The 141,906-nt window shown below is 37.0% G+C and overlaps 13 protein-coding genes and 4 long non-coding RNA genes across 22 annotated transcripts in view; 8 read left to right on the top strand and 9 right to left on the bottom strand.

Moving 5' to 3' along the window:
- The window catches only part of LOC116200752 (protein decapping 5), a 4,015-nt gene extending 3,297 nt beyond the window's left edge, over positions 1-718 (bottom strand). The window contains exons 1-2 of the mRNA XM_031531637.1: positions 505-718; positions 241-341 (exon numbers count right to left, since the gene is read on the bottom strand). Of these exons, the coding sequence (XP_031387497.1) occupies positions 241-341; positions 505-664 (261 nt within the window). The 5' untranslated portion in view covers positions 665-718. The remainder of the gene's footprint in view (positions 1-240; positions 342-504) is intronic.
- A 5,039-nt stretch (positions 719-5,757) lies between these two features.
- On the bottom strand, positions 5,758-8,830 carry LOC116200139 (S-adenosylmethionine decarboxylase proenzyme-like). 2 transcript variants are annotated; one of them, XM_031530859.1, is made up of 5 exons: positions 8,667-8,830; positions 8,497-8,580; positions 7,642-7,793; positions 6,302-7,547; positions 5,758-6,101 (listed from the first exon to the last, which is right to left on the bottom strand). In XM_031530859.1, exons 4-5 carry the CDS (start codon positions 7,363-7,365, stop codon positions 5,972-5,974), a joined length of 1,194 nt encoding a protein of 397 aa, XP_031386719.1. In that variant the 5' UTR covers positions 7,366-7,547; positions 7,642-7,793; positions 8,497-8,580; positions 8,667-8,830; the 3' UTR covers positions 5,758-5,971. The 2 variants fall into 2 exon arrangements, with proteins under 2 accessions (XP_031386719.1, XP_031386718.1); XM_031530858.1 differs by having other exon boundaries at positions 8,501-8,580.
- Positions 8,831-14,865: 6,035 nt separating this feature from the next.
- Positions 14,866-19,956, bottom strand: LOC116200133 (protein decapping 5-like). Its single transcript, XM_031530849.1, has 8 exons — positions 19,609-19,956; positions 18,650-18,750; positions 18,201-18,275; positions 17,024-18,127; positions 16,317-16,379; positions 16,003-16,203; positions 15,491-15,601; positions 14,866-15,399 (listed from the first exon to the last, which is right to left on the bottom strand). Exons 1-8 carry the CDS (start codon positions 19,757-19,759, stop codon positions 15,241-15,243), a joined length of 1,965 nt encoding a protein of 654 aa, XP_031386709.1. The 5' UTR covers positions 19,760-19,956; the 3' UTR covers positions 14,866-15,240.
- A 3,849-nt stretch (positions 19,957-23,805) lies between these two features.
- LOC116201451 lies at positions 23,806-24,618 on the bottom strand. Its single transcript, XR_004155877.1, has 2 exons — positions 24,281-24,618; positions 23,806-24,191 (listed from the first exon to the last, which is right to left on the bottom strand). It is a non-coding gene; the product is annotated as an uncharacterized LOC116201451 (long non-coding RNA).
- Positions 24,619-26,516: 1,898 nt separating this feature from the next.
- On the top strand, positions 26,517-27,515 carry LOC116201326 (olee1-like protein). The gene is made up of 2 exons (XM_031532527.1): positions 26,517-26,743; positions 26,930-27,515. Exons 1-2 carry the CDS (start codon positions 26,578-26,580, stop codon positions 27,271-27,273), a joined length of 510 nt encoding a protein of 169 aa, XP_031388387.1. The 5' UTR covers positions 26,517-26,577; the 3' UTR covers positions 27,274-27,515.
- A 197-nt stretch (positions 27,516-27,712) lies between these two features.
- On the bottom strand, positions 27,713-31,331 carry LOC116199002. Of its 2 annotated transcripts, none has more exons than XR_004155454.1 (3): positions 28,535-31,331; positions 28,314-28,409; positions 27,713-28,241 (listed from the first exon to the last, which is right to left on the bottom strand). It is a non-coding gene; the product is annotated as an uncharacterized LOC116199002 (long non-coding RNA). The 2 variants fall into 2 exon arrangements; XR_004155453.1 differs by having other exon boundaries at positions 27,713-28,204.
- Positions 31,332-43,587: 12,256 nt separating this feature from the next.
- On the top strand, positions 43,588-45,347 carry LOC116198545 (nudix hydrolase 1). The gene is made up of 2 exons (XM_031528714.1): positions 43,588-43,798; positions 44,752-45,347. Exons 1-2 carry the CDS (start codon positions 43,657-43,659, stop codon positions 45,054-45,056), a joined length of 447 nt encoding a protein of 148 aa, XP_031384574.1. The 5' UTR covers positions 43,588-43,656; the 3' UTR covers positions 45,057-45,347.
- Positions 45,348-48,144: 2,797 nt separating this feature from the next.
- On the top strand, positions 48,145-49,428 carry LOC116198718 (protein MIZU-KUSSEI 1). Its single transcript, XM_031528941.1, has one exon. It carries the CDS (start codon positions 48,458-48,460, stop codon positions 49,277-49,279), a length of 822 nt encoding a protein of 273 aa, XP_031384801.1. The 5' UTR covers positions 48,145-48,457; the 3' UTR covers positions 49,280-49,428.
- A 488-nt stretch (positions 49,429-49,916) lies between these two features.
- LOC116198717 (protein AGENET DOMAIN (AGD)-CONTAINING P1-like) lies at positions 49,917-52,300 on the bottom strand. 2 transcript variants are annotated; one of them, XM_031528939.1, is made up of 3 exons: positions 52,039-52,300; positions 51,163-51,747; positions 49,917-50,541 (listed from the first exon to the last, which is right to left on the bottom strand). In XM_031528939.1, exons 2-3 carry the CDS (start codon positions 51,628-51,630, stop codon positions 50,065-50,067), a joined length of 945 nt encoding a protein of 314 aa, XP_031384799.1. In that variant the 5' UTR covers positions 51,631-51,747; positions 52,039-52,300; the 3' UTR covers positions 49,917-50,064. The 2 variants fall into 2 exon arrangements, with proteins under 2 accessions (XP_031384799.1, XP_031384800.1); XM_031528940.1 differs by having other exon boundaries at positions 52,097-52,300.
- Positions 52,301-53,954: 1,654 nt separating this feature from the next.
- Positions 53,955-56,566, bottom strand: LOC116198456 (proteasome subunit beta type-4-like). Its single transcript, XM_031528603.1, has 6 exons — positions 56,378-56,566; positions 56,128-56,204; positions 55,227-55,356; positions 54,924-55,083; positions 54,417-54,602; positions 53,955-54,322 (listed from the first exon to the last, which is right to left on the bottom strand). The coding sequence occupies exons 1-6, from the start codon at positions 56,437-56,439 to the stop codon at positions 54,209-54,211; spliced, it is 729 nt and encodes a 242-aa protein (XP_031384463.1). The 5' UTR covers positions 56,440-56,566; the 3' UTR covers positions 53,955-54,208.
- An 18,319-nt stretch (positions 56,567-74,885) lies between these two features.
- LOC116200004 (phosphoenolpyruvate carboxylase 4) lies at positions 74,886-83,096 on the top strand. 2 transcript variants are annotated; one of them, XM_031530645.1, is made up of 21 exons: positions 74,886-75,030; positions 75,112-75,353; positions 75,740-75,903; positions 76,337-76,451; positions 76,706-76,783; positions 76,888-76,956; positions 77,090-77,168; positions 77,263-77,339; positions 77,431-77,526; positions 77,789-77,930; positions 78,119-78,250; positions 78,478-78,551; positions 78,901-79,170; positions 79,494-79,619; positions 80,001-80,102; positions 80,195-80,341; positions 80,706-80,804; positions 80,924-81,012; positions 81,324-81,450; positions 81,541-81,747; positions 81,892-83,096. In XM_031530645.1, the coding sequence occupies exons 2-21, from the start codon at positions 75,198-75,200 to the stop codon at positions 82,714-82,716; spliced, it is 3,174 nt and encodes a 1,057-aa protein (XP_031386505.1). In that variant the 5' UTR covers positions 74,886-75,030; positions 75,112-75,197; the 3' UTR covers positions 82,717-83,096. The 2 variants fall into 2 exon arrangements, with proteins under 2 accessions (XP_031386505.1, XP_031386504.1); XM_031530644.1 differs by having other exon boundaries at positions 74,980-75,353.
- A 776-nt stretch (positions 83,097-83,872) lies between these two features.
- LOC116201208 lies at positions 83,873-88,636 on the top strand. The gene is made up of 3 exons (XR_004155839.1): positions 83,873-84,315; positions 84,979-87,379; positions 87,838-88,636. It is a non-coding gene; the product is annotated as an uncharacterized LOC116201208 (long non-coding RNA).
- Positions 86,419-87,838, bottom strand: LOC116201209. The gene is made up of 2 exons (XR_004155840.1): positions 87,681-87,838; positions 86,419-86,794 (listed from the first exon to the last, which is right to left on the bottom strand). It is a non-coding gene; the product is annotated as an uncharacterized LOC116201209 (long non-coding RNA).
- A 6,703-nt stretch (positions 88,637-95,339) lies between the features above and the next one.
- Positions 95,340-99,196, bottom strand: LOC116201617 (probable isoprenylcysteine alpha-carbonyl methylesterase ICMEL1). Of its 2 annotated transcripts, none has more exons than XM_031532897.1 (11): positions 98,518-99,196; positions 97,821-97,897; positions 97,672-97,741; positions 97,484-97,564; positions 97,296-97,370; positions 96,793-96,894; positions 96,542-96,682; positions 96,270-96,335; positions 96,026-96,169; positions 95,805-95,895; positions 95,340-95,712 (listed from the first exon to the last, which is right to left on the bottom strand). In XM_031532897.1, exons 1-11 carry the CDS (start codon positions 98,904-98,906, stop codon positions 95,551-95,553), a joined length of 1,398 nt encoding a protein of 465 aa, XP_031388757.1. In that variant the 5' UTR covers positions 98,907-99,196; the 3' UTR covers positions 95,340-95,550. The 2 variants fall into 2 exon arrangements, with proteins under 2 accessions (XP_031388757.1, XP_031388758.1); XM_031532898.1 differs by lacking the exon at positions 98,518-99,196 and adding an exon at positions 98,279-98,303 and having other exon boundaries at positions 97,821-97,892.
- A 739-nt stretch (positions 99,197-99,935) lies between these two features.
- LOC116200948 (TATA box-binding protein-associated factor RNA polymerase I subunit B) lies at positions 99,936-103,446 on the top strand. Its single transcript, XM_031531961.1, has 4 exons — positions 99,936-100,703; positions 101,191-101,916; positions 102,033-102,166; positions 102,258-103,446. The coding sequence occupies exons 1-4, from the start codon at positions 100,073-100,075 to the stop codon at positions 102,843-102,845; spliced, it is 2,079 nt and encodes a 692-aa protein (XP_031387821.1). The 5' UTR covers positions 99,936-100,072; the 3' UTR covers positions 102,846-103,446.
- A 4,616-nt stretch (positions 103,447-108,062) lies between these two features.
- Positions 108,063-110,892, top strand: LOC116201757 (protein DMR6-LIKE OXYGENASE 1-like). Its single transcript, XM_031533152.1, has 4 exons — positions 108,063-108,347; positions 108,462-108,699; positions 108,950-109,278; positions 110,577-110,892. The coding sequence occupies exons 1-4, from the start codon at positions 108,096-108,098 to the stop codon at positions 110,808-110,810; spliced, it is 1,053 nt and encodes a 350-aa protein (XP_031389012.1). The 5' UTR covers positions 108,063-108,095; the 3' UTR covers positions 110,811-110,892.
- A 10,590-nt stretch (positions 110,893-121,482) lies between these two features.
- Positions 121,483-126,495, top strand: LOC116198649 (phosphate transporter PHO1 homolog 1-like). The gene is made up of 14 exons (XM_031528847.1): positions 121,483-121,972; positions 122,067-122,373; positions 122,689-123,100; positions 123,285-123,333; positions 123,456-123,527; positions 123,800-123,929; positions 124,234-124,357; positions 124,491-124,740; positions 124,861-124,965; positions 125,078-125,122; positions 125,238-125,390; positions 125,521-125,799; positions 125,891-126,027; positions 126,181-126,495. The coding sequence occupies exons 1-14, from the start codon at positions 121,748-121,750 to the stop codon at positions 126,269-126,271; spliced, it is 2,379 nt and encodes a 792-aa protein (XP_031384707.1). The 5' UTR covers positions 121,483-121,747; the 3' UTR covers positions 126,272-126,495.
- The last annotated feature ends 15,411 nt before the right edge of the window (positions 126,496-141,906 follow it).

The raw sequence follows: 141,906 nt of genomic DNA, 5'->3' as shown, positions 1-141,906 counted from the left end.
ACCTTTTAATACCGAATGACTAAAAACCAGAGTACAGAATATCGTGAAATCCAAAGCCTGAACGACTTATGGAAAATCAGCTTAACAGGAAAATAGTGCCATTTAAACTAGGACGCAGTTGAATCAGTAGGAGCTGGACTTGATTCCGAGCATTGCTCGAAATCCTATTGAGTGCAATCTACGTAGTAAGTAAAATCAAGACATACGGACTCCTACGATGCCGATGGCGACATGACATACCTTGATGTCACTTCCACGGAACAATATGTAATCATAGACTTTGTCACTGGGAGGGATCTGCGGGCCATCTTTCTTCCTTCCTTCTGTTCCGAAAGATCTCACTGAGACATGAAAATACAGAAGAAAAATCAGATTTTTGAAAGGAGCAGCCAAACCAGCCACCGCCTGTTCATTCAATCCAACTGGTCTCTGCCCTACCCTCCCAATTTCATATACTAAATTGTTGAAAGCAGCAATCGAGGACTCGATCGAGGAGGCTTTTACCGTTTTGGAGACCAATACTGGACTCTTGGGTGTTGATGTTGTAGAGGACGCCCTCGTATCTGATCTCGCTCTTGGAGGTCAAGCTGATCAAGCTCCCTATGTATGAATCCGCGGCCGAACTACTACTCGATCTAGCAGAGGAACTCTCTGCTGCTGCCATTGTTGGGAAGAAGGCTGAGCTCACAGACAGGGTCAAGCGCTTGATTGACAACGCCACACGTTTGGCTTTCTCAGTACAGCCACCGTTGTGTCTGTCTGAGGAGTAAGGACCAATCCTTAAAGAAAAAGTGCAGCAACGGCAGACCAAGCTTCGACATGTTTTGGCAATGGGTAGAAAACAGGCGAATTGAATATACTAAGTCACAAGTAAATTTTTCTAGGGCCAAATTATTTGCGTTTAAAATGAATTGCTTTTCTTTTTTGGTAGATAAAAAAAAATTATTTGCTTCTTACGTAATTTACTTATTTGAGCTATATAAACAGATTATGCATGTATTATTGGTGCTTTTAAAAATATTAATTTAATTTTTGAAACTTTATAGAATTTATTCAATTTAAAAAATATATAAATTAGAGTTGGAAAAAAAAAAGCAGAACTAGTAAAGAGAGAAAGAGGCAATTTTTGAAGTGGGAGGAGTGGGATTTTTATTTTTGAGGTTTCAATAATTTCTTAAAAAGAGGAGATACAACTAAAATATAATAGATATACAGATAATAATTTACGTATTTAAAAATTTGCATTTAGATATAACTAGCGTAATAAAAAAAATACATATTTCTGAATTTTACGCGTACATATGACTAGCATAATAAATCATACGGTTATTCAATGTACTGGGTCCATGAGTCTTCATTGTAACCGAAAAAAAAATCACACGGTAATTAATATTAGGACATGAAAATAAAATCAGTAGCTCAACATATGCCTTTTTGAGTACATCACATGCTAAGAGAGTAGCCACATAAAAATCCTCTGAGCCTTTTGTCCGGAACCCATCCATCACCCCACTCTGCAACTATGAATCAGGATCCACCACTTACCATCGATGACCTAATAACACAAGCATCAAGCCTCTCCCACGACCCCCCAACCCGAAGTGTAATCCTGACCCATCCCATTGCACTGCTCGGGGGTAGTTCGTAATTACTGAGGGGGTCGAAGACCAAGAAGTGAGTTATTTATCAACCAAGCATTCTTCTTCTAAAATTTTTTTAAAAAAAAAATATCACAATTGAAAAGAAGGGGAAATAGTAGAAAATTATACAAAACTAAAATTTAAGGATTAGGACTCATTATATCTCTTTTATAAGACGCTATGCCGCCACTCGAGCTCGAACTGAAATGCTCTAGCACTGCTTCCTAAGAGCAATGTGTCTACCGATTTCACCATAGCGGGTTAGGGTATAAACTTTTCTTTACTTCTTTCTCTTTAGTAAAGAAATTGAATAGATATCTTCATTGTTTTATTCATTATTCTTTTTATCTATTGATCTCTCCAAGCATGCCCTCTATGGCAAGGTTGTCGCGGACATCGACCTTCGGGAAAAGCCCATGAAGATCGACTCCATGAGATCGACTCCAGCACCAACTTCTACCCCTTCAAATTCCCCTCCGAAGCAAAAAAGCGGCAAATCATATTCCAAGGCCCGTGGTCCGTTCTGGGCTATCACGTCATCTTCAAGCCTACAGCATTCCCCAAAGAATTCATTGGCAACTAACTTTTTTGCACCTATGTATCATAACGTTCACTTATTTTTCTATTTTTATTCCAACGTCAATTTTTTTCTAAGGCAGCCTAACATTTATGGTTTGGTTTCAGCACCTGCCCAAACCTCGCCTCCTTCCCCGACCCCATCTCTGTAGGCTCCTTTGTAACTCTCCCGCAGTAGCCCCGTCATTCCCAGAAGCGCAGGGAGGATCCGACCGAATCAAGTTTTCCCCCGTCCTTATGCTTTATGAATCATGGTAAGAATAAAAGAAGAAATTAAGTTATAGAATGAATTTAGAAATGGAGAAAGAAATATGGAAGATCTTATGATGGTTTGCAACTTGAGTTCTATTTCTCCACCTTAATATTCTAGAAGAAATCTCATATATTTATACCTTTATAGTGTTTGTTTTTCTTGTATTTGCATATGAGATATTGCATGGAAAAATGCCAAATATGCTCAAATAAGGGAATATCTCAGAGAGTAGTTTGAATTAAGTCGGAGATTCGCGAATCTCGTCTTTAAGCTGAAGTTTGTCGAGGTATTTCTCTTTCTCTCCGAACTCTTCTCTTACATTATGTTTCCCATTTGTGTCAAGTAAAAGGAGTGGAATGTTTTCCATTAGCTTACTTTCTTGTTATCCTCTTGCAGCACAACATTCGGTTTCTTCAGGAAATCCTACAGAATCGGAAGTCAGGCTTCCTTGAATGGCTTATCATCATATTGATTGACACGGAAATTCTCATCTCGGTCGACGGTATCTTCACGCAATCTGCTCGATTGATGCTATTTTCCCAAAAAATAATGCAATATGCTCGATTGCTTGATGAACCTTTCCGGGATCTCCCGCTTCATTCACCTCTTGGCCATTAACTTCATCAACTTCATCCACCGATGAAACTTCATCAGCTTCCTCATCTCTTGCAACTTCAACAGTTTCGGAATCTCTTGAATAACAGCTCTTGAATATGCTCGTTATGCAGTAATTCATCCCAGTAGTGATAACCCATACGTTAGTAAACCGCATCACGAGCAACAATCATACTATTTAATTGTAGTAACTACACATTCGAAATCTCCTGTGTGATTGAAAGAAGTCTTCAATTTGATTTTGCAAATTTTCCAAACTCACAACCCTCCTCGAGAAATTCCATCCACACTAACTTTATTTGCAACCATATGACGACTTGATAATCACGCTTTTTGTATCTTTTCAATCTTTTATTTCTTTTTTAAAGTAGTATTCTCTCGTCCAGGACAACCTCATCTCAAAAGAAATTCTCAGCTAATTCATCTCCCCTCCCGAAGATCGTCTCACTAATAGAAAGAACCCTAATTACCCCAATGTAGTTTGTGACATATTTTAAATTTCAACACATTTTGTCAATTTTATAGTAAGTTAGTCGTGCAGTTCATGCGTTGTATGGGTTAGAACATGACCCTTTTTTTTTTGTTTTGTCAATTTCATATACTTTATGTGTGTTTTAAACTAATCGTATTTTACGATCTGCAAAAATATAATATATGAGATTATACGAGTTAATTGTGTTTCATCCATAAATAAATAAAAACTATATTAAGATTGCCTTAAAAAAGAAAGAAACAACTCCTCCTACATGTCAATGCAAGCTAAGGGGACATAATAAGCACATAGAAAGCCATATATATGCAAAGTTACATTTTAATCCTATTTATTAATTGGGATACAACTTTATATAATATATAGATGCTCTTAAAGAATTAGGTAACATGATCCCATTTATTGCTAATGGAGATTGTCATCAACAGAAACAACAACAAATACTTACCTCTCAACCCATCAATTTCATTAGGAAATTTTCTAGAAAATTGTTAGTTTTCCAACATCAAAATGTACGAGAAAATATGTAATAAGCAGATCTCAATTCAGCTTTTAATAGAAGAGGATTCCTTAGTTCCTTTGAAATGCATACGACATAGCATCTCCCCTGAACTGTATCCTGATACATCACAGAAGACGAACATTATTGCGAGTGCCCAAGATAACCACTTTACTTAAAATGTTTCGAGGAGAACAGGAATATAATTGAGATCGGCTTAGCATACTCAATTACCAGAGAGTTGGTGTTTGAAAGGCCTTTCTTTCCCCCCCACTAGAAGTTAGGAATATCTCATTCCGTTAAGGCTCATAATCTCTGAGATAATTTCGAATTTCCGATGGCCGAAAGAACCATACAACCTTCAACAGTTTCTCGCGATCGGTCGTGTCAATAATCTTCACGATTTTACCTATACAGGTTTCAGGTTCTCCAGCTTGATAAAAGATTACACAACTTCTATATGTAACTATCTTTATTTGCACCTACCTGATTCACAATTTTTGTATCTTTTATTTCTTTTATTCATACGGCAGGTGCCCAAGAGGTGAAAAATTCTCTTTTCACTTTCATCTAGTCAAAAGCATTATTGTCCAGTGTTCAGCAGTTGCTAATAATAGTATAATGACAGTTCCTCAGGGAACGGAATTACACTCTCGTCGAGACAAAACTGTTTGAAAAATAATGCAATATGCTCAATTGCTTGATGAAACTTTTAGGAATCTCCAGCTTCAAACACCTCTTGGCCATTAACTTCATCAATTTCGTCCTTTGATGAAACTTCATCAACTTCGTCATCTCTTGCAAGTTCAACAACTTCCTAATCTCTTATAACTTCAACAACTCCATCACTTGGTAGGAAGAATGGTCGCCAACAAATTGCAATAATGATTCATTACAAAATACATAGCTTAGTCATAGAATATATTAGAGAAAATATTCTCCTTAATCATTACTGTAATGGTACTGGTCATAGAATTTCTTGCGCGTTTCAACAACTTCCTAATAACGTGTTCCTTGGACATAAAATTCTCATTAATCTTATAATACATAGAATATATACAAGCAATCTGTGTATGTTAGAGAAAAAAAAAATCCCTAGAATTAAAGAGCTATTTTAAAAAGGGAGACTACTATCCATAAACACGCAACAAGTGAAGTATGATTTAACATTGATCATCACCGTCTATTTATCACTCTATTTATAGAAAAAGAATTAATCAATGTGATATTAATTGTGAATTTTCCAAACTTACGACGTTCCCCAAATAATTCATTCGCAACTAACTTTATTTGCACCTATATGACGATTTGAAATTCACATTTTTTGTATTTTTATATTTTATATTTCTTTTCTAAAGTGGTCGGTGATCAAGAGGGGAAAATTTCCCTGTTCACTTTTATCTATCAAAAGCATTACAGTGTCAGCAGTTGCTAATGATACTGTAATGAAACGTATGGGAAAATAACATCATATATCATAACCTTTAAATATTTTTTTAGTTTTATTCCGGTATAATGTTTTGTCTTTCTTATATTTGCAGATCAGATATTGCATGGAAAAACGCCAAATATGCTCAAATATGGGAATATCCCAAAGACAAGTTTAAATTAACTCAGAGATTCGCCGGTCTCAACTTTAAGCTGAAGTTTGTCGAGGAAAGGATATATAAATCACGCAATCACATGCACACATTGTCAATTTATTTTCATGCATCAACCGATTTATTAGAAGTCCGAGACAAAACCAACAGTTTTCTCGGGTACATTCACAAATCATATCATAGCACTAATGGATATAATAGAAGTTCGAGATAGAATTCATCAGTTATTCTAATGACGCTAACACCCACGCCACGACACTGTAGCAGATGAAGCACATCCTCACAGTCAATATACTGCTAAAGATTGCTCCACAGCTGATAGGGGCTTTTCCCCCCCTGCCTTAACTTATTCGCCAACATTGAAGGTATGACGATGTCCCTCGGCTTTAGCTTAGACGCCAACATTCGAGACATGTCATACCGATGCCTAAATCATCAAAGCAAATGTCTTACATATACTGACAGCAAAATAAGGTTCTCATAACAAGAAATTCAGAAGCAATGACGAATAACCAGAGACAGAGACGCATAATCCGAGAAATAGGAAACTGACTCAGTCTGGACGACGGTTGAGCAGATTTATTATATTGAAAACAGACAGTAATATAGAGAGAACATCAGACGTACTCCTCTTCCTCCATGTAGAAGCTTTTCAGAACCGACACAGCAGGCCCCACCGACGGAGTCATCACAAAACTCTGATAGACGACGGACCCACCAGCACCGAGCTCTTCAAGGCTCCTCTCTCCACAACGGTATCCCTTCACATTCAGCATGAAGCTCTGCTCGATTGACGTAATAGCTGCATCAGAGTGCACAGAAACAGAGAACTCCTTCGGCTTGAAGCAAGCCAGCACCCTTTCAATCAACTGGTTCAGGCCGAGACCTCTTAGATTGTAGCCCACAGCTTCAAAGCTCGCATAACTGAAACCATCTTCTGGTGTAACATGTATGGTGGATATTGCAGGACCTTCGATGGCATTCATGGAATACCCACAGGGCTCAAAGTCAAAGTCACATATGTCAGATTTCGGGAGAATCTTTCTTATACCGGAGTCAACCGTCATAGCAGCGGCTGATCCCGAGTTGTCCTTGAAGAAGATAGAAGCTGACTTCTTATCCAAACCAGTCATGCACATCTCCATAGTATAAACAGGGCTAGCAGAGTTCTCAACCTCAGCAGAAGCAGAATAGACATGCCATTTCTTCGTATTGTCAGATGCACCCATCACATAAGCCTTGCTTCCTGAGCCGAGCTTCCCAAAATAGCTCTCGAGGACTGCTACTTCCTCACTGAACTTACGATGAGGAAAAGGCTGTGCTTCAGGAAAGATGAAACTCCCGCGGGTGTAACACACAGATTTCACAGTGAGAGACAGGGCACGAGCAAGATTGAGGATTGGGGGGATTGAAAGCAGCAGCTTAGTGGTCCCACAAGTTTTTATGATAATCTTGTAAGGGTAGACAAATAGGCTGGACTCTGAAAGGACATAGGAATCGACATGGTCGTTTGAGAGTGAAGACACGATAGTGCACTCGGCAGGGGTAAGAATCTCATCCAGCTGGGCCCTGGAGAGCGATCGGAGCCCCTTCCCTTCGGGATCAACAAAGATTCCCAGCTCAAAGAACGAAATCTCTAGCCTCTTTTCATAACCTTCGAAGCCGATCGGAGAAACTCCCATCATGGTCATGTTTACTAACAGCAGCAGTCACGATTGCACCAAGATAGCGGTTGCGGAGAGAGTGGAGAGAGGAGCAAGAAAGATGTTCTCTGGAAATAAAAAGAAAAACTACTATTGCGAAAACGGAAATAGGACCACTTCAAGTGGTCGAGACACCAACTCGGAAAATATCAGGATGGCTTGCGCACGCACTGCAAAAGAAATAAAGACTGAGTTTCAATGCAAATTCACAACACAAATTTACTGCATCAAGATCTTCAAATTTTAAAGGAAGTTGGAACTTACGTTGGAGTAAGCAGCAGATCTGAACTTCTTGATTCCACCGTTAGGGCGCAAGTCCTCAATGCTGTAACCGAGGGGAGCTTCGTAGAATAAAGATTTACTACTACTGCTACTCTTCTTCCCACCTTTGGACTCCATTAGATCATCCGCCTTATCTGATGAAAAACAATGCAGCGGATCGACTTGTTAGAGACAGCATATTTAGTACAGTCAATCAGGACTAAAAGCAATATTGGCAGAAGGGAAAGTACAAATCATCTTTTTTAAGGTGTACATCTAATACGCTCATATTGATTTTCACACATTTTCACACGGCACAGCAAGATACATCAGAATAAAAACAAACAACTGCACGTAGGAAAAGTAAAACATCACGAAACCCCTAGAGGGAGAGGTTGTAAGGATAAATCTCTACTTGTCCGGTGAAATTCAACGTTCAATCCAATCATTTATCGTTCAGAGCTCATAAAGGCATACAAGAAAATCTAGCATACCTGTCAATTACAACGGAAAATTAAAAACAGACAGACCTCCCTACACCTCTCTCTCTCTCTCTCTTACATCCACACAAACATTAGACCGGATTGCATATAAAATCCTTATTCGTATCAGCCGGATCATATATGCTAATCCAAATAATCATTTCAATCCAATTATCAATGAGATCCAACCATTCAAACGCCAGCAAGAGAACACAATCAATTATCATCATTCAACGTGAAACAACAGACACAGCAACAATCAAGTCGGAATGCAAACAAAGGATAAATGATCTAAACAACATCTTATCAGGCAACGATAGAGACACGCCATCAAATACAAGAAACGAAATAGCAAGGCAAGGAGAGGCCTCCGTACTCACAGATAAAAGATCTGAAACTGATTCAACCAAATAGAATTGCGATCAACACGCCTTCTTTGAGGTTCGCCGCGAAATCAATTCTGGAAACATGAGAAGCTATTGTGAGGGATCCCGTCCATGCGAAACCATGGCAAACCAAACATCAAGATATGGAAAAGAATCTCACGGATAAGGTTATCAGATGGAGCGGCGGAGCTGGAAACCCTAGCGACTCGTGGCGATGGAGAAGACGATGATGATGCAGAGAACGAGAGAGAGAGAGAGAGAGCGAAGGAAGGGTGCACTTTATATATGCGTTTGATTTATTGATGATTGAATTCCTGATTGAGAACACTGTTAAGATTGCGGGTGGGCCGGCTTAAATTGGTGGCTGGGCGGGGCTCGTGAGCACCCGAAATTACCCTGGTGCCCTTCCTGATTTGTGGGCCTCCCCTTCATCTCCCGTCGCTATCCGGACTTCCATTCTCGTCTGAGATCCCCCCAAAAATTGCAATTGGGTCCCCAGGCCGACCAAGACAATATATGCGAACGTCCATGTAGGTCCCATTTGTTTTTGGAAAAGTATTTTATAAAAAAGTGATTTTTTCATTTTACCATCAACGATTAATTGCATATGTTCTTTTAAATAAAATCTCGAATTCAAGTATGGATAAAGAAAATTTTTGATGGAAAAATATTATTTATTAATGGTTCAATCAGACTCGAATTAGGTTAGCATGATCCATTAAGTTTTATGACATCAAGAGATTCTAAGTTCAATATTCGTTATGAGACGACTCGTACCCTTTATTAGTTATTAGGATTCCATATCATCGCATTAAGCCCGTTGGCCTCCTTTATAATCGAAAAATAAGAATTTTTTTTTAAATTTATAAACTAATGTAAAAGTGAGGAAAACAAATTCATGTAAAAACTTTCGAAATTTACTTTCCTTACTACACCAATTCTATCGCTTTCTTATCTTTGCCCACTCGAACATCTCTCATGGAGATAATTTTCTTGATATCCTCTCGTACATGGGGAAACAAACATTTTTTGTTGAGAATATTTTTCAAGTAAATAATTTCCCTTGAAAATTATTTACGTGAATTAGACAGAGTCTTAGTAATTAATTATATCATTAAATCCATAATATCAAATCATAATGGAAAAAGAAGGTTGAATTTTTATTGATTATTATGTATACTATTAAATAGTAAATCTTTCAAGTTTTGGAAAGTAATTTTAATTACTGTAATCGTACAGAATGTGCTGCACTTTCTAATTACTAATCTTTAATCTTTAATAATACTAAAATTGTTGTTTATGGGTTTATTGAAGGAGAAAGTGACACATGTCCCTTCTTTCCTTTTCTTCATTTCTACCCTTTCCTTTCCATTTTTTCAATATTTTTCTCTAAACTTTGATGATTTTTTTTATTTCATCCCTTCTTTTGATTTCTTCTCATATCTGTCACAATAATTTCAAACTTAACATATCATATCATATCATATCTTACCTTTATTAATATATAAAATTTATTATTAAAACTTATTATCTTTAAATTAACTCAAAATAATCATATCCCCAAGATAATCTCAAAGTTAAAATATCATATTATGTCTTGTCTTATTAAAATGTAAAATTAACTAACACAAGTCACATTGCAAAATCAATTAGAATATCTTTTTAAATATTTTTCTATAAACTTTAATTGTTTTCGTTTTTATCATTATCACTTCTTTTGATTTCTTCTCATATTCTCCAATATAATTTCAAAATTAATATATCTTTTATTATCTCATTAATATATAAGATTGCCTGAAGCAAGTTATATCCTGCAAAAGTGAATTAGACAGTAACACTATAGGGGTCCTACCCGTGGGGAACCAAAAAAGTTATTTTCTAACATTTTTAATTTTTATTTAATTGAATTATATGAACTTTTTTCGTTGTGCATTGCTTGATATTTCGAAAACCTATCAAGTTCGATGAATCTAGGTTCGAGTAAGGTTTGCACATTAAGAGATCAAGCCATAGCACAAGACTCGCACCTGGATCTTACTTAACAGGAACAAATGTTGAATCGCCTAATACCAACCAATGTTGGTAAAAAGTCTACTTCAATATATCACCAATTTAATAAACCTCTTTTTATTTGTGATGTTGTAAATGTCCTTATTTTTTCACGTAAGGTTACGACAGCTTATTGACTGAGGGTAATTCTCGCTTGGATATTGATTTAGTTGTGACAATATTAAAAGTCAATTTAAGATTACATATATGTTGGAGGAATATTGCTTTTACGAAGTATGAAATTAATTAGTACTTTTTTTGTGCACTTGAATCATTTATTATCAATAGAAAGTTCATAAGTAATTTTTTCATTAACTCAGTTATACTCTATATTGATTGTTACCCAAACTATTATGATTAATCAAAAATTAAAGAATTTTTTTAACCCGTGGCATCCCCTAGTGTTGTGCCCCATTATATAAACAAGGTTTGCTGAGCACGAGTTCACTATACATTGCCAATTTAAAAAACATCTTTCTTACGGATGTAGAAGTAACAATTAGAATGATTACGTAAATTTCTCACCAAAAAAAAAAAAGAAGATAAATAGGAGATGGGCAACTCTATGTAGAATTAGTCGAAGCAGACTTGGAACAACATAAATCCCATACATGCATTGCAAAGTCCGTCTAATTTATATCCAAGATAGACAGATACGAAATCAAATTTCGGTTAAACCAAACATCCACCATCTCGACATTATATTGGCTTTGCATATATGTTACGTACATGCATGTATATAAGTAAATTGATCATACAATAATAATGATAGTGAGACTTGACCTGAGAGATTAGAGAATCATTGCATGACTCAAAGGGGTCATTTCATTATTTATTTTCTATAAAGAATATTCATGAATCTAATTATAACGGATTTAGGAACGGAAAATAAATAAAACACGGAAGATCTCACCATAAAAAATTTGAATGAGGAATCTCTTAATTTAAAAATGAAAATCGTGTGGCGCTACATTATACCCTATCTTCTACGTTTCAGATGAGGAAGACATAATTGAAGCAAGAGAAGTACATGTTCATGTACCGACATAAATCGTTTGGTAGGTCCAGTCTGATAGGTATCCATATGTCTGGTTCTTTCAGCATGTGGCAGCCTCGTCATCCCCAAATCATTGGCCACAAAATAAGCCTTTTTTGACTGACTAAATGGCTAACTTTTCTGCATCTTTGCACTAAAGAAATAGATAATTAGATGAGTGACAGAGCTGCTAAAAGAGACAAACCCTTCATGATCACTTCATTATGTATATTGTTACCTCAATTATTGACCTTTTTAAAGTTAAAATCATAAAAATTTAAATTTTAACTTTAATTCAATCCACTACATAACAAAAATATATATTTTTCAAGTAAAAAATTTTAACTTTAACTTTAACTCAACACACTACACAACATTTGTCATTTTCCACGATCAAAATCAAAGTTACTTTAACTCTGAAACCAAACACATTGTTAATATCTCAGGCCTTAACCGACCATTTTCATATTTAAATTTAAAATCCATAAAAATGGACAATAGAATACTATTGAGATGAAAAAGTAAAATGTGCATAATTTTTATGCTGCGTTTGGTTTCAAAATAAGATTTTAAAATTAAATTTTGATTTTGAAAAAGAGTTGTATAAATGGGGTTCACCATTTAACTTTGTATGAGTTATTTTCTTTTGTTGTGGAAAAAGTGATAAAAATGGAGCCTACTATTTAACTTTGTACGAGTTATTTTGTTTTGTTGTTGGTAAAATTAGGTTAAAGTTGTGATTTTAAAATCACATTTGCAAACTAAATCATGTGTTAATATTTTAACTATTAGACTATTAATTAGATTATTGCGAACCATCTTTCAGTTTATAACTTTTAGTAAAAAAAAAAAATGTTTCATATGAAGGCACTGTACATTCTATTGAGTCACTTTGTATTGAGTCACTTTGTACGTCCTCCCATACATTTGGTCCGTGATATATATATATATATATATATATATATATATTATATTATTCGATCTTCACGTGTTAAATCTAGCTTAACACGCAAAGATAGAAACTTATGCACAGTAATATATGATTATTTCGCACCAACACGGTGGTCTAGTGATTAAGTATCAAGCGCTCCACTTGAACATCACAAATTCGAACCTCACTGAGAACGTAAAGCTTGTCATTATGTGGGTGTATTATGAGATGACGGTGGCCTACCCATAATGCTTGATCCAATGGATCTTGGACTTAATTCACTAGTGTGTTGGTGGGGTTACGGTGACCAAGTTAGGCTAAAGTCTCAGTGAGCTATGGCGAAAGGAACATTCCGTGGTGGTTAGGTTCCCTTAGTTGAGACAGCAGCACCGAGCTAATAATCCGACCTAACATATTTTATTCAGCGAAAAAAAATGATGATTATTTTGGTAGTTATAGTCAAATGGAGAATTGGGTTAGTTGGAGGACGATTTTTGGACCTACGGGGTCTCAAAAATCTCGCTCCGTTTGGTTTCACAATTAAAATCACAAAAATTTTAATTTTAACTTTAACTCAACACACTACACAACAAAAATATACATTTCCTAAGTAAAAAATTTTAACTTTAACTTTAACTCAACATACTACGTAATCATTTTTCTTTTTTCACAATCAAAATCAAAGTTACTTTAACTCTGAAATCAAACGAACCAATAATGTCCAGATTTATTTATAGACTCAATTTGCGGATTTTGGATGACAAGGAAGATTCGGATGATGGATGGGCTCGTCAGAGGCCCATGTTATCCTAACAATTAACAAGTACGCGACCCAGATTTGGTCCTTGCCGTCCTCTCATCCTCTCTCTTCCACCTCCACTTACACCTCCTCAACCACCCCCCCACAAATATATAATTGAAGAAATCAATGGTATTATATTAAGCCATCATCATTACTATTTATTATTATTATTATTTAGAGTAAAGTTAATTGTCTACAATTAATAATAATAAATAAATGCATCTAATAAATGAAATTAATTAATTAAATAAAAAGCGAGACTATATGGAGATAATTTTTTTCTATATTTTCAATGTAATTGATAATTTTAATTAAATCAAAGTAATTTAATATCATATATATATATATATGTTTTTTGGCCAAATTCTACACGATACATTTACTCTATGTAATGTCACACGAGGTTATATATTCAAAACTGTTAAGGGGTAAGACTATCATAGCGTGGACTTTTCTACCATTCAAAAACTCGAACTTGATAAATCGTTTAAGGGAAACAAGTACCGAATCGCTTCAATCAACCCACAATTATCCCATTGGCCTTACAACCCCCTATCTTGAAATAACTTTTTTATGTGCGTATTGAGTTATGGATGATTCATTTTGCTACTTCATGCATTATGAACTTGATTTACTTTACTACTTCTCTCAATTATGAACTTTCTAGGCAAATGAAGGTTAAATTTGGCATTAGCTTGCTATTGGTTTTTTGTTGTTTGGATGCATATTTTGTGACTTTTTCAGTAAATAAATGAGTCTAGATATAATCTAATACAAATTGCTCATAATGTATTGAGAGTAGGGTATGACCCAAGAGACAGTCAACCCAACCCAAAAAACCGAATTTTATGGTTTAATTCTATTTTAAAAATTATGATTTGCATATGAATACGATTTTTAATTTTCAAAAACCAAAATTATGGCTTGATTACGATTTAAGCAAAAAGCCGCACCACACTGAAACCAGGGGTGGCAATTTTCAGCCTGACCCGGGCCCTGCACGATAAGACCGTGCTTGGGCCGAGTCTTATCGGGCCGTTGCAGGCTCGGCACAAAAAAGAGCCGGGCTACATGCATCTGCCGTAGCTCCTGCCGTACCAGCTCTGCTGTCTGCTCCTTATCTCCCGGCTTCAGCTGCAGAGCCGCTTCACCCAGCCCCCACTCCCGCTATCCTCTGGCTCTGCTCATCCTAACTGCTCAGGTGATTTTTGGATTTGGAATGGACTTGAAGATTGTTGGTATATGTAATTTTGTGAAACTTGAAAGGGAGATACCGATCTGCTGTTATTTGGAGTTTTGATAATAAAAGGAAGACTTCTTTTTTTTTTTTTTTTGATGCGTTCAGCGTTCAGGTGATAAGCTAATCGTGCCGTGCCAGGCTGCCCAATAATATTAATGTGCCGGGCCAGCCCAGTAAAGTTTTCATGCTAGGCCGACCCAGCCCGTTAAGGCTGGCCAGGCACGATTTGCCACACCCCGAAGTCTGATCGAACTCGCATCAACCGAGCATCCCTAAGTCTGATCAAACTCGCATCAGATCATACAAGAAAAGTGGAGATTGCAGTAGAGATCAACAGCATTGTACAGCATTGTAAATCCAACATTATTAATTCGACAGAAAAGAAATCTAAAGGCTCCTCCATGACCAGAATTGTATCTTCCCCTTGCTGATTGTACAGAACACTACCAATACCGATACATAAACAAGCAGCACCTCTTATGTAGACAAACACAGGCCCTATCAATGGAAAAATCCTAATCATGGGAGAAAACCAATCTAAAAAACTAAGTTTTTCTTGGTAGTTAATTGACCCAAAGGCTATAAGTTTATTCTCCTAGTAAGCCAGTAAGCAAGCCCATGAAACAGTAAACACGACAAGCATTTACCCTACAGCTGTGTTTGAGATTGAAAGTCTCTATGGGGCACGGCTGTAAACACCCCTACCCCGGCCCCTCCCAGCATAATAGTTATTGCGATACCCTCTTCCTCCGTAATATCCGCCACGGGACCAGCCGCCACGACCAGGCCCACGGCCACCTCGGCCCCCCCGATGCCTTGGAAAATCACCAAACGTCTGCAGGGCAATTGAAGGAAGTAGACACTGTGAACTACAGAAAGTGCTCACCATAGCCGGTGCGAAAACAGAGAGGAAAAGGCAAAGTCACCTCGGTGTCTATCTTCAGTTGCTCAGAGAATCTAGTCCTCCCATTGCGGGAATTGTGATCAAGTGCGTCGCAGGAGAGCGAGTCAAAGAAATCATCCTTGTTGTAAACAGGCTGTTGATGACAAAGCATAATTGAGACCAATTTGACATGAACTTGTCAAATCAATGAACAACAAAACCTTTTCCAGAGATGAAAACTTCTAAAAGATAATTTAGCAATGACCATTATCTTACAAGTTGATTATATATTTCAATTTCGAGAAGCAGAAACTCGCAAATAAAGCTTACAAGTTGTCCTAATATATCATGAAGACTCTCTTTCTTTTAGATTCATATTAGTCTAAGACCCAAACAGATAGCAAAAGTACTTTTATTCATTATTCAGGTTGGTAAATACTGTATTCTTTCTGCCATAAAAGTATAAAACCCAAGAAGCACTTCACCGTTTTCTTCCAGGAGTTTTAGGATCCATTTACAGAGCCAAGGGAATGTTATACGATGTATGATTCTTACCTTGGCTGCATTCTTTGATACTTCACCATCGTCTTCATCGCCGTAGTCATCCTCATCACTGGCAATTGCATCTCCATCTTTATCCTTTGAATGAACCTTGGTACTCTTACCAAGATTTCCCCAAACTTCATCCTTGTTGAATTTCTCATTCATTGCAATAAAATCAAAATCCTCGGTAAATCTTGTCACTGAACGGGAACCCTGCTCATTTCACATTTAATAAACATGTCAAGCCAACTGACCAAATTATTATGACATCAGTCATGTAAAATTACTACCCAGAATCCTAAAGAAATCAAGTAATAAAACATTACCCCAGTTCCCCTTCCTCCATAGTTTCTGTATCCATGACGATTATAGTATGGAGCACCATTTGGCTGGCAAGAAAGGGGGGACAAACAAGTAAGATGTTTGTCCATATATGTAATGTACAACTATTATAAGAGAGGAAACGTGTTAAATGAATCGATTGAAGTAGCTAATATAGAAACATCAATTCCGCACTTAGCATCTCCACCTAGAGACCATGGATTCTACAAGTGAACCCATAATACATTAAATTGATAGATGAACTCCATTGGACTAACCATGCCTATGCACATAAAGCCACCTGTGCAGAGGCTCAAAAGTTAGACCCCTCTGCAATATCTCAATCAGGATTCATCACCATTCTCTTATGGACATACGTATTGTTCCATCCTTTTCAAGTGCCAAATTTACCAAAACCTGCATAGTTTGAATACAAGCGCCAAACCTAACAAATAATTGAATTGACATGAATCTCTGGGGCTTATCCTTGTAGAAATACCTATACAGTCAAAATTTGAACAAGGTAGAATATTTATCGAAAACCATGATACCAGACCCAAAATTTTTGCTTCAATGGAGTTAATTATCCCAGTTATAGGCTCCCGACATATGCAGAGAAAGATTCAGTGAAAAAGGAAAAGGCAGAAAAAAGAAGAAGAAGAGAGCAGCTGCATTAAGTCGTGCAAATACAGCTATATATATTAAATATCACCTTGTAACCAGTCCTTGCAGGAGGCGGTAATGGCAATATGGGTGGCTGAGCTTCCCTTGCAAGCGGTGCCGGAGATTTTGGTGATGATGATACTTGAACCACCTCGACATCTTTGTGATCAGTTTGTGAAGGCTGAGATACGAGAATGCTGGAAGGCTGACATGCGGGAATGCTAGAAGGCTGACATACGGGAATGCTGGGAGGCTGACATACGGGAATGCTGGGAGGCTGACATACGGGAATGATGGGAGGCTGACATACGGGAATGCTGGAAGGCTGACATACGGGAATGCTGGGAGGCTGACATACAGGAACGCCAGAACCCCCAGACTGCAAAAGCTGGCCTGGCGTTATCAGTGGAAGCACTGGAGTTGGCACCACTTCCTGTTTCTGAACAGAATCAGATGGCCCCGCAAGAGAGGAGATAGCCTGCATTGCACTTTGATATGGCAAGGCTGAACCACCCAATGCACCAGGCTTAGCAGATATTAATGGTATTGGGGTAGTATTTGCTGGAGAAATTGTTGTTGGAGGAGTCAAAGGTGGCAAGCTGGAACTTAAAGTGGCCGCAGGAAGGGCAGATATAGGAGCCTTGTTAGGCAAAGAAGCAGATAATGTTTCAGAACCTAAAGGAGCCAAGGGCCCAGACGGTGAAGCCAATGATGTCAAGGAAGTAGAGCTCATGCTGACTGAGCCACTACTAGCTGGGACCGAAGGAGCTGATGCCTCGGGCATGTTTAATGGCCCAGTCAATAAATTGACATTAAAGTTAGGATAATGCATCGGCTGCTGCATTGAAGGAGGCATAGACAACCCAGGTGGGGTTCGAAGCAAAGACTGCTGGTGCACATGAGGTAGCCCATTTGGAGGTCCATAATATCCTTGCCAGTACATTGGCATTGGAAGCCCTGTAGGGTTTGAACCAGGTGGAGGAGGTGAAGTTCCCCAAGGCACAGTTCCTCCAGGTTGATATAAAGGAAGGCCACCTTGGAAATTTGAACTGGGAAGACCCATCTGTGGAGCATGGGAGCCAATATCGGTCACAGGACTGTTATTAGAAGAAAGCAGGCTCGTAGATGCCGAAGCTGGGCGAGGGTAGTGAGACTGCATAACAGAGTCAAAACAATTGTGAGTTTCAAGTGAATCTGACTCGGACAATGCGAAAAGGTGTATCCACCTGTATTATAGCCGGATCATTGTTTATTGGTGCTGCGGTCTGAGCAGGTGGTGGAGAAGATTTAACCTGCAAATCCTGCAAAGGCAAACCAAGAAGACTTTCATGCTCAGTATATATAAAACAATAAAGAAAGAATAACTTCAATATAGTGAGACACATCTAAATCAACCTCACTAAGTTCCTCCCAATTCTAGATGCTGCTGATGATTTAAATATCATCAAAAAGATATTATCAAAAAAAAATCCAAAATTACGGTAGTATTCCAAGGGAAAAAAGAAATTTAATATTTATATCTAAGAACTAGCCACTTAAAGAAAATGTGTCCACACATATATATATACACGAAAACACACACATACTATTGTGAATAAAAACTATGGGCTTCGTAACCTTCAACTGAATCCTGACACAGTGAATATACATTGAAGTTCATCTGAGTGGACCATACCTTGATGTCACTCCCCCGGAACAGAATATACTCATAGACTTTGTCACTTGGAAGGACTTGTGGACCATCTTTTTTCCGCCCTTCTGTTCCAAAGGATCTCACTGAAACAATAAGTGTTTACATTAGGAGTGACAAATTTTTCCACAACGAAATAAACAAACATTTGGTAGTTTGCAACAGCAGCCAATCATTCTAAAATCCTAGGAGGATTTGATCAGAAACAAAATAGGCAAATAAAGCAAAGCCATCCATCATTCTGAAAAGCTTGTTTTATGCATGTGCTTATTGTAAGGTGATACTGTATACTTGGAGACTGATCCATTCTGCCTTGGAGCTACCTCAAATTTAAATTGTTTTAATTTATTGGTCTAGCCTAACAATTGAACAATCTCATAACAATATCAGCAAGGAAATCAGAAAGTATCATTGGATAAATGTAGCCTTGGCCATGTTTCCCTGAGAAGTGACACAATCAGGTGCACCCCTTTTGCCTTTTAAGGTTTAAGCATCTCACGGTGCGTCTGCTATCCAAATCCCATATGGTATAAGAACAATTAGCACCCGGACGAATAGGGGAAAAAAATTCATAGGACAAAGAAGGTGAACAACAAAAAGGATGGACTAGAACTTCAGAATCAATATGAGAACCCGATGATTTCACTGGAAAGATCTGATTTTGTATCACATAATCAGTAAGGAAGACGCAAAATGCTAGTAAATTTGCCCCAGTATACAAGACAAGGAGCGAGGCAGGCAGGCAAGCAAGCAAGCAGTAGCAAGCTAGTTAACCCCAACAGATAAGCACCAATCACAGAAAATTGAAAACCCCAGAAATCAAAGCTGCAGATAAACCATGACGTCGGACAATACGATGACGAACAAAACAGAAGCGAGACCGAACATGGAGAGCAGACTGGCTAACAGGAGCAACTCAATTGCGGGGGAAAAGGAAAAGGTACCATTTCTGAGACCAATACTGGACTCCTCGGTGTTGATATTGTAGAGAATCCCCTCGTATCTGATCTCGCTCTTCGAGGTCAAGCTAATCAAGCTCCCGATGTACGAATCCGCCGTGGAGCTCGATTTCGAAGAAGAACCTTCGGCCGCCATGTCCGAGTGTGTCAGCTCCCCCTCGATTCAATCATAAACAAGTGGGGAACGAGACGAAGAGCTAGAGAGAGAAAGCCAAAGCGAACTGCACAGATAGAGAGAGAGAGCGATAGGTTTTCGGCAGATGGAGGATTTTCTCTGTGAGAGAGGAGACGAGGGAGAGGGGAGGAGAGCAATTTTGTACGGACCCTGAAACGGAAGCGAAATGAAGGCTGAAGGGAAATATTTTGACATTTAGTACTCTTACTTTTGGTTTCTTTTCATTTGTACCCCTTGAAGGTTACCGGGCTTGTATTTCTAAGGCCGGAGCGGATCTCATGTGGGCTGGGCCCTTTTCTTTGATGTTCTTTTTCCTCATTTGTCTCAAAGTGGAAACGAACCAATCTCAAAAGCCTTTTATGCATGTATCATTCATGGAGTGGAGACTCTTGATCACAAGCTCAACAATTAGATTATGGAAATTCAACCGATGCAAGAAACTTCATGGATCTCGATCCGGAACTCGACCTCCCCCAACGTTCGTTAGCATGTTGTCTATTTCTCGGATCATATGGTTATCTGCTTGTATCGTATTTCATAGTTACAGAGGCCTAGGGTGTCACCGATTTTGGTGAAAAAAAATCTATGATATATGATTGATAAATGGTATTTTATCTCAAATCAGATCTTATACATTGCAAGGGGTGATTTCTGTAGCAAGCCCCTCTCAGCCAAGCCATAAGAGCATTTAAGTACTCCTGTAAAACAATTCAATTCTAACTATGACTAGTCGAGGTTGGGACAGAGTTTTCACTATCATTCCTTGCCGAGGCACTAGTGGAACCAGTGGCCAAGTTTCCATAAGATCATCGGAACGGTCATTGCCTAACCTTCGACCATGGATGGATGCCTTGATTCATTCAGGAGCGAGGTGAAAGGTCGAATTAGTGCTTTTTGTACTATCTCTAAAGTAGAAATAGTGTTTGATAAAATATTTTTAAATCCGGCATATAAGGGTGGCGTTAGGTAATGGAGTGAAATTTAACTCCATTCCAATCTAAATATTTATATATATAATTTAAGTGACAAAACTTCTGTCAATGTTCTCTTGCCTTATGAGCTCCGTGTGACGAATAAAATGACACAGTGAGGTTGCGTTTGGTTTCATAGTAGGATTTTAAAATCAGATTTTGATTTTGATTTTGAGTGGAAAAAATGGGGCCCACCTTTTGACTTTGTATGAATTATGTTGTTTTGTTGTGAAAAAAAGTGGTATAAATGGGGTTCACACTTTGATTTTGTATGAGTTATTTTGTTTTGTAGTGGATAGAGTTAAGTTAGAATTGTGATTTTAAAATAAAATCTCGAAACCAAACAGGCCCTCATCATGAATGATGATGATGTAGTCTATTACATCTCCTCCATAATACACCAATAAGGAAATAAACGATAATTGGAGTAGACCACACTGGTCCGGAATCTTTTTCTGGGCTACTTCAACATAAAACAATGCAATATATATGTGATTTAACAAGACCGCATGAACATATAGGCGACAAATCTGATGATTCCCCTTAGTAAATCTTGGTTACAATCAATGATCTACTACACAAATAAAGAAGAAAAGAGGAAACGGAGTTTGTCAGAACGAGCCAAAAGGTCTTATATGCTTTGAGCGTAAACTGCCGAATCTGGCATTTTTCGGCAGGACCGATTATAGCCATTGGTTGATCAAGAGGTCGCCCTTTCAGTGTTATGTACGTAAGCAGCTGTAGAATCACGGCCTTGGCGGAGGGGACCTCAGAGTTATCGAGGAAGTTTGGCCTGGTAGAACCCATGAACCTGCCGCCGACCAACGACTTCTACCAGCCCCACCTCTTCTTTGTTTTCTGACCTGACCTGCTGTAACCAGACCAGATTCATGGATAATCTTATCTTTTAACTGACGGAGGAGTTGGTATTGGTCATAGAAGGAACTGATCATTACATACCGGATGCTCCTAGACAATGGAAAATGAGTAGGCAGTTCACCATCAAGAGAAAACAAATCACAAGAAAGCGAACCTCGGCCATTTCTTTCCTCTATGCGTTCCTTGTTTTCGGGGTTTAGAGAGGGGAGCTTTGGGTATTTATAGTACGGAACATGGGGGAAAAAACGAAGAAGCGAAAATAGAGGAAAGATGGGGAAAATGAAATCATGAAGACGAAGTTTTAATAATACCTCCATTTTTTCAAGGAGGAACTTCTGGTGATTTTAACTTCAATATGTTTCCTTGTGATCCAAGTTTTGGTAGATTTCCTGTTCCTCAGTGAATACCTATCCATCCAGGATGGAAATCACTATATAATCCGTTTTCTAAAGCCATGTAATTCATCAGAAAAAATAAACTCTTTGTAATGCCATGAACCGTTTTATGCCGAAGAGTACTCGTGGAAGTTGCTTGTGGGAGATGGGACTGGGGGGTGCTGCTTAGTATCAAAACAAAATCCAGTCCATACCATCAGGATTGCTGTTGGAGTTTGGATGAACCGCAAGCTTTTATTCTTCTTTTCCTTTGCTCGACTACTTTCTGCAGCAAGAATTTTCACAAGAAACAATTGTGTGTCGATGCTTTCTCGCAGATAATTAATTTCAGCAATTCCCCTGGATGGTGTCGCTGTTTCTGATTGTATACTAATTCTCTCCGTTCTTGCTGTACTCGGCTTCAATCTCCGGAGGCGGTGGGAGAGCAAGAACCTTAAAAGGAGGCTGCTTCCCAACATCCCAAGCCCTGGCAGGACGTGGCGCTACCATAAAGATGACCTCTTGCATGTTGATATTCTGCACTTCAACAAAGTAACATGCTCCCAACATAGCAGCTACTTTGTGAGAAGTGCCATATTATCGTCGATGTTCTGGCTATAGAAACATCATGTTTTTCAGTAATCCGGAATGCACATTAGTTCTTGTATAGACATGAACTAGGAAATGCATAAATGGACGACAGGATCGATGCACTAAAATGTCCGACATAGTGCGAGTGACATTAATAGTCTTCTCCCCGAGTTTCCCTCAGAAACTGTTCTGCTGTTGTTCTTGCCCTCAATACAGAGCAATAGTTTGTCTTGAGCAAAAAGCATGCCCTGTGCTGTTCTCAATACGGACGTCTCCATCAACGCCTCAGATGTACTTCGACAAGTCTTGTCCAGATCCAACCCCTATGCTATCCAGCACTTATGGTAAAGGCTCTTAGCAACCATCAGTCGATGGCTAAATCAGGGGAGATAGATGACCCTGTTATATCTGGACCTCATTTATCCTCATGATAATGAATTTTGAATATTTTCTTGACTATTGAAGCTGATGCAGGACATGTGCAGTCTGTCATATGTATTATTCGAGGGAAATGTAGCAGACAGAAACTTACCAATAATGATTTATGCGTAACTTCATTGTACTGCATATCGAATCAATTGTAGCATAGTTGAAAGACCAGGGCGGCTAAAATAATTGCAGTATTACGAGTAATTTATGGATTAACCAAAAAGATTTCACTTCTTAACCTTGAGAACAAGAAACCCTGGCCAACTATATGAAGCTCACAACTTTTCATCTCACATAAGAAGGAAAATATATGTTCTTAACCCGTGAAAAGGAAGGGATCAGAAGATACCTGAAATGGTACAAGTACTCAAGTAGTATTAACCTTCCCTATAAACCCATAAAAACTTTTATCTGTGAAAGACTCCAAGAAATAGAGATGAACGTGGGACAAGTGCGACATATATTCCACATAGGACATTCCCTGGCCATGAAGCTCTACGGATTGTGTTCTACTACTCTATGTTTTATATGTGTTGTTGCGTGTCTCTTTTGATTACGAATTTGTCAGTCATGTTTTCTCTTTGCCAGCTTCATGTGATAGATAAGATTACATATATAGTGGATCATGAATGGAGATGCGATTGCAAAGACTCACTAGAGAAAGTAAAAAGAGAAGAATAAGAAGATAACGGCAGTTGGTGTAGACAGAATCCCTGCCATTGGATGGAGGGATTTGTGATTTGGAGGAAATTTGTTCGGAATCTTATAGCGCAACACAATGCAGAATTTATTTATGATTTAACATGACCAGTCGAATCTATACGTAGGCAAAAAATCTGATGAATTTCCCTTTGGAAATCATGGCTAACATCAATGACCATACACGAATAAAGAGGTACAGGAGGCATGAAATTCATCAGAACTAGCCAAAGGCCATCTATTTGAGTGCAAATTGCAAAATCGGCATCTTTAGGCAGGACCAGCTATAGCTATTGGATACGTAAGCCACTCTTGCATCACAAAGTAGGTGTACGTAGAATCACCGCCTTGGTGGAGGGGGCCTCAGAGTCATCGACGGAGTCTGGCCCGGGAGAGCCCAGGACTGTGCCGGCGACAAAGGACTTCCACCAACCCAAGATCTTGGCTGACCTGCAATTCAAACCAGATGCATGATAATCTTTTAAACACTGACTATATATAGAGAAAGACTTGGACACATAAGGGATTGGTTCACATACCAGAAGCTACTCGGCAATGGAAACCGAGTAGGCAGTTTACAATCAAGAGAAAGCAAACCACTGGAGGGTGAAACTCAGCCATTTCTCACCTCTATGTGCTTTCTTCTTCATGGGGTTCAGAGGGAGGACAGCTTTCAGTATTTAAAGTACAAAGTCATCTTGTGCCTAGGGCCAATCCGATAGTCGGAACAAGGATTAGTCTCAGATAATAGGCCGAATACATCTTGTCATCTCATCAGAAAAAAAAGGGTATGGAAAGTTGCAGACGGAAGAAATAAAGGAGGAAGAAATAGAAAGGGAAAATGGCGAAAAGCCATGAAAACGCATGTACTAGGTTCCAGGTATGACGGCTATGAATGTATGAACCTAATACTCTTCAAGGTCAAATTGATTATTAATGTTGTAAAGATACTTCCAGGATTCAAAGGGGAAACCTTTAATGAATTCCCGTCTAACGTGTTTCTCATTGTTTCCTCTTTTTATTTCTTCCTTTGGAGGGATTTGCCATGTTTCTCATTTTTTCCTCTGTTTATTTCTTCCTTCGCAGGGATTTGTCGTTTGGAACTAGAATCTGTGGAGATTCAATCCAAATAGAGGGTATGTACGTATTGATATATAACTAGGTAGCGAATAACGTATGAAACAACATTATAGGTTGGATATTGACGAGATTTATTTGGATGGAAATCTTCCGTAGGTTATTCCTTTGCTGCATAATAATTTGCTGTCAAAATTGCTGCCTTGGTGGAGGGCTCCTCAGACTCCTCACCGCAGTTCGATTGGAGAGAGCCCATGAATGTGCCAGGGACCAGTGAATTTCTCCAACTCCTAACGAATTGGGTTCTGCTGTAAGCATCCACGGGAGCGTAAATAAATGAATCAATTTCTTTACATTCGAGAGAAAAGACGGAGATAAATGTTCAATCATCATAGGAACAAACCAATTCTCCATACGTTCTGAGGTCCAAAAGTCATTAAAAGTATTTCTATTTCAATGTACTAAGTTCACGAGTCTCTCTTGTAATCGAAAAACAAAAGTCATTGAAAGTGTCTCATAATTAGGAATAAGTGATGTTGAAATGGAAATTAATTTTAATTTATAAGTTGAACACACCTCATGATTTAAAAAAGAAAAATAAATACGAGAGATGAAAAGACAAGATGAGATACCTGTTACCACTAAAGGGAGAATATGGAAAATGAAAATCATGTGTGTATATGCGAAAGACTGCCCCGGCTACAATTAATTTCCAATGTGACCGCTATATAAGTCTTAACAAGAAAAAGTTCTTTCGCCAAATTATTTTGCATTTGTTGGAATGTTAACTACCCCAAGAGGGAAAAGAAACAAAATTTTTACGATAAATTCTCTTAAAACAAGATGTGGTGCACTTGATAATATACTGTATGCACTCATTAGCAGTAAATGAATCTGAAATTTCCTGCGAATATTTTGTGATCAGGACAAGTCGATAATTGAATGAATATCCAATAGACTAGAAACATCTAGGAATGTCTTCTCTCTCTGGAGAGAACAAATTTTAGTGCATATCCTCAGCCATATCCTGAAATATTCATGTTCCGGGCTGGCCTCAGATGGATTAGACCGATTAGAACGAGCTTATCGGGCTAACATTTCTTTGGACATTGTTTAATTCTCGCTGTGGCCTGTTCCTTCTTGTGTCCAATAGGCCAGGGTGGGGCTTTACTCTGCAGGTTGAACTGGTGAACCGATGGATCGGTAATTTTTGGTACATTGAACACTCCAGTCCGGAGGACACACAATATTGCCGTGTATCGAGAAGAAAGACACTAGGGAAAGCTAATGAAGCTAATTAGCCTTTTCATTGACTCACTACAAGTCGGTCTAGACTAGAAATGTCGAGCTAGACGGACCATTAATTAAAGGATAAAACTCTTGCATTCGTGATTTTCTCCATTAATGTGGGATGAACTTGAGACTTTATTTAAGGAAATTAGCGTCAAACTTCCGGAACAAACACAAGATGGTAACTAAACAACATACCAATTTCAGAAATGGATTAAATGTTTTGCCATTTTGAGAAAAAATAGCGATGCTCACGAACATACTTGCTAGAAATAAAAGAGTAAATAAAGAAATGGTCAAACTAATGCTTCCCCACCACCCAATAAACGACAGCCTCAGAGATTTTTACTATTAACCTAAAAATAAACTCGGTCCTGCCTTACAAGAGCAATGTAATAAAGCTCCTCTTCTCCTATCAGTTTATGCTTAAGAATTTCGATAACAAGTAAAGAAAAACAAAGTTTCATCAATGGCAAATTCGTTGAAGGCAATCGTCCTCCTGGCCTCGTCTGTCTGCTTCTTGTCCCTCCTCGTCGGGACCACTCTCGCCGATTCCCGCTTCTTCGTGGAGGGCAAGGTCTACTGCGACACCTGCCGCACGCAGTTCGAAACCAGAGTCAGCGAGTATATGGAAGGTATGAGCAGGAGACGCAACAAAAGCAAGAACGTATTGATTTCGATGTACCATTCGTGAAATTATGGCTTCGGTAATGTAGGATTAGTAAAACTTTCATTCTCAGAATCGTCGACACAATATATCTTAATTTAGGAAGTTATCGCAAAGCAATCTAATGTAGCAACTACACTGATATATTTTTCAGGGGCTAAGGTGCGCCTTGAGTGCAGAGATCGTGAAGGCGGAAGCCTGACATACAGTGTCGACGGCACCACTAGTGCAAACGGAACATACCACCTCCCTGTGGACGGAGAGCACGAGGAGGAGATATGTGAGATCGTACTCGTGAAGAGCAGCATGGAAGGGTGCGATGAGGTCAGCCAGGACACATACTTGAGGAAGAGCGCCAAGATCAATCTCACATCCAACAACGGCATCTCCTCTCCCGTTCGAATAGCAAATCCCCTCGGTTTCATGAAGAAGGACCCCCTCTCGGAGTGCGCTGAGGTACTTAGGGAACTCGGCATGACTGCTGACGGTGTCGCATAAACAAGGGCACATAGACATCATCGATGCCTATATTTTTGTACCTAAATAAATTAGAATGTTGCATGTTAAGAGTTACGACAAGGGGTTTTTGAACCCAAATAACCAAGCATTTTGGCCAAGCTTGGATTTGTAGGGCGGGCAAAAGTCCTTTTACTCTTTACTTCATGGTAGTCGATATGCTAATGTACTGCCAGCATTTTGGCCATAGTTCCTCGTACGTACAAGAGTTAAAATTTTTCACTTGTGTATGTCATTTTTCGAAATCCCCTATATTACTCTTGGGTATTCTATGGTAAGAGTGAATAATTTCCTTTGGTTTCAAACGAAAACGAAGACAGGGTCGTGATAGACTGATCGGAAGTCATAAAAAAGATAACAACTCAGAAAGCTTCTTCCTCACATGAATGCTTAATCTGATGGCTAGTCAGCGTTATCCATCAAAATGGATCACAGTACAAAATATTGTAATCTAATTCATGCATGCTAGTTATAGCATGTAACCTCAGTATATTGTAATAGATTGAAAATCATGAACTCTAATTTATAAGTAAAATTTTAAAATAAAATTAACTCCTGTTCTAATACTAACCCAATCATATTTACAAATTACCGACCATTACTATATCTCAAGTCTTCTCCATTTACAAATTCATGGAAAAGGATCAAATTTTTTCTCAAAAAAAGAAAAAACTGTGAGCAAATTTTCAAATAATCCAAAAGAACCACAATATTTAAAACTATACGGGCACATCCTGAACATCAAGCTGCATCGTAACCGTGCAAATGTGCAATCGTATCAACAGATGAAAATCACGGGCCGCAAAAGGTAGCAACACCGACGATGAAATCAATCCCTTCCCTCCAAAGATAGCATCGGTCTCTTTGAACTCATCCCGATGAAACAAGTCATCCACGATAGCGCATCCAATGTCTTCAAAGAACCACAAAGTAGAGACGGGTAATTGAGACTGCAATTGAAGTTAATATTATAAAATGAAAATAATTTTCAAGTTCTCGTAAACCTAGGTAAACAATCTTACCGAGTAATGGTAAAAGCGTGCCGCATTCTATAGAAGAGCACCTGGATAAGCTCAGGCTGGTATGGAGGCTGGAGAGTAGAGTATATCTTCCAGCAACTGTGCAAATGGACGAGCACAGATGCTAGAGTGTCATCCCTCCAGGAGTAAACAAAGATTACATATATTTTATATGATATTAGGGTTAGTAAAAGAAATAATCTCAGAGAAAAAAATCGTCATACCCTGTAAATATCTCAAATCTCTTCGAGCACAACTCCAAGAAGCATCTCGTGAATAGAGTGTTATCCCCCAAGTAGAAGGGACAAGCCGTCCCGAGCTCCAAGAGGAGCAGTATCTGTGCGCGGTCCGGTTGCAGTAAAGGGAGCGGCCGAGTAAATACAACATGCGGGAAAGAGTAGCTCCGATAATTAAGTCATATCTAATACATAACTAGTAAGAAGAGCGCGCAGGGTGCTGCGAGACTGGAATTATTTTACCAATAATTCCGAGAAAGTTTCATTTAGAAATTGAGCATTTTGAGGCTATCTATCGGTCTCGCCTCATACTTTACTTTCATATAGATAAAGATACAAATATAGACAATCTTTTACAAGTCTTGGCTTTTCCGTACAACTATTTTAATTAGTTTTCTTTTCTTTAGTAATTTTTTGCTGAGAAGCAATCGATGAATGGTCAATGGACCAAATTAAATATGCATGCACGCCTTGAATGAGGGCGTTAAGAATGGGAAAGGAAAGGAGTTTGGGTTTGCTGCTAAAGTCATTCTTGAAAATAATAATACATATCGATAGGCAAATGTCAACATATCAATGCATGAATCGTGTCTATAGATAATGTGATATGCTAAATGGTTTTGAGTTTTGTGATGTATAAAATGCGTCAGGTGTACGTACATAGGGGCAGTGGAGACCAACCTTTGTTACCTCTAGTGTGTACCATGCTCCGCAAATAATGGAAGTCAAGATAATGGAAAAAACGAATAATAAATCCTCGGAAAATTGAAGGAAAAGAAATAAGGAGAAGGGCAAAATGGTTATACGGGGTGGACATAAAGGTCAATCGTAGGAATTCATGCTCAGTTAAATCCACAGATAACATGTCTACCTAAGAAATCAAAGAGCCGAGTCAAACACATGTATAATATCGAAAGACTAAATGAAAGTCCATCAAAGTTTTCCAGGAGCAGGTGAAGATAATTACTTTTGGTATCGGGCCGGCATCCATATTGTATGCATAGAGATAAATTCGACAGAACCAATTAATCATTTAGAACACGAAGTTGTTCGAAGATCTGATTTCCCTGAATCTCATAAATCGAAACACGCACAGTTGCGTAGTACCTACTATTGTTAAAAGAGCCACTGACGAACCACTTGAGCTTCCATGAATCCTGTCAATCAGAGAATACTCGTTCTGCTTTCATCTATCCTCATGGTTTGAAGCAGAGAAATTTGTTGATCAGGTCAGGTCATCGACCAGGATTTCAAGGAAAGGTACTGCTCTATCCTCCATGGATCCTGTCCCAATGGAGAAAATAATTGGGAAAAAAAGAGAGAGAGAGAGATCGACCCAAAAATTTGAGAAATTTTATATGGTTCAGTCCCGGAACTATCAAACTCCATCGACAGGCCGTTGGATTAGAGAAAAATGAACTCTCACCAAGCATCGGGTCCTATCCGATGGTTGTCAATAGGTCTTGATGGTTCTGTGACGGAACCATAGAATAATCCGAAAAGTCTTCATCTGACCAATGGTTTGTTCTCTCTCGTATGTGGACTAGTTGGCCTTATTCCCAATTGCCATTGGAGGCTTCTCCTCAACTACTTCCCCTCTAAAAGGCATTAGTTATAGAAGATACGGCCTTTTCTGCGACTTTTTTGGAGAGAAAAGGCACATGCTGATTGAATATTGAAGCCTTTTCTCACTTTGACGCCAATCTCAGATGCAAAAAAAGGGAGCCGGAGGCATAAACTTATCCCGTCCCCCTTTTACTAAACCCTAGGCCTTCCTTATAACCAAACAATGCAGAGATCGAGAGAGAGTGAAAGAGAGAGGCAACTCAGTATTATCTATGTATCATCAAATGAAAACTTCTGATTTATATATACATAAGAATCGGTTCCAGGGTGATGACAAACCTGGTCATCATCATCATCGTATGATGTCTGGCCTTTCTAATGAGAATCTATATACCTAACCTTATGCCCTCTTGATGTAATGAAGTTTCGGTATATTCTTTGAACAAACAAATCTTCCTTTCTATACAGTATATCGAATCATAAATCCTAAAGCTATCCCAAAAAAAAAAAAGGATAAAGAAAAAACAAAAGATCATCAGCCCCGTCCCTAGCACATTATAAACTGTTCTTGGAAGGGGATTAAGAACCTGATCCCAAAACTCGCTGTAATTGTGTATTTCATACTTCCATCAAGCTACCTATATAGCAAAAAGGTTATAATTAAGACCATCAGACCTTAATTAGCATGTCGATATTCTCTTCCGATATCGATCGTCAGTTCTTGGGTGTGGAGCTCACGATCGCGTTGTGCCTCTTGGATGGGCCTGAGGGGGGCACCTGCGTTCCTTTCGGGAGGAAGTTGAACATCCGACCTTGGTACCGGAAACCCATCTGGTGAATGTGGCGGTGAAGCTGGACATGCCCGTAATTGTCAGGAACTCGGTCTGTTGCCATTTTTCGGCTTGAGTATGCTGCGGCGCTTGGACCCGGGAATAGAATCAAAATCACCAGAAGACTGCATGCGAGGATCTTCCACAGCCCATGCCTGGACTTCGAAGAAGAAGAAGAGCAAACCATTGATATCGATCTGACAATGTGGAGGGGGTTTCGGATTGGTTAATGAGAGAGTTTGATTTTGAAAAGTGCAAAGATTTATATATATATATGAGCCTTTGTCGTGAGAAATGTGGGCATGGATTGCCATGTAGAGGGGAGGAAAGAGGGGAGGGAAGGGAAGGGAAGGGGGAGAGAGAGAAGAGTGAGGTACACGCTAAATGTGAAGGTCCATGGGAAGCTTTATTGAATGTCACCTACGGAAATAAGAATATTAATATTAATTAGGTTAATGACCCAGTTTCGATTTATGAATTCTTTGCTTGGTTCCCAACTACTAATTCTTTACTTCATTCATATTATAACCAAGATACACATTATCTGTTGCCGGAGCATGTGCCGTCAGAAAATCTTATAAATTCTAATAACAACATTTTGATCGTTAGATACGAACAGTTTATTGATGATGACGATGTGCCAAGAATTTGTATGTACGTCTATCAAATTCCTGGCACCGGCAAGGAATATATCGTAACGGAAGGATGTCAATGAGAGATTAGCAAACCCATATCCATTACGAATTTCCCGTGCTACTGGCTTTAACTGAAGTACAATATGTTCGATATGACTAGTCATATCAGTTACCGTCAGAAACTCTACTAAACGCCCCAAGACTTTTGTATCATATTGCGCATGCCCGGGATTATAGTAGGGAATATATCAATTACATCAATAAAATGAAGCATTTGCTGCGTCTTACTTGGCAAGTACCTTTTTACTCATTGGTTATCGTAACCAAAACATAGTACCAATGTGAGTTGGTTCAAGCGATTTGATACTTATTTTACTTAAATAAGGTCTCGGATTTGATCCTTATGAATACAAAAAATCTACATTTGGAGAGTTTTACCTCTAGTGGACCGGCCCAGCTCTTCCGAATTAGTCCGGACTCAATTGACTTGTGGATATTATGGTTCACACCAAAAAATACGGTACTTTTTTTTTTCTTTTGGGTGAACCAAAATACAATACCTTCCGTATAAGTACTGTTGTTGTCAGGTCGATAATTGTTTAGTCTTTAGTTTGTTGATCGTCAAGTCTTATGAGAATTTGTAACATAGATATGCTTGAGATTCTGGCGAGGAATATATCGATAGATTAATAAATTAATATTCGTTACAAATTTGTTGTGTTGCCAGCTTTACTAGGCTTATCTCTTAACTCATTCATTTTCGTAACCAGAAATGAAATACAATACTTTCATATAATAACTTTATATCAGTCCGGTTACTGTTAGAGAATATGTGAATTCTAAGCTTTCTATCGCAGTTTATTGATTACAACCTAGTTAGAAATTTTATAACGTGTAATGCATGCTCGGGATTTTAATAGAGAATATCATAAAGATGACAGCAATGGAATTTTAATATTGAAAATCTCTGCCTAGAATTTGGTTGGTTAGGAGAGTGCAAGGAATTGAAAAGTTGTATAGTCAAGTCGTATAATTTGACTGCGACTGTCGATCCCTTGGGAAGTGCCACCACTTCATCAATTTTGTATTTATGGCTTTTGTGGCCCGTCAAACAAAATTGGTAAAGAAATTGATATACCTTTTTAATTCAGTGAGAATATAAATATTAAATTCAGTGAAATTTGACTTGAATTACATTTTCGCTTTTGAGGTTGGATTTTTCTTGCGAAATAAATTGAAAGTGATTATTTTCTGTAAATTGACTTAGTAAAGCAGGAATTAACTTGATAAATAAAGAAAGATGAGCAGAGATTAACTACTCAAATAATAAGCCCGACGATTTATATATAACTTTTTCTTTTGCACAATTTGTGAAAAATCCTTTTTAAGTTCTCTAGAAAATTATAATTGAAATTGACCCTTTACTTTAACGGAAGGCTAAGAGTTATCTCCGCTTGATAAAAGATGAGAACGGGGGAAAACCTTTTCCAAAAATGGCCGAAAAGAGTCTTAAAAAAAGAACGACATTACCGTCAGAGGATAAGCTATCAAACACCTTTTCAATTTTAATCACAAAGATTGTTAATAAGAAATTGGAAAATAGCCAATAATTGAGTATAGACGTACGTGTGTTTCTCATTGCTCAACATTTTCCTAGGCCGTTCCGTTTCCTTTCTTTTCGACATGTCCTTATCCCTTGTCTTAGTTTGCATCTATGACGTTCACCGTTTTGTTCGATAAGGATTGCTCGCACTAGCGGAAGCCAAATTTCAATTCAATTTAACCATTATACCTTACTCATTTACGACTCACCTTTGATTTTTTACTCCAAAACATGTATCAAATGGGCCCCAACATATACTTTCATGTAAAAAATATATACTAGACCATCTCACAAATTAAAAAAAAAAAGTAGATGATTTTTATATAGGAATACATAGTACACGAAAAATATGAGAATATGAAATGGTGGTTACCGTTGATAGGAGAAATTTTTATGCATTAAAGAAAAACTTAATTCTTTTGAACCAATAATTGACTGTACATGTCATCTATTTGTATATGTACTTGCAGAGCCGAATTGGAAAAGGTGGCACATATAATTAAGCAAGTGGAAATTTATATCTTAGTTGATTTGTTTATAATTTCTTAAAATGAGAAGCAAAAGAATATATACATAGGCATAGATACATACACACATGCGATATGTATATCATAAAATCAAATGAAGGAGAGAGGATCTTTTGCGTGCGAAGCTCCCATAACAAATCAAAGCTTGAGTTGGATACCCCTCATATAAATTCCACCTGACGTTGATAGACATCTGGATCTAGTCATATTTATTATTTACAGAAATCCCATTTTAATCAGTCATACTAGATTAATTAGATTAAGATTAACTATTTAATAATTTCCGTTTAACCGACGACGAAATCAACCAAGCCATGGACGGCATTAATTAGTCCGTGAATACAAAATTTGACCCGAAACACTGATATAATATCATGTTCGTGATTATTAAAAAGAAAAACATTAACATGTTGCTAAGAAAAGTTTACGAGGGTCTACATCGAGCCATTGAAGAATGAGACCTATCAGTTACGTGTGGAACACAATGGGGGCCAAAATATGTATATTCTTTCCCTCCAAGGTCAATGCATGTGCTGGATCTGCGCCGTCCATCTATGAGAAAATAAAATTGTTAATTAATTAATTAGGCAGGAAAATAATTAATAAATATGGAAAGGGGATGAATTAATGATCGGAGGAGGGAGACAGACATTCATTGGATGGATCGATCGGGGCAGCAGGTGGACGCAAGAGCAGGAGGAAACCTGGACATCATGGAAAGGGTTGTTGGGTCGCATTGAAACGAGTCTTCTCATATGTTGGTGAAGTAATTAACGTGATGACAATACACACAAACCCTAAAGTTATATATGGAAAAGTGATCAATTATGATGCGAAATGTTATCAACTTCTCCTTGCTGAGGATCGCGTCATTAGAAGAAAATCGTGCTTACACCAAGCGTGTCCTTGATACTACCATAGAAGCAATGTAGATTTGGACCGAGGGAGGCAAACCCTTAATTGAGGGGACATAACCATAATACTTTCCAATTAGAAAGCGAATATAAGAAATTTTATCAAAATCAAACCATAATATCCAAATAACTTATAACGTCAAAGGTATACAGGAGGCAGCAGCCCCCGTCCTCGGCCATCCTTGCGCAGAAGTAACTTTATCTGTCATAGAAGTTATTGGGAATTATAATCCCAAATAGAAAAAATGAAAAAATAACCATAAGTTTATATGAAACTTAGGTACCAATACTTATCAATTTGAGCTTTTGAATGAATATGGATCAGGTCCGTATAAGCTCAATGAAAATTTAGTAGAAGTAATTTGATACAAATCATCTATGCCGACTTTCGGTAGACTAGAAGTCATAACAAGAAATTTCGCCATCTCCACTACCTGAATTAATGGAACAACTGACCAACTGGATTTCAAGCAATGTTCAAATCTCACGTGCTATTGAGAGGGAGAGAGGCCGTGACTTGATTAAATTAAATTTCTCTTTCAAGGGCGCCTGACTTGTCCATTTGGGGGATGATTTCTTGTTGGTGATGGACTTTGGGTACGTTCTCCATAAAGACTTATATTATAGTCCAATTATGGGAGGCTTGCACCACCTACTCATTTGGAATATCTCAAAGCTTCTATTTTCAAAGTTTTAGACAATTATAATAACACAATTATATCTGCATATAACATAAGGAAACTAATGTTTGTCCGATATAATACTGCGTGTCGATTTTGATACGATTCCACCTACTGTTTTTCCCTATCCCTCACATTTCATGGACGACTCAATTGTTGTAAAAACTGAACTAATAACAGGGCGCCTGAGATAGGTTCATAAGGAGGAACGAGGCAACATGTAGAAGTGCAAAGCTGCAAGGTTTTGCTCGTTTCGTGGTTAATGTAGGTGGCAAAGAATGATTATGATGTCCCCCCGTAAAAATAGCCTCCTCTTGGGCTTAATTAATTGCTCGGCTCCTATAGATATATGTACAAATTTGGCATGAGGTGCCATTTCTTGAATGTTTTATTATCTAATCAGCCTTCCTTTTAGGCTTCTATGCACATCAACAGGTCAGTATCTTTCGTCGCCAACTCCTAAATCGGCATATTATTACAATGACGGCAAAGGCTTGTCTTCATCGAGAGAATTTTCCCTAATTTGAATATCCAATTTATGAGAGGTCAACAAAATCGAGTTCCTTTTCCTTTATTTATTTACTTTTTCTTTTTTGCTTTTTTGCTTTTTTGCTTTCAGGGGGAACCAATGAGTCGATTGGTATGGATATCGTTTTCGTCAACTAAGTACACAACTTAAATTATTCCATCCATCATCTCCTTCACATTTGATCATATCGGAATATCCGACTTAATTTGCCATGTCAACCTGCGCTGGATCCTATCGGGTTAGGAAGGTTGAGATCACCGATTCCCTGAGAATAGTGGACATGTTATGTTCATCTTCAATGAGATTAGTCTAATTTTATTAGATATTTGATTAATGATGGAAAAAAAAAAGTATAAACATGGATATCGAAGCAAGATTGAATTTTTAAGAATAAGCTGACCAAGTTACTATATAAAATTATTTCAGGAAAGAAAAATATTATTCTACACAAGTATCCATATCTATATTTATATCTATATTATAATATAAAGCGGAGTTATGGTGGGTTCCATTCAGAGACGGAATTACTAAAGCTCCAGAGGTAGCAATTGACCCCCGACTTTTCCAATTTCAAATGATTTCATATATAAATTTGTAAAAATTTTAACTTTTAACCCCACAAGAATCCAATGGCCCCCCTTCCCCCAAAATATTTTATTATTTGACTTTTGCCCCAAAATTTTCTTATAAATCCTATTAATATTTTAAAACTTTTAACTTGTCCCCTAAACATTATTTTTGGCTCCACCCCTAATCTGACCGGATGGTCTCAGAACGCCCGAATTGCCGAATGAAATTTTCTCGGATTTTTTAGTTTTTAAATTTTTATATAAATTTTTAATAAAAATGATTTGGTTTAAATAATTTTGTAAAGATATATAGTATGATAAATTTTGATTTTTTAAATCCTAACTGTCACAAATTATAGTATATTAAATCAATTTTTTGTATTTGTTATATATCTTTTTATCCACCATATATCTGCTGTTTGTAGTTGAAAAGATTTTATTGATTGTTGAACTAATATACTCGATCTTTTTGGTATTTTTAAAGATTATATGTATATATATATATACGTGCTACAATTGGGATGCAAAAAGGACTCCGTGACCTTTAAATATCTTTTGACCTATCTACCTATTAAATATCTACATTTACAGTTGGTACCAGGAGTACGAGGTGCTTACACAATGTACAATTGGTAGAGATCATTGTCAAGTTTACGCAATTAACTCCTCTGAAAAAGGCGAAAAGGTATTATTAAATCATTCATGCTATTTGATGGTCTATTTTGTAGTTTATTCATATGTTTAGTGGAACTATAATCGATCGTTTACCATATCCAGTCTATTCAAGTTTCACATTTTTTTTTCCACCATAGGTATAGGTACTGAAGAAAATACAACTTCAAAAATACATATGTCATATGTGAAAGTCAGTTCTTCAATTTTTTGCTATGTTTTTTTCTTCTAAAACATCTATTATTACATGTAAAACTAAATTCTTTTTCTCTCTCTCTTTAATTGTTCTTAATTTTTCTCCGGGTAGCCACGGTCTACCAACAAAACGAGAAGCCTCAATAACAAATCGTTTAGACAACAACTAAGCAAAACAAATCACGGTAACGACATAGACTCCCTAATCCATTATCAGCATTTACTTCTTTGATTTATGTATAGTTTTTTTTTTTTCAGACTGATGTATTAATTTTTCTCCATTATTTTTAAACATGTCTTACAATTTATTGATCAGTGAGCTATCACCTGTAAAAAATTCGTGGAAGATAAAAGTTAGAATGATTAAATTATATGACGCAATGATCACAAAGGACAATGAATTAATCATCATGGATATTGTTCTTCTTGATGAAGTGGTACAAAATATTTTAATATATATTGCAATATCTATAATGATTAGGATAAATAAACTAATATTCGCAAATTTTGGTTTTCATAGAATAACTCAATTCATTCAACTGTATATAAAAATTGAGTAGGATTTTATCGATAAAATTGCATTAAATTTGTGTTTCCAAAGACTTATAATCATATATTTTGTAGATATGATTTATCATTGTATATATAAAAATAGAAAATATTCTTTATCATCTTACGCATATATATCTAATATATAAAATTAATGATGATAAATTGCCATTTACAATTTTTTGAAAACACACATATAATATATAATAAAATTGAAAAAGGCGTAAAAATTAAACACGTATGATCATGTGCAATGCACAGGCTCCACGATTAGTATATTAGTAAAAGAGGAGAAAAAAATCAAGGAATTTGAGAAAAATATTCAACATTAATTAGAAAATAAGCGTCCTCTTTTATAATAAGAATAAAGTTAGCAATACAAAAAATTAAATAAATTAAAATAAAAAGGAATTAGAAGAAATCAAAGAAATGATTTTCTAAGTCTCGATTTTGTTTTCCCTTTCTTGAAGGAGGTTCCATTTCAAAAATGTCATTCCGCTTGAGCCGTTTTGTGAATAGATTTTATATGAAGTTAAATTGTTAAATGATAACTGATAAATTAATACCATTTTGGAAACGTTAGAGGTCAAAGTTATCAAACTTAGGCATCAAAAACCAGATTGATATCGAACGGAATTGTTGACGGCTTAAGTGTTTCTACTATGATCAATGATAAATTCCCCCGAGTTGCATCCTCCGACTCTCTCAGAATGGCACTAATTTAATTGTCGTAAAATCGTGGGCATTTATCCCACGTAAAGGAGTTAGATGATGCCGACTGGAAAAAGCCTTTCTGTTTTACTATTATAGATGCGATCTTGGAATTTTTCAGTGAACTTCTTTTTTTTTTTTTCAGTTACAAGATAGGTTCGTGCGTTTAATACAATGAATATAAATTTTAATAACTAATAAAAAAACATGAATAATCCCATGACGAGTATGGAACCTACAACATCTTGGTTGACAGACGATGATTTATGCTGCTACGCTACACCGTCTTTAATTCCCGAGAAATTTTAGCTTGTGAAAAAGCTGGAGGGGGTGAAAGTCATGTTAACATCTTTGAAGTTCAGTTGGGCCATGTTCAAGCTCCTTTTGAAAACGGAAAAGTTAAGAAGAAATAAGAAAATAGCCCAAAGTAGCTCGTGGCCCAGCCTCTTTAACTTTGTCCAACTCTTCCTGCATCTTGATCCTCTTGCTGTGCTGTGACTAGTCCTGCCTCGTACTTCCATAATGCCGGATTTGCCGTCATGTAAAAGTTTGAATTCCTCGGATACATCCTGAATAGAATTGTATGGTCACAACAATGCCGGATTTTCCGTATGTTATCAGGGTCACCCCGCGTGGTCCATAGGGTTTGCTGGCGAACCATTTAATTAAGCGGCTCCCCGCAACACCAAGAGGCCAAAATCTCAAGCCTCACACTCTTGATAGGTCTCAATTTCTTGACCTCATTACAATGTTTTGGACTTATTTCCCCACAAGATATAACTAAAGATACACATAAGCTCTACAAAATGTTTTTGTATAAAATCCAAAACTCTTGTTAGTAAGTGTTTTGTACCTTGACCGTGACTGAAAATTCAGTCACAGAACCCAAGCATTGTCCACACACATATATATATATATATATATAAAATAAAGAATCCATCTAATCTTAAAATAAATAAGAAAAATGGTTAAAACTATCCTGCTAATCTTTCTATACTACCGATAAATATATATATCTATATCCACATTCAGCCACACTATATGCTAAAAGAAAGTTCTAAGAAGCTCTGTTAGCCATATCATCTATGACTATGAGAACATAACAAATGTTACGTGGTGGGGAGAGAATTCTCAATAGTTTATTTTTAATTTTAATAAATTTTCTTAATAAAAAGTACAAACTAAGTATGAATTCTAATGTGGAGGAAAATTTTTGGTCACTCTTACACCCAACAATTTTAAAATGAATATGAAAAGATTCCAATAAGTATTCCTCTAATCTTTCTAAGTTACCAATAAATTTATAGTCTTTCTTTTTACCTCTTAGCACCAACACAGACCCATAAAATTTCTTGCCTACTTCGTTTCATTTTCATCATATATTATTTTTTGTTTTCTTGTTCTTTCTTGAGTTATAAGCTTTGAAGGAAGAAAGGTATTTTCTATCTATATTTAGAATATCTATTTATACATTATAAGATACTAAAATAACTATATTATGAATAGTGTCAATCAAAGAAGTGACTATAGAGGAGATATATTTATAAGAAAATGAAATTAATATATTATATATAATGCAATTTATCGCAAATGAACATTCTTAATTTTCATATAATATAATCATTTCAATAAAGTTATAAGCTCTAATGTTATACTTGCATTAGTAAATCGCAATAAGTAATATATGGACCGACATTATAATGACGTTGTTATTTTATCGTAATATATGATTGGCTGAAATAATACACATACTTTTTGAATAAATAGTATGCCATATATAGAGTAAAATTTTGAGTTGAAATTCACAAAAAAAAAAAGAGAGCCTGGAAAAGATAGTAACGATCCACAACGAAGCGCGGGTTTATCAATAGTATATTGTCAATTTGGCATACCCTTTCGGCCTTACTTGGGTGATGGTCCCATTCATCCAAATAATGTTTCCGACAATGTTGCAAACCGCATGGGCAGCCACCTCAGTCCATAGCTCGATCTTCAGGTGACGTGAAAATAAAAATCAAAGAAAAAAATCTAAAATTTCACAAATTTTCCATTTACATCTAGGTAAAACATGTTAAATATTTCACAAGAGCTCCCAACATGTTAAATATTTTCCGTTTAATACCCCTCTGCAGTATCCCAATCAGGTTCAGTATCCCAATAACTTCTCGTGTATTGTTCCATCCTTTTCTCAGAGAATGTCGAATTTACCAACAACTGCATACTTTGAATGCACGCACCAAACCTAACAAATAACGGAATTGACAGAAATCTCGGGAGCTTATCCTTGTACAAATACCAATACAATCAAAATTTGAAAAAGGTCGAATATTCCACCTTTAGAAACCAAGATACCAGAGCCAAATTTTGCTTTAGTGAAACTAATTATCTCAATTATAGGCTCCCAACATATGCAGAGAAAGACTCAATGAAAAAGGGCAAAAAAAAAAAAAGGGCAGCTAGATTAACTCACGTAAAAACGTATATATATATATATATATTAAATATGTGTGGCTGAGCTTCCCTTGCAATTGGTCAGGGGCGGCCTATCTAGTAGGCCGGTGAGGCCTTCGCCTTAGGCCTCCAAAAATGATAGGCCCCATGTGAATAGGCCCATTATTTGATATTATATTGATTTTATTATTATAAATTAAAGCCTCTAATAACTTATTTAACATTTATATCTCCTTTCTTATCTTCATCAATTAGTGCACAATTACCTTACTATCTTCCCACAATTCCTATATTTATGTCCATCAAACCATATAATGCCAAGTGTCATTCATAGATTGGTTAGCATATGAATGGTCAAATTGCCTTTATCCTACATGACATGATGTATTTCGTCTTAACTTTTAATATTATATATGGATGTACATATATGTATGTATGTGTATATATTTATGTGTGATGGAGAGTTATTCCTTTAATTAGTTTCTGTCGTTTCAACTTTTACTAGCAATATGATAGCGTAGCATTATCCCATATGATATATTTTTATTCGTGGTGACTCGGTCAGTCACGCAACTAAACACTTACTCTTTCCTACAGGGCACTTTCATATGCTTTGCTTCGGCTTTATAATTGTATATAGATTTATTAATATCACGAATGGTAATCTTCGTTGATTGGCCAAAAAGAATGTCAATCAGCAATTTATTAGCCTGTCTTCCTAATAGTATTTCTTCAATTAAGATATATTATTCAATTAATCGACCGAGATTACCAACAACCATTTTTTTTAAGTTATAAAATCCAGCATTATCATTTTATTTTCTTTACTCTCATTTCTGGATTGTTAACAGAAACCGATAAAGAAGAAGTTGTTAGACTTTGTATTCGAAAGAAAGACGCAACAACGATACAATTTCGAAACAATCTCTTTATCAAACAAGTGAATCATGAACTTCCACACCTATATTTTATTGTCATGGCCTTTTATTATCTCCATTTGTATTAACATTCAAACTGTACCTAGTAATGAAAGGCCTCATTATACGATATTGCCTTATGCCCTAATTTCTCTTGGGCTGCCCCTGCAACTGGTGCTAAAGATTTTGGCGATGATGATACTCGAACAACCTCCACATCTTTCTGATCAGTTCGTGGAGGCTGAGATACAGGAATGTTGGAAGGCTGAGAAAGAGGAATGCCGGAAGGCTGAGCTACAGGAATGCTGGAAGGCGATGATATGCGGGTGCGGGAGAGAGGAGATGAGGAAGAGAGAGGAGGAGAGCAATTTTGTACGGACCCTGAAACCGAAAGGAAGTCAAAGCTGAAGGGATGTATTTTCACATTTTAGTACTCATACTTTTGGTTTCTTTTCTTTTGTACCCCTTAGGCCTGAAGGGAAAAAAAATATTCCCCGAAGATAGCAAAAATCTCGCCATCACCGGGCTTGTAGTTCTAAGGCCGGTTTGGATATCATGTGGGCTGGGCCCTTTCCTTTGTTGTTCTTCCTCATTGTCCCAAAGTGTGATCGAACCTCTCTCAAAAGCCTTTTGCGCATGCGTGTATCATGGAGACTCTTTAGTTTTGAATTAGTTCCTTTTTTACCATTTTTTAAGTAAATGTAGTGTTTCGAAAAATATTTTAAAATCCACCATATGAGAAATGCTTATGTTTATTGTCTATTTCCCTTAATATTTTTAATTTTAGTAATTTTAAATTATTATTTCTCAAATATTTTAATTTATTTTAAAATTAACACTTATTTTTTAGTAATTATATGTATATATATATATATATATATTCCCGTTTACAAAGAAAGTCATGCCATGTGTTTAATACAATAAAATAAAATTAATAATAACTAATAAAAGGTCGCGGAGTATAATGATAGAACTCCCTCCAAACCAAGCCTAAACCTAAGCATGGTTTTCCTTGTGGCGGGAACATTATTGAAGCAGCCATGTCTTTGGCGGGTACTGTACATTACTGTACTGTAGGGGTGTAAGTAAAAGTCCGGAAAACCGAAAAACTTGAACATAGCCGGACCTAAATACCCATACCCGAAAAACCAAATACATCTTATTGGCTTTTTATGGCTGGAAAAAACCTACCCGAAAAAACATATGTATTTGTTATATTCCTTTTTTGGTAAAAAAAGTTATAACATATACTATATAGTTAGGAAAAAGATGAAAACAATAACGGACCGTTTGGATTCAGAGTTAAAGTTACTTTGATTTTGATTTTGATTTTGATTGTGGAAAATGACAAATAAGATGTAGTTATAAATTTGACTTGAGAAACGTGTGTTTTTGTTATGTAGTGTGTTGAGTTAAAGTTAAAGTTAAAGTTAAAATCAAATTCTTTGAAAACAAACAGGGCCAATAAGTACTCTCTTTGTTTTTTTCGGTCCCTGAAAAACCACCCAAAAAAATCAAAGTTAATGGGCGATCGATTTTTTATATAATCAAATGGACTTCGGATGATTTTTTCTCTAAAAAAACTGATCCGAACTAAATGGCGACCCAAAAATTTTAGGAAATCCCACCCATTCCCACTGTTTACACCCCTACTGTACTGTACTGTACTGTACTGACTATTGGTCAAAAGGTCAAAGAGTCCAAATGAATAAAGACCCGAAATAGGGCCGCCGCCCGCAGCAGAGCCAGAGTGGGCAAGGAGATGGAGATCGGATCAACGCCGGTGCCCCGAGTTGCAGTGGTAGTCTTCCTGCTGAAGGGAAAGACTGTGCTCCTCGGCCGCCGTCGCTCCGCCCGCGCCTGCCACGCCACCTTTGCTCTCCCCGGCGGCCACCTCGAGTTTGGTCTCTCTCTCTCTCTCTCTACATTAATATTTTTTTTTTGTTTTTCCATATTGCTAATCGATCCTGCGGAGATGTTCGTCACGAAGAAATTTGCTACTTGGGATTGGGAAAACATTTTCTCTTTAATTTTCAAAAGGAAGACAGGGAAAAAAGAGAGAGAGAGAGAGTTTTGGTCAAAGAAAAAGAGGAACACTAGGACTGTCTTCTTCTGTAGTTCATGGTTTTCATTCTATGTAAGTTTTAAGCATCACAGTTGATCGAATTTGTTCCAAGCCTGAGTCGGTTTCGCGATACGTCCCTGAAGTAACATTTACCTTGTTCTTCGTAGATTTACGTTAAATACTTCACAATTCGGTTCTTGTCAAGCAATTCCTTTTCTTCTGATATATCCATTTTCTCGTGCTGAATCTGTATGAGTTAGCAACCAACTGCTCCTCCGGAGCTGTGCCCGTGATACGGATTCGTAGTTCTGTCCTGCATATCAGTATCATCATCATTCCAAGTTCGATTACCGTTACCAAAGTTTCTTGCAATCTGCAGAAAATGATGCGATAGTGCCTTATTTTCCTCCGGCTTTGTCAATTTCATCATTTCTCTAATTAAATGATGAAATTTGTCATTGTTTTTTGGATGGGAAAAAGGAAAAACAGATTAAGAAAACATTCCACAAGGCACAATACAATTGCCCCGACTTTTGAGTTTCAGCCCATGGAAATGCCTACCGTTCGCACCCACCGTGCATTCATGCTTTACTCTTAACGTGTCTACGAATGCATACTGCTCGGGTCTAATCAGCTTAACATTCCAGAAAAGCTGGTTTAGTTCTGGGGAAAGTTTTCCCCAATACCGCCTCTGTGATCATCTTGGTGCTGGTGAATGTTACCTTACCTTATAAACTTAGTGAACAACTGTGTCTGATCGTATCTACACGGTTTCTTTCTTGCCGGTCCCAGGGGAGAGCTTTGAGGAGTGTGCTGTGAGGGAAGTGAAGGAGGAGACCGGGCTGGAGATTGACGGAACGGAGTTCCTCACAGTCACGAACAATGTCTTCGCACAGGAGCCCAGTCCCTCCCACTATGTCACCATCTTCATGCGGGCAGTGTTAGCTGATGATGGAGAACACGTGCCTCAGAATCTAGAGCCCGACAAGTGCTTCGGTTGGGACTGGTACGACTGGGACAATCTCCCGAGCCCTCTATTCTGGCCACTCGAGAAGATGGTGCTCTCTGGGTTCAATCCCTTCCCTTCACAGAGATGATAGAAGAACTGCAGAGACAGTTTACTCTAGGCATGCTTTAGTCCGAGCGGGGCTACCATTTTTCTGTGTTGATCGTGTTATCTTCGCATTTACGTTATATCGGCTTTGTGTTTGAGCGTATTTGATCGTGCCAGACACTGTTGTAAGGGCTAGTTAGTCTCAATCACGAAGACGTACGGACTTGTGTAATGATCAAGAAACCCCTTCTGCTTGACGTCGATTTGCGGGGGACTGCTGATCTTTGAACCTAATTAAATGGTTTAGACCTCAACCACCGTATGTTTGCTTGCATCTCAAGTCTTATAAACTCCGAGACATATGTACTAATTTATTCAACCGATTCGATCGTACTTCTTATTGCTTATTGCATCACATATGCATATGATGCAATATGCCAAATTCGGAAGTCATTGACTGAAAGTCAAACCCGAACTGAGAATTGATCCAACGGGAGGGAAGTTGTTGGGTTATGGATCATTGTTAGTTGATCCGTGACTTTGTGCTTAGGTCCCTCATGAACTCAGAAGGCCTCACCTGCTTCTTTAGTTTTATTTGTTCATTACCAGATCAGATCATATACCTCTGTGCATGGTATAATAATTCCTCGGGTTGGTATACATAAATTTAGATTCTTATTTAATTAAAAAAATGTTTAGATTAAATCTATACGATATGACTCGTGTTGGTTCGCCTTGGACTTGCGATATATTTATATAGTCATAACCTAACTAAACAAGGCGGACTATCCTACTGTGTAGTCGTATGACCGATGATTTTTAAGGATAGGAGACTTTCATTTACAAGGGAAGAATTATTCTTCTCAATAAGCTACTTACTTTTATGGTATATAAAGTCATTTTTTCCACCATATACTTTCTCGTTTTCTTTCTTAAAAATAAAAGCAATTCAGTTTCCCATCATATTCGACCAGTACTGGGCCAAACGAGACGCTTGGTAGACATTTCCAAAATATCCGGTAACATTACTCACCGAAAAAAAGTTCGATAATGTCAAGTGAGCTACCTCCACAGGAAGAAGGTCGAATTACGATCCATCTCTACCTTGTGTTTCTAAAATAGTCGCTATTGAGTTACCTTCTCCATAGCTATGCCACACTGTAAACTCTGCGATCTACGAGTAAGTTAGTATATGCTTAGGTTGCAAATAACTAGGGCCATCCCGAATAACCCACAATTCAACGATGAGGCTGTTAGTATGATGCCTAAATACTCATTTTCTAGTCCTTTTTTAAGTTATCGGGAGCTATAAATTGAAAGCAAAATCAACTTCACCCTATCCACAACTAACCAGTCAGTAAACTTCAACGTTCTTTTTTCTTTTTTTGTAACTAATAATCTAGGATTTTGTTGGACACAACAAACTAATTCTCATCCGAAAGATATTAGCTCATCTACATTCACTGGATCTTCATTTTGTGTTTAATCGTTTTCATTGCATTTCGAACAGAGTGTTGCCAACTTTCTGTAGCCTCCTCAATATATATTTATATATATACATGTATATTTTTTTGGGATTGTAATCTTGGTACTGCGTGGATGTAAGCAAATATGGAGCTGGAACCAAGCATTCAAGAAAGGACAAAGAAAGGGGCATTGGATTGAACAGGAGAAACAGGAAAGTGGGGCCTAAAGTCTTCACCTAGGGCTAGGGATCTACACTATGCCAATATCTTTCAACTTAGGAAGCATGCCTATTTTTGTGTCCGAAGGCAATAATGGAAGCTAACCCATGAAATGAAATTATATAATGTGAATTCTGATTATGCAACGTCAGATTAACTTTTTATGATGTAAATCTCGTTAATAAATTGATTCGATGGCTCACGAGAACAGATCCTTTAAGGAGACCGACAACAGCTCTAGGACATCGAAAAAAGGGGTGGCTAAGCATGAAGATGGAGGGGCTCATGAGGAATGTGAGACCTACTAATTAATGGCTTTGGTCGGGGAAGGTCAGAGGGGGGGAGCATGAAAGGACTCGACCCCTTACCCCTAGCTCTGTACATTGTACTGTCATTGAAGTCGCCGGCCTTTACCTGCCCCGCCAGCCAGCCACGCCTTTTATCTCATTGTCTTGTCCCAACGCGAAACTTCAATCCATCCTATGGAATGGAATGGGATGGATTCACCTTATGCTGAGGTTGTATTTACGTAAAGAAAAAATTCGTTTCCGCAATATCTATAAGAAGTTATCGTTTCACGAGTTATGCCATTGTAGTGCGATTTCCGCACGGTATTGATTTTATCGATCAATACTGATTCAGAGTTTATTTTAGCTTATATGAGCTGCCCTGATTATATTATAGTAGGCTACGAATAAATTATTGGGGCTAATCAAACATATATCCGTGAACAATTTACATCCATTCTGGTGAATGTTTCCAAAGTTTCAGTACACTCCCGAAAGCAATCCCTCGACCTAATCTTTGAAACTTGACTATATATCCACTAAAGGGGTCCTAGCTTAGACCACATAGAGAAATAAATAGCACAACATACGTACACACTTGGAAACACTTCAGAAAAGCGACCGATTCTCGACTCGTAGGCAATCTTATAACTCCGACACATGTTCACTGCTATATATATTATCGCATGATGCATGCATGGCCTCAATTTAGAAGAATTCGACTAGATTTGCATCAGTACCGGGTCACGATGATTGATGGGCATGGTCTACTTAAAGCTTGAGTGTGAAAATATATACATTTCGTCCAATATAACAACATAAGAGATGCAATAAGAAGTAATAGAATCTAAATGAAGAACGATCACCGATTTTAGAGAGAACATACGATAATATTCGAGATGATAATACCTGCATGTAAGTGATACAGTCGATTCTCCGGTAATATTATTCTTAGATGAATTCAGTAAACTAACCCGATTCGTAAAAAGAAAAAGGCAGAAAAAAAAAAAAAGGTAAAAAATTTCTCCCAAGTACTGTCATGAATTATTATTCTTGCTCCCCCGTTTTCGGCTTACCGCCGCCCGCACAATCCTCATTAACTACAACCAACCAGACACTGTCTCCTCTGTCTCCCGACTCTGTCTACTCACTCCGCCATCTATCTATCTATCTATCTATCTATCCCCTGTCCTCTACTCTGTTCTGCTCGATCAATCTCCCTTCTCTCTCATCCCAAATTTCCATGGGTTCTTGTCTCTCTCCTGTCTCCCCCTACCACCATTTCTCCAGTTAGGTGGGACTGCTCATCTCCCCTATTTTGTCCCTTTTCTCTCTCTTCTCTGCTCCCCATTTGTTTTTCTTATATAAAAACCTCACATTCACATTCTCCATTGACAAAGAAGCAGAGCATCTGAGGAGCACCAAGAACAGAGCAACTGAAGAAGCTTCTTCTCTTTTCTTTTTCTTATGAGATGAAGACCATCCTCGCAAAATCCCCTCATGACTCCTCCTTCTCTTTCTCCCGGCGGTTCAACTGGCGGAAGAAGGCGATCGAAGACGAAGACGACGACAACGACGAAGAAGAGATCCTCCAGTCCATCCAGAAGGAACGAGCCAACGAGCTCGACGTCCCCACAATGCCCGACCTCGCTTTCCCGTCCCGCAAGAAGAAGAAGAAGCCGCTGCCCCAGCTTGCGGTGTCCAAGCTCCGGTCCGCCCTGACGTCCCTTGGCAGGGGCGGCGGTGCCCACCTCCTCGCCGGACAGGCCAGAAGGGTGGTGTTGGGGACCCTTTTCGGCTATAGACGGGGCCACGTCCATTTCGCTGTCCAGTCCGACCCGAGGGCGGGGCCTGAGTTCCTCATCCAGCTGGCCGCCCCGACGAGCGTGTTGGTCCGGGAGATGGCGTCGGGCCTGGTGAGGATCGCCCTTGAGTGCGACAAGAAAGCGTCCAAGAAGGCGGCCGGGAAGCTCCTTGAGGAGCCCGTGTGGAGGGCGTACTGCAACGGGCGTAAGTGCGGGTACGGGCTGAGGCGGGAGTGTGGACCCGAGGAGGCCCGCGTCCTTCGGGCACTCGAGCCTGTCTCGATGGGCGCTGGGGTCCTTCCTGGGAACAGCGAAGGACTGGGAGGAGGAGAGGAGATCGAGGGGGATGTGCCGGGCCAAGGCGAGCTCATGTACATGAGGGCCCGGTTTGAGCGGGTTATTGGGTCGAAAGACTCGGAAGCCTTCTACATGATGAACCCGGATCGGAGCGGCGGACCCGAACTTAGCTTTTATTTGCTAAGGGTTTAGCATATTTAAGTGTTAAATTATTGATCTAATCGTAAGCTCCCTTTTTTTGTTGGCCATTTAGTGTTAGATAGTGAGATTTAAATTTTTCATAGTATGGTCTGGCGTTGTATAAAGAAATGCCGATTTATAATATGCGTTTTCTTTTACTACGAGTCTTGAAGTTGGAGATTTTTTGTATCGTTTTATTTTGTTTCTCTTTTTTTCTTATCACTTATTAGTTCCGGGATCTTAAAAGTGTTTCAAGATTTTCTAGCTTTTCATGAAAATGTATAGTTTTTCCAAGTAATTACATAATCCTATAAAATATCAGTTAGCAAAATGAAAGTGCAAAAGGAACTTATAATTTATTAATAATTAAACGATAAACGAAATATATTAGATTTTTTTCCTGGTTGAAAAGATAAATTAGAAGTTATATATGTATTCAAGAAGTGGGTACAGCTGCTTATGCAACCAAAACTCTTCGGGATCCCTAAACTAATATAGAAACAATTCATTGGTTTCAAAAGATTCTGGCCTCGTGTATATTATGTTTTTAATAACATATAGTCTCATACTTCCAACAGATTAGGTTTAACTGTGAATCCAATTCTTTACTATCTCGAAATTCCAACGCGACTCTTGCAAAAATAGACGGAAACGCTTAATTTATGCACTGATCCCGAATTCACAAGGTATCCTCCGAGCACCGTACCTAGTCAAGAATGTGAAGCGGGTCGAGTAGCTCCAAAGAGGTTAGAACGATTCAGAGTACAGAGATCGAACTTGGGTAACTTCAAGGTTGATCAGATCGTCCTATGGATATTCCTACTTCGCTTTACCCATTTCCCATCGACCCAGTCCTGGTGCGGCCTCATTTCAAGGTAGTGGAAATCCATCTCCTCATCCGTCCCGTGGAAGTAAACTCGATACCTCGACTCGTCGAGGACCTTGACAACTCTACCCTCCCACCAGCCATCATTGTAAAAACAATCAACTCTGCTATTCCTATTATAAGCATCTGTAACCAAGGTTTCCATAGGATGAGGCCTTAGGTGAATGGCATCAACCTCTTCCCTCAGATACTTCTCACCGTCATCTGCTCGTAAGCTCAGGTATTCTATGAGGAACTTGTCCTTCCGTCGCTTTTCGATGATAGTTGCTCCATACCAAGCACCTTCGAACCCCTCCTCATCGCTGCTAACCTCGACTAGATTCCCTTTCCCAAAAAACTCGTGTAGTGCCCTCTTTCTCGGTTTCTGTCTGGCTCTCGCTGGCAACTCCTGCACAATATTTCATTTTAGAAGAAGCTTGGCATTAAGAATGAAGATTGCACGCTCTTAAAATAGAGTCGAAGCATGGAAATAAGTACAGTAAATCAGAGTTTTTGCCGGGAGAACATTACGCAAAGCTATGGGAACTAATGAGGACTAGAGAGTTCAAAACAGGGAACGCATTCCGACCAATCGATTGCATCGACATCATACACAGATCGGTTAAGTAGAGTAGACTGTGTATTAGGAACAAAGATTGCATCGACATCTAACTTTTGCTGGCAACTCCTGCACACATTTCATTTTAGAAGAAGCTTGGCATTAGGAACAAAGATTGCTCGCTCTTAAAATAGAGTCGAAGCACGGGACTAAGTACAAAAACAAATTGTTTTCCGGAAGAACATCATAACGCAAAGCTATTGGAACTCACAAGGGCTAAAACAGGGAGCGCATTCCGACCAATCAATTGCATTGACATCATACACAGATCGATTCAACGACTTACATAACAGAAAAGTGCATAATAAGTGATTCAAGGAAACTAATCAAAGAAGAGACTAGAATCTCATCCCGGTTTAGAAAAACGAACTGCAAAATGCCGATCATCATAATAGAAAACCAATTACATACCTCAACATCATCATCATCATCGGCTTCTTCTTTGATTTCATCCTCGTAGGGGGGACACCAGGCTCCTCTTATCCATTCCCGATGAACCCGAAGCTCAGAGGCTCTAAACTGATAACTCTGCTTCATGCTCTTCAGATGAACTAAATAACATGACTTGTCCAGACATTTAGCCACAACCCCCTCTCGCCAGCCTCCATGGAAGAATGCATCCACAGAATCATTACACTTAAACCCGAGCTTGTCTTCCAATGGCGGCCGTGGCCTCAAGAGACCAACTCTCACGTCCTCACTGAAGGGCCGAGTAGTCCCCTCCTCCTCGTTGGTAATCGTATCATATTCGACCAAGAATTTATTGGAATCATCAAAGGACGGCGCTACCACTTTCCCGGGGAAGTAGACTCCGCGTTGGCAGGGATTGATGCTGGCAATCTCCACATCCACTCCCTCTCGGAACCATTGGTATGCCATCCTTTTCTTGCTTTCAATATGCTATGGTCCAGAAACCCCTCTAATACTGCAAACACTTTAGTACGCAAAAGTTCGGAAACACGCCATCGTTGGCTTTATTTATTTCAACGTAGATACCTGTAATAAAAGAATATCAATCAGATTAGAGCAGCCATTACAGAGAAACAAAAGGGATGATTTCCGTACATTCTAGTATCGAAAAAGAAAAAAAAATCACGAGTCCAATCTGATTGCCCGGGAGCTCCAAGTTCTTAGGGCAGTCACCGGCGCTTCAGGTTAGGGAAGAGCAGTGCATCAAGGAGAAAATTGCCCGAAGAGCAATGCATCAAGAAGAAACAATGAACAAGAACAGATAGCATGATCTGTTAGGGAAACAGAACTACAGCAGGCAACAGCGGCGAACCAAACCTCTCACTATATGATGCAAGAGATACGCGAGTGAAAAATATCCGATGTATTTCGTCACCTCTTCCAATTGCTTTCGAGCAATGGCATGGCGGTTGCAGGGTCGGGAGAAGTCGCCCTCCACAAGATCAGATATCACCGTGATTGAGAAGTGGCGAAGAAGCCGAATCGGGCTAGGCTTTTTACCAGAGCTGCCGATCAACGACCAAAAGCTGTTTCAGCCGAGAGAAACTGACACTGTGAAAACTAAACCGAAGAACGCTTCAATCGCCTCGCGTCTCCTTCGGCGGTAGTTTTTATACCTTACTGAAATTATTTCAGTTTATCACTGTCACCCCTAAACTCTCAAAATAAAGAATTTGACTCCTCAACTTCTATATTTAATTGTTCACCCCTGAACTATTAAAAACTAATCGTGGGTCTTCTTGTTGAACCGATGTAATTCCTCTATCGGTATGTACCATGATATCCCGAAACCCAATAGGTCATGACTAGTCCGGTTTGAACTAACGTAATTCATTTACTTCTTTGCTTTAATCTGTTATTCGTGGATTAGCGGAATTTGGAGATGCCGAATCATTAATAATCATTACAAAAAATAGAATATATTCAGTTTTCAGGGGGAAAAATCTGAAAGAATATCTCTCTCTCTCTCTTTTTTATTACAGAATATTTCGGATTTTGATATCACAAAATGCATAACTAAAAGATTGCGTGTGATATTTTTCAAATCTAAAATATTATGTTTCCTTGTGCTATTTGATTTGCATGAAACGAACGATGAACATTAGTCGAAGTGTTTCGATGGATCCTCCTGCTCGCCCCTCGACTGTGGAGATTCGAAGTACTATGACTACATTGTTGAATGTCTTTTCTGTACATCCAGTCCATGCCGATCACCCCGGGCGGCACCTCTCGATTCAGGACGCGATTCCTTTGCTGTCTGCATTGGACAGATCACACGGCCTCACCGTGGACCAGCTCGAAGGACTAGGCCACTTGCTCAGCAACTGGAACCGGATAGTTGGTGAGGCAGCCGGGGCTATGATGACCAAAAAGCAAGCGTTGGAGCAACTTGAGGCCCACAAAAATTTTGCTGTGACCATCGAATCGCTAGAGTTGAAGAGAAGGTTTCTGGAAAAGCAACATCAGTCCGAGAGAGCCAAGATTGGAGAGTTTCGTGCTGCGCAGATCCGAGACGAGTGGAAAAGGAACTATGTGCAGATCGAGATACTGAAACAGGAATCCCATGATCTCGACCCCGCTACGCTCCTTAAGGAGAAAATCCAGCAGGCAGAAGAGTCGCTGAAGAAAGCCGAGCATGAATGGCAAGACTTGAAGACTTTGCTATCAGATGTTTCATCACTTTTCAAGTGATTGATTCTGTCGAGCAGCGAGATTCTTACAGGTTAATTCTTCTAAATTCGGTACAATTCAGTTGTGAATGGACTTTTGATGTTCGAAATTGCCCATACATCGAACCGGAGTTTGATTAAATTCTACTGCTTCATCTTATCAACTTTAGTTGAGCTACTTACACTACTCTCGTAATTTTCAGTCAATCATCGTGACCTTTGGATTCCAGACGGCTTGAATTGAATTCTTGGTCAATGAATCGGATTCTAGTATTTTAGAGCTGATTCTAGATGGTCTAGCCAAGTCCCAAGATGAAAGTACTAGCTACCCAGACCTAAACCTAACTAATGATCCTGAATTATAATTAGGCCTTCGGACGTCAATGAAACAAACAGCCCGCAACCTCTAACAGCAACTGATATATGCCCGTGGTTTTCTCACTATTATCTTCTCCGATTTCTATCGTATACAACCGGCCAGTCTCCTGGGGATTGCCATGGCTGTCAAGGAGCGCATTTGGCGCATTTAGTGTTGGGTGGTTACTGAATAAGTTTCATTCTGAATGGATACAAACATAAGATCACAATCTTTGAAAGTTGCAAGTGATGATCTGCAGTTGATTGAATTCGGGTCTATGCAAAGGATGCGAAATTGTTCCTACAGAACTCCCCTTTGGCAAATAAGAAATGCTCGATGCCAATCTGAAGGGTAAATAACATGAGGAGGCCACGGCAGTCTAAGTAAAACACGCAATACGATGATTGCAGTACTTCACTAGGGGATTCTCACTCATCGGAGATCCTAAAATGACGACATATTACCATGAACCTTCAGCTCCAAGAGTTGGATTCTTGAAAGCTGAAAATCCCCAGGAGGTCTTCAAGGAGTAGGGCTGAGATATAGTAACACCTTCTTCGGTGATTTTTGCAACCTGCAATTCAAGTTTCGAGATGTATCGTTATATATTCCCAGGTCCCAACCTCATGTTATCTCAATCTAAATATACACACGTCATGAAAACCCACCTGAAATTTGTTTACTGCAGACCTATCACGGTACAGGAGCACACGCATGCATTTCTCAAGTAATCTCACACCATCTTCAAAACTCAGGTTTTCATGCCACTCCTCGCGAAGAATCGGCCGTGCAAGGTGATTCCCAAATCCAGTCGCCACATGATTGTCTTCAAAATTTACGCCTATCATGCTAACCTAATTTTGCCAAATATGAGGTGTTACATACAAAGTTAGCACATGTGGCTGAACAAAGGATACAGCTGAGATGACGAAAACTTTAGCCCCACTCCACTCCATGTCTACATGAATTCAACTAGACCTTTTCATACTTAGAACAGGAGAAAATCCCAGGCAAGCAAGCCCCAGTCAGCTCAGCCCAGGCCCAAATTATATTTTGCAATAGGACTGCTTTCATTTATGAATCCAAATGACAATATAACACCATCGCAAACCCAAAAGTGACCATTTCCGTGTAAGTGCTTCTCGTGGTTAGATGAAAATGATGCGTCCACTTACCGTACCCAAATATCTCTGTCCATTTTTCACTCCACCAAGAACCAGTGAGTTCCACAAAGGGTTGAACTTGTTACGCCTGTTATACATCACCCTCGTGAGATAGCTATGCACCTCTTTAGGCCCCAATGAGTTCCCGTCATCCCACATGTTGTCATAAAGGCTGCAATGAGCATAACACGAAAAAATGTTCAGATCCAAGTAGAAGCAGCTTTAAGCACAAACAAGCAGGGGAAGTTACAAAAACAATGAAATTTAATCTGCCTCAGTCAAGATACTTATTTGGCTAACTATAGAGTGCCTTACATGAGTTCATCAAGATAGCGTAATATTTCCTGAAAATCACTGAGCTCTCCACTTGCGCCTAGAAGAGAATGCTTTCCTATAGGCTTAATTCGCTCCACACTCTTGTACCTCAAGGTGGATCCATAAGAACCTGCAAGTGAAATCATCCTACTCGTGACTCCGGTACAATCCATTTAAGGATCAGTATCAATGGCAGTAACCGCATGATAGAAATATCTCAGGTTTATAAAGCAAACTTTGAGAGGAGTGCAGCTGCATCAATCATATTAATGACAGAAACATGCTTTGAAGCATTTCCATCACATCCACAGAGGTCAGAGAGATGCAAGCGATGGAACAAGAACAGGTAAACCTAGAAAGCCATGAATGCTGAGAACCAGTCTTTAGCTGTAAGGAGCTAATGCAGAGGTAGCAGAGGTCTTGAAGCTCCGGCTAAAAAGTGACCCATATTGCTTGAGAAACAGGGACAGAAATTACAGAACTTGCAAAAGGAAAGAGCAAAACATGTTTGGAAAAACAGATAAAATTGCATAATATTAGACGACAGTAAAATCACGGGTACAAGTTCTTGAAACCCAGTTTAAATGGTTTTTAAGAGACACATCTCGAATAAACATGGATGCCCATCACCGCCCATCAACCAAGAAAATCCACATAGCTGCTGAAATCAGATAACTGCTCCTGAATAATTCTATCTGATGCTTGAAAAATCAGCAGTAGTCCTATATATATATATATATAGTTCATCATAATAGTATGGCTAACATCCAACTTTTCTCAGCGATTGAAATCCAAATGGGTGAAACTTCATTTTTCTGCCTAATACACTGCAGAAGCTTTCTTCCATAAGCACGAAAACATTTAAACATATTGTATGGCATAACCAAGAGAATGAGCTAACCTCCCATATCAGCTGCCATTAAAATCCCATCTTTGTACTTGAGAGCGACCACCGACGTACCGGTGACGTACGGGTACCTGCACAGCAACTGAGGAGATCAGAGCCCAAAATCAGCGGTCAAGGGAGCATTTCCAGCTTCACGGGGGCTCTTGAGAATCCCAGCAAGCTAGGAACCAGGTGCTTTACTGTAAACGTCACAAGACTTTGAAGTGTGGAAGCAAATCAAGGACGCTGAGCAGATATTGCATACAGAGTTCTCTGTGAATCCGCTTCCAAGCTCGGCAGCCCGCAGTTAGACGGCTTCTGATCCATCGATTGACTCGCCGGACGGAGATTGCGCTGGGTGACGGTTCGTGACGAGGTGGGAAAGGGAAGAAGCTCGAGATCGACGGAGGAGAAGGAAGCTAAAGGCGGACGACGATGGTTCCGGGCTAAGCCAACGGGAGCTTGCCCCCGGAGCAAGCCGGGGCTAATCGTGGGCTGATATTGGGCTCAAACTTTTGGGCTGAGCCAGGCCCAGAGTGTTAAATACTTGTCTATCCAGCATGCCCATTCATTTCTGGGGAGATCTCAGCATCAGCTAGCTAGTCAGGAAATTAAAGTACTCAGCTCGTACATGGTGTCTGAGGTTCATGTCCAAGGAGATCCATAGGCCCTGGCCAGGGGAGGATGCCGTATCATTACTTCCGACGATGATCGGTTCGAGCATTAGAGGTTACTGTGATGTTCAGAAACCTAGCGTTAATTGACTATTTGATCCCTTTCCCGAACTCGTTCGACTTTCCGAGGCAAAGGTTGGGTGCTTATGTCACCTCCTATTGTCAGTCTAAGGATGATACTGATTAAGATGTTGACGAGGTCTATGCTTCTTCGTGAGTCAATGGCCTCGCTCACTATGACATATCTGTTTACTCGGTAATATCACCGATCATTTCCCTCCATCAAACTAGTCAAGTCAAGTGATATGTAAAATTTTTCAAACATGCAGTTTGACCCCAAAAAACAAAATGCAGAGGAAGCAATAAAATTATCAGCATTATGTACGATCGCCCTAACAAGGTCTCAGCCGGCAGGTAACTTTTATTTTCTCAAACGTGGGCAGACGCGACTTGCAGTTTTCAGGAGTTTGAGATCCCATGAAAGCACATTGAATTTAAGGCCGAGCCGCTGCCCTAAAAGGAATTATTCGCAATCAATAAATTAAGAATTTCAGCTTAACATTTCTGTGCGTAGAATATATATAAAATATATTTCTACATCAGTGGCTAGCTTGTATCGTTGTGGTGTGGTCCTCTCAAGCAACATATATAGTATTATAATGATGAGAGAATCTTTACAAGTTATGGCCTCTCCGTACAACTATTTAATCATGTACTCACGAATGGGATAGCCGAATTAAAATTTATTTATATAAAAGGAAAATTTTCTTTTCTTTAGTATTTTTTTTTTATTAAAAGATAGGTTTGTAAGTTTAGTACAATAAAAAAAGTTTAATAATTAATAAAAGAGTATAATTCTATCATGAGAATATAACAAGTAACGTTTTGATTGACAAGCGAATTTTACACTACGCGCTCTTTCTCCCTTTTCTTTAGTAATTTTTTTGTTGAGAAGCAATCCACGAATGGTCAATGGACCAAATTAAATATGCACGCACGCCTTGGATGAGGGCATTAAGAATGGGAAAGGAACGGAGTGTGTGTTGCTGCTGCTAAAGTCATTCTTCTTGAAAATTAATACATATCAATACGCAAATGTCAACACGACTTGATGTGTCCATAGATAATGTGATATGCTGAACGGTTTTGAGTTTTGTAATGTAAAATGTGTTAGGTGTACATAGGGGCAGTGGAAACCGGCCTTCATTACCTCTCGCGTGTACCATGCTACGCAAAAAATGGAGGTCGAGAGATGACGGAAAAGAGGAATAATAAATCCGATCGAAAACTGAAGGAAACGAAAATAAGGAGGAGAGCAAAATGGTTATATACGTGGTGGACATAAGGTCGATTGATTATAGGAATTCATGCTAAATTAAATCCACAAAAATAACATGCATGTCAGCTAAGAAATCAAAGAGCTGAATCAAACGCATGCATATAATATCGAAAGACTGCATGAAAGTCCATCAACGTTTTCCAGGAGCAGGTGAAATAATTACTTTTTGGTATCGAGCCGGCATCCATATTGCATACATAGAGATAATTCGACTGAACCAATAAATCATTTGGAACACGAAATTGTTTGAAGATCTGATTTCCTCGAATCTCATACGTCTTTCACCGATCCATTCCTCGTGGCTTGACGCAGAGAATTACAGATGGTGAATATAAGTATAATTACCAAGAGTAAAATTACAAATTGACCGAATTATTGAACTCCACCGACAACCATCGGATTAGAGAAAAACGGTCTCCCAACAATAATCGGGTCCTATCCGACGGTTGCCAATGGGTCTTAAAGTTTTTGCGGCGGAATCATATAAAAATCCGAAAAGTCTTCATCTGGCTGGCTTTCCCGACTGCCATTGGAAGCTTTTCTCCTCAACTACAGAGCTACTTCTCCTCTAAAAAGGCGTTAGTTATAGAAGATACGGCCTTTTCTGCGAATTTTCTGGAGAGAAAAGATGCATGCCGATTGAATATTGAAGCATTTTCTTGCTTTGACACTGAATCTCAGATGCGAAAAAAGGAAGCCCGAGGCATAAACTTATCCCGTCCCCCTTTATTTTACTTGAACCGTAGGCCTTCCTCGTGACCGGACAACGCAAAGATCGTGAGAGATAGAATGAAAGAGAGAGGCAACTCGATAATCTGTATATATCATCAAATAAGAACTTCTGATTTATATATATACATAAAATCTGTTCCGGAGTGACGACAAACCTGATCATCATCGTCGTCGTCGTATGACGTCTAGCTTTCTAATGAGAATCTATATTCCTAACCTTATGCCCTCTTGATGAAATGAAGCGTGGGGGTTTGATGGGTATTCTTTGAAGAAACAAATCTTCCTTTCTATACAGTATCGAACCGTAAATCGTAAAGCCATCCCAAAAACAAAAAGGAAAAACAAAAAACAAAATAAAAGAAATCACCGGGCCCCTCATTATAAATTGTTCTTGCAAGGGGATTAAAGAACCCGATCCCAAAACTCGCAGTAATCATCTCTTATACTTTCATCGAGGCGACTAGCTAGCTAGCTGTATATAGAGCAAAAAGGTTATAATTAAGACCACCAGACCTTAATTAGCACGTCGATGTACTCTTCTGATATCGGTCATCAGTTCTTCGGTGTGGAGTTCACGATCGTGTTGTGCCTCTTGGAGGGGCCGGAGGGAGGCACCTGCGTTCCTTTGGGGAGGAAGTTGAACACCCGGCCTTGGTACCGGAAACCCGTCTTATGCCCGTAATTGTCCGGAACTTGGTCCACTGCCATTTTTCGGTTGGAGTACGCTGCTGCGCTTGGACCCGGGAATAGAATCAGGATCGCCAGAAGAATGCACGCGAGGATCTTCCACAGCCCATGCCTAGACTTCGAAGAAGAAGAAAAGGAAGCCATTGATATCGATCTGAGAATGTGGAGGGGGTTTCGTATTGGTGAATGAGAGAGTTTGATTTTGAAAAGTGCAAAGATTTATATATATGAGCCTGTGTCGTGAGAAATGTGGGCATGGATTGTTATGTAAATGGGAGGAAGGAGGGAAGGGAAGGAGGAGAGAGAGGAGAGAGAGAAGAGTGAGGTACAAGCTAAATGGGAAGGTCCAGGGGAAGCTTTATTGAATGTCAACTACGGAAATAAGAATAATAATATTAATTAGGTTAATGACCCAATTTCGATTTATGAATTCTTTGCTTGGTTCCCAACTACTACTTCTTTACTTCATTCGTATTATAACCAAGATACACATTATCTGTTACCGGAACATGTGCCGTCAGAAAATCTTAAAAGGTGTGTTTGTTTTTTGAAAATTGTTTAACTCAACTCCACTTATTTTCAATTTAACATCACAATCATTACTTTTTTTTCATTTTTTAAGTTTTTTTAACCATTCAATTCAATTTTTAATATTAAATTCTATTAACTATTCATTACTTTTTCACAATTCAACAACACAATCATTTCTTTCTCTCAATTATTTATTACTTTTTCACATTTTTTCTCATAATTCAACAATACAATCATTACAAACCAATTAAAACCAAAACTCAACTCAACTCAACTCTACTCTAAATCCAAACGCACTATAAACTCTAATAATAACCTTTTCATTGTTAAATACGAACAATTTGTTGATGGCGTCCTAAGAATTTGTATCTACATCTATTCAGAATCCTAGCACGAAATATATCGTAAGGAAAGGATGTCAATGATAGATCAGCAAAAGAATATTCATTACGATTTTCTCATGATGTCGGCTTTAACCGAAGTACAATATGTTCGATATAACTGTACTGTCAGATCAATTACTATTAGAAAATCTACTAAACTCGTAACTTTCTAAAATTAGTATTCAGGCAACTCGTTGATGACGCCTCAGGAATTAATTTATAAAGTTAAGCATTAATTTGTTGTGTCGTAGGCTCTACTTAATTGGTAACTACCCCTCTACTCATTTTTTTTTTCATAACCAAAAATACAATACCTTCTCCTGCCGAAAAAAAAAATACAATACCTTCGGTATAACTGTTGTCATGTCGATCTTTCCATCATTAGTCTTTAGTTTGTTGACGATGTCTTATGAGAATTTGTAACGCAGATATGCTTGGGATTCTGGTGGGGGATGTATCGGTAGATTAATAAATCAATATTCATTTCAAATTTGTTGTGTTGCCAATTTTACTAGGCGCCAACTACTTCTTAGCTCACTCATTTCGTAGCCAAAAAATGAAATATATAGTGGTATTTTTCATATAATTACTATCAGTTCGGCTACTGTTAGAGAATTACTGAATTTTGGTACATTTGGTTTTAGAGTCAAGTACAGTTGATTTTTGATTTTAATTGAGTTGTAATGATTGTATTGTTGAATTATGAGAAAAAGTTTGAAAAAATAATGAATAGTTGAGAAAATTTAATATTAAAAATTAAATTGAATGATTAAAAAAATTAATAAAAAAATAAAAAGTAATAATTGTGTTGTTGACTTTTGTTGTACAGTGGGTAGAGTTAAAATTATAGTTAAAATTTTAAAAATCGACCCTAAAACCAAACGGGTAATAACTTTCTAGATATCGTCGGTTTTCAGACAATTCATTGATAATTACAACCCAGTTAGGAATTTTATAACGTGCCACCTCATGTTAGGGGATTTTAATAGAGAATATATCAAAAGGATGACAGCAATGGAATTTTAGTATTGAAAATCCCCACCTATATTTCGGTTGGTTTGGAGGACGCAAGGAATTGAAAAGCTTTCATAGTCAAGTCGTATAATTTGAATGTGACCGTCGATCACTTGGGAAGTGCCACCACTTTTCATCGATTTTGTCTTTATGGCTTTGGGGCCCGTCAAAACAGATTGGTAAAGAAATCAATATACTCAGTGAAAATATATAAATATGAAATTCAGTGAATTCTGACTTTGGATTACGTTTTCTTTTCTGAGTTTGGATTTTTCTTGAGAAATAAAAGAAAAATAAAAGTTGATTATTTTTCTGTAAATTGACTTAGTAAAGCATGTATTAACTTGATAGGTAAAAAAAAAAGATGAGCAGAGATTTTTATTTGGTTTTGAAGTAGAATTTTACTCAATTTCACTTCACTCTATTCTTCCCTCAATTTAATAATATAATCATTATTATTTTTAATTTAATAATGAATTATCTTAAATATTTTTTAATCATTATTATAATTAATTTTTAATACTAAATTCTCATAATTATTCGTTATTTTTTATTTTTTTCAATTTTATAATAAATTCTCTCACATACTTTTTTTTTAACCATCATTACAATTAATTTTTTAATAATAAATTTTTCCAAATATTTTGTGTCATTTGATGAAATAATAAGCTCTACAATTTATATATAACTGCTTCTTTTTTTGGTACAATTTGTGAAAAACGCTTTTAATTTCTCTAGAAAAATATAATTCAAATTGACCTTTACTTTAACGGAAGCCTAAGAGTTATCTCCACTCGATAAAAGATGAAAACGTGGGAAAACCTTTTCCACAAATGGCCGAAAAGGGCCTAAAAGGAAGAACGACATTACCGTAAAAAGGATAAGCTATCAACTACCTGTTTAATTTTAGTAATAAAGATTACTAATAAGAAATTGAAAATAACCAATAATTGAGTTTAGATGTACGCGTGTTTCTCATGGATCAACATTTTCCCAGGCCGTTCCATTTCATTTCATTTCATTTCTTTTCGACCTGTCCTTATCCCTTCTCTTAGTTTGCATCTATGATGTTCACCGTTCCCGCACCAGCGGGAGCCAAATTTCAGCTCAATTAGCCATTGATATATATATATATATATATATATATATATATGTATGTATGTATATATATTTTCAACCTTGCCCATTTACGACTCTAGTTTGTTTTTTTTATTCCGAAGCACGTACCAAATGGGCCCCAACATATACTTTCATGTCAAAAATATATACTAGACCATCTCGCTAAAAAAAAGGGAAAAAATACTAAATAACTAGTATAGAAAGATATAATCCACGAAAAATATGAGAATATGAAATAATGGTTAACATTAATTGGGAAAATTCTTATGCATGGAAAAAAGAACTGAATCCTTTCGAACCAGTAATTAACTATATATCATCTATTTATTTATATATGCAATATATATCTTGTATAGCGGCTATAGCCGAATTGGGAATTGTTGAAATTTCGACAAAAAGAGGGCGCATATAATTAGCCAGTGGAAATTTATATTTTTGTTGATTTGTAAATAATTTGATAATTGAGAGGCAAAAGAATATATATATATATAGGCATAGATACATACACACATATTATATGTATATCATGAAATCAAATGAAGGAGAGAGGATCTTTTGCGTGCGAAGCTCCCATAAGAAACCAAAGCTTGAGTTGGGCCCCCTCATATATATTCCACCTGACGTTGATACTTGTAGACATCTGGATATAGTCATATATATATATATTATCTACATAAATCCCATTTTAATCAATCATATACGAGATTAATTAGATTAAGATTAATTATTTAATAATTTATGTTTAACCAATGACGAAATCAACCAAGCCGTGACCGGCGTTAATTAGTCCGTGGATACAATTTTTGACCCGAAACACGATTATTAAAAAGAAGAAAATAAACATGTTTGCTAAGAAAAGTTTAAGAGGGTCTACTTCGAGCCTTTGAAGAATGGGATCTATCAGTTACGTGTGGAACACAATGGGGGCCAAAATATGGATATATCCTTTCCCTCTGAGGTCAACGCATGTGGTGGATCTGGGCCGTCCATATGTGAGAAAATAAAATTATTAATTAATCAATTAGGCAGGAAATTAATTAATAAATATGGAAAGGGCATGAATAAATAAATCGGGGTGAAGGAGACAGACATTCATTCGATGGACCGATCGGGGCGGGCAGGTGGACGCAAGAGCGGGAGGAAACGCGGTCATCATGGGAGGGTTGTTCGGTCGCATTGAAACGAGTCTTTTAATCTGTTGGTGAAGTAATTAATTTGATTACAATATACACAAACCCTAAAGTTACATATGAAAAAGTGATCAATTATGGTGCGAAATGTTGTCAACAGCTTTTCCTTGCCGTGGATATATCGCGTCATCAGAAGAACCGTGCTTGCCCCATAATGTCCTTGATGCAACTCTAGAGAAAGGAACCGATCCCGGATTTTGATCGAGGGGAAACGAACTCTTGAAATGGTGTATAAAATAATAATACTTTTCAGTTAGAGGAACGAATATAAAAATATATCATCAAAATCGAATAATAATATGTAAGTTTTGTATAAAGTTAAAATTTTAGGAGATGCAACTGTTTTTCATCTCTAGCCATCCTTGTATAAAAATAACTTCATCCGTCACAAAAGTAATTTGATACAAATCATCTATGTTGACTTTCGGATCGATGAACCTGGTAGGAAGAACAAGACTGGAAGTCACAAGAAGAAATTTGGCCATCTCCACTCCCTGAATTAATGGAACAACTCACTAACTGATTTCAAGTAACGTTAAAATCCCACGTGCTATCGAGAGAAAGAGAGGCTAAATTATATATTTATTTTATAAAATTAAATTAAACTTAACTTGATACTTTCTTCACAATTCAATAACACAATTATTATTTTCTATTTTATTCTTTAAATTCTCTCATATACTTTTTCTTATCTATCATTACAATTAATTTTTTAATATTAAATTATCTAAACTATTCAATATTTTTTTTCTTAATTTCAATACTTTTTTCTCAATTCAACGATGCAGTCATTAATTTTTTAAATCAAACTTAATTTCGTTATCAAACGCAATGGAAATTTCTCTTTCAAGGGCGCCTGACTTGTCAATTTGGGGGATGATTTCTTGTTGGTGATGGACTTTGGGTATGTTCTTCATAAAGACTTATCTCATATAAAAGTCCAATTATGGGAGGCTTCCCCCACCTACTCATTTGGAATATCTCAAAACCTCCATTTTCAAAGTTTTAGACAATTATAGTAAACACACAACTCTAATCCACATATGACATAAGAAGGAAACTATGTTTGTCCGATAATACTGCACGGCCATTTTGATGCGATTCTACCTATTGTTTTTCCTGCCCGTCACATGTCATGTATGACCCAATTGTTGTAAAGAATTGAACTAATAAAGGGGTGCCTAACATAGTTTCACGTCAGAGAGAGAGATATATATATATAGTGTCTAATAAGGAGGAACGAGGCAAATATTTAGAAGAGCAAAGCTGCAAGGTTTTGGTCGTTTCGTGGTTAATGTAGATGGCAAAGAAAGATTATGATGTTTCTGCGTAAAATAGCCACTTCTTGGACTTAATTAATTGCTCGAATGCATCGAATACACCGGTTCCTATACTTATATGTACAAATTTTGTACAAGGTACCATTTTTTGAACGATGTATAATCTAATCACCTTGCCTTTTAGGCTTTCTATATATGCACATCCAACCGGTCTGTATCTTTAGTCGTCAACTCCTAAATCAGCATATTATTACAGTGACGGCAAAGGCTTGTCTTCATCGAGAGAATTTTCCCTAATTTGAATCCAATTAATGAGAGGTGAACAGAATCGAGTTCCTTTTCCTTTATTTATTATTCCTTTATTTTTATTTTTATTTTTTTTTCTTTTTTTGCTTTCACGGGAACCAATTAGTCGATTGGTATGGCTTCCGTTTTTCGTCAACATAAGTACACAACTTAAATTATTCGATCCATCATCTCCTTCACATTTGGTCACGTCGGAGTATCTGACTTAAGTTGCCATGTCAACCTGCACTAGTTCCCATCGGGTTAGGAAGGTTGAGGTCACAGATTCTCTAAATAATGGACATATATTATTCGCCTTCAATGAGATTTTCTCTCGAAATTTGTCGAACTTCATTAAATATTTGATTGATGTTGAGAAAAAGTCTAAACGTGGATATCAAAAACAAGATTGAATTCTTAAGAATAAGCTAATCAAGTTATTATATATAATTATTTCAGGGAAGAAAAATATTATTCCATATATACAAGTATTAATAGTAAAACGGGAAAAAAATAAAGGAATGTGAGAAAAATATTCATCATTAATAAAATAATGAAGCGTTCTCTTTTATAATAAGAATAAAGTTAGCAATACGAAAAATAAAATATAATAAGAAAAAAAAAGATTTAGAAGAAATTAAAGAAATGATTTTCTAAACCTTGATTTTTTAAGGTTCCGTTTCAAAAATATCATCTCTCTTGAACCATTTTCATTTTGTAAATAGTTTTTATATGAAGTTAAAGTGTTAAATGATAACTGATAAAGTAATAACATCTTGGAAACGTGAGTGGCCAAAGTTTTAGAACTAAGCATAAAAAACCAAATTGATACTGAACAGAATTGTTACCGGCTTAAGTGTTTTTACTATATGATCAATGATAATTCCTCCGAGTTGCATCCTCCGACTCTCTCATAATGGCGCAAATCTAATTAATTGGTGAACATCCTTTCTGATTTACTAAAATGCAACCGTCGATTTTCCCGATAATTTTTAGCTTTTTTCTTAAGGGTATATATATATATATATATATATATTTATGGGTGATAATTTTTAGCTTTTGATTGAAAAAGACGGAGATCAAGATGGAAGTCATGTTAAGATCTTTGAACTTAAAGCCCAGCAGTTCATTTGGGCCACGTTCGATCTCCTCTTGAAAATGGAAAAAATTAAGAAGAGATAAGAAAATAGCCCAAAATAGCTCGTGGCCCAGCCTCTTAACTCTTCCAACTCTTCCTGCATCTTGATCCTCTTGCCGTGCTGTTATTTGTTAGTCCTGCTCGTGCTTCCGTAATTCAATTTAAATCCTAGCCTGTGTCTGGTCCATATCATAAATTTTCAAGTCGTATGACATAACCTTCAGTTCGCATGAATTTGTTCGCGTGAATCAAGGTTGGTAGCCTGAGCGTGCATTACATCTTATATATTCACGTGAAGATATTTTCCTTATTATTGATCGGATGATATGTCGGATGATATGATATACTATTTCCAAGGACAAAGAAGTGCCTTCATATAAAGTAGATTTGATCACGAATGGATGATGGATTAGATTTGTTCATGAATCGATGATGGATTATATCATATTGATGGACTGATTTTACTTTGCTATATGCTCTCTATTAAATTTTCTTTTAAAAAAAAACTACAAAGGAAGTGCATATATGGTATATATCGACCGGATAGAGATTTAATCATAATTTGAATTTCTCGGAGACTTCCTGAATATAATTGTATAGTCGGCAATAATTCCAGATTTTCCGTATCTCATCAGGATCACCTCCGCCTGGTCCATAGGGTTTGTTGACGAACCATTTAATCAAGCGGCTCCTCGCAACACCAAGAGACCAAAATCTCAAGCCTCATGCTCTTGATAGGTCTCAGTTTATCGACCTCATTACAATGTTTTGGACTTATTTCAACACACGATATAACTAAAGATGTACCCATTGAGATGCTATGCCCACAATATGATATGGATGGTGTAACACCGAAGATTGACGACATAGGATAATATGAAGTTAAACCTAAGATCTTAAAAATTCCGATAATTAGGAAAACATATGAGTACAACTACACAGATTCCATCTCGAGTTTATCCTTTGCAGATGCCATTAGTTTAGACCCCTCACCGAGAGTCAAAGATGACATATATTGTCAATTTGGCATGCCTTTTCGCTCTTATTTGGTTAATGGTCCCATTCATCCACGTAATGTTTCCGACAGGGTCGCCATCCACATGGGCGGCCACCTCAGTCGAAAGACAGCCACAAGAGCTCCCAACGTGTTAAATAATCTCCATTTCTTTAATACCATCTCAATCTTCAGGTGACGTGTAAATAAAAATCAAAGAAAAAAATCCAAAATTTCACAAAATTTCCATTTACATTTGGGTGAAACATGTTTATGATTATTATTAAAAATAAAAAATAAAACCTTATCACATTTTATCAATTCTAATACGAAATTTTTTTCTTAACCTAAAAATGCATAAACTGTCGATTTGATAATAATTCTAACACAACGTCAACTTTTCTTAACGATCAACGGCAGAGTAGGGCTTATGCCCTACGTAGAAGATCCATGCGAAGCACGGGGCAGAGCAAGGCAGGGTGGGTATTGGCAGGCACAGGGCAAACATGGATATCTCGATATCCGTCCTGATTTGCCCCATTGTCATTCCTAATTGTCACCGGTGACCCCAATCGAAGGAGGGGATGGTGTCGGGATTGTGGCCCCCACCCGTCGAAATCTGAAAAATCCCTAACCGATCCCTTTGTGGTGACCGGCGGCGAAGCCCCCACAACCGACCACTGCCCCCTCTTCCATCCCTTCCAATTTTGCTTTAAAAAAAATTGAAATAATTTTATTATTAAAGAAAATATGGTGAATCCCTCTAGATCTACACTTCAGTAATTTCCATTCAAATTAACCGAAAAAGTTGACATTGTATTAGAATTGTTATCAAACCAATATAGTCTATGCATTTTCAGATTAAGGAAAAGTTTTGTGCTATAATTCATAAAATGTGCAAAATATGTGTTTTTTTTTTGTTATTAACCTTATTATTTAGGTTATATGCAAGACTTTCTCAATTGTTATTATTTTTTATAAGTACATTGTTCTTTTAATTTTAAGGGAAATTCATAAATTTAATACAATGAAATAAATATTTTAATAGCTAATAAATGAGCACGAGTAGTCTCATTGAATATCGAACATCAAATCTCTTACAGTACGTTTGGTTTCTGAGTTAAAATAACTTTGATTTTGATTGCGAAAATGGACAAATAAGATGAGATTATAAATTTGACTTGAGAAACATGTATTTTTGTTGTATAGTGTGTCGAGTTAAAGTTAAAGTTAAAATTTTTGACTTGAAAAATATGTATTTTTATTATGTAGTGTGTTGAGTTAAAGTTAAAGTTAAAGTTAAATTTTTTGTAATTTTAACTCTGAAACCAAACAAAATATTAATTACTAGACGAGAAAGTATGTCACTGCTTTACATTCTCTTTCATTGTCCTTTTACGATCCCCGATTGAAAAGTCATTGAAAAGAAAGAAAGAAAGCTCATGGGACCATAATTAATCATCCAAGGGGTACGTCTCTTATGTCCTGCAAATTGTGCAGTAATTTGATAGCAACCTTTTGTGTTTGTCTTGCTCCCCACGGTCATCATCAATTTATGAGATGCCCGAATTGCTTAGGCTTGTAGCTGACAGCAGCTTGCGTCTTGTCTTGCTCATCGTGATCATGATTGATTTATTGTATTGTATGCCGGAACGTTGGATAGATATGCACTTCTTGTATACGACTCTCTTATCCTTCTCTCGTCAGAGGACTGACGTGGCAGTTCGAAATTCCGAACAGCACCAGATTACGGGGTTTTTCTTTAGAATCCAATGCAAAACCTAACATGAACATATATAAGAAAAAAAATCTGAATCAATAGTTTGGTTTGGTCAGGTTGGGATTTTATAATATATTTTTTTGATGAGGAAAAATAAATAAATAATGGATCTGTCCAGGTCTCAAATCTCCCATTAATTAGTAGTCTACTTCGATGCAAGCTCAATTTCATGTTTTGCTAGTATTCTATCATGTGCGTTGCACGAGTTCATCATCGTAGACCTACTAATATTTTTTACGAGAACTATTCACATTTCTAGCAATAATTTTTCTTAGTAGTAAAAATAAATGATTAATTTGAAACTCAAAACAGTAATCTTCAACAATATTAGACTAAATATAAATGATTAAATGAAAACTTTGCAACCAATTTTCTTATACAATATGAATTATATATCGATTAATGATCAATATATTGATTTATTATGAATATTTAGTTCATATTTTTACCAAGTCACAAATTTATTTTTTCTCTAAAAAAATATTATTTTGTGAGATTCTAATTTTCAAATGTTAGTTTTATTTAATGAATCATAAACTTATAGAATTTGTGATAAATTTTAATTTTTCAAATAACCTAAATTCCATTAAATTGGTGGCTTGTGATAATCTTTATCACATTAATAAAAATTAATTGTTTCTTTTAGTGTCTTATCATTGTTATCATAAAGTTGCATTTATTTAAATTTTTTAAATAAAAAACTCACTTTTAAATCATTTAATTAATTAACTACTTGAATATCCCGTTGATAATTTGAACAATCTAAATTTGACTTTTTTATATTTATGAAATAATGTATTTGTCATTTATATAGACCAACTTCTAACTAATATATATATATATATATATATATATATATATATATAATCTACATAGATTTTTACATTTATAATTAGTTCTTATAAGATAATTTTCTAGATTATATTAGTCCGAGGAACTTTCTCATATGCATTTTACTATATCTACAAATCAATGGATATATGAATAATATAATTAAAATATATTTTATAACTATACAAATAATCTCAAATTATATTCATATCTTTGACCTTAATTGAAAAAAATAAGTATAGTGGCTAAAGCAATGGAAACATGTAGTTTTTTTCGTATTTATTTTTCAAATTTAATAAGAATAAGAAAATTTTTGAAAATTAATTGATAAATAAAGCAAATTGATATTTCTAACCCTATTAAATATAAGCTTATTAGTTGCTTGCAGGAGTCAATTTCACTATATACTAGTTTTTTGCTCTGCTTGCATGGGTTCATTTTAATAGACTTTTTGTATTCTTTTTTATATTGGGGCAAATTACCAAAAAAAAAACTTAAATTTTGTAAAACGTTTCATTTTTGTCATAAAATTTACTTTGTAATAAAAGAAACCACATGTTTTGATAATCACTTCAGATTTGACTTTCGTTACTATTCCGTTAAGATTTTCGTCTATTTGCCTAAGTTGACTTGATATAACTCACCAAATTTGCACATCATTTGATCATTTTCTCTTTTCTTTATAAAAATAACCTAAGTTTTCATAAAAATCTCAGTTCTTGGGTCCCATGCAGAAACTTTTATGAAAACTTAGGTTATTTTTGTAAAAAAAAAAGATGATCAAATGATGTGCAAATTTGGTGGGTCCCATAAAGTCCACATAAGTAAATAGACGGAAATCTTAACGAAATGATAACTGAGGCCAAATCTGAAACGATTATAAAAACATATGTTTTTTTTGTTACAAAGTAAAATTTAGGATAAAACTGAGACGTTTTACAAAATTTAGGGTTTTTTTTGTAATTTACCCTTTATATTGTAATACTTTTTATTTTGAAAGACTAATATTTCTATTAATATCAATAATATTTTTAACTATTATTAATTTCAAGTTTTAAACAATATTTTTTTATAACTTTTTATTAAAAACTAGAGTAAGTTAAATAGTACAATAGTAGTTTTTTATTTCTAGTTTTTCTATTAATTCTTTAATTTCATTATTTGTCAAATGGTTAATTGCAATACTTTCTTTATTTTTACCAATTATTTATATTTTATAATTTATGCGCAAATTGACTATTCTAATTTTGAACAATAATAATTTGGACTTTCGATTAATTTTAAATGGTTTTGTGAATATTTTTATAACAGTCTTTTGCGAATTTCTTATTTAAAATACTTAATTTATATCTTTTTAATTTTTTATTAAATACAAATTTTAGAAACTTATATTTTAATTCTATATGTGAAATTGTGTATCTAATATGAGAATTTTGTTGTATTGACATAATTATTTATTATTTATATTTTGTTAATTATAATATTTATCTTTAGTATCTTTATAGTATTTATTACTTAGCGTAGTTTGTTTTACTACACTAACAGGGTTAGAGCTTCTCTTCTTCTTCTTATTGTTGCTTGTATATTTTTAAAAATTACATTACAATCCTCCATTTATACGATTTTGCAGGTCATGTACTGAACAAATGGAATACATAGGTAAGCCTGCATAAGAAATATTGTTGGACTCATTGGCCAATTTCTGAACACTCAATTTTGGGCTGAATTCGTTCAATTATCCAAATAGTCTTGTCACCTCTAGGTCGAGAATATACATTTAAGCTAATATATAAATAGATATGATTATTGCTCATTAATTAGAGCATTTATTGATCTCCAGTTAGTTTTAAATAATGAATAGATGCACATACTAGATTTTGATGACTTGCTTAGTGAAGTGAATAGTGAGAAAATATGAAAAAGAAATTGCCATTATTTGGTAGAATATCAAAATATGGAGTTGATGATGAAAAGATTTTCATTACATCTGTTATATAATATATAAAAGACAAGACGTGATATGAAAATCCGTCAAGGATTAATGTTTTGAAACTCTCAAATCGTGATTGAACATTTTTTAAACTACTCCACTAATTTAATTATTGATGGGAGATTTGTATATTTTTCTATTTCTATCACTGTCTTTTCACATATTTTTACCTTATTTATATAGATATGCAGGATATCGAGAATATATTTTTCTGCCTTTTATGTACATAGGATATCGAGAATATATTAAATATTTTATTATAAAATAAGTCATTTTATTAGTCGCAAATTAAATATTACAAGCAGTATGAGCAAAAGAATCTTTAGGTAAATTAAAACCTTATTTTCATAAAAATCGAATAAACAAAATTTTATTAAATTTTTTTACACAAGCTATATTTAGTTACGTAGAAATTTATATATCGTTAGCTTTGTACTTTTCAATTTTATATGGGATTTTGAGATTTAAAAATCAAAGCCGAACCCCAATCCATAATTAGAAACTTTAATGCATATTTATCCCATTGAATGAATTTTGTTTGTTAGGGTGAATGGAAACACTTGATAATATAATTGCTAAGTGAAAGTTGTGAGAATCAATCCGCATTATAATCCTTATTTCAACGCGATATGATATGGAATTTCAAATTTTTGTATATGAAATCGTTTCAGGACCAAAATTTTAAAGGAAAATATATATTTTTTAATTTATCAAAGTTGCGTACGAATTTATGTGATGGTGATGCAGAGAGATACCCCTTTAAATCAGTTTATTCACGGGACATGGATTTTTAGCCTCAAATTTTCACCCAAATTTTCATCCGTTCATCCGTGCCGACAACCTCTCCAACTACCAAAAGACAAATCTGCATGCACAACATTCAATTTCATTTTCTCCTTTTCCTTTTTTCCTCTCTCTTTCTCTTTTTTGCATTTTTATTTTATATGATTCCTCATATTATATTTTTAGCCTTTTCTATGTATTTCCTGAAAATACAAGACATAATGTGACAAATGGAAACTATCGTACCATGTTGTACAGCCTCCACTTATACGCATATTATTGTAGTCCAGCTTTAACGAAACCCTTATGACCCCCATAGGATGACAGACAATGATGTTTCCTCCTAAATTTAAGGACCATGATATACTATTATTTAAATGTCGCATGACCGACATAGTGTAATATAATCGAATGGATTATCACAGTCGAATAAGCGACAATGATGTTTCCTACTAAATTAAGGACCGTGATTTATTATTATTTAAATGTCCCATGAAGGACACAAACTATGATATAATCGAATAGATTATCACAATCGAATATGTATTATACGTCACAAGATGCCGTATCCCATCTTATTATAAAGGCACCACTCATGGTGAATATCTTGAAACCATGTCCAATTCATTTATTTATTTATAATAATTATAAAATTGAGTTGCCTATAACCGAATTTACAGAAATATGCAGAAGACAATAAATTTATCAAGATAATAAGGTGAAAAATAAAATCCTCGTTGATTGGAACCTACATTTTGCTTTCTATTTTTCGTTCACGATCATGATTTTCATGATAAATTACTTTCCAATCTTCTGATCTCAATATGAGATTTGAACTCGAGAGGCAATAGCATGTTATTTCTTTCCCTCTGAAAACCTAATTAAATTCACTCGTTTCCGGAAGAATTTTGTAATATAGAGAGTTGGCATATATCTGATTATTATGAGGCCAAAAAGGAAAAAAAGTGATAAACGAATAATAACGGGTGAATCTCATATGATGCACAGGCCACGGAGAATCTCCCGGTATGATCCTCCGCTCTTCAAGCCCACGTAATAATCTATAGGAAATATTATGATTTTTTTAAATTCAATATGGGCCAACCGATTTCAACATTTTTAAAATAATGATTTTTTAAACAAATAATAGGTACAATTAACATATTGATGTGCTCCAGAAGTATAAGGATGAAAATCCCGTGTATGTTTATGGTGATGTTGGAGATTATAATTTCATATGAAAAAAATAAAAAGAATAATTTGGGTATCAATATTTATCAGCTCGAGCTTTTAAGTGAAAATGGACTCGAGTCCATACAAGTCTAATGAAAATTCAATAATAACCTCATGAAAAACATTAATATATATTATAAGGTCATGGAAACACCCAAAAACAAACATCAGATGATAACCTCATCAATATTCGTATGTAATAAACCCCACTGTCAATACTGCATCTTTATATCATGAAAAACATTAATATATATTATAAGGTCATGGAAACACCCAAAAACAAACATCAGATGATAACCTCACCAATATTCTCATCAATATTCGTATGTAGTAAACCCCACTGTCAATGCTGCATCTTTATATATACGATTTTACGTAAAAAGAAATTGGTGTTCGTTTGCAATTATCGCGCACATATTTTAAAAAAGACTTAATTTTTTTCAATATACTCTCTGATATCTGCAGGTCAAGTGGACTTTAACTGATTCAATTTGAACTGACTCAGTTTATTAAGAGATAAAATTATCATAATATGAATTTTTCCGTTCACAAAAAAATTGTACGTGTTCACCCAACTCACTTTTTTTGAATTTATTTTTCTTCTCAAAATACACCTGTGATGAAAAGAAAAGCAATATAAAAAATCATGAACAATAAAATGAAATAAAAAATGCAGTTTATTAAAAAATGAGTGAAAAAGAAAGATGAAAACAAAGTTTTCACCCAAAAAAAGAAAAAAGATGAAAAGAAAGAAATAGTAGAAGAATCTGCGGGGAAGATCCATTAAAAATCACCTGGTCTGGGTAGAGAGAGAGAGAGAGAGAGCAGAGGAAGAAGCCAAAGTTTCAGTCCCACCAAGTGATTAAAACTGCCCTTTCCGCTCCCACCATTGTCTCCCTCTCGCTCTTCCCCTACTTTCTCTCTCCTTCCGCCATGTGAGCCCTCTCTCCTCTCCTCTCCTCTCCTTCTTATCGCCCCCACACTCATTTTCCGCTGATTGATCATCTTCCCTGCAGCTGGACACCCTCCCCTCTCTCTTCCTCTGTTCCTCAGAAGACAGCCCCGGCCCGGAGCTTAAGCAAGTTCTCGCCTTTGTGGAGAAATGACGGACACGACAGACGACATAGCTGAGGAAATCTCGTTTCAGAGCTTCGACGATGACTGTAAGCTGCTGGGTAACCTCCTCAACGACGTCCTCCAGCGTGAGGTCGGCCACAAGTTCATGGAGAAGCTCGAGCGGAATCGCATTCTTGCTCAGGTTCTTGTTCCTCTCCCCCTCTCCTTTCTTGTCTCTTTCTGAGCTGCCCCGCCTGCTCTTGGCATGTTTCATGTGGTAAAGGAAGCGTGTTTCTGGTTTCTGCTGGACCCGACACGCCCCGTTTAGTTTGTTCATCTCGATTTTCCAGTAAAAAATGTAGCTTTCTTTTGTCAGACATGCTGTTTTACTCCTGGAAACTGTTCTTCGCATTATTTTTTTTCCCTTTTGTGCTGAGCTACTTTAATCTTTTAAGTTTTAGGCCTTCGATTGATAATTTTCATACCCACCCTTATTTATTTTTACTCCTTACATGTATATATAATATGGTAAAAATGCAGAACTAGATAATGGAGATATCGAATTTTTTCATGTGGGTTGTTTTGTAGAGTGCTTGTAATATGAGGATGGCTGGGATTGAAGATGCTGCTGAGCTTCTTGAGAAGCAGTTGGCATCAGAGATATCGAATATGGACTTGGAGGAAGCCCTGACCCTCGCCCGTGCTTTTAGCCACTATCTTAATTTGATGGGTATCGCAGAGACCCATCACAGGTAAGTCGAGCTGTTGCTGCTTTGAGTGTCGGTGCTGTGATATATAATTGGCCGTGTCTCGATCAGATGGATCTTGACTTGGTTGCCTTGCTAGTTGATAGTTTCTCGAAATGTGTATTGGAACTTCTGTGATCTTTGCATGTTGAAAATTGCTCTCTCCAAGAAGATGTTCGAGTTAGAGGAAGAGTATTGAGACATTGGTTTTATGTTTCGAAAAACCAAATTATGGAAGCTTCTTTGGTTGTAGAAAGTTCTACAGGTGAAGAGAATTGATAAGGAATTATGTCAAAATTTACAAAATGGTGAAAGCACAAACCTTACTTCACAAAATTATTGAGGAAAATGGAAAAAAAGAAGAAGAGGGAGGTGGAGCTTTTGCTCGACTTTATCAATTTATTGGTGTAAATTCTTGTACTGCTGCTTGATCTTGCAGGGTGCGAAAGTCTCGGAATTTCACTCACCTATCAAAATCTTGCGATGATATATTTAATCAGTTGGTGCAGGGAGGAGTTTCCCCTGATGAACTTTATACTACAGTCTGTAAGCAGGTGTTTCTTCAGTCAACCTTTCTCAATATTTCGTCTTTTATCTACGGTCTCGTGCTCTTCATTTTAAATGGAATAAGAAGTCAGCTTTAAACTGGTTTACTCTAGCTACCCTTTTTCAGAACTTTTGCACTTTGGGCTTTCTTGGGGAGTTCCCATAACGTGCTACCTTAATGGATCTTAACGATATTCTTAAAATCATGATCTATTCAATATCTTTTCCAAATGCTGATTATTATCGGTGTGTTTCACTACAGGAGGTTGAAATTGTCCTCACTGCACATCCTACTCAGATCAACCGTCGAACATTGCAGTACAAACACATAAGAATAGCTGTAAGTCTTTCGATGCTTCTGACACATTAATTTTCCGACCAATTGGACCTTTTGAGTTATTTCTTCATCTCTGTTTTTAAGACATTGATTTTCCAATTGTGCAGCACCTGTTGGACTATAATGACAGACCTGATCTTACTCATGAAGATAAAGAAATGGCCATAGAAGATCTGGTACTAGTCTAAACTATGCCTTGTGCCTTAATAATTTGTATGGTTCATGTTTTGAGACCAAACTTAATTCACCTTAAGAGATGCTTTGCCTTTACTTTCTGTTTTGATTCTTCATCACTTGTTTTATCTTTAGATGAGAGAAATAACGTCTATTTGGCAAACGGACGAGCTCAGACGCCACCAACCAACCCCAGTAGATGAAGCCAGGGCAGGTAAATTTATCAACTTTAGAAATTCTGGAAATTTCATGCATTTGTTTTGAATTTGATCTTTTCCGATGCTCGAATTTTTATTCAATATTTTCAGGGTTGAACATCGTGGAGCAGTCCCTATGGAGAGCTATCCCCCATTATTTGCGCCGTGTCAGCAATGCTTTGAAGAAGGTTTTCTTTGAAGCTGCGATAATGAAATTTGTTAGATTGACTCCATTTCATGGATTTCTCATTTACACTTGATTCCATAATCTACTATCAGCACACAGGACGAGCCTTGCCTTTGACTTGCACGCCTATAAAATTTGGATCTTGGATGGGAGGTGACAGAGATGGGAATCCCAATGTGACGGCAAAGGTAAGCTTTCCTTTATTTCTATGATTTACAAGATTGTAACTGGTAGAGAAAGTGCATGATCAAATTATTCATGTACTAGGAAGATATAGTGGTTAGATTAAATTGGTATCATGCCCTTGATACAATTGAAATACAAGGTTGACCATGATGCATGTTTGCATGTTATATTATGTTATCAATCCGATATCCGCAGACTGACGGCTGGTTTTTCTTACTAAGAATGTGACATTTGTGTTTTTCCATTCTTGTTTTCCTGCTTCAGGTCACAAGAGACGTGTCTTTGCTTTCGAGGTGGATGGCCATGGATCTCTATATCAGGGAAGTTGATAGCTTGAGATTTGAACTGTCAATGAATCGGTGCAGCCATAAGCTGCTACGGCTAGCTCATGAACTTCTGGAAAAAGGTTAAGTAATTCAAGCCATTTATGTTATTTAAGTCAATTTTATCATAGTAATAATGATCTCTTTAGCTGAAAAAGAGATGACATAAATGCAGATTCTTTCTGTTATTCGCTAAAGTCATGTTCGCATCAATCACTTGCTATTCTTTCCGACTTGCTGATGTCAATGCTTCCCTCTTACTTCTCTTTAGAAACTTCCATGGAGGATCGGCACGAGAGTCGGAATCAATCAATGAGTAGAAGTCAGCTGAAGCATCATTTTCAACTTGCTCCCTCCCTTCCAACTCAACTTCCTGCTGGAGCTGACTTGCCGTCTTGCACAGGTACCATTTATATTAAACAAGAGTAGTCTCTGTCCGTGGTCGATTCTTTTTAACCATCAACTTCCACAATTACCGCTTTATAGGCGTAAGATTGTTATCTATGCATCTTCCATATTTTTCTAATTTCTCTATACTTAATGGGAATGAAACCCGGTAGTCATTTTTTCAACCACTGTGGTAGTGAGGATATATTTCTCGGTTTTGACTTGTCTATGTTTTCATTGTAGAGTGCAACGATAACGAATCTAAGTATCCAAAACTTGAACTTCCTGGAACAGATTACATGCCATTAAATCGCCAGGTAAATCCCAGGCCATTTTTGGTGTGAATAATGGAAATACAATTTAAGAGCCTGTCTAAATCTTGACCTGCTAAATGGAGAATATGTTGCATTCCTCCCCTGAACCTGCATATATGTGATGTTTGGCCTGGTTCAATAAGATAGAATGGAAGTGAATGGAATGGATTGCCATGGTAAATTGACTAGTTTTTATGGTGATTCTATTTCCTAAAATTTCTGTTCGGTTTTTCGAGGGCTAGTATCCCATATTATTTTTGAACAAATAGTATCTCACATGGATGATCAAATTTCTCATGATCAAATTTCTTCCCGTTAATGTGGACTAATCCCCTTGAAAAATCCCCCTCAGGATGCTCGGGCTACCACGGTCAAGGAGTCCCCTTTGAATTCTTCACAGAAGCCAGCTGAAAATGAAAATTCATCCAATTCTAATGGATATCAGCCTCCTCTGACTCCGCGGTCTTCTGCCTCTGGATCAAGTCAACTCCTTGCTCAGAAGAAACTATTTGCCGAATCTCAGGTTGGAAGGTCGAGTTTCCAGAAGCTTCTGGAGCCCAGCCTGCCTCAACGTCCTGGGATTGCTCCGTATAGGATTGTGCTTGGTGATGTAAAGGATAAGGTATAAATTGAATGGAGTTAAAATTTAACAGGTTAAGTGCCTACAAGTTTGTCAATCGTAATATGGAAAGGAAAGAAAGGGTGTAGATACACCGTTAGAAAGATTTAACCACAACTTAATTTAATTATATAAAATTATCAAATCAAATATATTTTTTTTTAAAGCTGAACAATCAACTGATTTTCAACTCGGTGTGTCCTATAGTATAATGTGCCTTCTTTTATTTATTCATATTTATGTATTTGTTTATCTATCTATTTGTTTTTATTTATAAGCTCCTATTATGATGTATTAAGTGACTTCATATTGTGTGGTGAATCCAGCTCATGAAGACACAAAGAAGGTTGGAGCTTCTGCTTGAGGACCTTCCTTGTGAATATGATCCGCATGAATATTATGAAACCACCGACCAACTCTTAGAGCCTCTTCTTCTCTGTTACGAATCTCTGGTAATAGCTTTCTCTTCCATCCGTAGATTTTGCAATCAGAATGTAGGTTGAAGTTAGCGAGAGTGTATAGTTTAATCATGGATGTTCAAAGCTCTGAATTAAATAAAGTCGAGGTGTAAGAAATCATTCAAATCTATGTATTTAATAGACCTTAAAAGGGGCCGGTTCAAAGTATGAACTGGCTGGTTCAAAAGGTTAAATTGCATTGGCGTGTTTCTTAGAGATCCAAAGGGGCCGTGGCTCCCATTTCCTGATCACAACAGTCCGCTCTTCTGGTTTAGTTCAGCTTTTATAACTATGCTTGCTTTGAAATCCATATTCTCCATGAATAAAGACCCGTCTCATAAGGCAGTTGATCTTTGAAAACTTTTAATCTTGCAGCAATTGAGCGGTTCCGGGGTGCTTGCCGATGGGAGGCTTGCTGACCTGATAAGAAGAGTTGCTACCTTCGGGATGGGACTAATGAAACTTGATTTGCGCCAGGTAATTAACTTAGTACTTTTTAGAATTCTAGAGCTACCATGGATGATGATGAAGGGAATTCCTGCTAAGCGAGCTTCTCCTCCATGAATCAGGAATCAGGTAGACATTCTGAAACTCTTGATGCTATTACAAAGTATCTCGATATGGGTACGTACAGCGAGTGGGATGAAGAGAAGAAACTGGAGTTCCTAACGAGAGAACTCAAGGGAAAGAGACCTCTAGTTCCGCCTACCATAGTGGTGAGTTCTTTGTGTGGCAGTTTCTAATTGCCTGCTTCAACTTCGAAGTAAACTAATTAATTATGAGATACATTAATGGCAGGTCGGAACTTGTCTGTGTTTATTATTCAATTTTATTATTTAAAATTTATTTAGTTATTTATATATCAAACATCTTGTCTTGTGAATGTTGTCTAGAAGTTGTCTCATCGGCATTCTTTAAGAAGTGTTAGCAAGCAACTTAACAATTGGAAAAGGATCATATTAAATTCTGGAAATAGTAGCTAATTGATGAAAATATGAGCCGCTTCATGAATATAATGTGAAGAATTTATGAAGGTTCTGAGCTGGAGTTTAATCTATGTCACTGCTTGGCCCATTTCAGGTGCCCCCAGATGTGCAAGAAGTTTTGGACACATTCCGAGTAGCTGCTGAGCTAGGAAGTGATTCCCTTGGTGCTTATGTGATTTCCATGGCTTCAAATGTATTCCCCAATATAAATCGAACAGACTTTTGATACTATATTTCGTTTTTAATATTTTAAGCTGAAGGACACGTTCATCTTCAGTGACACTAACCGAAATGTTGAATTGCAACTTGTAGGCGAGTGATGTTCTTGCTGTGGAACTCTTGCAGAAAGATGCTCGACTTGCTCTAAGTGGGGAACTGGGAAGACCCTGTCCTGGTGGAACGTAAGTTGAATTTAAAGCCTGATCATACTCTAATCAATAGGGTTTGATTATGACCAGTCTCTCTGTAATTTGGTGGAGGAATCTGCAATGTCGCAATGCTTTTACAAGCTGGCCTGCTCAAAGTTCAATTCAAATGACTGGTCCAGTTTTCAAAATAGTACAATTTCATGTTAGGCCATCCTTCCTTTGCTAACAGCACTAGGATCCTAAAAGTTGGTGTAATAACCTATAAGTTTGTATTTGGTGGGATCTTTTCTCAACTGAATTGCCTGGTGAAATTCTGAGTTGGCGTAGCATTCCTCGTGGAACAGGTTGCGGGTTGTTCCTCTGTTCGAGACAGTGAAGGACCTCAGGGGAGCCGGTTCGGTTATAAGGAAGCTACTGTCCATTGATTGGTACAGGGACCACATCATAAAAAATCACAACGGTCACCAAGAGGTGAAACTCGAATTTTATCTTCCCTAACAATTCAAAGTAGTTTTCATCAATCAGTCAGTCGTCATAGTACCGTCGTTATTATCCTTGCAGGTTATGGTAGGATATTCGGATTCGGGTAAAGATGCTGGCAGATTCACTGCTGCATGGGAACTATATAAGGCTCAAGAAGATGTTGTTGCAGCGTGCAACGAGTTTGGTATCAAAGTTACCCTGTTTCATGGGCGAGGGGGGAGCATTGGGCGTGGTGGGGGGCCGACATATCTTGCTATTCAATCCCAACCGCCCGGTTCTGTCATGGTCAGTTCACTGTTTCATATCTGATAAACACCGTGATGTTATATTGTTCTGTACTGCATGTTCTGTGCTATATCATTTATTTTCTTTTTCAGTTTATTTATCTTCTTAACCTCACCATGGAGTGATCTGGAATCTATTTCGCAGGGCACGCTTCGATCGACTGAGCAAGGAGAGATGGTACAGGCCAAGTTCGGTCTACCACAGACAGCAGTCAGGCAGCTCGAGATATACACAACGGCCGTACTCCTGGCAACTCTGCAGCCCCCTCAACCTCCCCGAGAACTAAAGTGGCGGAACCTAATGGAGGAAATCTCAAAGATAAGCTGTGAGAGGTACCGAAGCACGGTCTATGAGAACCCAGAATTCCTGGCCTACTTCCATGAGGCGACTCCGCAGGCTGAGTTGGGTTTCCTCAACATAGGGAGTAGGCCCACAAGGAGGAAGAGCTCGACAGGGATTGGGCACCTGCGGGCCATCCCATGGGTCTTTGCGTGGACTCAGACACGGTTCGTCCTCCCCGCATGGCTTGGGGTTGGGGCGGGTCTGACGGGAGCTTGCGAGAAGGGTTATACTGAAGACCTTAGAGCCATGTACAGAGAGTGGCCCTTCTTCCAGTCCACAATTGACCTCATCGAGATGGTTCTCGGGAAGGCGGACTTCCCGATTGCCAAGCATTATGATGAGGTGCTCGTGTCCGAGAGCCGTAGGGAGCTCGGGGCTGATCTAAGAAGGGAGCTATTAGCCACGGAGAAGTTCGTGTTGATTGTCAGTGGCCACGAGAAACTGTCACAGAACAACCGTAGCCTGAGGAGGCTGATTGAGAGTAGGTTACCCTACTTGAACCCAATGAACATGTTGCAGGTCGAGATTCTGAAGAGGCTGAGACGGGATGATGACAATAACAAGCTTAGGGATGCGTTGCTCATCACTATAAATGGAATCGCAGCAGGCATGAGGAACACGGGTTAATGAAGGAACCTTCCCTGTGGTCCGGAGAAACAAAGTTGTTGACATAGACTATTTAAATTCCCGAATTCTAATATGCTGGAGAGATGGGCAGTAAGTTCTCTGCTGGGCAATATCTAGTTCTCTACGAGAGATCTGCTATTATGTTACACGTATTATATGTACAGACATGCATCTTACTCCTAGCTCGCAATCGGTTTACATCTTTGAACTTGATGCCTCTATAACGTAGGGAGATGATGATGGATGATGTCTTTTGGGTACTACTGGGTAATTATGTATGGGAATCAGATACTCTCGTTCAGATCGACTAGTCTAGTTTGGTCGTTGTAAGAAGTTTGGGTTGAAGCATTTGGTTTGCATAAACATGAGTACTTTTCGTACGTTTCCATCTCAGAAATTGCATAAATAAGCTCACCATGGGAACCTGAAGGTTCTGTGGCCAAGGTGCTACCGTATGCCATAAATGATCGGAGTAGTTTGCCAGCTTAGATCCAATACGCGGTCCATCCGGTGGCATGATCTACCATACGCAACAAACTGATTTGGAGGGAGGTGGTGTGGGTCGAGCCACCTACTAGATGCCACAGGGCAGCCGACAATTTACTTTTGTGACTTTTAACTACTGTGTTTAATAAGACAATGGATGCGTTTGAAAAGTTAGGTTGATTTTAGAATAATAATTTTGATTTTAACTCAACACAATACACAATAAAAATATACGTTTTCCAACTCAAATTTATAATATCATCTCATTTGTCTTTTTCCACAATTAAAATCAAAATCAAAATCAAAATCATGATTTTAAAATCACACTAACAAATCAAACGCAGTCTTAATACTTTTTATCAAAATACGGTGTAGTGCAGTGACACATGTTTTCTTTTGATAATCTAGAGATTTTAGATTCAATATCCTGGGATTACTCGTGTTCTTTTATTAACTGTTAGCATTTTTATTTCAATATACTAAACACAAGGGATCTTATCTGATAACTAAAAAATTTCAAATTCGATACTCTAGATCGAAAAGAATCGATGGTAATACGAATTGGATGGCAGACTGACACCTCCAAAGCATGACATGATTTACATTCCCATTTAGCTTTATGCACGAAACAATAATGACAAATATTTTGTGCATAATTGATGTACTTTTGTTCTCCATGGGAGAAAAGGAAAAGGGTCTGCCCGAGAAGTCTTCATCCTTGAGCAATAGGAAAGATGGCATCCAAATAATATCTGGGGAAAAAAAAATGCTTAAGCAAAGCATCTGATGCTACTTCAGCGGGGAATTCTCCAGCCAACTGGGTTATATTCCCTCAGCTACTGGTGATCCTGATTCCATGTCGCTGTTCTCAAACTCGGCTATAAATCCCGGGCTAGTCTGGCAAAAATTAACAAACAATTTCAAAGACATTTCCCAGTCAGTCTCTTCGTGTCGTGATCTGCAGAAAATATGGCCTCACTCAAGGCTGAAAAACCGTCGGCTGCGCCTGCTCAGGCCAAGCAAGAGCCTCCCAAGGGGAGCTCCACCCCAAAGGCGGCCACCAAGGCCACCCCCAAGAAGGCTGAGCCGAAGCCCGCTCAGCCTAGGAGGAAGGTAAAAACCTTGACTATTGATCGTCATATAATAGTATTTTAAAATATATATATATATATATATATATATATATATTGTAGTTAGTAAGATAGTGTCTTTAATTATGTAGTTCATCTCTATTTGATGATCAACTCAATCAAATTTAACAAGTCAAATCTAACCACATGACTAGCTTTCTTGTCCATATATGCAATTAGGTATTTCTACCTAAACTTTTTTCATATTTATATTCAGGATGTTTTGAAAATTTTGATATCACGGTCGAAATGTTTATTAAGTTGATAGACTTGACACGTTTCATATTTCAAGAACAAATTGAGAATCCTTATAAAGAGCGCAATAATAAAGGACAAAGGAGCAAAATACAAAAGAAGAATAAACTCTTTTATTTATCAAGTGATTTTCCACAACGCGAGATTGGGATGGGTGTGAAAGGGAATTTTGTATGTTAGGTTGACTTCTTCGTCATATTTCACATCGAATGCCGAAAGGAAAATGGACGTCAATTCATACGATGCTCGTTTGCGCAGTTCTTTTCTATCAAGACAGGTTTTGAAAATATGCTTCGATGTATAAGCAAATAGGCGATGAAGCAGTCAAATTTTCTAGCTTGATGCATACTGATTAATTTAACTTGTTAATGCATGTGGTTTCTTGTATTAGGCATCCGGTGGCAAGAAATAGAGATGAACGCACGACAAGGGCGGTGTAGTTCCAGAACGAACATTTGCCCATGAAGCTTACAGATCGATTTTGCTCTTCAATAAATGCTTTTACCAGTGCTCGTGTGTGTCTTCTTTGATCACGAGATTGTATGTCATATGTTTTCTCGTCTTTCGAGCTTTGTGTGATGAATAAAATTACATAGTGAATCATGAATGATGCGTGCAATCTTATTTCATTTTCTCCATAATATACTATGTGATCAAGCGAAAGGTCACCAGAATAAAATCCATAAGGGCTTTTCATTATGGATTTGGCCTTACTCTGTATATAAATCTTAACTTCTTTATATATACATCTACCGTAAGACAAGATGCCAAACTGAGAAATATGGAACAGAGGATTTAACGTAACTAAACACCAGATTCATGGGACCTTCAAGAGCATACGAAAACAACTGTTGGTTTTGACGGAATCCATGTGGTATGAGTGTAAACCCGCAGAACTCAGCATTTTCAGGCAGGACTCGTTATAACCACTGGTTGATGTTGATCAAGGCCACTCTTGCATCACACAGCGTTATGTACGTTAGCAGCTATAGAATCATGGTCTTGGCGAAGGGGACCATGGAGTCGTTGAAGGAGTTTGGCCAGGGAGAGCCCAGGAAGGTGCTGGTGACCAACGACTTCCACCGACCCCGCCTCTCTGTTTTCTGACCTTTACCTGCATGGCACCAGATCACCAGGTGCATGGGTAATTAATGTTCTCTTTTATCTGATGAAAAAATCGGTCGTACAAGGGGACTGATCGTTACATACCGGATGCTCCTAGACAATGGAAAATGAGTAGGCAATTCACAATCAGGAGAAAACGAATGACAAGAGACCGAAACTCGGCCATTTTCTTTCCTCTATGCTTTCTTCTTCTCGGGGTTTAGAGACAGGAGGGACTTCAGTATTTATAGTGGAAAACTAGGGAAAGGGACCAGGAAAATAGAGTAAAAAATGCTGGAAAAACCATGAAAATAATTTCCAATATATGTATGATGCTTCCAATCAAAGTCGTAAAGTACGTGCAGGTGTCAAAGGGGGAACTTCTGGTGAGTTTACTTGCAAAATGTTTCTTATTCTTGTGATCCAAGTTTTCGATTGACTTCTTCTTCCTCAGTCAATACCTATACATTCCCAGGATTGAGATCAGTATCACAATCACGAGTTGGTTATTGATCCACCTTAATTCTACTGGTAGAACGAATGACTCAATTGGTTATTTTTGGTTTATTAAACATTTGGGTTGAACTCCAATAAGGAGCGCCCGTGGTCAAAAAGATGGATATCTATAGGGGGCAACCGCAAAGTAGCGTGTTGCGGTGTGTCAGTCGGAATTTTGATGACGATTTCTATTATATATCTAGTAATATATAAATTTCTTTATCATAAGTACTTTCTAAACAAGTTGCTTTTTATTAAAATAATACTTTAAAAACAGCAAAAGTCTCACTACTTTCTCAAGGCCTCCTAGAAACTGTAATCTTTAGGAATTTATTATACACTCTTTTCCTTGATCCTATTAGCATTTACAGTAAGATAAATCACAATTAACAACCGAGATTCGTTGCTTTCTTGCAGATAATTTCAGTGACTCGAGATGGCATCGTTGTTTCTGACTGCCAACTAGCCAGTCTTGTTGTGGTTTATTGACATTTTCTGAGGTGGTGGAACGGTAGGAACTTTATAAGCAGGATGCTGCTTCCACTGGCCATCGGGGCTTCCCGGAAGTCCACAAACCGCTGACCTACAGTAATGGGATTTTGTATCTGCACAGCAACAAAGTAACATCCTCGTTAACTTATCAGCTCCTTCACGAGATGCGACATTATATCCAATGTTCTGGCCACAAAGCCGATACAAACTCTAGTACCAAGAGGCATGTCAACTACTGAGCACATACATCAGGGAAGTCTCATCTTTGCTCATGGGTCACAGACAATGCCCCATACCATTTATGCATTTAAGGGAAGAGTGGAAGTGCAACTGTATGTTGGCCCTAAACATCGATGGAGATGCTGTAAGTCCACAACCACTCTGCCGAATCCTTTAGGTTGTTGTCTGAAGGGGATTTCGAAAATCCTTATCTTGCGTCTGGAGACGGCCGAATAGGATCTTTATCTAGGTTCAATTGGACAATAACAAATCCTGGTATGCTTATAGGATAAGGAGGGTAAGGATTTGAGAAATTCTTGCACATACAAGAAGTACACCTAACCTTTTTCTGTTGATTAGAATATTCTTAAGCCCCGGCATCTCTCTAGCTATTTGACAACGAGCCCTACCTCACCAAAGACCTCCCATTGATGCAGAAATCATGTCCGAGACAGGATCGTGATGGCAAAGTACTCAGTGTAAGACTTAAATTCATTCCCTTAGCTTAGATTTTGGTATTTATGTCGTTAGGATGGCCATAACTGCATAGCCTGGGCGAGAATGTATAAATTGGAGCTGGAGCCATTCCACTGTGGGTTTGGTAGCTATTTTCACCAAACTCCACCACTTCAAGAGACTTAAATGACAGTACATAAAACGAACGAGTGAAGATGACGTCCATGATCAACATGAAACGAGCATATAAACGAAATGGAAGGATTTTAAAGTAATACGGAGCTAAACATAACTGGGTGGCGTACAACGGAAGAGTATTCTTACAGGTGGGCATGCCTCTCGCAGCTTGGCACAGTAAAGCAAATTGATATGAGCTCATCACAATCAAGAGAAAGCAGAGTATTGTAGAAGAAGAGAACCTAGCCATATCTTTTCTGTTTTTCCCTGTACTTACTTCTTGCGTTTCTTTCTTGGGAGGCAGGGAAGCTTTGGCCGCCTTCTTTAAGTAAAGAGATTCGAAGATGAACTGCAGGATGCATTAATTAGTTTCCGGCAAGCTAGTCGTTGTCGTCGATGACATTGACTTCGACGGTCTTCTCAGGTTACCCGCCCCTGCCTGCGGAAACTTTCGACACTTCACAAGTCTCGCCCTGACACGACGCTTAAGGCAAAGGTTATTAGAAGTTGTGGTCCATGACATCGACTTTGACGGTCTCCTCAGATTACCGGCCCTGCCTGGGGAGACTTTCAACACTTCACAAGTCTCGTCCGGACACCAAGCTTACGGCAAAGATTATTAGAAACGACGACCAGATTGGCGAGTATTACCCAACCGAGTGGCTGAGTAACATCTAATAAGAATGCATGTAAGTGATAAAAAAGGCTTGCAGTGGCTGGGGTTCCGGTGAGAGGATGCGGCGGCTAGGGTTTTCGGGAGAAGGCAGCAGAGTCGGGTTAGGAAGATGAAGTCCAGCCGACCCGATTCTGCCTTGGATCGCACCCGATTAGCTTCGACCCGACCAGGATCAGACTTCGCCCACCCGATCCATCCAGTTTCGGCCCGACCTGTTTTAGTAAACTGGGCTGGGCTGGGCTCAAGCCCATTAAGTCAAATCTAAGCCCAGTTTGACCGGTTGGGCTATTCTGACCGGTCTGGTCAGTTCTAACTGGTTCGATTATTTTTTGGTCCGGTCTGATGCTATGTAGTGTAGTTTTAAGGATATAGGAGTAGCCAAAGCACCCTATATAAGGCAAATCGCATAATAATTAAAATATGGTTATTAGTATCAAATTGTAATTGAGTCTTTGCTCCAAATGATAGTTATTAGTCTTGGGACTTAGATTAGTCTGAGAAGGTAAATCTTGGTATTTATGGTGGGATTGTTCTATGCCCAATGGATTAATGAATAGTTTCATCATAATTATCAAATTTGCTTGTCTTACTAGTAAATTCATGCATTCTTGCGGCCTATCCCCAAAGGAGGAGAAATTTACTATATATGGTTATTTTTTATTTTACGTAGCACCTAATTGATATTCTTGATCTTTGCAACTCTTCCTCAATCTGTTTTTGAAAATATTGCTTATATTCTTATGTTTGATGGACAAAATTTTTCTAACTGGGAGGAGTCGGTTCTTTTCACTATGGGGTACATAGACTTAGATTATGCGCTCCGTGAGGAGGAGCCTTCTGCTCCCGCGGATACATATGCCCCTAAGGTCAAGGAGAAGTATGAGTGATGAGAGAAATTCAACCGGTTAAGCCACATGCTCATGAAGTCCCGTGTGAAAAAAAGCATATGGGGAGCTGTTGATGAGGTGACTAAGGCTAAGGATTTTTTGAAGGCAATTAATGAACAAATTGCCAAATTAGATAAGGCCTTGGGAAGTACCCTGATGAAAAGACTGATTAGCAGGACCTTCGACAGTTTAAAGGGTGCGCGTGCGCATATCATGGAAATGAGAGACTTGACAGCTCAACTCAAGACTCTGAAGATTAATACCTCCAAGCCATTTTTGGTCCACTTCATTCACAACTTCTTGTCAGCTGAGTATGAATCTTTTAAGATCTCCTACAACACACATAAGAAGGAGTGGTCCATTACAGAATTCTTGACCATGTGTGTTCAAAAGGAGGAGAATATGAAGTAGGACAAGCCTGAAGTTGCCCATCTGGCTACTCGTCCAAAAGGTAAGGCAAGAAAGATTATGGGAAGAGGCAGTATAAAGCGCTGCCCAAGACGGATGGTAGTAAAGTGAAGTACTTCTTCTGCAGGAATGATGGGCATGTGAAGAAAGATTGCCCCAAATATAAGAAGTGGCTTGAAAAGATAGGTATCTTAATTTGTTTAATATGTCATGAATCATTTTTCGTTGAAACTCCAAAAAATACATGATGGATTGACTTCGATTCTTCAATCCATATTGTTAATATCATACAAGGCTTTTTCAACCTAAGGAAATCGACAGAAAGTGATAGATTCATCTACTAAAGGAATAAGAGATGCTTTCAAGTCGTTGGAGTGGGGACATTTAGGATAATTCTATCTTCGGGATTGCTTTAGATTTGAATAATATATTTTTTTTACATTCTAGACTTTTCTAGAAATTTGATTTCTATTTCCAGACTGGTTGTACATGACTACAAGTTTCTATTTAAGGATAAATTGACTATTTTTAGAAATAATTATGTCATTGGTAGTGGTATCATGATTGATAATCTCTTTAAAATTGATTTACATCCCGACTTTGAGCATAATTATTTATGTTTACATGCAACTGTTGGTATTAAGAGAAATCACGTGGATGAAAATTCCTATTTACTTTGGCATAAGAGGTTGGGGCATATCTCTTTAAAGATGATTAAGAGATAGGTAAAGGAATGAGTCCTAAAGACTCTAGTCGATACCGACTTTAAGACTTATGTGGACTGCATAAAGGGAAAGCAGACCAACAAGACATCCAAGAGTTCTCGAAGGAGTTTTGAGCTTCTCGAAATCATACATATAGATATATGTGGTCCATTTCCTACCACATATTTGGTCAGAGATATTTTATCTGATTCATTGATGACCATTCCAGATATATGTATTTCTATATTCTAAATGAAAAGGCGGAAGCTCTTGATACTTTCAAATCATTTAAGGCAAAAGTAGAGAAACAGAAGGACAAAAAAATCAAGATCGGTAGATCCGATAGGGGTGGAGAGTACTATAGGCGGTACACAGAGAATGGATAAATGAGTGATCCATTTGCGAAATTCCTCGAAAGTGAAGGTATAGTTTTCCAATACACGATGCCTAACACACTACAATAAAATAGTGTTGCTGAAAGGAGGAATAAACCACTTATGGATATGGTAAGAAGCATGATTGCTCATTCTGAGTTGCCACTGTCATTATGGAGTGAAGCCTTGAAAACCGTTGTGTATATATTAAATAAGGTTTCTATTAAGACAGTGCCTAAAACACATTTTAAGATCTGGTGCGGTTAGAAACCTAGTCAGAATCATTTACACATATGTGGTTGTCCTGCTAAAGTAAGGGTATATAATCTTTACAAAAAGAAATTGGACACAAGGACCATAAGCGATTTTTTCATTGGCTACTCCGTAAATTCGAAGGGTTTCAGGTTCTATTGCCTTTCGTACAGTCTTCGAATTGTCGAATCAAATAATGCAAGGTTTCTTGAGGATGTTGAACCTAGTGGGAGTAATGGTACTCGAACTATTGAGTTTGAGGAAGCTCGAGAAGGTGTTTCGTACCTACAATACCTTTGGTTGCATTAAGGTATAATCGATCGGTCGATCATAGAGAGCAATCAAACCAGGAACAAACTGCTCCTAGTGAAATTATGGTTCAACCAAAAGAGCCAACTAGTTCTATTCAGGACACTGAACAAGTTTATTTAAGGATATCCTCAAGAACTAGGTGACTTGCTATTTCTGATGACTATCTTATATACCTTGTGGTGTCCGACTTTGATGTTGGACCTAAGGAAGACCCCACAATGTTTTCACAGGCCTTGGGTAAGGATAACTCCTCACTTTGGTCAGATGCCATGAAGGATGAGTTAGATTATATAGCTAAAAATGGAGTCTAGGATATCGTCGAATTACAAGAAGTGCCCCTAACCTTTTCTGTTGATTAGAATATTCTTAAGCCCCGGCATCTCTAGCTATTTGACAACGAGCCCTACCTCACCAAAAACATCCCATGGATGCAGAAATCACGTCCGAGACAGGATTATATGGCAAAGTACTCAGCGTAAGACTTAATTCATTCCCTTAGCTTAGATTTTAGTATGTATGCTGTTAGGATAGCCATAACTGTATAGCCTCGGTGAGAATGTATAAATTGGAGTTGGAGCCATTCCACTGTGGGTTTGGTAGCTATTTTCACCAAACTCCACCACTTTAAGAGACTACATGACAGTACATAAACGAACGAGTGAAGATGATGTCCATGATCAAATATGAAACGAGCATATAAACGTAATGGAAGGATTTTAAGTAACACGGAGCTAAACATAACTGGGTGGCGTACAACGGAAGAGTGTTCTTACAGCGCATGATTCTCCCAGCTTGGCCCAGGAAAGCAAGTTGATATGAGCTCATCACAATCAAGAGAAAGCAGGGTATTGTAGGAGATGAGAACCTAGCCATATCTTTTCTGTTTTTCCCTGTACTTCTTGGGTTTCTTTCTTGGGAGGCAGGGAAGCTTTGGCCTTCTTTAAGTAAGAGATTCGAAGATGAACTGCAGGATGCATTGATTAATTTCCAGCAAGCTAGTCGTCGTCGTCGATGACATTGACTTTGAAAGTCTTCTCAGGTTACCAGCCCCTGCCTGGGGAGACTTTCAACACTTCACAAGTCTCGTCCAGACACCACGCTTACGGCAAAGGTTATTAGAAGCGACGAGGGCGAGTATTACCCAACCAAGTGGCTGAGTTACATCCAATAAGAATGCATGTAGGTGATAAAAATGACTATCCCTATTTACATGCATTTAAATTGATTGTTACTCATCTATATTCACACGCACACGCACCCATATATATTCCACTAAAGTAAAACATATACTGATAAAGTGAATCATATTTTTTCCTAAATTAATGCTTTTATAAAGTAAATCCATTTTAAAATTGTGAATGGTTGAAGTGACACAAAGTTACACCATTGATGTCTTAATTGACGAGTGGAATCTTTAGTGGGTAAACTGTCTTCTAGTTTTGCCCTAATGATTTTTGCATCTGCATACAGTCTTTTGCATCGAAACTCAGACTATAGCTGTCAGTAGAAAGACCACGAAGCCCCGATACACGGAATAAGGGCTAAAACAGTTTCACTGTTACAATTATACTGCACTGTTCAGAAGAATAGCTATTATAAGCTAATCGAGCTATAAGTTAAGCGTAAAACATGCCTATCTGAAATGGACTAACAGATCGGGCCAACTTCAACATGAACTCCCGGTACCAGTCGTCTTCTAGGAGGAGCCTTTGCATTGTTGGCCAGAGCTTCTGGGTTGTCAGCATATATATAATTAACCAAGTCTTTTAGCATAGCATCCATTCCACCCCTCATTGGATCCTATTCAAATGAGCAATTAGTTACTGTTGACGCTATTTGAACAAAAAGATAAACTAATGTACTACGTTACATTATTGAGAGATCAAACCGCCTGGAGAAACAAATCCTGGGGAAATTTTCCCCTCGTAAAGTTTCGATTCAGCTTTGGCTCCAAGACTTTGAGGAGTATTATCGGAAGTTTTACTGCAAAACAATGAAGTGTAAGTGAGAAAGCAGTTAGGCCAGTTTTCTGCTAGTCCGCAGAAACGGCACCTATCCTCTACAAAATAGTTTATTTCAGAACTGGTAACAAATCTGGCAGCTGATCGAATTGAGTAGTCCACAGTGAAAAAGAACAGGAGGGAGACAAGAAACAACAGTTCCGACATCCGGGTCCGTTGCTATCAACTGTGGAGAGAATCTTCATAATGGTTGCTCACCTTCCATTATATGCTGCAGAAGTTATATTGGAGCAACCATTTCAACTGGTTGGACAGCAGAGCAGAGATTTAAATTCATGGTGTCAACTGTAAATAACAAGAGAGCAGAGCATAACATAAGATGATGGAATGGTACCGTCAAGATTTGGAGAGTGGTCTACGAGATGCAACAGATTGTATCTTTTCATTGAGCAAAAAATGTTGAGGTATGTCTGGTATTCAAGTGGAAGCCTAGACGACCTCGAAGACCCAAAATGAGGACAGGGTCGATCTAAACTTTATCAATTAAGTGAATGGGCATTTTCTTTGTTGTTGTTTGCCTTCTTTGATCACAAAACTACTGTCATGTTTTTCTTGCCTTACCAGCTCCGTTTGATGAATAAAATGACATAGTGAATCAGGAATGATGATAGCGTAGTCTATTACATCTCCTCCATAATACACTGATAAGAAATAACGATAATTGGAGTAGACAACACTGGTCGGGAATCTGTTTCTGGGCTACTTCAACATAAAACAATGTCATATATATGTGATTTAACAAGATCGCATGAATATATAGGTGACAAATCTTTACAATCGATGATCTACTGCACAGATAAAGAAGAAAAGAAGACTATGAAATTTATCAGGACAAGGCAAAAGGTCTCTAAATGCTTCGAGGGTAAACTGCTGAATTTGGCATTGTCCGGCAAACTGAGGACACCTGGTTTAAGAAAGAAAAATGAATAAAAGAGATGAAAAGACAAGATGAGATACCACTAAAAAGGGAGAATATGGAAAATGAAAATCATGTGTGTATATGCGAATGAATGCTCAGCTACAATAAATTTCCAATATGACGGCTCTATAAGTCTTAACAAGTGAAAGTTCATTCACCAAATTCCTGATCAAATTTGTTGAAATGTTAACTACTTCAAAAGGGGGAAAGAAAAATTCTTACGAGAAATTCTCTTAACCACAAGATGTGGTGCACTTGGCGATAAACTTTAATGTTAGTGGGCGAATTTCACTAGCAAATCAGAAGTATTCCTGTTCTGGGCCGGCCTCAGATGGATTAGACCGGGCTCATCATCGGGCTGGCAATTCTTTGGGCATTGTTTAATTCTCGCCGTGGCCTGTTCCTTCTCGTGTTTAGCAGGCCAGGGTGGTTCTCTACGCTGCAGCTTGACCGGTGAACCAATGGATCAATAATTTTTGATACATTGAACACTCTGGGGTACACACAATATTGATATGTATCGAGAAGGAAGAAACTAGGGAAAGCTGATGAAGCTAATCAGGCTTTTCATTTAGTCACTACAAGTCGGTCTGGACTAGAACTATCGAGCTTTTATTCATCTTTTCCTTCATTAGGCTACTTTCTGCAGCAAGATTTATCACAAGAAACAACGGTATATCGATGCTTTCTTGCAGATGATTAATTGTAGCAATTTCTTGATGGCGTTGTTTTGTCTAATTGTATACTATCTGTTCTCGTTGTACTTGGTTGGCATCTATGGAGGCGGTGGAAAAGCATGAGCGTTAACAGGAGGCTGCCTCCCGACATCCCAAGAGCCGACATAGATGTTAGCAGGGTGTGGCTGTCTCCCATAAACTTTATCTCTCCCATCAAAGAAGGGAACTTGGCCTGTTGGCCCTTTTTTTCCCCTGAGATCTGAGAGGGGGAGCGGGTGTGCCCTTCTTCAAGAAACATATCAGGAGATGAACGTCATGCACTAGAACGTAGTCGATGATTAGAAGCAGGGGAGATGGCCCCATTCTATCTGGACTTCAATTCTTCAAGTTAACTAATTCTGGATCTGCTCGACTGTCGATGTTTATCTGGGATTTATGCAGTCTTGTCTGTCACATGATGTTATTCCGTTCAAAGGATGCATGTTCCTGGCACAATCATGGGGACTGCAATTGAACTATGAGCTACAGCTCGAGATGACTTGGATGCAAACATCAAAGAAAATATAAGCTGATAAATGCTTATCGATAATGATTTATATGCATCTGCATTTCATTCTTTAGCACTGAAATTCAAATATAACAGGCAGTAGAAAGAGCAAGAAGCAGCGTTACACGAAATTGGGTAAAAACAATTACACTCTTACAAGAACACAGCAATATTCGGAAGAATTGACTATTTACAGGCTACAGGCTAATCGAGCTATAAGAAACGCGTAAACACGCCCATCTAAAATGGACTAACGGAATGGGCCAACTTCAACATGAACTCGGGTACCATTCGTCTTCTTGGAGGAGCCTCTGCAATCTTGGCCAGAGCTTTTGGGTTGTCGGCATAAATATAATTGACCAAATCTTCCAACATATCATCCGTCCCACCCCTCATTGGGTCCTAATCAAATGAACAATAGTTACTGATTGATGCAATTTGAACAAAAAGACAAAATGCTTGTAACACCAAATTATCACGAGAGATTAATTCACCTGGAGAAACAAATCCGTATGAGTTTTGCCCTCGTAAAGTATTGATTCAGCTTTGACTCCAAGCCTTTGAAGAGTCTGAGCAAAAGTTTTACTGCAAATGAAGGAAGTGCAAGTCAACGAAACAGTTAGGCCAATCTCTGCTATTCCACAGAAAGACTATGCAGAAACTTGAAGAAAAGGCACTCATACTCAAAAAAGTTTATTTCAGAAGAGAAACAAACCTGGCATCTGATGGGATCGAGTAGTCTGCAGTACCATGGAAAAGAACAAAAGGAGGGAGACGAGAAACAGCAGTCCTGACATTTGGGTCTTGTGCCATCAACTCTGGAGAGAATCTTCTCAATGATTGTTCACCTTCCATTATGCTGCAGAAGTTTTTAAAGCAACCAATTCAATTGATTGGACAGCAGAGTAGAAATCAAACTTCATCATGCCCACTATAATCTACAAGAGCGCAGAGCATACCCCAAGAAAATAGAACGGTACAGTCCACGATTGTGGAAGTGGTCCACAAGATTCAACAGATTATACCTTTTCATTGAACAAAAACAATGTAAGAATATAACTGGATCAATAAATTATAGATCAACCAACCGGATTTCACTTAACCTTGAGAACAAGCAATTCTGGCCAACTATATGACGCTCACAATTTGTCATTTCACATGAAGAAAAATATGTTCCCAACCCGTGAAAAAGAAAAGACAAGTCACTGGAAATGATATAAGTAGCACTAACCCTCCTGATAATCCAAAATAAGCTTTTATCTGTAAGAGACTCCAGGAAGTGCTCTCTCCTTCAGCAGACTCTTTAATTGCTTGCTCCATCAGTGCACAAGCAGCAACGTGTGCACCAGCTGACTGTCCCATTACGTATATTCTACACACCGAAAGCATTTATTTAACTAATCTCTATACTAGGAAATGAATGCAAACAACTAGTTGTATAATTATTTTCAAGGAAAAAATACACTAATAAATTTTTTTTACCTGTTTGGGTCACCACCATATTCGGTGATATGGTTGCATACAAATGAGATACCTTGTAAAGCATCTGTGACCATATCACTAATGGTGCCTTGAGGAAAATTTCTACCAGCAGGTGCCAAAAATGAAATTCAGGCTTTAGCTTCTTTCAGGAGATAATAATAATAATAAATATTAGTCCATAGAGAGCCTGTGCAAATTCAGTTTTACCTCATCAACATCCATGCACAAGATATTCATAGTCAATTAAGAATCTAAGATAATGACAGGAGATGTGTCACATGATATAACAACAGGTTCTTATGAGCCACCCCCCCCCTTAAAGTATCATGCAAACTCCCAAGCATGAGAATCTAATCACAGCAATAACTGCGTCCTGGATCATGATACAAACAAAATGAAGTTTCCAAGGATTTATCACCAGCAGATCATCTTGTTTATTTGGTCGACATTAGAATTAACTGAGAGTAAGAGTGTGTGCATTTGCAGAATGAAGTAGAACATACCTGTAGTCAATGCATGCCACTATGATGCCTTTCTCAGTTAACTGTTGACCTAAAAGGGAGCCCCATGCTTTATAACTACATGAACAGAATTAGTTTTTAGAGAATATATTTGAATAATGAAATTAGACTGCAAGTACGTAATACAATTCCATTATATCTGTGTGACGCTCATTTAGCAAGCCACTCACCCAATAATCCAGGCTCCACCAGTTATAAATGCAATAACAGGTCTGGGCCCATCCATGTTTTTAGGAAGATATAAATCGAGTCTGGACAGAAAAAACTGGCGGTTATTGCAAGACACATTCCGCAAATTGAGGTTACAAAATTTTGGCAAATCTGATGCATAAATCTAAGCCAAGTTTCATCACCATACCTATTTCTTGGAAGATCCCCGTATACTATACCTCTGCGGATCTGTTTAGAAAGGAAGTATGAATATCCAACTGCAAGATTAAAGGAGACCAGTTAAACTGATAAGCCATCAAAGTTTAACCATTTATGTAACCACAGAAAACCGCAGACCTTGGATAAAACCAGGCATGAGCAAAAAGGCATAACAACCAAGAGCCAGAAATCTTGTGATCCATCTGTAGCCTACCCTGAACAAAATTTATAAGATCAGGCAACACGAAGCGGTTCAGATTTCCATGAATAAGGATCTCAATTACCACAAAATGGATACAGTGCATACCCTATACCATAGAATGCTTAGCATTTTGAGGCAATAATGTGGATTAAAAGACGCCATTAATTACATCAACCATCTGGACAAGTTTATTTGTTTGGCCATCATCTTTTAATACCAGATAGTATACATTATCCGCCAGAGCTACTGCTGCAGCCTTACTCGTTTGCGGCATATGCATATTGTTCCAAAATGTTTCCTTCACTGCGGCGACCACGGTCAATAACTCCACCAGAAAGTTTTCCGACTCTAAGTTAGCAATTTCCATTCACCAACTGTACATGGAAATACTCACTTCTTGCCATAGTGAGGCCCTGTGATTCCTTATGTTGCTCTTAACAGGTAGGGAGCAAAATTAATCCTTTGATGTCCTTTCGTGAATTCCTCGATGTTTTCAATGGAAAAAAAATTACTCACTTAGCATCAAATCAAACTAAATAAGTTCCCCCATTTCATTTGATTGATTGCAAAATGCCTCATTTTTAGCAGAGAGATCGACTCCGATGAGAAACGAGTAGTAACAAGCAATCGTACCCGAGATATCTCAACAGCTTCAAGCTCAGGCGTGTCAACAGAAACGTCTCCGCGGCAGCATGCTCGACCTCACGCTCTAGGGAGTCCCCATCATCTGTGCCCGAGCCCGACAGAGAAGGCAGGCAGCTCTCGCTCGAGATCCGGCGCCGGCGCTGATGGCCGTTGGGGACGACGGGGCCTGCGGGAGCCGCCATGGCCGTGGTGGAAGAATAGCTCGAGGTCCGGGATAGGAGGGGGCGGACCTGCATCGCCTTTTCATCGTCGTAGGAGGAGATCATGAGACGGGTGGTGGGATCGTCGTCGTCGGCCTTAGAGATGAGAAGGGGCGGCATGATGGGAGGCGAGTGCCGGGACGATGGGTTGGTGACGGGGAGAAGTGAAGACGGCATTGTTATCAGGGAGAAGTAGAGAGAAGTCGATTCGATTGCAAGCGAAGAGGAGGAGGGAATCGTGAGCTGTCGCTTGTTGTGTGGAAGCAATCGGTTGCTGGTCCTGTTATCCCAACCCCAGCTCCAACGGATAACGCTTTCGCAACGGTGAAAAAGAAGATCTATGTCCCCTGCAACAATGGCGGAAATTGCTATAATTCCACGTTGCCGATCATTTCTCCGTGAGCAGAGAGGAGACAGAGAAGAGAGAGGTTGCTTTTGCTGACTGCAGGGGGGTCAAGACCGAGGCGAGGGGAGGGGGGTTGCCTATTTTTTTTTTATTTTTTATTTTTTATTTTTTCTGTGGTTACACAATTTTTAAATCAAAATTTCGTAGTGGGTGTTTTTGTCCTAAGGGGAACGATTTGACATTATGATTTGACGATTTTACTTGACTCGTGGCTCCAATAACGTTATTATATAGCGTACGCGAAACAAGAGTTAGGCGTTCAATTAAGAATTATCATCGTACTAAGGTTTTAGTTCAACGTTTTACTATCGAGATATATGAACATGTATCGCGAGACGGTAGAAAAAAAAAAAAAAGAAAAAATAGTAGAACCCATGTTCTTTTCTGGTCTTGACCTATACTCAAATTCCTAGTTGCATTCACGTGTGGGAAAGCTACTTTAAGTAGGAGCTGGCTCATCTTTTTTCCTAGTTGCCATGCTTAGATAGTCATTTTCTACAATGCTCGTATATATTTATGTACTATCCATGTTAAGTTATATTTTTGTCCCCACGTCCCTGCAGGTCAGATTTTTATCACTCTAACTTAACACTGCATCATTTTGATAGACGGAATAAGATATCATGGACTATATCGATAGCAAAATTTCTTCGAGAATCAAATTGAAGGCCGTTGTGAACTCAGGGATGGAATTGATAGTTTTTTCATAAAAATAATTTATTTATTCATCAATAATTACAATTCGACAAATAAAAAATGATTGCATAAAAAAAAATAATAATTTCAAGGTCGAATTCCCCCGTGTGGGCTTGAATAAAAACCCAAAACATCCTGAACGCCGGAATGAACGAGGGAGAACAGTGAACGGTGCCGCCAAAAACTATCACCTGTGTGACGGCTTCTCAACTTCCTCCGTTCTGCTTCCCTGGTCCTGCCGATGGAGGGAGGCTGCGACACGCTGAACATCATGTGCCAGGCCTGCGGCAACGTGGGCTTCGCCGACGGCTCCGACGGTTTCTTCTATTGCACCCGATGCGGCTCCCAGGCCGACGACATCGTTGACACTGGGGTCGCCGACGAGGACTTCGTCGAGAACTCCAACCGCGGCGCCCTCTACCACGCCAGCCACCGCCGCCAAGCCCCCCTCGCCTCCGCTGTCAAGTACGAGTCCCTCGCCTCCCAGTCCCAGCTCTGGACTGCCCTAACCCTAAGCCCCAAATCCCCCAAGAAGGAGCAGCAGCAGGACGACGCCTATGACCCCTACCCTTCCCCCGCCGCTGACGTCTTCGGCTCCATTGGTCCTGTGACGCCGGACGACTTCGCCCCCTCGATGGGGTCCAGGGTTCTGAGCCGTGAGGATTACTACAATGAGGTGAGGATCAGGTATGTGATGGGATTGCAGCTTATGGTGCAGCTTCAGTGCGAGGCTCTGGTGAAGGAGTGTGGTGCGAATCCGCTGGTTGGTCGGATCTGTGGCCCAATTTGGCTTCGGTTTGTGGCTGCCACCCAGGTTTTCGATGACAGTTGGGCTGAAAAGACCATTACCGATTCAGAAACTCAAAGACAAGGTATACTTTGGGCAAAAAGTTTCTTTGATTAGGTGGAAAAGAGCTTAATTTGGATACTTACAGTAATGGGAGTGTCGTTGAGTAGTTTCTTTTACAGGAGAAGTGGCCAAAATCAATACTTTGATTGCAGTTTAGTAACACATGCAATGCGTACGATTGTGATTGTGATCGGAAGTTCTGATACTTACTCCACTGTTTTCAGAGAACTGCAAGTGCACATTTGCACAATAAAGGGCTTTCTTTGGTTATTTGAGAATCAGTGATAATGTGATAAGCATACTGCTCAAATGAATATTCTGTAGTCTTGGTAATGAATTATCGCTGAACAAATTGTGCGTGATGTTTACTTGATATGTTTAGTTGTCCGTTATAAACCTTCTCCTGGGTAGTTGCATCATCTGCCATTATCGAGTTCACGCGTAGAGAGTTTCTGTTTGGCTCCTATGAGATTTTATACTCAACTGGAATCCTCGTGATTGATATGCAGGTGATGTTGAAGAGCCTAAGAAGCTACCTCTCAAGTTCAGAGCTGAACCTCAAAACATGCACGGGCAGCGAGCAGTCATGATATGGTACAGGTCCTTGAGAAAGAGAATACCATTATCCTCTTCCATGGCCATTTCCTTTCTCGCCTGCCATGTTGCAAGAGAACCAATTCTCCCCTCGGATATGGTCCAGTGGTCGGTCGAAGGGAAGCTCCCATACTTTTCTGCCTTTACTGAGATCGAAAAGGACATCGGACCACCCTCTAATGCTTGTCCCTTGAGTTCCAGTCTCATGTTCAGGCCCTCTGAATCAGTATCCTCACAGAAGTTGGAATCTCTAGCTGCTTCGATTGGTCAGCTTATAGGGCTGGAGTTTCCTCCAGTAAACTTTTGTGCGATAGCCTCTCGATACCTTGATGAGCTGTCTCTTCCCGAGGAGAGAATTCTCGCGCAAGCCCGCTTGATACAGGAATGGTCGATGCCACCTGATCTTTGGCTGTCCTCGAGCGAGAAGAGGCTCCCCACCCGAGTTGGTGTTATGTCTATCTTAATCGTGGCCATCAGGATTCTGTACAACATAAATGGTTTTGGAGAATGGGAGAAGAGCTTGTCTGAAGGTGCATGTAGCTCCAGCCCAGATGGAAACTCTGAGAATTCCGATGATTTTGATGCTAAAAAGCTTCTGCAGAAGCTCCATGCGAGATACAATGAGATTGGTCACACCTCTGGTAACTAAATTCTTTCCATGACAAATCTGAGAAATTGTATACTGCAGAAAACTCTTTTAACGAACTTTCTGTGAAAGAGATTAGATATTCAGTTTCATAATATGACTTGTGGACAGAGTATTTCAAGGACTTGCCGACCTATCTCCAGTACTGTAAGGATGTAGTTTTTGCTGGTATGGAACCTCCTTTTGAGGATTACGAAGAAGAAAAAGCTATGGAACAGTTGTGGGAATTTTATCAGAATAACAAGGTATGTAATATCTCATAGTTGTTCCTAAAGGACATGCATAACCTTTTGCTTGTTTTGCCTGAATTTGCGCTGATAATGCTTGTTGAACCAGAATTTTGAACAGGCAGACGATCAAGATCCTTGGTTTGCTAAATATTCAAATGGAAAGAGGCCTAGAGATTGTGATAAGTGTGAGAGGAATCCTAGCGTAGAAAACAAGAAACTACATGACGAGAGTTCAAATGATACAGACCAGTCTTATGAGTCTTCAATGGAGGATAAGAATGCAGGGCCCAGTGATCGAACTTCTGCCGAGACTTACAGAGAGAGAGCCATCAGGAAGTTGAAACTAGACATGGAGGAGAACCGGTTCGTCTACATTCCTCCGAGGGTGAAGATAAAGAGGCACGATTACCTTCACTACAAAAGGAAGAGCGATGATGGGGTCTGGGCTTATGTGGCCCACGCTGACTACTACATACTCCTTCGGGCATGTGCGAGAGTGGCTCAGGTCGACATCCGGCTCATGCATATGGGCGTTTTGATTTTCGAGAAAAGGCTAGCTTGGTTAGAGAAGAGAATAGATCACTGCTTGTGTGTAAAGCCTCCCGAAATCAGTTGTGAGTTTTGTAGCCATGGAACGCAAGATAATATCGAAGACAACGTTGATGAGATCAATCTTTCCAGATTAAATTTATGAGAAATCATTATTGGCGGCCTTCATGTCTTAGATTGAGAAGAAAATGGCTTTTGGTAACTCAACGGTCGGAAAATTTGTTGCATGGCTAGCTGGAGTTTCCATTTGAGGCTATGCTTCAGAGATTTATCTGGAGAGAGAACAGCTAGCTGTTCTGGGATATCAAAGATAACCTTCGGATTGCTTGTATCGGGGCATGAGGCTGCTGAACTCGCAGTGGGACTATGGCCATTGGAGACCAGTGTCGGTCGAACTTGTTCATGATGATCAGCTGCTTCGAGTCGCGACTTCCTCATTCGTTCCCAGTGATGCCATAAGTGTGGTAAAAGCTAGCTAGCTTCTCGTACTTTAAGTAAAGCTTAGCTAGTAAAAACCGAATCCTTTCACACCATCGTTCGCGTGCCTTGGTCGAGAATTTCTTGATGTTCTAGAGAGAGATCAATTCAGGAGGGTGGAGAAGTGGCCGAGGTTGTCATTTATCGGGATCCGAGGTCAATGACTTCGGTGTTGATGGACACTAAAGTAAATAGCTGGAGTGGAGAACATAGTGATGTAAAGGGCATTAAAGGACAATAAAGTAAATCCCTTGTGAGCTTTTCTTATACTATGGGAGACCATATTAAACTATCAAAAAATTATATACACTTACGTACTTAGATAAAACATTAGATCGGTTCTTTTCTCATTAGTTTTGACGATCTTCGACGGTATCCTCCAGGTCCCCTACGTCACTCCCCTCTCGACCATTGGATCATCCTAATCCCTCTCTCTTGAGCAATCTAACGGCAGTAGGAAGGTACGGGTATGGTATCCATGGGGTGCCGTAAGTCGAAGATCTGGGAACTGCTCCGACCATTGTCCGTTATCTCGAGGAAGATTTAATGTAACATAATAAATAAAAATTAATATGGGTTGGTTGAATAAGTTTGGAGTTTGTCCCAAGTAAGGTTTCGGGTTTGACTTTTGAGTTTTATAAATGAAGTAAATGAGAGTTTTATTCTCTTAGTGGACTGATTTAATTCGAACTAAATTAGTCGGGGTCCATTGAACTATTGAATACAAGATACATACCTAAAAAATATAATAATACTACATACAATGTAATAATAACAAAAAAAAGTGCATGAAAATTACCCGAAAACGTGCAATAGACTGACATGCACATCACATGACGATTTTTATATTCATAAAAAATTACCCGAAAACGTGCAACAGACTCGCATGCACATCACATGATGATTTTTATATTCATAAAAAAAAATACATGACGATTTTATGTAATATATAATACATATATTATCTATACTAATATACAAAAGGATAGATGAGGCTTTTGGTCTCACTATTTTAACTCCCCAAAATACCTCTAACAAAATAACTCAAATTATTATAAACCACAACTTAAAGGATAAGATAGTAAATGAAATAAATAGCTACTAATCCACTGCCCAATTTTTTTTCCCCTTTTTTCTGTTCCACTCTCTCTGTATTCTTTTGCCGCCCATCACCTTCTTTTTTTTTTTCTCCTGCAAAATTTATAATCCATCAATTAATGTTTTCATTTAAATCTATTCTAATTTAAAATTTTATTTTTTATATTCGTGCGTAGAGCGGGTCGTGTGTCTAGTATAATACAAAGCAAAGCTGTGATAGAGTCTTGCCAAATGGTCTCAAAACACTCTATTGCTGAATGAAATTTTCTCAAATTTTTGATTTTTTTAAAATAAAGTTTATAACTTTTGTGGTCCGATCATTATTTTCTCGATTTTTGAGCTTTCTTTAAATTTTTTTAATTTTTAAAATTTTATAAGCTCAACCAATTAAATAAAAATTTCTGACAGAAAACTAATTAAATAAACTCAAATATGAACCGACCAATCCTCTCTTTATTATCAATTCTTTTAATTAAAAAAGAAAATGTCATTTTCCACCGGAGGGGTCAAAAAGTAACGCCGCCCACATAGCTGGACCTGCGTTGAATCGTTGATTATCAAGGAACATCCGTACAATTTGAGGGAAAAAAAAACTTGAGAATAATTCCATGCATGCTTAATCTCTTCCCATTTTAATCTTAAATACGATAAAGTTGTCAGATTTCGAGTAACATGAGAGAGATTACGACATACTCTCGCATTTTTTTAATTCTTCATCATTCTAATAATGTATTATATTATATTATATTATATTATATATTTTATTTAATCTTTAATAAACAAAATACGAAAAAGAAAACAACTCCGTTCGTATTCCTATTTTATCTTATTAGGTAATTTGATATTTCAAAAAAAAAATTATTTCATTTGTATAAAAGAAAATAAAATAATCAATCTTATAACTTTCTCTCTTCTGCTCGATCTCTTTCATTACTTTTCTCATAAAAAATAAAACACAAATAATAATACATGAGAGATTTAAAACGAGATTGAAAGTTCATTATTTTTATTGTAATCTACCGCGGTGCTTATTTTTCTCTATCATATCCTATAAAAATTGACAAATATTTCTTCTTAATGTTCAATTTTTCAACTAAAACTTCATTCGTAAATTAGTGAGATAAAGAGAATATAAAATCCATATGTAAAGTGAAAAATAGTGTTGTATAGAACTTTTTGCTTTATATTTAATATTTATATTTAATATATTATATATTATGTTCATTTTTTAATGAATAAAAACAGAAAGAAATTATCATATACTCATATTGTTTTATTGGGCATAAATTAAAAAAAATAAAAGAACTATTTCATTCATAAACAAGCACAATGAATCGGTCTTATTACTTTGGTAAAAAAGATTTCATTCAATATTGATTATTTCATTGAGATCATAATCACTTCTCTTTCTGCTCGATCTTCTTCATTACTTTTCCCATAAGAAATGAAAAATGAATGATAGTACATGATAGATTTGAATCGAGATCAAAAGTTAATGATTTTTAATGTAATCTACCATAATATTTAATTTGCTCTCTCATATCCTATAAAAATTGACAAATATTTCTTTTTTAATATTCGATTTTCCAACAAAAACTTCATTAGTAAATTAATGAGATAAAAAAAATAGAGAATATAAAGTCCAAAATGTGAAGTGAAAAATAATGTTATACATACCTTTTTGCTTTCAATTTAATTTTATATTTAACATATTATATATTCTATTCAATTTTTAATGAACAAAAAAAAACTATCATTACTCATGTTGTTTTATTGGGCATAAATTTAAAAAATAAAAGAACTATTTCATTTATAGACAAGCAAAATGAATGGGCCCTTTTACTTTCATAAAAATTTTATTCAATATTGATTAATTCATTGAGATCATAATCACTACTTTTTATGAGTATTATTTCCAATCTTGAAAGAAATGTTCTTCTTTATTTTTAATATTATTCTCATCATTACTTTGATTGTTGTATTTTGCAATATTTTGTTAATATTTTAAACATTGAAGTGTCTCTTACAGTTAACTTTTTTAACCAATTGAAGCAACTCAATGGACCTCTTAATAGTAAACTCTTGATATTAAATTTAGCACAATTAATTGTATCAAATGATGCAAGTAAATTAATGTACTAACATGTGAATATAGGAGTACCATAAATACAATGTCCATATAAGGTAACACCACCCGTGCATGCACGGGCACAATACCCGTGGCTATGTATATATATGCGCGCACATATTATTCAAATCTCACGCACTATTATTAATTTTTTTAAAATTTTTAATTGGTAATGAGGGGATCGAACATTAAAAAAAATGATGTAATAGGATCAATTATCTCATTTTATTTTTTACGAATAAAGTAATTATATTTTTAATTTAAATCGTCTAATAAAACAAAACACAAAAGGGGACAAAATTTCTTTCTTTTTCTTATTTTATTCTGTTAATGATTATATAATATTATACAATAAATAAATAAAATAATGTAGAATTAAAAAAAAACTTGTGAGAGTGCCAAAAGTTTCTTGTAAAATAAAATATATAATATTTTATATGTTTTTATACATAAATAGATATATTATATTATTTATTTATTTTCACATGCATCACGATATCCACAAATATGGATATTGATTAATTCAGTTTGAATCAGGTCAATCCATTAATAGATAAAACTCTCACAATCATGAATTTTCTCTGTGATAACTCGAACCCAACATTGCTTAAAGAGAATAAACGCGGAACCGATTGGCTGGTTAAAGTGGGTGTTTTGTCCATGAGGAGCACTTTTTTTTTTTTGCGTAGTGTACACAACATGGCCAAGGAATTCTGATTTCGTCGACCCAATGAGGAATTCTCATCGTGAATTTTCTCTATTTACAAATTAAACTCGAACTCGAAATATTTTTTAAAATAAGAACACGCGTTGAGCCAAACCGCATATTGGTTTTGATCTAGGAGCACATTTCGTTGACCCAGATCTGAACTCAACTTGAGGAAATCCGAACCGCGCGATGCTTCAAGGCAGTAGTCCACTTTATATATATATGCATGCGACTGTCGTAGATCTTCATACAGTAATATTGTGTCTTCGCAAACGCCTCTCTGCAACTTCTTCGACATTGACAACAGCAGGCCCAACTCGGAAAGGTTAGGTGGACTCAAGGGGTTCGATTATTCACTTTGAATTAAGTACTTGCTCTGATGCGTTCAGTCTAAGATATAAATTCGGTATGCGCGCTTATTCTGTTTATAATTCATGCAAAACTCTCTGATACATATGCATATATATATTGGAGCAGCTTTCTCTTTTGGTGAACTTATTATTTTCTGTTTTCCGTCTTCAGCTGTCTGTTTTTCGAGATTTCTGTACGTAATGTAGTAACTTTTTGTGTTTTAACTTTTAACAGCATTGCCTAAACGTTTCAACTCTGTAATTTTTAATGTATTAGGCCATATTTAGTGCAATGGAATTTTTAAATGGGAAGGAAACGTAATCATCATAGAAAATGCGAATTATTTGAACTTAAAACCCTAAAAAACATTTGCAATAAGAAATTGAATATTAATATGACATATTGTTCTATTGCACGTTAATTTTTCCTCTGTTAATAACATATTCTCGAATTAATTTCTGCACTTCATTAGTACATATATTTATGGCTTCTTATAACGCATAATATAAGAGGCCTAGAATGAAGAAAATCAGCGGTATCATGAATTAATCTCGTCGGATTTACAAAAACTGTTGATCATTCATTGCAGATGCGTCCATTCATATCTCTGAGTTCATCCTCTGCTGATTTCAATGGCGGCCACACTCAAGGCATCAACTGTCAAAGCCCTAGCAGAAAAGCACAACCTCACCGAGATACCACCGATATACAACTTCCAGACTCTCTCTACAATTGATCAAGCAATTGCTAGTGGTGGAGCAGGAGAAGATCAAGAGCCGATCCCTGTCATTGATTTCTCCTTGTTGACCTCTGGCACTCCAGATCAACGTTCGCCAATCGTACGAAACCTTGGAAACATGTGCCGAGATTGGGGCTGCTTCATGGTACTTGATTTATGTATATTATTAAATCAACTTAATCGAGGACACAGAATAAGTCCATACCTATAAACTTAACCGAGTGCACCAATTTATAGGTTCTTCAAATTTATTATACAGGTGATCAATCACAGGGTGGATGAGGGCCTAATAAACAAAATACTGGATAGCTGTAAGGAGTTCTTCGATCAAGAAGAGGAGGTGAAGAGAGAGTATGAAGGGAAGCATACATCGGATCCTATCTGTCATGGCACCGGCGCTGATGCTGCTGTGACTGAAGTCTTATTCTGGAGGGATTATCTGAGGGTTATGGTTCACCCAGAGTTTCACTCTCCAAGCAAGCCAGCAGGTTTCAGGTGTTATATTTAACTGTGTCTTAATTAACACTTTAATGTTTTGATTAATGTATATAATACTTCTAGCTAGGTTTGTACTGTGTGAAATTGATCTACTTAATTTTCCTTTATATTTTCCTATACATCAAGCGACTTGGAAGGAAATAGATTACTAGCTATGTCTTCAAGTATATATGACTATGATGACACGGACGATGATATTCAATTGAGATAGCAGAGTTTTCAGAGATAAGCCCAAACTTTACTGTGCAGGGGAAGTGCTAGCGGAGTTTACTAATGCCATCCGTGGGATGGTGAGAGATCTACTTGGAGGAATATCAGAGAGCCTGGGTTTGGAATCATCTTATATGGACAGGGCTCTGAATCTTGAATCGAGCCTGCAATTTTTCGATGCAAATCTATACCCACCTTGTCCACAGCCCGAGCTTGCAGTAGGCTTGCCCCCTCACACGGACCACGGTCTTTTAACTGTGCTCATACAGAATGGGATCAACGGGCTGCAAGTTCAGCACGAGGACAAATGGGTCGCTGCAAATATTATTCCAGGTGCTTTCTTTGTGAACATCGGTGATCAGCTTGAGGTAAACCTCTTCCCTCTCAAAATGCAAGTTTTTCTTAAAATCTTTGTTGCTTGCACATCGAGGCTCCGACACTTTGACTTACTTTGGATAAAAGAGTTCGAATCTAGTTGCTATATTTGTTTATGAAATTAAATTTAACTTAACTTAACTTAATTTTACTTTTCCCTCAATTCAACAACACAATCATTACTTTTTTTTTTAATCTTTTTATTCAAATTCTCTCTCAAACTTTTTCTTATCTATTATTATAATTAATTTTTTAGTACTTAATTCTCTTAATTATTCAACATTTTTCCTCAATTTCACACATATTTCTCAATTCAACAACACAATCATTACTTTTTATTTTCTTTTTTAAATTCTATTAAATACTTTTCCCAATTACTTTTGTTTTAATCTCCTCAAATCAAACTAAATCAAATTAAATCAAACTTAACTTCGTTACCAAATGCTATGTTACTTACTTATATTTATTTGTTGTATCCCCTCAAAAGGAGAAATGAGCAAAATAAGTCTATTACTTGCTAAATTTTAAGATATAGGTCTAATGTTAGATGATAAAATATGGTGATTTCCTTTGGGTGCTCTTGTTTGAGATAGTGAACACATCAAATGTTACTTGAAATAGAAAGTGCAAGAGAAAATATGAAAGTTTGAATCTCTCACAGTACAAAAATCTTTTTTTTTTTTCCGATGGATAGTGCAAACATCATTTTACCCCCCAGAAGCTAATCATAGTTCTTTTTTTTTTGGGTAAATAGCTGGACATAGTTCTTTAAAATGGAAGAGAAGTAGTTTCATTTTTTTTAGGAAATTGGAAACATTTTCGGAAGGAATTTTTTGATAGGTAAACGGCCGAATAGGTACAATGTGTCGTTTTTTTTTTGATGGAAACAATGTTTCGTTATTGTAATTGCTCATTGCTTATCCTTTTTGTAAAATGTTGTCTTTTGGGATGATCATTTCTAGTTCGATCGATACACAACCTTTTTCGAACCGTCGGGGTTTCCATGGTATGCCTGTAAATTGAGGACCTTGTGAGTTAGAAGGTATTATGTCTGACAGATATATCACGTGACATCGTATCACAAAAAAATATAAAAGATTCTATTTTTATTAACAAATTTGTTTTTATAATATTTTTAAAAACCTATATTTAATTGGTGAATTCTTATTGGTTTGTGATACATGTCACATGACAAATTTATTTTTCCTCATGAGCAGAAATTGACTCGTAATTTGTAAAATGGCTAGCTAGAAGAAAACCTAAACAGACACATATCATTGTCCTTTTGCAGGTTTTTACCAATGGGAAGTACAAGAGTGTCTTTCATCGAGCAGCTGTGAACAACACAGCCACGAGGATTTCCATTGCTGTACCGAACGGGCCATCAGCAGATACAATAGTTAAGCCTGTCCCCGAACTACTAGACAACGGAAGCTGCCCAGCAGCTTATGCGGGGATGAAATACAAGGACTATCTTGAGCTTCAACATGGCAGCGGGCTCAAAGGGAGGGCCTGGATCATTTAAAGATTTGACCTAATTTGTCTAGTTGTTTGCATGTTACCAAGTTTATGGAGTTTGTATTGCAAAGATAATTATTATGTCTGGATCTTTTACACTTTGTTTGGATAGCATCTTATGAAAGGTTATGGAGGGGTGGGTTATGGAAGTATGGGATGAGGTAGATTATGGAGTTCTTTAATTTTGTATAATTTTATGTTTGAATAAACTTCATTAAAGGGTGGGTGGGATGGTGTGAGAATTTGGTAAAGATCCTGACCGTTGATTATTTTGTATAATGCTATCTCAATGGTTGATTTTCTTATCTGTGGAATTAACTATTCCTCCATAACCTTCATCCTCTTAAAAATTTTAAAAGTCAAACATGGGTTATTTTAATCTCTTCATAACCCATCCTTTCATAACCCTCCATAACCTTCAATCCGAACAAGATGTAAAGGTTCGTGAAATTATTAAGGTGATGATGATGATATGGATTCTGGTAATTAAGTTTATGGTTGCAACAAAAGTATCAGGATTGGATTTTATGATATCCAGTATTTTAAATTTTTTGTTATTGAACTAAATTTGTCCTTATTATAATTATATCGATAACTTGCCAACTTCTTGTTCATATACGAGATAAATCTTTTCCAAAATCAACACGTGTTTCTTTGGTTTCTGAAATGCAAGAAAGAGTTACCTTTGTGACAAGTGCCATTATGAAGCTTGAATGGGAATTAAGTTAGCTAATAGGCCAAGAACTTCTGGTGATCTTTTAATAAAAACAAAAATCAAGAAGAAGTTTTCATGGTTTTGGAGGAAAATTTGTAGCTAGTAAATCTAACTAGAAAAAGGAAGATATTGCATGACAACCGAAATATATCGAATTAGTTGAGGTGTTGAAATCGTGGTGCTGAATTTTCATAAACTGAACCGAATAATTAGATTAATAATAAACATGGGAAAATTTGTATAATGATCCATCGATGGACTCGCATACTATTATCTGAATGCATTTCCGAATTCGATATATGACATCTCTGTCTAGGCTTTAAGTACTAGAAATTAATAGCCATTAGGCTTACACTGGCCGCAAATGTAGTGTCCTTATTACTTCGAGCATGAGAGATTCCATCCTGCACCAAGAAAAGCTTGTTGAGTGACACAAACAATGATTTCGGAAACTACTCTCTAGCTGTCAAAAATCGAGACGAAAATAATTTATTGCTTTTGTTTGATCAACCTTGGGCTTTCTCTTGGGTGTATATTCGGAAACTGTAATTTTCTCGAAACATCTTCTTCAAACTTTCAGAGATTTTCACTTAACCTTTTCCATCAATATAACGAGGTGAATTTCCCATATAGCTTTGTTTGGATGATCGATCTTGGACTGTCTACTTACAGAAATTTCCATTGAAACAAAGATTGCGGCTATGTTTTGGAAAATCATTCCCAAAACATAGAATTTCCTAACCGAGATAATTTTCTTCTCCACTCTTTTTATTATCTTTGCTCAACATTTTCTTATTTTCTGATTGATGGTTGGAATGTATATCCTCTCACTGTTGATGCAACAATTATAGGGATTAGTGAGTATAGAGAGGCCGACTGCGGCCCGACCAAATATGATGGTTAACCTTGTGGCCCAACATCTGTTTAGACCCAATAAGAGAACCCCAGCCCAAATGTTGTGTATACAATTAAACCTCGGCAACAAGGTCTCTTTGACACACTTTTTTATTCGATAAAAACCACAAATTCATAATTTCAGGGGGAAAAAAATGTAGTATTGAACTTACATGCCAGCATGGGTTGGTTCAAATGATTCGGCGTTTATTTTTTCTACAAAGTCTCAGGTTCGAGTCTTGTGAATGGAAAAAATCCACACCGGGAAAACTTTACCCTTAATGAGCCGATCCGACTCGATTAGATTAGTCAGAGCCCATTGGTTTGGAACCATAAGATCATACAGTGTGTGTATGTTAAATCTTTAACTTGCATCGTTAACAGGACACATTTTCCCAAACCCACAATTAGAGAATTTCCCATAAGCTTGATTGATCTATGGTGAGTTCCTGACCTTAAAGCCATTGATTAATCAATCACAAACTCCATGCAAAAGTTGACCAAAAAGAGATGTCCCCATGCAGAAAAGGCCATTCAAAAGGGGAAGAAAAGAAAAGGAAAAGGAAAAAGAAAAAAGAGAAGCAGTGCGTGCTTGTCCTATTACCCAATAATTTGTTCACCCATCTAGTTTCATGGGTGTCTTTTTTCATTTTTTTTTAGGTTATTTGTTTGGGTCGAAATTTTATCGGTGTCTCTTCCCCGCATGAGATACTTTGTTTGGTAGAGATCGATCGGTCAATTGATATTTGCACCACCTTCCGGGGGAACCGGCTCAGGTGGAAGTGATATCATCAAATTTAATGAAGAGATTGTGATGATGATGATAAGATAATTTAAGTCGCTTAAAGTTCAACTTTGCTTTCCCACTTTTTTCATCTTTTTTCTTCTTCTTTTTTTCGAGTTCATTCAACTATACTGTAGCAAACTTCAAGAAACTTGGCATTAGTGACACTGACCGAAAATTTGTGACATGCTATAAACCGTATATATATATATTTAGAAGATAGGGTGTGCTACAAACCATATACACATATACATTTATATCTATATATATGTGTTATATGGCTCAATCATTGGCCAAAGAGAAGTGATACAAAGTTTTTAGGAAGAATTTGCTTCTTCAGTAAGGGAGGCATGCGAATCACTCACTATTTTTCCTAAAACCTCAACCTTAAAGATAATTTAATTTTTCGTCCAAGAAAAAAGGATAATTTAATTATCTTATATCAAGTATTTTTAGATTTTTCCATGTAGATAGAATAAAAAATAAAAAAGTCATATATGCGAACATAATAATAATTACTATAAAAAAACAAGCAATGCCAACTTCTTTTTTTTTTTTTGGGTAAAGAATGCCAACTTCTTTGATCCTACATACATACTGTATCATGCTTAGTTACCGCTTTGCGAAAAGTTAAAGTCATGTTAGACTTGCATGGTGTAACACACGAGTTGTTCATTGATGAACGTATTCATTTAGAACATCATGTTGTACTGATATTACTTGTGGAGATAAGTTTCTCTTTTTGCTAAAAGGGTAAGTAGATTCATTACAATCTACCACAAAAGCAGATAAAAGAGAAAAAAATCCAATCGAATTTTTTTTTTTTTGGATAAATAATCCAATCGAATATTACAAGAACGGAATAGAACTATTTATCCGCTGGCCAAACAACAAAGGATAATAAGTGAAAAAATCACATCGGAGTTTCTTACCTTTCATTTTGAGCGCAAAGAAATATGAATAAATAAAGGCAACACCAAGTTAGGTAAATTGAAGCAGGAATTTGCTATGACTAGGGCAGCCCAAATAAAGCTAAGATAAACCGCATCATGAAATGCATTACCACCTAATCCATTAATATCTTATCCGGTTTGCACTTCTTGAAGCTCCACGTTCCGTACAGGCAACAATCTATGAGTACGTATGCTCTTCTTCTTTATGTTTCTCTTCCCCGTTTCTCTTTCGTTTTGAAGTGTTTGAGTTCTGCAGATCAACCAAAACAATAATTCTCAAGATCGTGCCAATATATCTTCTCAATGAACACAGAATCAAATCGAATTGATCGCTCCTTTCACTTTCTGAAGCACATAAAATTGCAAACTGAAACGTATTGTAAATTCCTATATAGGGAATTTTTTTTTGTATACGTACGAGTCCATATGTTTAATTATTATATGACTAGAGACGCAACGTAACGCCAGTGAGGTTATTGTTGGACAGCACACTTTTTACATACGCCGAACTAGGTTATATAGGAATTCAATATTCTTTTTTGGTGTTCGTGGCAACCATGCCCGCGTGGAAGTATATCTAACTAGAACTCTTCAATTGAAAAACGTGCATAAATACATAAGTTGGTGATCTAAGAATATACACACACATATATATTTCTCGGTTTAAAAATCGTCTGTGGAAAAAATGTGATATATAAATCAATCATTATAAAAAAAATTATAGAGTGCTTATGAAACTAGCTCTCTCTATAATCAAATCTTACTATAGTAAATTCATTTAGATGTATCTACCGAAAAAAAATATATTTAGATCTCACTAGTAAATTCATTTTCTCTGATCTACCGATAAAAATTAATTTTCTCGAAGAAAGGAGAGTAGTGAAGTGGGACAAGTTCTTGTCTAGGAACCAAGATGTTTTAAGTTCAATTATCATCAGTGGGATTACATGTACCCACAACCACATGCCTCTTCTGTAACTGGTGAAATTCATTTTTTATGCCCAAAAGAAATTATGAATTCGATTTCCTTATAATTTTCTGTATCATTTTATTTCCTTTTTCATGACTAGGTAGGCCCATGTACATCCTTAAAATCGAAAATGAATTATGTTGTGTGGGAACTACAGTAAAGTCTATTCTCTTATGAAGAAAGATGCAGCATTTTACCCTAATCTTTTGGGTTGACCATTAATATAATTTTCCTTAATGCAAGTGGAATAATGAATTCAAAACTTGAAAAAATATTGATGAAATTTAATTCCAAAGCAAACAAGGTGGGCTTTGGAAACATTTGTGGAACAGAGCATTAATAGGATTAATTTAGTAGAAAGAATTATAAACGAAAAGCAAAATTTAAAATAAAAGTACAAAAAGGTTTTAGGGTTTGAGGAATCATGGATGGAACAAAAGTATATTCCATCTCAACTTTAGAGAAAAATAGAATGGCATGTTGTAACTTTTGGTAAATGAAATCTAAAGCCACATCTCTGCAAGAAAAACAAAGATATGTATCAGACTAACACAATCACGCACCACTTTGACCCTAGCTAGCAAAAGAGCCTAGGAAGGTCTCTACATAAAGATACTAGCTTTTTTTTTAAAAAAATAATTCCTTAAAGGTTGAAAATACAAAATTATCTCATTGATTCGTCAGTCGAACAAATATTCATGCGGTATAATCTTGTTAGACGACCTCCAAAATTCTGTGGATTTCTTTGTTATATGCATGTCCATGTGCACATAGCACGCACGCTTGTTTCTAAAAGATTGAGGTAGAATTAGATGAATAATACTATGCCGCGATTGATCAACCTTACTCCATAGAATTAAAGGCAATTGATTTTTTCACCGAAAAAAAAAAAGGCAATTGATTTTTCTTTTTCAATTAAAATGTTGCATTAATGGGCCTCCCTATGTGACAGAAAAACAAAAAAGTTGCATCAATTACCAAATTGATAGAATTAGTTGTTAGGTCCATAAACCTTCCTATCTATAACCAAAAAAAAAAAGAGATTAGTATTACTCATGTCCGGTTATTTATGTGGCACATATTTATCATTAGATGCTTCCCTCATCACAGCACGAAGGATGTCTGCCTAAAGATTTAAATATTCTTTTTAGAAATATGTCATAATTTTCAAATTATTCTTTTACATTTAATTAATGTTTTGCCATTATAATGAAACAATATTTCATAATTTTGTATTTTTACCAACACAGACACGAAAATTTACATGTGAAAATTGTTTTAGTTTTATGCCCAGTTGTTGTAGCATAAATTGCTCTTATAATTCTAGACAATCGAATATTAAATGTCGTTCTCTATATCAATAAGTGTGTTTTTCGAGACTCGAACTTATGTTTTTTTTCCTTAAGAGAATTGAAATCGCTTACCACTCAACCGATATTTAAAAAAAAAAATCAACACTTGGTCAACTGGACTATTATCACTTATAAAGGGTCTGAGACATGCTTTATGAAAAAAAATTACAAAGGAAATAAAAATTTGCCTAAGAGAAAGGAATTTTATTTCTATCAATCCTTCCAGAATCTAGAATGAAAATGTAAAAAACGATTAGGTTTCCGAGGTTGAAAGTGGAATAATCTCTACCAAAATCTTAAGGATGTGAAAAAAAATATTTTGAATTTAGAAATTTCTTATAGATTGTTCTTTAGTCATAGAGTAAAACAATAAGAGCCATGATGACGATTGTTGGGAAACATGATCGAAATGATAAACCCGATAATAATTAATTCGAGAAAAAATTGAATTACCTTTAGGAGCTTTTATCGAGCTTCCCAGGAAATTGTTGAATGGAGTTGATCACATATCAAATAACCTGGAAGAACGAATACAAACATTCCAGCGATGGATTTCCACTGCATAGTCAAGCGAGAACTCAAACACAATTCACAGCACAAAAATCTCCCTCGCCCGATCTCTAATGCAATTTTTTCCAACTCACTCGTCCCTCTGCAGCAGTCTTCATGCACGCCCAAAAACATGCATATATACACACATATGTGCAGCCCATATTGCTTGCGTGTGTGCTGTCATTAAATTCCATTAATTCCCGATTAATATCCATGGATAATAACATAAGCTACATGACATAAAATATCTTGTAACGATCAATTTGAACGTCGGTCAAACTCCGAATTCAGTCCACAAAGGAGAGTTGGATTCCGAACTAGGGTCAGGTTCCTCATGGGCGGACCAAATGTCCTTCAATGATGATAATGATGATGATGTTGATGATGAAAATAACTTTTTCTTATTTATCTTGTGAATTTAAAATGCACTCAAAACTCAAACTTAATAACTTGTGGTTTTACGACATGACAACATGCATGCAAGTATATCAAAATATATTCTCCCAGTTTTTGGGTGAAATCACGGGCACCTGTGTGATTTATTTGCTAACTAATATCATTCGGGTGTCTACGGTGATTATAAGATACTGTCAGTTTTCCAACCCTTCATTTCAGTTAGAATCTGTTTACTAAAAACTCAATTTATTGTTAAATCACACCCTTGTGATTATGTTCCCCATTTTCATTATGTACTCTCACACAATGAAAGATGCAAAGTTGGAGCATATACTTAAAAAGAGATTCCTTATATAAAGTAGCCAGGGTTTTTCAAATCTATATTGAAAGTAACAATACAACCAGGGTTAGAGCATAGAAAAATCTAGAAAAGTTATGGATTATTCTTAACCAAGTATATCAGGACTAACAAGCATATGCTTAAAATATTGTAAATCAAATCACATCCTGCAAGTGCCGCAACGGTATGCGGGTATATATATGACCATGATAAGATCCAACATTTATGAGATAGCCAAAAAAAATAAAAAGATGAAATACGGAGACATATCTGCCTAATCTAATAATTTAAAGCATATTCTTACTGGAAAAAGAAAATTTTAGCACATATGTGCTAGAAACTAACCCAGAATCAAATTTTTTTGCGAATAATCATTATCCCAAGTACACTGGAAATCTAGCTCGGTATGTTTGTTTGGCATCTTCTAAGAACATTCATTGTCTTTCATTTTCTCCTCTCTTTTTTTTTGTTGGAAAATTGAGAGAAGTTCAATCAAGATGTTGTACCTAAATTAAATAAACAACCAAATTATATTTCTTCAAATATGTGCATGCTCAATGTTAACTTACATTTCAGCTCCTTGTGACACATTAAATCAGATAGGGAGGGTAGCAATAAAAAGTAAATAAAATGCAATCCGAATCAGAAAATCATTTCCTAGTGGCCTTGTCATTGGTCTCATGGGATCCAAATATGCATATCTCGCATCTCTAAACCGGCCCACCTTCGGTGTCCTCCTCCTTGCGATTAAGATACGTTCATATTGAACTCCGGCATATATAGCCAACTCCCACACCTGCATGCAGTTCCCTGTTGATTAATGCCCCTTTTTGGGTCTAATAACTAAATTACCGAAAACTTAGAGCAATTAAGGAGAGATTCATAAAACAAATAGATCTATATAAATGGATCTACAAAAATTAATTAACAAGAGTTTATATGATCTAAATTATACATAGTTTTTCTGTAGAAAGATATATCAATTAAGCATATTTTATCTAGAAAGCCTTCATACTGACAACCTATTAAAAGGGAATATATGCGAGGAGTGGGGGAGAGGAATAAAGAAATCTCTCGAAAAAATGGAATGAGACAAGAAGGTTTCTTCCAGTCAACCAACATCTCTCAGGCTCGATGTCAATTTTCCACAGTAGTCAATCATATCTTGACCGTTTGAGATGTTACATTAGATCAAGAAACGTATCAGGTACATTAACACAGTGAACTACAAGGGGGAACAGTAATTTCTAGCTAGAATTATGGCAAAGCAACCTATGACGATTGATCAATACTATTTATATTATATATATATGTGTGTGTGTGTGGTACCCGTCGCCAGCACAAACATAAGGTTTGATCAATACGTATATACGTGATACCCTTTCTTTATCAATCTACTATGTCCTACGTCTGCGGACTTCTCTTGTATATCCAAATCACTAGTATAATATAAATATAATAGTAAGTAGTGATTAGTAATTACTATGTTGAATATTACTATAATATACTATTATAAGGGATGTACAAATGCTGGCTAAGGGATTTTGGATTTAGAATTGGCGGTGAGAGCCTGAGATGCTGACAAGTTGGTCCAGAATTTAAATGGGATTTGCAAATACACAAGAAAGGGAATGGAACTTTGGAACCTTCATATATTCATGGCACACCACCGACCCCTAGTTGTTCTTTCATTCCCCTATTAGACCAGCTCCCCTTCACCACTTATATGCTTATATACATACATTGTATTATTCTTGTCCACAACTATATCTAATGCTCATATATATATTCTAATGTCTAATGATCATATACATTTGTTTTGTGCTGAGCATCTAGGGACCATATAGAGCATATAACCGTGTATTGCCTTTTAACTTTTCTCTCTTGACAACATTAATTAAGAGGTGCTAAGTGATAATTGTATGCTAGAGACACGACTCAAACAATATGGGAAAGACGAGCGCTAGCTAGAGAAATGGGTATAGACCCACAAATGATATAAAACCGACAAAACTACGGACATGATAACACGTTTAGCTTGGTATCGGACTAGAACATGGTTGGGAAACCCCCGTTTAAAGACCCTCAAAATGAATAGATGTGAAAGTGAAACCCCCCGGGCGTGTGTGAGATCATATTTCATCAAAGTTAGCCATTAATATATATTGTGACGTCTTGAGATAAAAATGAAAATGTGCAACGCCCCAGCCAAGTGCAGCTGTCGAAACCAAAATAAGCGCCCTTCAGCAAAGTATCCGAATCAATATATATTTATTGGATTTGGATGTGCATAGTATACCACAGAGCTCCCGTTGATGATGTCATCTAATTAACGAAAATATGCAATAATCATAGAATCGATGCGCTTTTGCTGAGGCAGAAAAATTCAATTATTGTTATCGCTGACGGTCGTGCTAAGAGCATAAGTATATTTCGTTTAGATGATCACTTTGCATCTTATCCAGTGGAATATTTATCTAACTTGGAGATCAGTACGTATTAGTGTAATATACTCTTCCTATGTAGAATTATTCCATTTACTTAAACCCAAACAGTACAATTGGGTAAAAAAATTAGTTCGTATATATATTTAATTATTAACTAGTACTAATATTGATACCATTGTCGACTAGGAAACAATCCAGAAGTATCTCAAATATCTGTGGATGATGATTATGGGATATGGCCCAATTTGATTGAAAACATAGAGAACATACACGAAAATGGATATATATATATATATGTGTGTGTGTGTGTTTATATGCATATATATGTATACAATACAATACATCACAGGCTCGGAATATTTGGCTTTTAATGCTAAATTAGAATAATTATTGTTTAGGATTCTATAATCTTGTAGTGTATACATGTGTGTGGTGTATACGAACCCTGATATCCGGAAGTCAATTGCGTCCGGGTTAATCCAATCGAACTGGGTCGGCCCACTAAGAAGTAAAACTCTCCCAGCATGAATTTTTTGCATTCGCAAGAAATCAAACTCGAGACCTTGCTTAAATGGAACAATCGCCGAACTGCTTGAACCAATCCACCTTGGTATATAGTTGTTTTAATTAGGATGATTTTATTAGTACGCATTACAGGCCACCATTGTGTGCGGCTTAGCCAATGACATTTACTTCCCCAAAAGCAAGAAGCATTCACAGAAGTGCTTTGAAGAATTATATATAAAATTTATTACCCATGTTTCCCTCTATCATAATTAATTTTCATGTATTTTAACAATTTTTTTTGGCTTACATGTATTTTAACAGTAATTATATGCCCATAATTGATTTTTATTACTAATTAACATGGACTGCGGATATATTCTTTTCCAGTAGAAATACTAGTACCAATTGCATGGCAAACAACAAAAAAATGAAAAAAAAAAACCCTTTATATATATATATATGTAAATAAGGATCTTCATCACGAAAGAGCTTCTTTTTTTTTTTTAATGGTCGGACAAGCCAACGCTTGAGTGATGATATTAGTCTCAACTAATAGATTTGCAAACGAATAAAGAGCCTTGTTCTTCTTCTTTTCTTTTTTTTTCCCCCTCTATAAACTTTTCTACTCCTTTTCTGGCGTCCCTTGCCAAAATTACTTCTTTTCCCCAACCCCCGCTGAAAGAATATATAAATATCACCCATCGTGCTAATGGATGCCGGGAAGTCCCCTCCCCAAATGGCAAGTTCGGGTCGTTTTCCGATGAACCTCCACCACCATTAAACATATATATCCCCTTCCAAGTTGAGAGAAGGAATCATATGTAGGATCAAATTCTTTGGCATGAGATGGGAGTATATTATAGGATGTGCTGCCCCCAGAATCAGTACCATAAGCTGATCTCTCTTTAGCACTTGGCAGCTTAGTCTCATGCTCATAAATAGCAACTTATCCTTCCCCATTTGAAACCCTCACATCTCACCACGAGTCCCAGATCATTGGTTTCAGTTTCAGTTTCAGTAAGTTGTGAGAGGAGATGGTGAAGTTCTCGAAGCAGTTTGAGGGCCAGCTTGTCCCGGAATGGAAAGATGCCTTTGTCGATTACTGGCAGCTCAAGAAGGACATCAAAAAAATACACCTTCTCAACACTAATAATGGTGAGAAGTCCCTGAAGAAAGAGCAAAGCCGGATTAGCTTCATGTCCTCTCTCAGGAAACTCTCTTTTTTTGGACATCAGCAAAGAGATCATGGAGCCATACAAGTACATACGACACACATTCCAAAGCTTTCTCGGTATATTTGCTCATAATTCATATATTGCTGCTTAGAGTTCTGACCCAGCTATGTGTTAATAGGTGCATAGGAAGCTTGCATCCTCGGCAAGCAATGGGGACACGTATGAGACGGAGCTGATGGAGCACTTTGAGGACTCGGATGCTGCCAAAGGGTTCTTCACGTGCTTGGACCATCAACTGAACAAGGTGAACCAATTTTATCGGACGAAGGAGAACGAGTTCCTGGAGAGAGGAGAACTGTTGAAGAAGCAAATGGAGATACTGATTGAGCTCAAAAATGCTCTCAAGCAACAGAATGGAAGTGGGAAAGGTGGTCCCAGCGAGGACTTCAATGATGATTCCTCTGTTTCATGCGCCATCACAAGTGGTACGTAACAGGATTATTTACCTTAATCTTCGTACTAATAAACCGACTCCCAAGCAGGGATTAGTAGAGAGATGGCACCCCATGGTCTCATCGAAAAATATGGTAATAATAGCGATAAATGATAATGTCAGCATTTACAAAATAGTTAGTGATACCAATACTAAATAACGACGGATGGGATTGTTATTATTGTCGTAAATTTACAATATTAAATGTTCGGGATGATTTCATTTGAAGAACGAAGAAACATTTCCAGAATTTGTGTGAATCATGGAATAATTTGCTTTCGGTTCCCTTTCCATACTGTGGGTGCAGAGGATGACTCTGTTAGGGACAGGGCATCGGAAGAACATCTGCAGGATAAAACCTCGGATGACTTGGAGAAACCCGAGATTCCATTCCCAGAATTGTTGAAAAAGCCCGATGAAATGGGAAAATCAATGAGAATGAACCGAGAAAACAGCATCAAAATGACGAGATCGCTGTCGAGTCGATCTTTCAATTGCCAGGGGAAGAACCTGAGGATCAACATTCCCCTGACAACGCCTACCCGGACGCTCTCTGCAATCAGTAACTTGGTTTTTGAAGACTTGATAAGTCAATCGTCAAAGAAACTCGACGGCAACAAGCTACAAGTCAACAAAACAAAGTTAACCCATGCCAAGAAGATGATAAGAGGGGCCTTCATTGAACTCTACAAAGGCTTGCGCTATCTCGAGACGTACAGGTACAGCTGCTAATCATAATTTGGCAGAGAGTCATTCTACTGGCCCAAATGGATTTTCTGTCAATTTCCATATTGCAATCTACAAGTGATCCCTCTATCAGCAAAACCCACTGTCAATAACTTTTCCACGAAACATATTAAGTCATTGCGTGAACCACAACATATGATTGATTAATTTTTTCAGGAACTTGAACATGCTTGCTTTTGTAAAAATTTTGAAGAAGTTTGACAAGGTAAGTAATGAGCAGCCACTTTTCCATCAAATTCAATTATTAAAAAGTTAAATATAGATATGTATATATAGATTTCTTTTCCAATGGTACTTATACTGTTTACTGTTTAACAATTGGCTCAGTACACCGGAAAACAAGTTCTTCCGATTTATTTGAGAGTGGTAGAGAGCTCCTACTTCAACAGCTCAAACAAGGTAATAAGCCAATGTTGTCTACAAAAATATTTGAACCTTAGGCGAAGAAGAGAAAATAACCAAAGAGTAAAATGTTCAATATCACTCTTCGTCTGAATTCAATGAAGATAATCATTCTTTGTGAAGAAGATGTCCGGATGTTGTTGACATCTAATTATCTCAGTTCTTTTGCCGACCAAATGGGGTGCTCTGTGAATATGGTCCTAGATTCTATGTCCAATATATGGATATTATTGTCTTCTGATATCTTATGGATGTTGGAAACATGACAGGCCATGCGTCTAACCGATGAAGTTGAGGAGCTATTCATCATGCACTTTGCCGAGGATGACCGAAGAAAGGCCATGAAGTACCTCAAACCCGATCAACGTAAAGACTCGCATGGCAAAACTTTTTTCATAGGTAAGTTCTTTTCCATAAACTAGTTTTTTTCCCCCCTTTTCCTTAGAAAAAGAAATGCAACTATCGACATGTGGACCTAACAAAGAATCTATTCTTGAGAATTTATTAGTTTTCCAGGAATCAAATGTTAATTTTCTTTTTGGAATAAATATAATAATTTTTTATATTTTTCTATAAGTAATTAGTTATTTTAAATGAAATATCAATAGCGATTATTCTTTCACTTCCATGTAGAAAACCACATGGGTCGACCATCGACAGTGCCTTTAAGTTTGCTCATTGTTGTCTTGTCTAATGGAAGCAGGGCTTTTCACTGGATGTTTCATAGCACTTTTGGCCGGATACATCATAATGGCTCATATAACCGGGTTGTATAGAAGGCGGCAAGGCGACACAGTTTATATGGAAACCGTCTACCCAGTGCTAAGGCAAGCCATAAAAATCGATCTCATTAATGCCTGCAATATTATTTTGAAGCTTTATCAGGTCCTGCAGCAAGTTATTTTCTCCTGGTAGTTTTGTCTCTCTATCTGAATTTGAGTTGTGTTCTCCATTTTGCAGCATGTTCAGCCTTCTATTTCTGCACTTCTTCTTATACGGTTGCAACATTTTCGCATGGAGGAAGACGCGCATAAACTACAGTTTCATCTTTGAGTTCTCCCCAACCAAAGAGCTCAAGTACAGAGATATTTTCTTGATCAGCACCATTTCCATGACGATTGTCGTAGGTGTCATGTTTGCCCATTTATCCCTGCTCTCTAAAGGTTACTCATATGCGCAATTCCAAGCGATTCCGGGACTTCTATTACTGGTAACTAAATCAAATTGAATACTTCTCACGAAAATTCTGGAATTTTTCCTCACCCTGCTGTTTCCCTCTTTCCAGGATCAATGAAAACTTTTAACTTATCTCCATGATTGTAATTTGCAGATTTTCTTACTCGTACTTGTCTGTCCATTTAACATCATCTACAAATCGAGCCGCTACCGCTTCCTTCAGGTCATAAGGAACATAGCTTTATCACCTTTTTATAAGGTATTTTTTCTAATTCAACCTTCGGTCAAGTTTTAGAAGCATTTTATGAGAAATCCGATGGAGGAAAGCTCAATGAACAAGTCGTGGACTAAATCACATAAATTCCTTACAGGTTGTCATGCTTGATTTTTTCATGGCAGACCAACTCTGTAGTCAGGTACGTGACGTATGCCGGTTCCTGTTTGGGGAGTACAAATTTATCATTCAATATCAAGTGTTACTGCTTCAAATTTTGCCGTTACTGACTGTAACTTACTTGTTAATTCGAACAGGTTCCTATGCTTCAGAACCTTGAGAACATTGTGTGTTACTACATTACGGGTAGCTACAAGACGCAAGACTATGGCTACTGCATGAGAACCAAACACTACCAAGACCTCGCCTATGCAGTTTCCTTCTTGCCTTATTACTGGAGAGCGATGCAGGTATTAATGATACATACGCATGGCTCCTTTGTCGCAATAAATCTTGCTTCTGTTCATTTGTTCCATCAAGTTCCGTATGTATATTGTCAAAGTTCTGTAATAATCAGAGATTGCGTGATTGGATCTGCAGTGTGCTCGGAGATGGTTCGACGAGGGGCAAACAAGCCACCTAGTAAACCTAGGGAAGTATGTCTCAGCAATGTTCGCTGCTGGTGCCAAGGTCGCGTACCAAAAGGAACGCAGTGTCGGGCTTCTCTCTGTTATCGTGATTGTCTCGAGCTGTGCAACAGTCTACCAACTCTATTGGGATTTCGTGAAGGACTGGGGACTGCTCCAATTGAATTCCAGGAACCCCTGGCTCAGGAACGAACTTGTGCTTCGCCAAAAGTTCATTTACTACATCTCAATGGTACATATAGTATAAACTCTTCATTACCCGATAAGATTGTTACAGGTCGAACTTTTGGTAATCAAATTTTTTTCTTCCCAATTCTTTGCAGGGTTTGAATACGATTTTGAGGCTTGCTTGGCTCCAGACAGTTCTCCATTCAAGCTTTGGGAATGTCGACTACAGAGTGACAGGGTTCTTCTTGGCAGCCCTTGAAGTCATCAGAAGAGGGCTCTGGAATTTCTACAGGTAAATTTCGAATTATTTTTCCCGTTTATGAACAACTTCTGTAATCGTCGTCGCCGGATGATCTAAGACCAGATAATAATTTTATATTAGCTGAACTATACGTGATTTTGTGGTACAATTATGTGTAACGGTAATTTTACTTGATTTGGACAGGTTGGAGAATGAGCATTTAAATAACGCGGGCAAGTTCAGGGCAGTTAAGATGGTGCCGCTTCCCTTTCACGAAGTGAATGAAGAAGACTGATAAAGACAAATGATGCCTGTCTCGTAGACCTGTTGCTCACGCGATTTGATACTAGAATAGTGCATTTTCGCAAGAATTTACCGATATAGTTGCAGATTACATTGTATGATCATTATTCAAAGTATTCTATCAGAGAATACAGGTTCATATTTGTAAAACAAAATTTTTTTTTCTTGAATAAAGAAAGAGAATAAAATGGATGGAAGAGACCAGAATGAGTTGAACGCTGTTTGCACTACTCTTTCGGTCATCTAATCTCTGGCCGGCTTCTGTCGGATGTCAGTCTATCGCAAGCAAATGTTTAAGAAGTTGGATCATCACGACTTTCCATTGGAAAATCATCTCTGTCATCACCGAATATGTTCTCAAGATGATATAGCAATGGTTGCAGAGTTCAATTACGAATGTCGATCACCTGAATTGAATAGAGAAATCACTGGTAGGTCATGCATTCATGAAGGACCAAGAATTGCCAGATGAATTTTAAGAATTCCTGGCTCCAAATGAACCAGTACTCTGCCAAAATATTCATTTACGGCATGTCCATGGTTTATAAGTCTCAGAACTCTACTGAACGGATTTGTTAGTTATTGATTTACGACTATCTGCCAGATCATCTATGATGAGATCACTGAATAATTTTCTGATAAGTGACAGTAAATCTGTTTATTGTTCCCCGATTCATAGGAAAGGGGAAAAAGCGAAGAAAGGAGAAAAGAATTTACAAGGCAAATTGCAATCCACTAGAGATGTCCTGAGAATGAGCATCTAAATGATACAAGTAGAGATCAGGGCCATTCGACAGTGCCACTTCCCTTTCATGAAGTGGATGCGGAGAATTGGTGGATATGTTGATTCCCGACATTTGTTCGCACAATTCTATTTCACGATTCTCATGCGTGTCATTTTTTCCAGAGGATTCGGCAATATGAGATGTACATTGAGCCAGTGATCATGTTGGATGTTATTCGATTCAGGAAACATGTTCCATGGTTATCTTTCACCCAAGGAAGCAAAACAAAAGCTTCAGAATCAGTTCATGTGTAGTTGCAAGATTCTATAAATTTGTATCTTCGTTACGTTTCCCGTCTCCAAGAAAACCTGCAAAGGTGGAGCATTGAGACCATTCATCTGGAAAAGGTACCCAATAAATGACTTGCTTTGCTCTCATGTATCTAAACACCGAACATCGGATTTTTATTGATCTCTATGAAGTGAAATCACAACAGACCTTCATGGGTTCTTTTGCGAACTTTATTTCTACGCAAGCGAAGGAAGAAATCATTAAACAACGTGAACAGAGTTCCGAAGAGCTACTATAGAGAGAGCAGTGGTCCCAACCGGTTCGAGAGATTTTTTATCGCCAACTACATAATGTGCATCAAAAGAATAGTTCTCGCCCAGCATGTTAATCCGAGATGCTGAACAATTCCATGTTTCAAGATGCAACTGCATCGATGGATCTAGCATATGGTTTGAGTTGACCACCCCGGTAGTCTGTACTGATATTAGGCTGATACGACGAATTCAAGATGATCCCTTGTCCTAACTTTACCGAGTACATAAGAACAGCCCCCCGACTCTGGAGAAAAATTTTGGATCAGTTTATTACAGTATCATCACTCCTTCCAGAAGGGAAGTTGCAGGATCCGATCTGCATCGTTGATTGAAACCTCTCAAGTCTCGGAAGAACAGCTTGATATCCCTTGCTTATTTACAAAGTGATACATGCTACTCGCAAGCTGTTTAGGGTCGGCTCAATAAAACTCAGCTTGGGCTTGGTTATACTCAGCTCAATGAGCTCATGAACCTAAACAAGCTAGTTTGAAATTGCAAATATGCCTCCCACAATTAAGTAAGACGTACATAGATTGCCAACAATGAACCGAGAAATCAATGCTCGGCAGAGATCGACCTTGAGCTTGAATTCAATTTTTCATGTCAATTGAGCTGAGCTTGAGCTTCCCAACACTTTGATTAGGGCTCTCCTCGGCCTCAAATTCCAGAATTTTGCCATGATGATAGGCATTGGGCCAGAAAGAAGATATGTGACCCCTAACATTATTTCATTTGGGCCAAGCACATCGATTACCCAAATTTGATCCCAAAAAAAAAAAACTTTCTCGCAGTTGCATTTTCCATGAAGCAAAGCAACTTCATATCATAATTTATAAGTAAACTTTCTTGATAGGACAATCATGCATAAACAATAATTTGCGATTCTTTAAATCGTGCTTAATAAGTTGATGTAACATTTAGCATGAATAAAAAATACGTGAGAGTTTTATTTAGTAAGTGTGTCTCACTGAACCATCAGGAATCAGTATATGTTATTTATGACCATCAAATCAACTTCTTAATATTGGGAATATAATATAATAGCTCGACTCAATAACCATGGCGAGTAAGGCCAGATCCTGAGGGGACAGTATGAATGAACCAATTCATCAAAGGGCGTCTTGCCCTCTACATATGCATCGACCACGTATTCATACGATGTGATTAATCGAGTAAAAGGTCGATCAAATGGTCTCGGAGGATCAGAATTAGGCCTCGAGGGGATGGTCAAATTCTGGAACCCCTTCACCGAACAGAGCCTTCCCCACTCTATTTTCTAATGGATAAGCGAGGTAAGTTAATACATCAACGACGTAACCATCAGATGTGAATAATTGAGTGAGTTAATGACTATAATATCGAAGTCCACGCCAAACACGTCACCTAAATTTGACAATGACTGGAAAGAAAGAAAATAGTGGAAGGAACTTGTCCCACCGGAAATCGTCATGTTCCCAAAACTATGCAGTCGGTAATAATTGATTTTCCAATTTTTCCACTTGAATTAAATGAAAGTCAATCAGAAAAACAAAAGAATCAAATTGGGTCGGACCACTTACATATAAAACTTGCGATGGACATCCAACTATGATAGATGTGTACGTCCCCATACTTTCTATGGACGCCGGAGGGTCTTATGATTTACATCGACAGTCATGACATTTTGTTTGGTGATATTCTCGTATGGACAAGGTGAGTGCTCCACGGACTAACTTATTCGATAAGAAGTTTGTCTGACTAGACTGGTCAAACACCGTATGAGAATTTCATGGCAGTGAACACGTTTAAATTTTAGTGTTCCATAATTTGGTGATTAATTCATTAGGGAGAATCGTTCGCTTGGGCTTGCTTTGTAATGCCACATCATTCTTTCTTCTTGCTCTCTCTCCTTTTCCTTGTTTCTATTTTTTTCGAAATTTTAATTTCTTATCTCTTAAACAAAAAATTAATTACGTCGGAAATATTTTTTAAAAAAAACTAATTAACTCCCTCTTTGGCTTTTCCTTTTCTTTTCTTTTCAGTTTTCCATATTATTAAAAATGTTACCACGTATCCACCTACCTAGCTCTTGATTAGGGGTGTGCGGGTCCGAATACCTTTTTTTTTTTCACGATACCCGAATCCTATCATGTAGGGAACAGGATCCATGATTATTTTCGAACCGGACTCTACCCTGTTGGAACTTAAAATTGCAACCTATCCGGAACATGAATTGTACTACATGTCCCAACCTGGGTACCCTATTTGTCCAACCTATAACTTTTTTCTTTTACTTTTTTCTCTTCAAACACAATAAATGAAATAAATTATTAAAATCGAAAAGATCTCATTCATAATCACACAAATAGATAAAATGTCGATATAGATTAATCGAATCACATTCATCCATCCGCAGAACTAAATGATTATATACATGTCCTTATGATTATATAGTAAACAAAACAAATAAGCAACTAAAAGTTTATGTAACTATTTAGCAAAAAAAAGGTTGATGTAGCTCTCCTTAATAGAAAAATCAAATAAGCTCTCCTTAGAATTTTGTAGCTACTACATTGTACATAGAGGATTATGTAAATATAAAATATTTTAAAAAATATATATATAGGTCCCGAATACTGATTCCGTGGGTATTATGTATGTTAGATCCGGAACCGGAACTTATTTTTATCGGTTCTTTAAATTACTATTCGGACCCTATCCTATTTTAAATTGAAGTTACTCAAATCCTACCCTAATTGGTAGATTCCAACCGATTTCAAATATACTCGGTATCCATTGACACCCCCTACTCTTGACTTTTGATTCTTACCCACTTTAGTTTTTGTTTTCTGAACGTCTTTTTTTACCGTCATTTTTCCAATAATAGCAGAAAATCATAGAATACCTATATATATATATATACACAGTAAAACGCCCACTTTTTAAGCTCATAAGATTAGTATTTATTCTGTCAGTTTTTATTGAAATTTAAAATATAAAATATTATTATTATTATTATTATTTAAAATTGTAAGGAGAGAACATAGTAATTTGTACGTAGAGTACACAGTAATTTTTTATTTTATTTTTAAAATTGGTCATTAAATGAAGATTATGGATAGCTATTTGTGAGAGTGCATAGTTATTTTCTCATTTTATTTTTATGCTTTTTTAGGAGAAAAAATAAATTATTTTTTGACAAATTCATTGGGCAGTTGCAAATTTAGAAAGGATTTCCATAAATAGTGGTATATATATATATATATATATATATATATATAATTTATGTTCTAACTAACTTTTCATATAACACCCCCCTTATATCCTTAATAGATAGTTATGCATTCAATTATAGTTACTTAGTAAGAGAAATTATCTGGTGATCACTTTGGCTCGGCGCTGGTCATTCGAATTCTCATGTTACAGGAGAAAATGTTTCTTTAACCTACAAAAAAAAAACAAAATCCATTCATAGCTAGTGCTGCAAGTCATTGCATCAAGATATCCAAGCGCTTGGGTCATTATAATACGTCGAATCATGTCATGGGCCTCCACTCTATTAAAGCCGATGACAATTATTCGAGGCCGGAGCACCGAGCTAGTGATTATCGGGTGACATCATAAAAGCACATTAACAATAATGTATTGATCCACGTTTCGACATCAAAATGTTAAGGAAAAGTCGAACGACCTCCCTAACTGCTTTGCTCACGACCTGTCAGTAAATAAATTTTTGAGAAATTGGATAATACATGTATGATATATATGTGTGTGGTGTGGCTGTGCCTGTGCTGCCAAACCCACCCAGCCGATAGTACTGGCGTCTCCCTTTGCAGCAGCCCATCTACTCCCGTTGAATTTCATTAATTAATTCTTATTCATTCATTTAATCTCTCTTCGATAATCATTTCATATATTTAATTTATATAAAAAAAAAACATTTCATATATTCTCCTTTATTGACCAAATTTTCTAGGCTATATTAGTTTAAGTGGAAAAGCAATATTAAAATTATATCATAAATTTACCTCAAAGGTTACAATAATCATAAACAAGAAGTACTAGTTAACGCTTCTTTTTTTTAAGGCTTATGGATCACAAGGACACATTATTCTAAGACGCGAAGGAATACCACCATATTGTTCGTTCGTGCCTTAGAATCAAGCGTTCTATGCTTACTTATCAGAAATTCGTAAGGAGGACCGTCAAAAAGGGCATCTCTCGGATTGTTTTCTGACGGATTTCTACTTTTGGAAAAGTGGCCTATTTCTATAGTGTAGATCAAAGATACTTTATGGCTAGCTAGGTTAGTAATGTCAATTTCGTGTTTAAAATACTTACACATCACTGTATGTCGGACCATATTTTTCAAGTACTGCATTTAATTTCGATATGGTAGGAATTAATGCTAGAAATTCCCTCGTGTGACACATCTTGATGAATGGCCAACATTATATCTACTGCAATCCGAAATATCCAACCTGTGTGAAGCTTATCCAAAGCCAAGTAATTACACTGGCTAACCAAATATAAGAGTAAGTCGTTGTATTAATTAACTCATATTAATTATAACTTTAAAAAAATATAATTAATATTGTTATGTTTATTCTTTTTCCATTGACTAATTTAAGTACGCATTTTGATATTTGAATAGATAAATAAATACTATATAGATCAATATTTGGATTTATTTACTTATAATCGATATCAAAATTCAACTTTATGTTGTAAGTATATTTTAATTAAAAAACAATGTAATTAATAAAAACAAATTTCATTTGTCTATGGTGGTAATTCGTGATCATTATAACATAATGTAGAAGATTTTATGATTTATAAGGTTTAAAACGAAAATTTGACTATATTTTATATATATATATACATTAAGTATATTATATTTAAACAAAAATTCAAATATTTACATGAATATTTTAGGACATATATAATATATTATGTATAGTAAAAAAGATAAAACCACCATGAATTATATTTGTAGATTTCAATTTTCGAAATACTTCCGGGATCTCTTATTATTTTTAGGTCATTTTAAATTATTTCACTTGCGTTGATCGCTATGAGTGACTCTTATGTAGTAATTTATTTTCAATTTTATGCGTGAAACTGTACTTATAACATGAGACCCCATTTGTTGTATAATTAAATTTATTTGTTGTTTATTGTATATTAACCATATAATATTCGTTTTATGAACTATATATTTATTTTTTATTAGTAGCATATTTATATTTTAATTATGTATATGGAATTGTATATATTGTTGTATAATATACTTTATTGTTTTGGGTAAATGAACTACAATATTTACTTTTAAATTTTAGTAGCATTTACTTTTAGATTTTTTGTTAATAAGAAAGAGATTTATGAGCCTAACATAACATACATGCAACCCCAAAGGTTTTGGTCTAGTGGTTAAGGTACGCTTAAGTTTGCACTCGATCCCAGATTTGAATTCCCTTGGGGCCACCGGATCGCCTTTGGCATGATTACCCGCTCTGTGCGCCGTCGGAAGTTTACAGAGCCCCGGGGATTAGTCAAGCGAAACCTAGACATCTCGGGTTAGAAAAAAAAAAACATAACATACATGCATGCTTGATTTTTTTTTAATAAAAAAATTACGACTATTCAAATGATTATCTTTTAGGATGATGTTTTTCTCGAACGAAGCAAGTGGGTCTAAGAATTTTTTTTTCTAGTGGTGTTTTTGGTATATTCGGAGATACTTCACAAGAGACAATAAAAACAAGAGAATATAATCATAAACTATTGTGTCTTAATCTTCTTTTTAAGACATGGTGGATGCATTTCCTGGCATCTTACGTACGTTTTCCTTAGCGTTGTTTTTATTCATTGTCGTTTCCATAATGAGACACAATCCAAGTCGCACGAAAAGATTCCCCATTTGATAATGCATCATGATATGCATGCAATGCACGTAATTGTGTAATAACTATTATTCTATTTTCTGATCACCATAATGAAAATATTATTCTATTTTCTGGAAAACTTAATATTGGGATTTGAAGATTATCCATTTCGATTTCCCTAACATAATGAATTTGCAATATATATAGCCTTCTACGAGGATTTTGATGCAGCTAGAATGCCCCCGAAAATTAATGATTCGCCTGATCAACCAAATCTTTAGCAAGCCGAAAAATTATTTATCCGCTCTTTCCAATATATTTACTGTAATTAAAGAAAATAAAGAGGGTTCTTTTTTTTTCCCCTCTCTTATTCTTAAAAAGTTGTTCTTATCACTGGACACCATAAGTGGAAGAATGATAAATGCCTAAATATTCTACTATGCATATATATATACACACACACACAAGTAGTTTACGAAAAAAAAAAGTTAATTATAATTCAACTAAATGTACCAAAAGTAAATTACTTGAAAAATATAAGTAATTTATTTGAATGTGCCGTGCTTACACTTTTCAACCTAATATGTTGTAGACTATATAATCGGATAAGTAAGATAATATTATTTTCAAAATTTGACAAAATACTTATTTTAGAATACTTTAGTGAATTTTGGGGTAACACCACCCGTCGGAACTCTATAATTAGCTAAAATACTACTATCACAAATGAATTGGATGATGTACAGAGAATTTTAGAATATCAGCACGCTATGAGCCGAGCTACTACTTTGTTGGCGTTCAACATACCTTAGTTATGATAAATCACAAGCTTTGAAATTTCCAATCTCAAGTTACACATAAGAGACCACAGATTAAACCGATGAATAATATATATTTTTTTTCTTTTTTGCTCAGCTAAGTCAGTGAATAATAATTATGTTATGGCTAAAAAAAAAGCTACAATCTCTTAATTGTCCCGTTGTATAAAGGTCCGGCAAGACTTGTCACATCATCCCGCACTTTTATGACCACAGTAATTCTTAAAAAGAAATTATAAAAGTCGATCTAATTATTGCTGAAGATACATATTTAAATATAAATCTTCATATGCATGCACAGTTAAAGTAATGGGAATTGGGCATGAATCACGAGCTCTTGTGGCCCTTTCAAAGAAAGATATGCCTGATTATCCTACAACAATATTTCCATATTCTTGGAAGATGTGACCAAAAAAATATAGGGACAGAAAATTTGAAGCGGAAGAATTTTTCACTTTACACTACTGGCCAGGGAGGGCTAAATTATTGTGTCTTCTTTTATTTTTCTAAAAGCGGGGCCACTGGACATAATATTTATTTTCAGTGTGCAATCATATGTCGCATGAAAAGCAAAAGGTTTCTACTAAATTAGTTCGACTTGAATTGATCCACTAAGGATTAAAGATTTTCCAACATGAATTTTCTTTATTCACAATATTAAAAACTCGAAATATTGTTATTTAAAGGATGTAAATAGAAAAAGAAAAATAAAAGAAAGTAAAAAGAATCCCACGTAAGAGCGGATAAAAAAACTCTTAATTCTAAATTGAGAGTTCTTTTTCTTTAATAAAAAGAGAGAGTTTAAAATTGAAATAATTATTGAGAAATAAAAGTAGAAATTGCCTGTTCTTGAATTTTTATCTCGGTCCTCTACTTGGCTTCCTACATAATTTATCATGAAGAAGTTTTTAGTAAATTTTACGATTGGTTGATAGTGATTTTAAATTAACTATAAATGAGAATTTCCTTAATTAATTCGAGGAATATAATTTCGATATGATAACTATGAAAATTACACATGGGACCAGTCTCATTGAATAGACTAATTTAGTAGAAGGCGAGAATTTCCATCTCAATGATCAAAGGGGGCTGAATTGTAGTACATGTGAAGGCATTTGGCTTTCCTTTGTGTGTGTGTGTGTGTATATATATATATATATATATATGCTGATTATTTTGCAGGTAATATACTACTATAATACAATTAAGAAAGGTAAATCGCCAGGAAGGTCAACGGTGGGAAAGATCAAGCTTCCCGATCACTTCGCATCTCTTTAATTAATTTCCTAATTATGTATATTAAAATTCAATCGGACAGTGTCCAATAACCGACACAATCATATTCCAGCAAACACGATAAAACGACTCCTATCATACTGAAACGATATTAAGCACGGACGCCCATCACTTTCCTCAAGTTAATTTTTATTTATTTAACCAAAAAAATATTTGTTCATTTTTTTTTCCAAGTATTACTCATAATAATAATAACAATAAAATTCGCCCTCGACCTAAACGCACCGTTTCCTCTATCGCTGATGTGAATACGACGGGGAGCGAGGGGAAGATTCGAGAAGAGGATGGCCACGTGCGAGACGGAGACTGAGAGGCCAATATTATGCCGCTGCCGGCGGGCCAGTCAGGGCGGGCACAACAAAGAGGGGCGGGGGTGTGGCCCACAGTCCCCTCCCACACGACGTCGGAGTACGGAACTGGAATCTTTACTTTGGCCTTTAGGTGAGCGACCGTTGACCGTTGCGGCATTTCCCGGGGTAAGGAAATTTTGACACTGAATACATACAAGGTCGACACTTGGCGCAAAGACAGGATCCCAAATTGCTTTTCATTACTCTCATCATAAAATATATATATATATATATATATATTTTTTTTTTCTTTTAAGGAAAAAAAACACAATTACGCGTAACTAACTGTCATTGCTTGGATCATCTACACATGTAGAGAAAATTTTAAATGATCTCATCTCATACTGACGTGACAATAAATAATTAATAAGAATTATTTAATAAAAATAATTATTTGAGTGATTAGCATTAATTTTTCTATTTCAATTGATATTTCCTCACATCACGTTGCGAGATAAGATCACCCAATAACTTTTCACACATGTGATATAACCTCCTAAACATGTTTTATTTGTAGTTTCCTCAAAATTGGAGAATGTCTCGCTGGTTTGATATAATTTTCGACATGGCTGTTGATCAATTAAAATCTTTTAATTTGGCACTTCTCAATTATTGTCAAATTGATCTCAACTTTAGCAGGCATATATTTGTGTGCATGTATTTCTCAAACGAGAAGAAGCATGAAAATTTTCTTCAAAAAAGCTCGACGAGGGTTTGATATGCTTAATCATGCTGATTTGTAACATTTATAATAGTTAGTTATTAAAGCTTGTTAGGTACCATCTAGAAGGCAACTAACAACAACCTAATGACCTCAACATGCAAGGGTAGCTAGCTAGATAACAGGTGGTCGAAATTTAAAAATTTCAAAAAGAAAAAAAGTATTTTTAATGTATTTTCGTATCTGGAAGTCCAACATGACTTGATTAATCTAATTCAAGCCGGATCGGCCTAATAAAGAGGTAAAACTCTCTCAACATAAATTTTATTCATATACAAAATTTGAATTCGAGACCTTACTTAAGGAAAATAAGTGTTAAATGTTTGAATTAATCCATATTAATAAAGAAAAAGCAGTCGTTACACCATTGGTAACTTCCTTCTTGTTGGAATATTAGGCTCCCGTTGCTTCACGTGAATAACTTTTCACATGGAAAATAATTTTTGGAAAAGTAATTTATTATTTTTCCATTTTTTGGAGGATATAAATGAGATCAACTTCATGTCCTTAGAGAGATCTGTCAGGCGTGCCATGTAAAAAAGAGAAAGAGTAGTCCAGTTAGAAAATGAATTCCGAAATGTTTTATATGAATTCATTTTCCCCAATTTTGCCTTTAATTTGCAGGTTGATCGAAGACATTTTCCTGTAGATCAAAGAATTTTGTGTAACCAAAAATAGGAAAGTGAGGAATTTACTTTCATGTAAATTATTTTTTAACCTTAATCGATGGGTGATGACTTTCTCTATAATTTGACCAATAAATATATAAATAGGTTTCTTTTAATGATCACAAGAAACCAAAACTATCACGTCGTGACTTTTCTTTTAGAAATTGATAATCAATTAATGAAGTGTGGTCATGGGTTTGATTTTTTTTTTCCTTAAAACACAAGAACGAAAGACTTGGATCTTTATCTCCTCCAGCTTGATTCGGTCTCGATTTCGGATCAATTCAACCCTTCAAAATTTAATCATGCTTCTGCCCAACGAATACTTTTCAAAAGTACAATATTTCTTCATTCACTCTCGCCTTCTGCCTCTCCAAAATTGTCCGTACTCCTATGATATATTAAAATTTGGATATTACATGGTCGAAAAAAGGTAATTAAATAGAAGAATTCAATAATTTGATATATTATAATATAAAATGAACTTGTTGTAATGATTACAATTTTCGGTTTTATAATAGTGCTTTTCCTTTTCTGAAAGATTTTTTCTTTTAAGAAAAAAAGTAAAAAAAAAAGTTTCTGAAAATTCTCATAGGATCTCTTTCTGCGAACATTCTAAGAAGACAAATATGTATGGCAAAACCGTGTAGGAGGGATCCTTCTTGGACAGTGTAGGGTTTTAGACGAAAGTTCAAAATGATCAGACCACACATCATCCAAATAAAATTAAATGATAGAACTGATCAAAAAAAAAAAGACTTTTCCATCTTTGGGTCTCTCATTTATAACACTTGTCAACATTAGTGTTTTTTTATCCCGGAAATCAATTCAGTATTTCCGCGTTTGGTTCAATGACCCCAAAAAAAAATCATAGTAAACTAAACCTATCTGGAATTTATTTATTAAAATTTAATATTATTGCACCAATATGTGCCCATTAATATGTAAAGTACAAAGCACACAGATTTTGAAAAAATGGCAAAAGGCAGTATGAGAAATGATCGATGCAGCACCTTGGAAGAAATAGTAAGGTACCATGTATAACAATTGCAACCATATAAACTATTGCTTCTTCTTTTCATTATTTCATAGGCTCCTTTTGTTTTTTATAAATGTCTAAAAAATCACAAATTTTACATTATTTTTTTTACATTTTATCATAAACTATATTTTTGGTTAAGAAATACACATAGTATCCATCCAAATTTCCGTCAGTTTTGCTGACGTGACCATTAACAGATGACACGAGGTAAACGGTCACTAAGGGTGACTAATGAGACAAGCAACATTATTAAAAAATATTAAAACACTTGAAGTTTGGGCAGTCAGAGGTAGGGAGGAAGGTGGTGACTTCCATAACTACCGTCCATGAAGATTTATCGGACGAGCCATCGAACCCATTGTGTGCTTTGATCAAAGCACAGAGGTCTTAATCAAGTCCTCTAGGATTCGATCAAAACCACCTTCGGTTTCGATCGAAGCCCCAAAGGGCTCGATCATCGCAGCTCGATTCCCCATTTGATAATCATGATATGCATGCAATGCACGTAATTGTGTAATAACTATTATTCTATTTTCTGATCACCATAATGAAAATATTATTCTATTTTCTGGAAAATTTAATATTGGGATTTCAAGATTATCCATTTTGATTTCCCTAACATAATGAATTTGCAATATATATAGCCTTCTACGAGGATTTTGATGCAGCTAGAATGCCCCCGAAAATTAATGATTCGCTTGATCAGCCAAATCTTTAGCAAGCCGAAAAATTATTTATCCGCTCTTTCCAATATATTTACTGTAATTAAAGAAAATAAAGAGGGTTCTTTTCTTTTTTCCCTCTCTTATTCTTAAAAAGTTGTTCTCATATATTTGTGTGCATATATTTCTCAAACGAGAAGAAGCATGGAAATTTTCTTTAAAAAAGCTCGACGAGGGTTTGATATGCTTAATCATGCTGATTTGTAACATTATAATAGTTAGTTATTAAAGCTTGTTAAGTACCTTCTAGAAAGCAACTAACAACAACCTAATGACCTCAACATGCAACGCTAGCTAGCTAGCTAGCAGGTGGTCGAAATTTAAAAATAAGAAAAATAAAAAAAGCATTTTTTTAATGTATTCTAATATTTGAAAGTTCAACGAGCCTCGATTAATTTAATTCAAGCCGGATCGGCCTAATAAGGAGGTAAAAATCTCTCAACATGAATTTTATTCATACACAAGATTCGAATTCGAGACCTTACTTAAAGAAAATAAGCGTTAAATATTTGAATTAATCCATATTAATAAAGAAAAAACATTCGTTACACCATTGATAACTTCCTTCTTGTTGGATTATTAGGCTCCGGTTGTTTCACGTGAATAACTTTTCACATGGAAAATAATTTTTGGAAAAGTAATTTATTATTTTTCCATTTTTTTGGAGGATATAAAGGAAATCAACTTCATGTCCTTAGAGAGATGCGTCGGGTTTGCCAGGTAAAAAAGAGAAAGAGTAGTGCAGTTAGAAAATGAATTCCGAAATTTTTTTATATGAATTCATGTTTCCCAATTTTGCCTTTAATTTGCAGGTTAATCGAAGACATTTTCCTGTAGATCAAAGAATTTTGTGTTACCAAAAAAAGGAAAACGAGGAATTTACTTTCGTGTAAATTATTTTTTCCGAATTAACGGAACCTTAATCGATGGGTGACGACTCTTCTCTATAATTTGACCAATAAATATATAAATAAGTTTCTTTTAATGATCAGAAGAAACCAAAACTACCACCTCATCACTTTTCTTCTAGAAATTGATAATCAATTAATGAAGAGTGGTCATGGATTTGATTTTTTTTTTCCCCTTAAAACACGAGAACGAAAGACTTGGATCTTCATCTCCCCCAGCTTGATTCGGTCTCGGATTCAGATCAATTCAACCCTTCAAAATTTAATCATGCTTTTCAAAAGTACAATATTTCTTCATTCACTCTTGCGTTCTGCCTCTCCAAAATTGTCCGTACTCCTATGATATATTAAAATTTGAATATTACACGGTCGAAAAAAGGTAATTAAACATAAGAACTCAATAATTTGATATATTATAATATAAAATGAACTTGTCGTAATGACTACAATTTTCAGTTTTATAATAGTCTCATGTACGTGGCTTTTCCTTTTCTGAAAGATTTTTTCTTTTCAGAAAAAAAGTAATAAAAAAAAGTTTTCGAAAATTCTCATAGGATCTCTTTATGCGAACATTCTACGAAGACAAATATGTATGGCAAAACCGTGTAGGAGGGATCCTTCTTGGACAGTGTAGGGTTTTAGACGAAAGTTCAGAATGTTCAGACCACATATCATCCAAATAAAATTAAAGGATAGAACCGATCGAAAGAAAAGAAAAGAAAAAGACTTTTCCATCTTTGTGTCTCTCATTTATCACACTAGTCAACATTAAGGTGTTTTTTTATCCCCGGAAATCAATTCAGTATTTCCGTGTTCGGTTCAATGACCCCCCCAAAAAAAAATCATAGTAAACTAAACCTATCTGGAATTTATTTTCTAAAATTTAATATTATTGCACCAATATGTGCCCATTAATATATAAAGTACAAAACGCACAGATTTTGAAAAAATGGCAAAAGGCAGTATGAGAAAGGATCGATGCAGCGCCTTGGAAGAAATAGTAAGGTACCATATATAACAATTGCAACCATATAAAACTATGCTTCTTCTTTTCATTATTTCATAGGATCCTTATTTTTTTGGATAAATGTCTAAAAAATCACAAATTTTACATTTTTTTTTAAAATTTTATCATAAACTTTATTTTTGGTTAAGAAATACACATAGTATCCATCCAAATTTCCGTCAGTTTTGCTGATGTGGCCGTTAATAGATGACACGAGGCAAACGGTCACTAAGGGTGACTAATACGATAAGCAACATTATCAAAAAATATTAAAACACTTGAAGTTTGGGCAGTCGGAGGTAGGGAGGAAGACAGTGACTTCCATAATTATCATCCATGAAGCTTTATCAGAGGAGCTATCGAACCCATTGTGTGCTTTGATCAAAGCACAGAGGTCTTAATCAAGCCCTCTAGGATTTGATCAAAACCATCTTCGGTTTCGATCGAAGCCCCAAAGGGCTCGATCATTGCAGCTCGATCCCTATGTGCATAGAGGGCTCAAAAAGCATCATAGAGAGTCATTGACGTTGCTGTGCTAAAAAAAAATAATAATTGAGAGACTAAAGATAATGACAAAGACAAAGCGCTAGGTGAACTCGACCGAAGTCACATGGGGTTAGATTGAGCCCTCTGTGTGCATGACAAAGGGCTCGGTCGAGCCCACTATGGCTTCGAGCCTTTGATCGAGCCCTATGTGGTTTTAATCGAATCCTAGAGGTCTCGATTGAGACCTATGTGCTTTGATCGAAGCGCATAGAGAGTTTGATGGTTTCTTCGATAAAGCTTCATGGGGGGCACTTATGGAAGTTGTCACTTTCCTCCCTACTTCCAGTTGCCCAAGTTTTAATATTTTAAATATTTTTTTATAACATGGCTCGCTGCATCAATCACCATTAGTGACC

Source organism: Punica granatum, chromosome 3 (assembly GCF_007655135.1).
Source record: "Punica granatum isolate Tunisia-2019 chromosome 3, ASM765513v2, whole genome shotgun sequence".
NCBI lineage: Eukaryota > Viridiplantae > Streptophyta > Magnoliopsida > Myrtales > Lythraceae > Punica > Punica granatum.
This window is presented reverse-complemented; position numbering and strand designations above follow the sequence as displayed.

Excerpts from the sequence above, each read along its gene's own strand:
- LOC116200139 (XM_031530859.1), bottom strand. The coding sequence starts at position 7,365 with ATGACCATGATGGGAGTTTCTCCGATCGGCTTCGAAGGTTATGAAAAG. Across the intron at positions 6,102-6,301 it reads TTCTACATGGAGGAAGAGGA|GCATCGGTATGACATGTCTC; the intron begins GTACGTCTGATG and ends TTGATGATTTAG.
- LOC116200133 (XM_031530849.1), bottom strand. The coding sequence starts at position 19,759 with ATGGCGGCCGAAGGTTCTTCTTCGAAATCGAGCTCCACGGCGGATTCG. Across the intron at positions 18,128-18,200 it reads ATGATCCGGCTATAATACAG|TCTCACTACCCTCGCCCAGC; the intron begins GTGGATACACCT and ends TCTGTTATGCAG. Across the intron at positions 15,400-15,490 it reads AACTGAAGATAGACACCGAG|ACGTTTGGTGATTTTCCAAG; the intron begins GTGACTTTGCCT and ends ATTGCCCTGCAG.
- LOC116201326 (XM_031532527.1), top strand. The coding sequence starts at position 26,578 with ATGGCAAATTCGTTGAAGGCAATCGTCCTCCTGGCCTCGTCTGTCTGC. Across the intron at positions 26,744-26,929 it reads AGTCAGCGAGTATATGGAAG|GGGCTAAGGTGCGCCTTGAG; the intron begins GTATGAGCAGGA and ends TATATTTTTCAG.
- LOC116198545 (XM_031528714.1), top strand. The coding sequence starts at position 43,657 with ATGGAGATCGGATCAACGCCGGTGCCCCGAGTTGCAGTGGTAGTCTTC. Across the intron at positions 43,799-44,751 it reads CGGCGGCCACCTCGAGTTTG|GGGAGAGCTTTGAGGAGTGT; the intron begins GTCTCTCTCTCT and ends TGCCGGTCCCAG.
- LOC116198718 (XM_031528941.1), top strand. The coding sequence starts at position 48,458 with ATGAAGACCATCCTCGCAAAATCCCCTCATGACTCCTCCTTCTCTTTC.
- LOC116198717 (XM_031528939.1), bottom strand. The coding sequence starts at position 51,630 with ATGGCATACCAATGGTTCCGAGAGGGAGTGGATGTGGAGATTGCCAGC. Across the intron at positions 50,542-51,162 it reads ATGATGATGATGATGTTGAG|GAGTTGCCAGCGAGAGCCAG; the intron begins GTATGTAATTGG and ends AATATTGTGCAG.
- LOC116198456 (XM_031528603.1), bottom strand. The coding sequence starts at position 56,439 with ATGGATCAGAAGCCGTCTAACTGCGGGCTGCCGAGCTTGGAAGCGGAT. Across the intron at positions 55,357-56,127 it reads AATGGCAGCTGATATGGGAG|GTTCTTATGGATCCACCTTG; the intron begins GTTAGCTCATTC and ends TTTCACTTGCAG. Across the intron at positions 54,603-54,923 it reads GACAGAGATATTTGGGTACG|GTTAGCATGATAGGCGTAAA; the intron begins GTAAGTGGACGC and ends TGGCAAAATTAG.
- LOC116200004 (XM_031530645.1), top strand. The coding sequence starts at position 75,198 with ATGACGGACACGACAGACGACATAGCTGAGGAAATCTCGTTTCAGAGC. Across the intron at positions 76,957-77,089 it reads AAATGGCCATAGAAGATCTG|ATGAGAGAAATAACGTCTAT; the intron begins GTACTAGTCTAA and ends TTTTATCTTTAG. Across the intron at positions 77,169-77,262 it reads AGTAGATGAAGCCAGGGCAG|GGTTGAACATCGTGGAGCAG; the intron begins GTAAATTTATCA and ends CAATATTTTCAG.
- LOC116201617 (XM_031532897.1), bottom strand. The coding sequence starts at position 98,906 with ATGCCGTCTTCACTTCTCCCCGTCACCAACCCATCGTCCCGGCACTCG. Across the intron at positions 97,898-98,517 it reads AAGCTGTTGAGATATCTCGG|GGTAGGCTACAGATGGATCA; the intron begins GTACGATTGCTT and ends AATTTTGTTCAG. Across the intron at positions 97,371-97,483 it reads GGTGGAGCCTGGATTATTGG|TTATAAAGCATGGGGCTCCC; the intron begins GTGAGTGGCTTG and ends CTGTTCATGTAG.
- LOC116200948 (XM_031531961.1), top strand. The coding sequence starts at position 100,073 with ATGGAGGGAGGCTGCGACACGCTGAACATCATGTGCCAGGCCTGCGGC. Across the intron at positions 100,704-101,190 it reads TTCAGAAACTCAAAGACAAG|GTGATGTTGAAGAGCCTAAG; the intron begins GTATACTTTGGG and ends ATTGATATGCAG. Across the intron at positions 102,167-102,257 it reads AATTTTATCAGAATAACAAG|AATTTTGAACAGGCAGACGA; the intron begins GTATGTAATATC and ends TTGTTGAACCAG.
- LOC116201757 (XM_031533152.1), top strand. The coding sequence starts at position 108,096 with ATGGCGGCCACACTCAAGGCATCAACTGTCAAAGCCCTAGCAGAAAAG. Across the intron at positions 108,700-108,949 it reads CAAGCCAGCAGGTTTCAGGT|GGGAAGTGCTAGCGGAGTTT; the intron begins GTTATATTTAAC and ends TTTACTGTGCAG. Across the intron at positions 109,279-110,576 it reads ACATCGGTGATCAGCTTGAG|GTTTTTACCAATGGGAAGTA; the intron begins GTAAACCTCTTC and ends GTCCTTTTGCAG.
- LOC116198649 (XM_031528847.1), top strand. The coding sequence starts at position 121,748 with ATGGTGAAGTTCTCGAAGCAGTTTGAGGGCCAGCTTGTCCCGGAATGG. Across the intron at positions 123,101-123,284 it reads CGCTATCTCGAGACGTACAG|GAACTTGAACATGCTTGCTT; the intron begins GTACAGCTGCTA and ends TAATTTTTTCAG. Across the intron at positions 124,741-124,860 it reads TTCCGGGACTTCTATTACTG|ATTTTCTTACTCGTACTTGT; the intron begins GTAACTAAATCA and ends TGTAATTTGCAG.